This window comes from Cyprinodon tularosa, unplaced genomic scaffold, assembly GCF_016077235.1.
Source record: "Cyprinodon tularosa strain WSP-4 unplaced genomic scaffold, ASM1607723v1 ctg687, whole genome shotgun sequence".
Classification (NCBI taxonomy): domain Eukaryota; kingdom Metazoa; phylum Chordata; class Actinopteri; order Cyprinodontiformes; family Cyprinodontidae; genus Cyprinodon; species Cyprinodon tularosa.
The window spans coordinates 32,946-177,124 of NW_024039437.1; the positions used below are offsets into that span (position 1 = coordinate 32,946).

The 144,179-nt window shown below is 38.4% G+C and overlaps 8 protein-coding genes and 1 long non-coding RNA gene across 10 annotated transcripts; 4 read left to right on the forward strand and 5 right to left on the reverse strand.

Annotated features, from left to right (window-relative positions):
- Positions 1-20,979: 20,979 nt before the first annotated feature.
- On the reverse strand, positions 20,980-24,804 carry gatm (glycine amidinotransferase (L-arginine:glycine amidinotransferase)). Its single transcript, XM_038267846.1, has 9 exons — positions 24,647-24,804; positions 23,741-23,956; positions 23,462-23,657; positions 23,185-23,375; positions 22,973-23,110; positions 22,722-22,886; positions 22,557-22,620; positions 22,344-22,460; positions 20,980-22,259 (listed from the first exon to the last, which is right to left on the reverse strand). Exons 1-9 carry the CDS (start codon positions 24,713-24,715, stop codon positions 22,147-22,149), a joined length of 1,269 nt encoding a protein of 422 aa, XP_038123774.1. The 5' UTR covers positions 24,716-24,804; the 3' UTR covers positions 20,980-22,146.
- Positions 24,805-34,279: 9,475 nt separating this feature from the next.
- LOC119771735 lies at positions 34,280-35,882 on the forward strand. The gene is made up of 2 exons (XM_038267857.1): positions 34,280-34,810; positions 35,487-35,882. The coding sequence occupies exons 1-2, from the start codon at positions 34,280-34,282 to the stop codon at positions 35,880-35,882; spliced, it is 927 nt and encodes a 308-aa protein (XP_038123785.1).
- Positions 35,883-37,294: 1,412 nt separating this feature from the next.
- LOC119771721 (putative nuclease HARBI1) lies at positions 37,295-38,416 on the reverse strand. Its single transcript, XM_038267842.1, has one exon. It carries the CDS (start codon positions 38,414-38,416, stop codon positions 37,295-37,297), a length of 1,122 nt encoding a protein of 373 aa, XP_038123770.1.
- A 4,328-nt stretch (positions 38,417-42,744) lies between these two features.
- LOC119771731 (very long-chain acyl-CoA synthetase-like) lies at positions 42,745-63,440 on the forward strand. Its single transcript, XM_038267853.1, has 10 exons — positions 42,745-43,287; positions 45,767-45,976; positions 46,081-46,239; positions 49,303-49,427; positions 60,308-60,502; positions 61,686-61,776; positions 61,849-62,047; positions 62,445-62,542; positions 62,653-62,783; positions 62,924-63,440. The coding sequence occupies exons 1-10, from the start codon at positions 42,807-42,809 to the stop codon at positions 63,098-63,100; spliced, it is 1,866 nt and encodes a 621-aa protein (XP_038123781.1). The 5' UTR covers positions 42,745-42,806; the 3' UTR covers positions 63,101-63,440.
- Positions 54,621-59,383, reverse strand: LOC119771732. Of its 2 annotated transcripts, none has more exons than XR_005279179.1 (3): positions 59,347-59,383; positions 55,140-55,241; positions 54,621-55,066 (listed from the first exon to the last, which is right to left on the reverse strand). It is a non-coding gene; the product is annotated as an uncharacterized LOC119771732 (long non-coding RNA). The 2 variants fall into 2 exon arrangements; XR_005279178.1 differs by having other exon boundaries at positions 59,154-59,371.
- Positions 63,441-75,191: 11,751 nt separating the features above from the next.
- LOC119771728 (very long-chain acyl-CoA synthetase-like) lies at positions 75,192-92,525 on the forward strand. Its single transcript, XM_038267850.1, has 10 exons — positions 75,192-75,692; positions 79,325-79,534; positions 79,646-79,804; positions 81,090-81,214; positions 84,899-85,093; positions 85,205-85,295; positions 85,371-85,569; positions 88,824-88,921; positions 89,208-89,338; positions 89,428-92,525. The coding sequence occupies exons 1-10, from the start codon at positions 75,227-75,229 to the stop codon at positions 89,599-89,601; spliced, it is 1,848 nt and encodes a 615-aa protein (XP_038123778.1). The 5' UTR covers positions 75,192-75,226; the 3' UTR covers positions 89,602-92,525.
- On the reverse strand, positions 89,819-96,080 carry hdc (histidine decarboxylase). The gene is made up of 12 exons (XM_038267851.1): positions 95,216-96,080; positions 94,915-95,087; positions 94,699-94,812; positions 94,498-94,620; positions 94,278-94,415; positions 94,056-94,199; positions 92,272-92,338; positions 91,983-92,145; positions 91,771-91,861; positions 91,558-91,656; positions 91,352-91,453; positions 89,819-91,138 (listed from the first exon to the last, which is right to left on the reverse strand). The coding sequence occupies exons 1-12, from the start codon at positions 95,241-95,243 to the stop codon at positions 90,362-90,364; spliced, it is 2,019 nt and encodes a 672-aa protein (XP_038123779.1). The 5' UTR covers positions 95,244-96,080; the 3' UTR covers positions 89,819-90,361.
- An 8,370-nt stretch (positions 96,081-104,450) lies between these two features.
- On the forward strand, positions 104,451-123,867 carry usp8 (ubiquitin specific peptidase 8). Its single transcript, XM_038267849.1, has 19 exons — positions 104,451-104,581; positions 105,187-105,359; positions 107,021-107,165; positions 107,263-107,348; positions 107,472-107,610; positions 107,720-107,762; positions 107,873-108,044; positions 111,060-111,222; positions 111,318-111,459; positions 113,759-114,015; positions 114,093-114,584; positions 116,145-116,219; positions 116,337-116,635; positions 118,670-118,891; positions 118,970-119,180; positions 121,231-121,467; positions 122,065-122,207; positions 122,305-122,437; positions 122,512-123,867. The coding sequence occupies exons 2-19, from the start codon at positions 105,256-105,258 to the stop codon at positions 122,668-122,670; spliced, it is 3,222 nt and encodes a 1,073-aa protein (XP_038123777.1). The 5' UTR covers positions 104,451-104,581; positions 105,187-105,255; the 3' UTR covers positions 122,671-123,867.
- A 132-nt stretch (positions 123,868-123,999) lies between these two features.
- Positions 124,000-127,410, reverse strand: LOC119771718 (putative ubiquitin carboxyl-terminal hydrolase 50). The gene is made up of 6 exons (XM_038267839.1): positions 127,203-127,410; positions 126,938-127,133; positions 126,622-126,813; positions 126,405-126,547; positions 125,824-125,953; positions 124,000-124,210 (listed from the first exon to the last, which is right to left on the reverse strand). The coding sequence occupies exons 1-6, from the start codon at positions 127,385-127,387 to the stop codon at positions 124,022-124,024; spliced, it is 1,035 nt and encodes a 344-aa protein (XP_038123767.1). The 5' UTR covers positions 127,388-127,410; the 3' UTR covers positions 124,000-124,021.
- Positions 127,411-144,179: the final 16,769 nt, after the last annotated feature.

Consider the following 144,179-nt stretch of genomic DNA (forward strand, 5'->3'; position numbering starts at 1 on the left):
GCTGTTAATAACAAGTTTTTGGTAGAAATCCCTGTTAAAGTGTAATCTTTTGAAACTGAGAACTTTGACTTTGAATAATGCATTTCTTCCTCTGTACTCTATGGCCTTCAAACTCAAAGTGGGATTAACCATCATCACATGTTTCCTCCCCATGACATGCAAACTGACCTTTATGTGTCGGGCCTTAGGAGCTTCGGGAAGCTGAAAACCTCCGAGAGCTGTGCAGAGGTGCCTGGTATTCCTAGCCTTCATTGTAATTTATTGAAAACATTCATTTTTGGTTCCACTAGTGATGGGGCCTTTTGCTGCTTAAAGCAACACATCACATGAATCTATTAGAATGAGGGTTTTAGAACAAACCTCGCTTTCAAACAGCTTTAAAGCCCCTGAAAGTACCAGTGTCATGTGATTTACTGCTTCTATAAAACCAAAAACACCCCAGCTTGAACAAACAATATAAATGTTAAATAAATGTTAAATAAAGGGTTGAATGGCAGGACATAAATGAATCCACTGACAGGTCAGTTTTTTTTCTCCTGTTAGCTCAAAGTGAAGCTGGCTGTATTATTCATGAGGGGATGACATGTTTACCGTTGCCATCTTTGCTCTTCTGTCATCTACGTGTGTTTTGCTATCAGTTATTATCACTGTACTTTGTGCAGCTGCATTCTTCAGCAGGGTCTCTGCAGGACAGTTGTTTGTTTATGTTTGGTTTACCATCTGATGCATCTTTTATTTGCACAGTTCGCAAAGCATCTCTTGTGTTCAAAGTCTCATGCTTTCTCATTGTCTGTCTGGTCATTTTAAATGTTAAGGAAATTTCTGTTATATTCTTGGGGCACCAAACAGTTGCTAACCTTTGGTGGAAGGTGTAAAGGCTCATATTCTTTTGTCTAATGTAAATTAAAATGATTAAAATGGACTTAAATGACTGCAAAGATACATTTTAGACATATTTTAATTACCTTTTAATAAAACCTTTTAATTTATTTTTTCGAATAACTGCTGAAGGAAATCTGTTGCCCTTTTATACCACAACACTTCAAGGTTAAAAAGCAAGGGAAAACATGGAACATTTCATACAAAGGAAGGGTGTTTTTTCTTGTATGAGAAATTATTTAAAGCGTTAAAAAATAAAGAACAAAAAAGAACCACAAAATGTAATTGCCAAGGGAATGATACGAAAAATATACAAAAAACATATTTCTGGTACTTTTAATGTCATTCAATGTGAAAGATAAATTCAAATTTTCTTTAAAAACTCCTACTTGTCATGATCTAGGCAATGATGGATGGCTTAGTTACTCATTTCATTCAGCTGTCCAGTACTGTTCGGTTTCTCATTTCCTCTCATCTTATCCACCTGCTCCTGCCTCTATTTAAGCTGCTTGCATCCAGTCATCAGGGCCAGATTATTATTGTCCTTTCCAGCCTGTGGTAAGAGTATTTTTAGCGTACCTTATTGTTTCCTATTACCTGATCCTTTTCTATCATGAGCTGCCTGTTCCTGTTCTGATCTGTTTGCCTGAACTGGCTTCGGATTCCTGCATCTGGGACACTTTGGGCAGCGCCTGGTGCATCTTGTTGGCAGCCCAAAGGCTGGATCCTACCTTATTCTCTGGGCATGGAGTGACCCTTTAAAACAGGTTAGTGTCTCATGTTCATAATCTTCCTCGGTTAGATTTACAAGGTGACTAGCCTTTGTTTCCTGCCTCCCTCCTAGCCGCTGCTACTACAGATCTGCAGTCTGTTTATTTTAATAAACGCTATTTGAGTAATTACACTGTCTGTCTTGCCTGAATACTGGGTCCTTCTTTTCTGAGTCGTGACAGTACTGAAGCTTCTAAGCCTGGTATTTATTATTATAGTACCGGTATACTCAAAATCACATCTTGACTTATTTATTATTTTTAGATATATAATTTCAGATCAACAGTTTCAAGTCTGTTTTTAAAACATGTTTGCAATATTATAACAAAAATACAAGTGCTTTGCACCTCTAGTGAATGGTTTTAAAAAGTATTCATCTCAATAAAAAAATTTGCTTTTTCAAATTAACATGAAGAATGCATAAAGGGTGTCATAATAACAAAGCTGATGACAAAAATAACTGGAACAGATCAAGCTGGGTAAACAATTTGTGGTGGATTCTGACTGTTTTTCTTTTCTTAAGTAGTATTTTTTTCAGTCAGATGGATTTTTTCCTACTGAAGAATTCAACTCAGACAGAGAGCGTTATAGCTGCAAATAATTCAGCCTTATATGAGTGTGACTGATGATACTCAAGATCAGTCAGATGACAACTTGTGACAATAATATTTGCCTTGAGTTAATTGATTTCTTGTGGGGTTAAATTAAATGCAGGAAAATTACAATTACAAACTAAATGCAAAAACAGAAAACAAACTGAAATGGCAGCACAAAAAGTTCACACTTAAAATGATTATTTCTGGGGACTGAACTACATATTCAGCATATAATCTTTAACAAGTTTGCTTAAAAACTACTTGAAATTCAAAAAAATCCCAGTGTTGAACCACCCCAACCTGCAATTGGAAAACATTTAATTTCTATTTCAGGTATCATAAACTGTCACATTCTCTTTCAGTGTCTGCAGAGTCTTTCAGAACAGTTTTACCTGAAAATGGTAAGACTTTTAATGTATTTTTTTTATTTTTACAAAGTTTTTACCTTGGCTGCATTTGATTTGTTAAGTTGTCAAAGGCTTGTAGATATTTTTTGGGAGAAATTGTAATCATTTGTAAAATTGCATGATTTTCAAGTAGCATCCCCCCCCCCCCCCCCCCCCCCCCCCCCCCCCGGATTTAGTATGTAAATGTGATTTAACCATCAGGACTAAAAGAATAGAAATAGTACATTTATTAACCAAGTTCTTGGTTTAATTATTCAAAGTTATCTTAAATACCATTGATCAAGTATTGTAATGCTACAGCAGCAATTCCTGCTGTGCAAAAACGAAATCAGTTCCTGAGACTTTTACTGAAGTAGTTCTGCATGTCATTAAGGAGCAGTGTCTTTACTCTCTTCTTTTTAAGAAAGTAATGGATTCCCAATTCTAATATTTTCATATTGCTCACATGAGCAGACCCAGTTTATCGTCAATTTTCCCTCATTTAAAAAATATTTAAATCGCAGACATATTTTAGGTGTTGTTCTTTAACATTTCCACTAGGGGGAACCAAAGTCATTCACTCCTAACTCCATATTTGTGCAATTTTGTGTTCTTGCTTTTTAGAGCATTTATTGAGACTGAGCCCACATTTTTTTGTTGTTGTTGTTTATTTATTGTTTTTTTATGGTTGCGTTTCTTTTTTTTATGTCACTTTTTTGTTCTGTACTAATTCAACTTTCCTATGATGTAGAACAAAATGTCTCTTGTTGCAAATGCTCTAAAATCTGTTAATATCAATCTTGCTGTCTAAAGTTGTAGAGAAAAAAACTTTGCATCTCTTACATTATGCAATAATAGAAAACTTCAGGATCCTGTTTGGTTAGGACAAGACAAAAAAAAAAACAGGTTAGGCAGGTTAGTTGGAGGACAAATGCTATTTTATGTGCATTTACCTTTTTGTTTTTATTATTTCTATGGCTCTGTCTATGTTTGTTTTAAATGTTTGCTGAGATAAACCCCCTGTTAGTTGTTTTACTTTTTTGTTTTTCTTTCATTGTAATTGATTTTTATCTATTCATGTACACCTTTGCTATCCCCTCTGAGAGTATTTTTTTCATGTAAATGTTTGTTGACTTAAAAAAAAAGTTGAGGAAAAACCTGACAGGAAATAAAAACACACTCTGAAAGTTTGAGTTTTTAATTTCCAATATGAATGATTCCTGCGCTCCAGTTTTTAGACTAAATATCATACATTTTTGAAATAGAGAAATCATACAACTGCATTTATTTACCCTAGAAGGTTTCTTTGATGTATCACATCTGTCTCTTAAAAAGTGAATTTTTCATTTGTAAATTTTATCACAGAAAGAAGAACCTGCAACCATTAAGAGGTTTCTGTCCAGTCCTCAAGACAAAGTAGCTCTAATTCTTACACTTTGTTTTTTTTTTTTTTAACTGGTAAATAGCACTATAGAAGTCTAACCACAGATTCATAAGTGATTGAAGTCTGAACTTCAACTAGGTCCCTTTAACTAATATGTCTTTCCTTTAACCACTAGTGTTAGTTAAGCAGTATGCTTCAGATCATCTTCCTGCTGAAAGGTGAACCTCTGTCCTACTCTCAAATCACAGGCATCTGTTGTGGGAAAATTTATATCTTTCTCTATTTATATATATTAATATTCATATTTACTCACTATAAAAGTTTTCACTTAGTCTGTTTCTCTCTCAAGGCCACACCATTCCCTGCAGAATGTTGTTTGTAGACCAGACATAGCTTCTTCCCATAACAATCCAGATTCTTTCTCAAGGTTTATTCATAACATGTTACTGGTAAGCAAAGTGTGTGTAATTTGTTATGACTCTGACTGCTTTCGATTGTTGTAACTAGGGGGGAACGAACCCTGCCCAGATCAGAACAGAGCAGAATGCTGTGCCATGATGACTGTTCTCTCTTAGCAAAGATATTAATAAATGTGCCGACTGAGTGAAATCCATCGATCTCCGTTTATTTAACTAGGATGAATAGTTGAATACTTTTTTCCCACGACAATTTGGCGTTGTCAAGGCAGTTCTCTTTGACTGATTTTTTCTGAGGACAGCGATTGTCAGAAGTGTCAGGTACCACCTGGAGGAAGCAGTCTTCCAGCCTCAATACCCCGGTTAGAAGGTTAAGGGAGTGAGGACTTCTGGCATCGAGGTCCCTGGAGGTCAGCAGGAGGATCAAAACGAACCATTTTATTGAGACGGTGAGATGATCTTTTGTCGGCACAGTTTAAATTACATTTCAAAAACTAAATCACAAAACAACAGGTTGTTTACAGATTTAAAGGTAATTAGAAATCAAATACTGGAAAATTTGTTCAAACAAAGTCCTCTTCTTCTCCATTAAAATTATAATCTAGCAAGAAACTAGATTAATAGGTTAATTATTTTAATGCACTAAAATTTGTGTAATACTAAAGATTATACATATGAAATAACAGATAATTTTCCTTTTTGGGGAGCAGAAAGGCAGTTCAGGTTTTTGTTCCACCTGGGAACCAAAAGACCTCGCATAGGAACGTGAGGCTCTCTCTAAGGGTGAGAGGAAGGTTGTAGGTGCCACCAGAAGGCATTTAATTTTACTGAGACGTCGGTAATCTAGAGCGGGATCCCCCCCAGTTATCCAGGTCGGCACCAGAGGAATGGTGTGCAAATTGGAAACCGGTAAATTACCTGTAGATAATGGGAAAGGTTTTGCAGTTCTACAGTATGGTGGTAGAACAAAAGGCAAGGTTCCAGGGAATTGTCAACTGCCCAAGGAGAAATTTTTGATCAATTGCAAGGAAAGTAGGGTTCTTTTAATGAGAAGTTAGAGGCTAAAAAGAAGGTAAGGTAAGAAATTTACAGATTTTGACAAAAAAAATGGAAAAAGAAAAAAGAGAGGAAAACTGTTTAAAACGATGGATGGTTAACAGGAGAGTTCAAAGAAACTCTCAGCTTCAAAATGAAATGGGTTAAAATAAGAAGTAAAAAAAAAGGCAGTGTTTAAACCTGATACTAAACATATTTACACTGTATTACATATTAAACTTACACTATACTTTACACTATAAGTTATAATAATGAATTTTAATTTCAATGGTGCTTTTAAAGAAACAAAACTCTCTCAATTTTTACAGGAAGTTAATAACTCATAGCTAAAAATAAAAAACTATTATATTATTACAGAAAAAAGTAAGTAGGGCATAAAATAAGGTCAAATTAAAAGTTTAAAACCTGAAAAAACTTAAAATAGAATAAAATGGAGGAATTAACCTAAAATTAAATAAAGAAAACATACAAAATTAAATAGAGAAAAGTAAGGTTGATGATAAAAGCAAAATTTGAGAAAATTAGATGAAAAAAGTTTGTGACGAGAGGGAACGTGACTTAAAGTGACTGAAGGATGAAGTGGGGCGACTGACGAGACAACATTCCTTTCCTGAAAAGGCCTCTTCTTTTATATGGTAAAGATGAACAACTTTATTTTATTATTTTTTTATTATTATTATTCATTTGAAATATTGAAACTCCTTAAACTAATCATTGTTTTTTTTTTACTCCCTGCCCTTCAAACATGGACTCCCTGAATGGAGCCGCTCAGAATTCAGACCTGGAGGAGATGCACCCCTCCCATCAGCCCGCCGGAGAAAGACAGCCTGATTCAAGCATCAATCTCCCCCCAAGGCACACACACTGACACAGCAACCGGATGGAAATGATGGGTTAAAATCTGGGGAAAGCAACACAAAAGGATTTTCATCTGCTCTGAACCCCTGACCCTAATAGCTCACCTGAGCTGCAACCTGCTTCACAATGTGTGTGTGTGCAAAAACCATGAGGACAGAGACACTGGGGAATTTCTTTTGTGGGGAAACAAGGAGGAGGTGCACCAACATAAGGCTTTCCTTCTCTCCGGTGCTAAATTATTTTTTAAATATTGAATAATTTTTTTTGTTTGAGGAGTGGCTGACTTTTTTGACTGAGGTGGTGGAGCTCCAGGACTGAAACCGCCTGTTGGCAGCAATCAGTAAAGGGTAAAGTGATCGATTATATATTTTCTTTTTTACTTTTCTTTTATTTCATATTCCATTTCCATAGACTTCCAACTATTCTAGAAAAGTTTGATAACTTCCTCTTATTAGATTCCTTTCTGCATCTTGCAATGAAGAAAATGCTTGCTGACAGACTGACTTTCTTGACATGAATCGGTGGGAAATGTCTAATGAGGGTGATAATGTACGGCTTGATTGGCTTTTACTAAACCATGATTCTTTTAGTGTAATTTCTGATCAAATTAGAACCAACCTTAAATATCTAAACCAAAAATTATCTTTTTAAAAGAGAAAAACTCAGCAGCAACTGTCTTTTCCTATGTCGGCTTCAGGACTGGAAAACAAAACGTTTATTATCAGGCCTGTGGTTGTTTAAAAACAGGACGGGTCTCGTTTTGTTCATTTCCTGCTGTCACCATGTTCCATAATGTTATGGACGGACCTGGAGATGAAAATTTAGGCAAATCCAGAGAGAGAAAAGGGTCCAAACATGGTCTGACACAGTAGTTGTGAAATGCGCACAGGTTTTAGTCACAAAACAAATTCTCTATTTCCACAGCAGCCACTCGGAGAGATTAGCTTCATCTCTTCATGATTTTGTGGGATGTTGCTTTATCCCTGTGCCATGAATGTCTGAGGTTCTGACTAAGACAGAGAAAAGGTGATGGTTGCTCTGACTTATGAAAATGTAAACAAAACAGCAACTTATAGAATAATATAATCCAATAGGATAAAATCTAAAGTTATGTGTCAGTTTAATCTGAATTAGATTTCTCTAAATGAAAAACTAAGAGAAATTGATTTTCCTTTCCTCCAAAAATATTATTATCTACTTATATCATTTAAAACATATAAACAATGAAATCAGAAATTTTCATCCCTTAAGTGTTTAAAATAAATAAACCTTACAGTTAATCAAATATATGGGATGTAGTTTGGGGAATTGCAACTAAAATATATAAAAGCTATGAGTTTATTAACTAAAATTATAGATTTTCAAAAATAAATAATTAATTCCTGAAAGATTTGAATCAAAGTGGCATATTTTCCTGAGAGAGTGAAAAATTAATAATCATTTTTTGGCACATTTAAAACAAGTATGTTTTAAAATAAATAAAACCTAAAACCTGCTTAATGGATTTAAATCTAGGATGATAAAAAATGAAAAAACATCCTAACTTTCAGAATTCGGACTGAAATAGCACCTGACATAAAGTTATAATGGTTGGCTTACAGCAGAATAGTAACTGATTCGCTGTTTAGAGTTAAAGTACCTGCGTATAAATAGACTGAAAAGCGTCCATTTTACCGTTGACCCAGTTACAGGAGGTTCGGTAAAGATGGGCAGGCTAAGGGCCTGACACACATGAAGGTTTGCATGCAACAATTACGTTTAATCATTTATGTTATGGCCATTTGTTTGTGTTTTGTTTGTCTTATCTTATATGTTGTCTGTAGTGTCTGTGGATCCACTCTACTTATTGTATGTTGTCCATTTGTGAAATGATAGTTTAGCTATTTTTTTGTCTCGGTAAAATAGAAATGAGGGAATAATTAAGGTTAAACTGTAAAATAAGGACAGTTTCTAGTTTCTGTGGCTCATTCTTCCCCCTAACCTGTTTTCAAACACATCATAACACAGCTTTTGATCAGATATGTCCTAGTATTTAGTAGAATCGTTCCCTGAACTTGGACAGGTTTCTAAATCCCTCATAATACTCAATCATCCCCACAGCATAATACTACCAACACTGCGTTTTACTGAGCTGATACTCCAGAGGTGATGGAATGTGTTGGCTTTGCTTCAGAACACCTTCCTCTATAGATGCGGGAGTCACCCACATGCCTTTTAACAAACTCAAAACAGGTCTTCATATTTTTTATTGTCATATTAGGCACTAAATAATGTTTATTTTTTTCTAGTTGATCTTTTATGAAGGCAAACTCTATGGAGTGTACAGCTTAATGTTTACTTTTGTGGACACTGACTCTAGTCCCTGCTGTGGAAGTAGGCATCTCCTTCAGGGCTATCTTTAGTCTTTGTGCTGCCTCTCAGATTGAGATTCCGTACCGGGTCTGTGAGTTTTGGTGAGCGGTCCTGTCTTTGCAGGTGTGCTGTCCTGCAATGTGCTTTCTTTTTGAAGCTTTGACGATAATCTGGGGCGAGGATAGTAGTATACATCTTCACTCGTGAGAATTTAAAAGGTAATGGTTTCCCAAAATTGCAGCAAAGGGGGTACATATGCACATGCAAGCTTTCAGTTTAATTTATTTTTACATTAGCAGTTGGAATCTAACATAATAGCTCAAAAAGTCATGGGGTGGAAGCATTTTTGTAAGATACTGTATGAGCAAAGTTAAACAGCTGAAATATTCCTGAATTTCTTCTTGAACAAACCTGAATCTGAATGTTGACAATTTCTTTACTTATAAACATAAATCTCGAGAAAAATCTCTAAGTGTATTCTGGGAAGAGTCCCTAAATAGCTAATCCAGTATAATAACTGCAAATATAATAAATGTTCTCCTTTACATTTATCACACGGGTGATACAACTGTCAAGTTATTTATGCAGCAAAATTTTATGACAGCTTAGTATTATATGAGGCACTAAATCAAACGGACATCACAGTTATAAAAGATGGCCCTACCAACATTGTTTTTAACTTTATTTTATCTGAAATATTAAAAAATGCATTGGTTCAAGAAATATATCTAGAAACTCATGTTGGTTTTAAGATTTTTTGACCCGCATACAGAATCACATGGAGAAGCAGTACATTGTATCATTTTATTTACAAGAATACAAAAGCAGAGTACTGCAGGAAGTCAGCTCAACTTTCTTGTTGGGCTGAGATGAAAAAACAGACTAATCAGGAAGGAGTTGGTTGAGGATAATTGCTGACTGACCGATTTGCTAACCTGGCAGATGAAACAGAGGTAGCATGGCTCTGTAGGGATTTGATTTAGCAGGCTTTTGCAGACTGTATTCCAGAGGTCCAGGAGAATATGGGGGGGATTTGAAAGTATTGGTATTTTCAAGAGACGTTGTGTTGGAGAGCGGGCACGAAGGTGATGATGACTGAGAACTGCTGCACACAGGTAAACTCTAAAAAATGTCATTCTAAGTCGATTTTTTTCCTAAGGTAAGTTGGTTTTTGTTCTTTAATTGAGTTGGTAAGTAAGACACTAACCCACATTTAAAATAAGAAAAAACAACTGAAGTCTCTTATTTCAAGTGCATCATATGTATTGTTACTTAAAATATGATAATTAGATATTATGCACATGAAATAGGAGACTGCATTTGTTTTGTTTTTATTTAAAATTTGAATTGTCTTATTCCATTGGCAAAGTGTCTCACTTACCTGCTCAATTCAAGAAAAAAAATTACTTATTAGAAGCAAACATAACGCAAAACATACAGTTAGCAAAGTAACTATTTGAACACCCTGTTATTTTGCAAGCCTCCCATCATAGAGGGGTCTGAAATTGTCATCTTAGGTGTATTTCCACTGTGAGAGACATAGTCCATGCCCAGAAATCAGAATGTATGACTTTTTAAAATAATTTATTTGTATGATACAGCTGCAAATAAATATTCAAACACCTAGGAAAATCAATGTTAATAATTGGTACAATAGCCTTTTTTTTTTGCAATTACAGAGATCAAATGTTTCCTGTAGTTTTGTCACCAGGTTGCACACACTGCAGGAGGGATTTTAGCCCACTCCTCTACACAGATCTCTACAACGATCTTCTCTAGATCAGTCAGGTTTCTGGGCTGTCGCTAAGAAACGCAGTGTTTAAGCTCCCTCCAAAGCTCTCTGTTGCGTCTACAAAGCTCTCAGTTGGGTTTAGGTTTGGAGACTTGCTGGGCCACCCAGAACCCTAATATGTTTCTTCCAGAGCCACCCCTTGGTTATCCTGGATGTGTGCTTCAGGTCATTGTCATGTTGGAAGACCCAGCCTCCACCGATCTTCAATGCTCTGACTGAGGGAAGGAGGTTGTTCCCCAAAATCTCACAATACCTGGCCCTGTTCATCATATTCTTAATACAGTGCAGTCGCCCTGTCCAATGTGCAAAAAACCACCCCTGCAGCATGATGCTACCACCCCCATGCTTCATGGTAGGTATGGTGTTTTTCAATTTCTGTGTTTATTAACATCTTGGACAGCAAAAAAAATATTTGAAGTGTATTCGTCCATAATCTTACATTTTACAATTACAGGGAACACAACAGAAACACATCTGAGTTGTATTATGTATGTTTTTAGCAACATGTAATTCCTAAAGTCTTTAATATGGATTCAGTGGCTTGTGGAGACATCTGAGGCTTCACACTCGAAAGCCCAGGTCAAATGAAGCCTGGGCTTGCTGCAAGCTTTTTTTCTGCTCCAATTAAATAGGTTGGCTTCATCAAACATGGAGTGCTGAGGGACTCATTAGGTGGATTTACCAATGTGCTTCTTTAAGGATCAAACATGGTTAACTGGTCCGGTGTTCTAAACATTTAGCAACAACAATATACTGCCATAAAAACATAATGTTGTTGTCATTTTAGACAGCTTCATGTGAACACACCTGGGCACTATTTATGGTCTCTAATCAGCATATTGATATGGCACAACTGTGAGATGGATTATCTCAGCAAAGGATAAGTGATCAATATCACAGATTTATACTGGTCTGCGAACAATATTTGAGGGAAATTGTCATATTGTGTATGTGGAAAAAGTTTGAAAAATTTGAGTTCATCTCATAAAAAATGGGAATAAAACTAAAAGTGCGGGATTTATATTTTTGTTTCTATCTCCTGTGTGAACTGCAGTTATACAATGCAAGTGTTGGGAGCTGGAGAAAATCCCATCTTTCTCCAGCAGAGTCCGCCGTGGATCCTCTGAGGGAGCCTCCTGCACAGCTGCAGCTCATCTAGATCATCAGAGGATCCACTATATAAGCTGTCTTCAGACCTTGCCTCAACGCCGCAGTGTTGTTCCAGTTGGTCAGCGCTAAAGCCTAGATCTTTGTCGTATTTCCATGACTTTGAATCCAGGTTGGATTCTAACCACTGTCTCTGTGTTTCTAGGAAACCCGTGCCTCCTCTGTGAAAGCTCAGGAAGAGCTAACCTGCCGAGCCGACCCTCAAAGCCAAACCCTGAAGATTCTCAGAGAACCTCCAAGCAGCTCTGGATTAGAGCTAGTAAACCTAAGCCAAGGTCTGCTCAAGCTAGACGTGAGACGCTGAAGCAGCAAACGGACTCTGCTGATAAACTCTTCTCCAGAACCAACAGTGACTCTCCCAAAGTAAACCTCAAGAACCCACAAGGTACAATCAGTGAACCTGTGGAAATCAACCCTGTCAGCAGTCACTAACTGTGCTGTCTCCCTCGCAGACTCTGGTGAACCTGAACCCAGACCAGAACCTGAATCAGTACATTCTGTGTGTAGTGCTTTAATAAACTGTTAAACTTTCCATCCTTGTGTCAGTGGTGTTCTGCATAACTGGGTCTCCATTTGAGAACCCATCATGACAGAACACTGCGGCCAAACTCAAGGCCCAGCAGATCACCTCACCCGTCGTTTGGAGGAGCAGGATGCTCAACTACAAGGACAAACCCAAACGCTCCGTGAGTTATACCATTTAGTTGGAACTCATAACCAAATGCTACAGAGTTGTGCTAATTTCATAAACAGCGCTAATGCAGCATCCATACAGCAACCATTTCCGGGTCCAGTCCCGCCCCCGAGGTCACAACCTGTGACGTCATCAGAGTTCCGTCCTAGTCTCCCAGAGAAATTCTCCGGTAACATGAAAGACTGTAAAGGTTTTTTATTCCAATGCCGGTTGATCTTTCAGAACTCTCCTGGTAGTTTTTCCACAGATCACAAGAAGATAACGTTCATTCTCTCTCAGTTAACAGGAAGAGCCTTGGAATGGGCTCAGGCAAGATTTGCCACTGACGACAGTTTAAGATGCCATTTTTCTGACTTCATTGCTGAATTTACCCAGGTCTTCAACCAGGAGACTGACCAAACTATTGATTCCAGAGCTCTTTTCAACCTTAAACAGGGTAATTCTTCGGTGGCTGAATTCTCAATTAACTTCCGGGTTAAGGCGGCAGCTTCCGGATGGAACCAAAGCGCTTTGAAAGGTGCCTTCTTCATGGCTTTAAACGAACAGATCAAAGATGAACTCGCAACCCTCGATGAACCTGCCTCCCTCGAAGATTTAATTCGCCTCTCCATCAGACTAGATAACAGAATTCGAGCCAGAAACAGTTCTAGGAAGCAGAGTAATTTTTCTTCTGCCTCACATAACGTGACTGTTTGTTCTCCCTCTACAGAGCAGATGCCCACTCAGAGGTCTAAGCCCCAGTCTCTACCATTGCCTGTTCAGGCCTCTCATTCAGGCGGGACATACTAGGCTCACTCCTGAGGAGAGACAGAGGCGTTTCTTAAGTAAACTGTGTATCTACTGTGGTGAGAGTGGACACTTCATCGCCTCCTGCCCGGCAAAATCAAAAGCCGGGGCCCGCCAGAGGATCTGAGGAGTCTGGCGGGCCAAATAAACACTAAAAAATCTCCTCGATTGTTGCTGCCAGCCACACTCTTCTGTGATAACCAAAGTCTCTTTTTCTCCGCTTTCATCGACTCAGGTTGTGAGCGTAACCTAATCGACTCTAACCTCGTCCAGCAACTCCAGATTAAAACCGTTCCCCTCTCTCAGCCTCTCAGCGTGTCCGCCATAGACGGAAAAAGACTCCATCGTGTTACCCATCAAACCCAGCCCCTCGAGCTACTTTTGTCAGGTAACCACCGAGAAACAATAACTTTCTTTGTTTTTCCCTCTGCATGTTCCCCACTGGTCCTCGGGTTCGAGTGGTTGGAGAAGCATAACCCTCACATTAACTGGACTAAACGTCTCCTGGAATTATGGTCTACTACGTGCCACGAAACATGCCTTCATTCCGCTGCCCCTATGGTGGGGCCTCCTAGAGGTGGGGGGGAGATGGACTCTCCTGACCTTTCTTCAGTTCCCTCTGAGTACCATGATTTAGCCCCCGTCTTCAGTAAGGTCAGTGCGACGTCCCTACCTCCACACAGACCATACGACTGCGCCATTGAACTTTTACCAGGTGCTCCTCTTCCTAGCAGCAGATTGTATAACATTTCCAAACCCGAAAGAGAAACTATGGAAAAATACATCAACGAATCATTAGCTGCTGGAATAATCCGTCCTTCTTCCTCTCCTTTGAGCGCCGGTTTCTTCTTCGTGGGCAAGAAGGATGGTTCCCTGAGACCTTGCATTGATTATCGAGGTTTGAACCAGATCACAATTAAAAACAAATACCCACTGCCTCTTCTCGCCTCTGCTTTTGAACCAGTACAGGGTGCAACTGTATTTTCCAAACTGGACTTAAGAAACGCCTATCATCTCCTTAGGATACGAGAGGGCGATGAGTGGAAAACTGCCTTTAAGACACCCTTGGGCCAATTCGAATACCTGGTGATGCCCTTCGGTCTAACAAACGCTCCAGCCTGCTTCCAGGCCCTAGTAAATGATGTTCTCAGAGATTTCCTCAACGTGTTTGTTTTTGTGTACATTGATGACATTCTCATTTATTCCAAGGACCTCCATGAACACAAGAGACATGTTCGTCTTGTCTTACAGAGACTACTGGAGAATAAGCTGTTTGTGAAAGCCGAGAAGTGCGAATTTCATCAACCTTCAGTCACCTTTTTGGGGTTTGTGCTCGAGGGCGGCCAGGTAAAACCTTCAGAGGACAAGATCAAAGCCGTCTTAGACTGGCCTGTTCCTGAGAACCGAAAACAGTTACAGAGGTTTTTAGGGTTTACTAATTTCTATCGTCGATTCATAAGGAACTACAGTCAAACCGCCCTTCCATTAACCTCTCTGACTTCCATTAAACGAACTTTTCAGTGGACTCCCGAGGCTCAAGCAGCATTTGAGAAACTAAAATCCTTGTTTTCCAGAGCACCTGTACTTATTCAACCTGATCCGGCAAAACAGTTCATCCTAGAGGTGGATGCTTCAGATTCCGGTGTTGGAGCTGTTCTCTCCCAGAGGCTCGACTCAGATCAAAGAATACATCCATGTGCTTTCTTCTCCCGTAGGCTCTCTTCCGCTGAACAGAACTATGACGTGGGTGACCGAGAGCTCCTGGCTATTATGCTGGCGTTGGAAGAATGGAGGCATTGGCTGGAGGGAGCTGAGCACCCGGTTCTTGTGTGGACAGACCACAAAAACCTGGCTTACATCCAGTCAACTAAACAGGCTAATCCTCGCCAGTCCAGGTGGTCAATCTTCTTCTCACGATTCAATCTAATCATTTCCTACAGACCCGGATCCAAGAACGTGAAGCCCGATTCTCTCTCTCGTCTCTACTCCGTCGATCATCCAGAGACACCTGAACCTGTCCTCCCAGCTTTATGTACCGTAGGAGTGGTCAACTGGGAGATAACGGATCTCATCAACTCTGCCCTAGCCACTGAACCAGATCCAGGTACCGGTCCGTCTAACCGTACATATGTCCCATCTTCTGTCAGGTCCCGTCTTATCCAGTGGATGCATGCCGCCAAATTCTCCGCTCATCCAGGAGTGAGTAGGACAGTTGCTCTCATCTCCAGGCGCTTCTGGTGGCCCACTCTCCACAGAGACGTAAAGGAGTATGTGTTGGCTTGCCCCACATGTGCCCGTAACAAAGCCTCACACCAACCTCCTTCAGGCCTGCTTCAACCACTTCCTGTTCCCTCGCGTCCATGGTCCCATATCGCCATTGATTTCGTCACTGGTCTCCCTGTCTCTCGAGGTATGTCCACCATACTAACCATTGTTGACCGTTTCTCGAAATCCTGCCATCTAGTTCCCCTCAGAAAACTTCCCACGGCCTTCCAGACAGCTCAGCTGCTAATTAAACATGTTTTCCGGCTTCATGGCATTCCCCAGGAAATCCTCTCGGACAGAGGTCCCCAATTCATCTCTCAGGTATGGAAGGCTTTCTGTTCTGCTCTCGGTTGCAAACCATCTCTCACTTCAGGTTACCACCCTCAATCGAATGGCCAGACCGAACGCATGAACCAGCAGCTGGAATCCACTCTCCGCTGTCTTACATCCAATAACCCCGTGGATTGGAGTCAATATCTCCCGTGGATAGAATATGCCCATAACTCACTCCGTTCTGCATCCACTGGACAGTCTCCATTCCAGGTCAGTCTCGGATACCAACACCCTCTTTTCCCCGCAGATGAGAGAGAGATATCGGTGCTGTCCGTTAACCAACACATCCGTCGCTGCCAAAGGATTTGGAGGGAGACCATCGCCACACTCAACCAGTCATCCGAGTCAGTCAAACGTTTCGCCGACGCCAAGAGACGTCCCGCCCCTGAGTATTCTGTGGGCCAGGAGGTGTGGCTCTCCACTCGTCTCCCCGAGATTCATAGGACCCTTCAAAATCTCTCGAGTCATCAACCCTTCAGCTGTCCGTCTCCAACTTCCCCAGTCCCTCCAAATCCACCCTACTTTCCACGTCTCCCAGATCAAGCCTGTTTCCTCGAGTCCTCTGTGCCCACCGTCCGACTCCCCACCACCCGCCCTGGAGGTCGATGACCATCCGGCCTTCACAGTGCGCCGCATTGTAGACTCCCGTCGACGAGGTCGCGGATGGCAGTACCTCGTCGACTGGGAGGGCTACGGACCGGAGGATCGTCAGTGGGTCCATGGCTCGTACATCCTCGACCCTGCGCTCATCGAGGAGTACGAGCGTTCCTGCCCATCTACCTCTTCCGGACCGCCAAGGGGCGGTCGTTGAGGGGGGGTACTGTTGGGAGCTGGAGAAAATCCCATCTTTCTCCAGCAGAGTCCGCCGTGGATCCTCTGAAGGAGCCTCCTGCACAGCTGCAGCTCATCTAGATCATCAGAGGATCCACTATATAAGCTGTCTTCAGACCTTGCCTCAACGCCGCAGTGTTGTTCCAGTTGGTCAGCGCTAAAGCCTAGATCTTTGTCGTATTTCCATGACTTTGAATCCAGGTTGGATTCTAACCACTGTCTCTGTGTTTCTAGGAAACCCGTGCCTCCTCTGTGAAAGCTCAGGAAGAGCTAACCTGCCGAGCCGACCCTCAGAGCCAAACCCTGAAGATTCTCAGAGAACCTCCAAGCAGCTCTGGACTAGAGCTGGGAAACCTAAGCCAAGGTCTGCTCAAGCTAGACGTGAGACGCTGAAGCAGCAAACGGACTCAGCTGATAAACTCTTCTCCAGAACCAACAGTGACTCTCCCAAAGTAAACCTCAAGAACCCACAAGGTACAATCAGTGAACCTGTGGAAATCAACCCTGTCAGCAGTCACTAACTGTGCTGTCTCCCTCGCAGACTCCGGTGAACCTGAACCCAGACCAGAACCTGAATCAGTACATTCTGTGTGTAGTGCTTTAATAAACTGTTAAACTTTCCATCCTTGTGTCAGTGGTGTTCTGCATAACTGGGTCTCCATTTGAGAACCCATCATGACAGAAAGTAGAGGACACAATGACATTACAGGCCAGCATGCTCTGTGTTTACAGAAGTAAACATGGATGGACGTGTCGGAGTGCATCTAGCGATCTTTCTCAACCATAAAAACACAATCTTTTCAAGATGGTTAAACATAAATACTGCTCTCCTCATTATCGTCCCTGCATGGTTGTTGTTTGTCTTTCCCCTTCTTCATAGCAAGACCCAGAATAGTGACCTTTTCTCTGGTATTAATTGAGTTCAGGTTGGATGAGTGCGACCTGGCCGTTCACACACAGGTCGCTTTTGAAAAGATCAGATTCGTATTGGATTCAGGACCACATAGCCAAGTGGTCTGGGTCGCATTGGAAAAAATCGGATCGGTGTTGTTCAGACAGCCAAGAAAAGGTCAGATAAAGGTCGCATATACACAAAAAAAAAAGGATTTGGGTCACTTCAGGCTGCAGTGTGAACGTAGCCTGTCTGTGGAGTCAATCAACAGGATGCACTTAGTAAAGCAGGGCTGTCAGACTAGTACCCTGTTTTATTTTCCATTCAAGACGTAGCACACCAGACTCCATTCATCTCATCAAGTCATCTTAAGACTCACAGCCTGTAGGCCCACCTGCATGTGCGGATGTCCTGGTAGCCTTTCTGCACATGCTGGAGGTCCCAAACAAAAAAGTAAATGTTGAGATAACCAATGCTACTTTAAAATTATAAAATTAAATGAAAACTTGATTCAAATTTATAATGAAATAAAATGAAAGACAAAATACAAACACTGAAATAGAAAAAAAAAAGTCATCAGTTGCAATCTCCCAGCATAGAGAGGTGGTTCTTCACCTTCTTATATACATGTTAGTCATCTTGATTGAGAAACGTTCTCAGGTGTGCAGCAACATGGGTGGACCCTGCAACCAATAAAGATTCTCTCTGTGACTGGAAGCGTTCTCACACCAAAAAAACGGTACTCCCCCTCCCAGAAACTGATGAAGCAATACTGCTTGGGGACATTTGCTGCTCCCCCTGCAGAGGACTGTAAAGAAAGCTGCGTTGTGTGTTTTCTCTCTGCTCTTATCTTGTCCCGGTATGTGCTCAATGATAAAAGAGTTTTTGGCTCCTAAAACAGAGTTGTTCAATATAACAAGTGTTGACATCCACATATTTTACTTTATGCACTCTAAGCAAAGTGATCTGAACTTTGATTTTAGTTCATCTGTGATGGTTCTCAGACCATTTTTTTCACTTCTCTGGTTCTTTGCATTAACGGTTAATTTAATGCTGTTTTTTTCTGATTAACAATGCTACTGTCTGCCCTTCATTTACTGGGTTTATGCTTGTTCTTCATCCCCTTTATTTTTGATTGCACTGAGTTTTGATTGCTCAGTATTTATTGTATTTTAAATATACATGATCCAATTGTTTAATTGCATGATGTAGTGAGAATGTCGTAAATTAGTAAATCCCAGTTCATCAGCCCTTTCTTTCATCAAGCTTCTGTTGAAAGGGTAACTCTTAGATATTCATTCTTCTGTTTGATCTTTTTAACTACCGTTTCACATGGCACGCATGGCTATAAAATATATTGCATATGTTTCCCCAGTAGGAAAGTGAATTCCTTTAAATGATCTCACAACAGGTATAACACGTACTGCTCATGCTCATCCAGGAGGAGTTTATCCTGCAATGTCAATGGGTCGTTGCAATCGATAGAGAACCTTAAACCAATCTGACTGAATGATTTCATTGAATTGTCTCTTGAAAGTGCCTCGAGATGACGTGTTGTGAACTGCCACTATATAAATAACCCAAATTGGAATCAAACTGAATATAGTCACTGATTGATGCTTCTTTCTTTTATGATTGCATCCTAAGATTTAAAACAACTGATCTAAAAATATTCATATTTCTTAACTTAAGCCAAAACTATAATGCCACTACTCATGATAGGGAAAGACTAGCAGGTGTGTCTTCCAGGTGGAGTTCATTAACTCTATGAAGAACTTCAAGAGGAGGATGTTCCCCAGGGAAGATGCCAGATTGTTTTTGTCATGATTCGTGAACAGGCTCTACTTTTAGCATCTTTATGCTCCTCAAGGTCCTCACACTTACCTTCACTGTCTCTCCTTAACCGAACGTTCAATCTTCTTCTGTTGTTCGGTTCTTGAATTGTCTGCTTTCTTGTCCCTTTCTTGCCCCCCCCCCCCCCCCCCCTTGTTTGAAGAAATTTCCCCAGGATTCCCTCTCTAAACATTCTTACTGCTCACCTGGCCACCAACTTGAAACTACATTCCTTGATGTCCCATTGCTCACTTACCCAACTTTCAGTTTTCCAACTTTGACCACTCTTTCATTCCAAAAATCTAAAAATCAGCAACAAACCCACTCTCCTGTCCACCTCAGTCACTGTTGGAAAACTCCTGAAAAGTCCTTTGCCTGTCATTACCAAAATCCTTTTTAAAGGCTACACCTTAAACTTGCTGATCTTGTGCAAAGTTTCAGGGGAGGGGGTAATCAGAACGGATATCGGACAGAGAACCCAGAGGGAAAATAAGTCTTCAATTTATGCTTCAGATATTGCACATGATAAAAGGCTTATATCATTAACTCTTGAAAGTGGTCACCCTTACATGTATTTCATTACATTTAATGACTTTCTCAAGAACTATGTGAGAACTATCTATGGTATGTGGCATAAAACTTAATCATATGTTTTTATTTTTGTATTTCTTTTTTATATTGTCTTACTCTGTTTAAGAGACATACTTTAAATATATGAAAAATATCTTTATATTCATGTTTTTTTCTGTAGGTAAATTGAACATTTATAGAATGGGGGAATTATAGAATGGGGGAATTATAGAAAAAGTCTAATCAACCATAATTTTCGCGACCCCCTAGGGGTCACGGACCCCCTGTTGAAGACCTCCGTCTTAGAGGATGCTAGAAGAGAGGCATTTTCCCTTTAGCAAAGAAATATGTTATATCAACATTGATCATGTTGCCAATTCCCCAACAATAATGGAAAATACGTCTTTTTATGAAATACTTTTCAATATTTGGCAAAATACAATAGTTAGAATTAATTTAACAGTCAACTGTCACCTGCTTTTACTAAACTTTTGCATTTCCTGTTAACTTTATAATCAGATACGGCTGTATTTCTTTCTCTTCTTTCTATTTCTCACATTTAGGCCCCATGTGTAGCCTATTTTCTGTTTCTCGCAATAGTTTAGTCTCACTAATGATTTGTCATATAAGTTTGATATTGAATTTTTTACTGAGGATATGGTGTGTAAAATTACAGTTATATAATGTTCTTAAAAGTACAAAATCCTATCAGTTTCCTTTTTGTTCATTTTAAACAACCACCCTCAGCATAAAATCAAATATTATAAAGTGGTTGTCCATAGATTTGTTAGCAGAGTGAAAATGTGTGCGTGTGACAAACATGGTCAGTAAATGTGACTAAGACTATGCAAAAAATAAGCAGAAGATTAAAAACATTTGACCTGTAAGGCATGTAGTTTCAAAGGCAGTGATAATAAAACTAAGGAAATGTTCATAAAACATTAAGCTGAAAAAAGCTTAAAAACAGAAAGACTTAAAAATAACAAAATCTTCCAGTAATAATATACTAAATGTTCACTATGAGAACATGACGGTAATCATCTTTTATTTCCACTTTTCCAAAAGTGAATTAATTTTTGTAGCAAAAGAAAAAGAAAAAAAATCCACAGCCAAAGCAATGAAAGTCGAGTCTTTTTAATTACATTTAAATGACCTGACATATTACAAAACATCACTCCTATCGCTTTGTTGAACCAAATTTTACCTCAAACTCATCTCCTCGGAAATATAGTAAGCAGTTTAAGACATGCAACTTTAAAAGCAGCACAGGAATCATAAAACATGAAATGAAATAACCACTATAATGTATTTTCACTTTGTTAACATATAAAAAAGGTGGTTGGAAAGACTGACAGCATGGATTGTAACTGGCCCAGATACGCAACAGGAGAAAACAGCAGAGGAAAAAGGTATAAAATCTGATATGAACTTTTTTAGGAAATATATAAAAACAATTATGGCTGGGAAATCCAATAAAAAGAGGTGCAAAAAATATAAGCATTTTCCAGTGTAATCGATGCTGCATATATGTGATAAATTAAAATGGCCTACCTAAATGTTTTGATTTCTTTATATAAAAATAATGGAAAAAGGTAGAACTGTGATTTCTTAGGGTGCTTTTCATTATGCAGTTTGGTTCTTTGTGCCTGCTTAGGATATCATATTAATATGAGTAAATTAGGAGACATATGCTCAGGATACCTACAACTACATGGGATCTTCCATTGTATCAAGAACACAAAGAATTAGAAGTCAGAATAAAGAAAAGCACCCTGAGTGTTAAAGTAGAGGTAGCTTCTAACCTCTTGTACCCAAGTTAAGTGACATCTGCATACCAAATTGTACCTTGTCCTCAAAGCATTAGCATTTAGTTGGATAAGCTTCACCACTGCCAGGCCAGAAATGCAGTTAATATTGAGATTCCATGGTGAAATAAACAGAAGACTCCTGCTTTTCAGATTATATGTGCTTTTTATCGCTTAACAAAGCTGTTTATGAAGACATTCTAATGTCCAGCAGATCAAAACCATTCACAAAATGTTCAATTAAGCCACAAAGACACAATATGGAGAAGAGCTTTTGGTGGCAACAGGAAAAGCCACCCTACTGTCATTTGCTTCACACTGATTTGCACATATTTCCTAAGAAGGGGTTTGAAATTTGCAAGCAGCAGACTTTATTCGATGTAAGCTCCACCCTTTTAGTGGTGTTCAATTATCTAAGAAGCTTCCAGATTGAGGCTTTAGTTTTCAAAGCTCAATAAAAATTGCCTATTTCTGGCAAGGCTAGTGGAAGTAGGACTCCAGGGTACCACGGCGGCGGACATCGGTTGTCCAGCAGTGGAAGCCACCACCAAGTGAGTTGGCATGGCGAATGTTCACCTTTATGGTCTTGATACCTGTTCAAAGCATGAACCGGATATGTTCTTAAAGATTTAAAGCTGTCAAAATAAAAAGGAATAACTTAAAAGTTTTCCACTCACCGAGGTTTTCAAACATTTTATGAATAGTTTCTTCATTGGCGTCAACCATGACCCGCTTCTCATCCAGCATCAGGACATTCATGGACAGCCATTTGGAGGACATCCACAGTGGGTGGTCTGCAAAAGAAATTGTTGCATTTTTTTGTCCTATTGCCTGTGAAAATATTCTATTGCCTTTTTCATTCAAAACAAGTTGTTGGTTGAAGTACAAACCATCAGGAATCAAAGGTGTTGGGGGTTTCACAACAGTCCAGCCAGCTTTCTTGAACATCTCAATCTGGGGTACAGAAAAAAAGCACACAGCAAATGTGAACATAGTTATGACCAGTATATTTTTACATCCACAAGAGGGCAGCAGAGGACGCTGTCTGGAAATACCTGGCGACATGGGCGGTCAGGGTTTGACAACACCAAACCAGGTCCGATGATGTTAAAAGTGGCATCGATGTGCATGGGGTTAGGGTCTTTAAACGAGATGATGTGCACTTTGTAATCTGGGGCCAGATGGCGTCTCATCCACTCGATTCCCATGTAATTTGTAACCTGAGATGGAGCAGTTTGTAGAAAGAGACTTATACCCTGGCAGTGTATTGACATTCCTTCTGCCATTAATCAGGGCTGCTTCATACCTGACTCCTCTGAACGAAAAGATCCCTCCCAGCTCGAATGAAATCAGCAGCGTCGAAGCACGGCTCGTGCTCTGTGGTCACAAACTTCCCCTGGGCAGCCAGCTTGTGTCTGTCCTCCACAGTGCGGATGGGGTAGTCCTAGTTGGCAGGAGGAAAAATATGATTTACACCAGAGGTAGCAGCCTTAACTGCATCTGTTTTAAGAGGCTCACCTGATCATATAGCTCATCAGCCATGGTGGGTTTAGGAGCTGTGGTCCATTTTGCACCTTTTCTAAAGTACTCCTTAATTAAAGGCCTGTAGGCACGGTACTCAAAGAATCGAGCCCTCCAGGCCATGGGAGCTTCTATGATTTCGTTTCCCACAACCATGAGGATGTCTCTCGGCATCGCAGCATACATTCCTGCAACATTTTCAACAATGCAACTTATTTTCTGTTGAAAAACTTCCAGTCAGCGTCCTGCAATATTACCAACCAAAGTTTCTCACCTGTTGATGTGAAATCTGGAGTTTTATATTCGACGGACCAGTCGATGGGTTCTGGCCTCTGCACAACAACTCCTTCGTGACGCAGGATATTGCACATTTCTTCAATCTCAGCAACAGCTTTTTTCAAGTGGTCCGCAGGAAAAGACTGGCCCCCATGCTTCTGATAGAAGGGCCAGTACTTCTCATATGTGTTGGCCTGATCAGATAGATGGGACATTTAACATCAAAGTCACATTTATACAGGTAGCATTTTCCAGGTGAGTGAGACGAGATGCTTACTTTCACTTCCACAGTAAAGGGAGGCACCTGGGCATTTTCAGCTCGCCCAACGATCACCTCCTCAAGAGGGTCCCATTCATTGTAGCTGCAGACGGGGCACTCCTGCTGAATGGGCTCAGTAACAGGTTCCTCTTCAGCTGCATGCTGTTGTGCAGCTGCTGCACTTGAAGTGCTCTGGAAGGTCCTCTGCACCCAGCCAGCAACTGACCGGCCAAGCTGAGTAGGAAGAGAAGGCATCAGTTTAGGGATTAATGTGGAGAAATAGCTTTTGCAAAAGTCCTAAACTACAATAACTATTTCATTTTAAGAGAAATTTGGCCAATTTCTTTTCTTTTTTTTTTTCTTTTTTTGTGTTGTTTTTATTAGTGCAATTTGAAAGAACAACATGGCTTAAATCCAACTATGTCAACGAAAAATGTTAACTACCCCCAGGCTGCCAAAAAAAAAACAGATGTTAAGGATAGTTTTCTCTCAAACATAGAGGTTACAATATTGGCCCCTCTGGCTCCAGACCAGCTCCAGAGTCACTGAGTTTGAGAGCCATCTGCTGCCAAACAGCTGTTCACTGCCACTCAGAGGCTAAATGAAATCCAGGAAAAAAAAACTTCCACTGCTTTTCCCTCATTTTTTGGGGGGTTGATCTAGGTATTTTTGTTTTACTAAATGTTTTATTTTTTGCATTTCGGTGTCTCAATCTTTAAAAAGACCAACCAATACATCAATAAATCAATTCAGCTGATTTTAACCAAATCAGATAAGATGTAATGAAGAAAAAGTCGAAGAAAACGTCTTTATTCACTTAAAAAATGTGTTTTCGTTGAAACAAAAGATCAGTGAAAGAAAATAAATGCATGATTGTTTTTCTAAAAAAAAAAAAAAAAGTAATAATAACAACATAATACCAACCATGGCTCCGATCAGATGGGCAGCTTCAGCCCCCCTGCTACCTCCTCTCAAACATCTGACTCGCAGCATTGTCCGCAGAAATAATGAGCGAAACCAAAGGCAGCGCTGGATCCAACTGTCTCTCTCTGCTTGCTTTTTTGAAGGGAGACGCTTCAGCTCGCAACCAACTTTATAGGAGCAGAGACTACGTGTCTCTGAGGTTATTGGTCGCTTTTCATGTTGAGAGGCAACGTGACTTGAGAAAAAGCATTTCTGAAACACAATCCCTTACGCCAGCGAATTCTTATCAACTGGGCTTCTGGCGTCCAGAGCTTCAAAGAAATCTGAAAATGGACCAGGAACCGGTTCGGTTCGGCAAGACGTTTGTCTGCATATGATGTTTTGCAAATTATAAAGTTAAGTAGCTTACAAAATGTTAATTAGGGTTGCCAACATAGCTTTAAAAAAAAAAGAACTGTCCCATATTAAGTTACCAAACTAGGGGCTTAATTTAATTCAGGTTTGATTAAAATGTTTATAAAATCAATTAAAACCCAATTGAAGGCAAGAACTGGCCAATATTGCAACCCTAATTAAAATATACTTTCCCTTTATTTTTGCATAAAGGTTGCCTAATTCTTACATTAATCAAAGTGGTGAATAATGCAAGAAAAGTTAAGTTAAACATTTTATTTTTAATGAAAAGATTAACTCTACTACACAGCAGCTAGTTTAACTAGGATTGATGTCATCCTTTATGTGGTAGGATTTGCATCCATGTGGCTTTCTGACATTATTTAATCAGTCTATTAGGAGCGGTTTGGAAGCCAGAGGAGGTTTCAGTAGGGAGCTGATACAATCGTTGAGATATGGAGCTTTGCACAGGCTTCCACAGCACATGCTTGGTTGGACTGTGCTCACAGGAGTTTCACAACACCCCTCCCACAGGAGACTTCTGACGTTTTCTTTCCTTTTAAAGAAAAAAAAAAACAATCTTTGGCTGATTTCCAAGGTTCAAAGGGTACATTATGAAGATGCACTCAGCTTTTATTGATACAATATCATCCTTATAGTGAGATTTTATGACTATAACTATTTTTATAAATAAACTTGGCACACAATAGGGAATTTGTATTTGATTTATTATTTCTTTGTTAGTTTGTTTGAAGTGCTTATTTGCAATCAGTTGACGATAAAGGAAAGCCTGAATTGTACCACATTTGTGGGGGAAAGTGCATTTATGTGGATTGTAGCCCTGAAAAATCAGCCCAGTCCTCCATGTCAATGCCAAAGAGCCTATTCTACTGCTTAGCACTGGCTAACAATAAAACTACTTGTTTTTATTTTAGCTTATTGAATGATTGAAGTATTAAGAAGGGACATATTGGTAATTTATTAATTTAATAAATGTTGGCTTAGCAGTGTAACGATAAATGGTACTCAGCCACAATAACCTGCCATTTCCTGCTAGTCGTCATCCTGGTAAAACTGCTGCAGGATGGCAGCAACATTATTTGTCAAAAATCACTCTGCTACAAACATAATATGGCTGATCCTACAAGAGGTCAAATGAATGAGGTAATAACAGGAAGTGGCTGCAGGAAGTGCTGACTCTGACGCAGCGGCAGAGTTAAGGGGGGCAGAGGGGGGCACTGTACTCCTCTGAAATCTGACCCCCCCATGCAACAAAAAAAAATTATAAAATGGGATCAAATAACAGTTAAGTAACTTAGATGCTAATTTAATTATTTTAATAATTACTTTTTTTTTTAGCAGAAGAAAAAATCCTTCTGCTCAATTTCTTAAAGGTAAAGAGGAGCTGTTGGCTTTAAACTTGTAATTAAAAATAAGTTGCAATAAGTAAGAGGAAATTTTGCACCAAAAGCAGTTATATAGTAAAATGATAAATGGCTTGTATGTGTATAGCATTTGAATTTTAAAAATGAAACTTATATAGACGTCTTATCCCCTTGTGCCTGACATGTCCTCAAATATATGTTCACTCTTAGAAAGTCCAGTTGCAAATAACTGAGAAACAAATGAAATATAATAGCCTATGGACCCCCCCTGAGATAGCTTTACATTCCATCGGATTCCCCAACAAAATAAGTCTACCGGTAGTTCTGCTGCTGCTCTGAAGTTGAGTGTCCATCACAAACCAACCCTGTATAGCACAGGTATAAACGGAGAGTACTGGTATGCTTTTGTTTATTTTTTAAAAGAACACAATCCATATTCTCACCTCTGCAAATGTGGAACTATTTAAAATGGAAAATGCACAGATTTTCTAATGGAGTCATATATTGCACAGAAGTTTCATTAAAACAAACAAACAAACAAAAAATGACAAAAAAACATCCAAACATTATCTCCAATTCTTTGCACACGTATTAGAGGTGAGCTTATCATTTTGGTCAGACAAGCTAAAGAACATAAAAGACAGATAAACTTAGCTTATGTAAACACTGCAGTGACTTATGCAGGTGTTATACTGTGCAGGTCGACGGGTGCATTAACATTTGCTGTGCTGTACGTGATGCAAGCATCGTCATCACAGGGGCTATTAATTAACAGAAGTGTGAATGCAGGAACCATGGGACTAGGAGCAGTAAGGCGAATGCCACACCCACAGAAAGAGACTGAATGTTTCCATTTGACTTTCCTTAATGCAACTAATCTGCTTTAAACACACAGGATTTATTGTTATACAACACAATCAAGTTTTTAAATCACCACTAATAGAATACGTACAATGTTATCATTTTTGTCCCAAAAATACATACAGTAAGTACTGTGAACGCCTCACTATAGTCAACATATGTTTAGTTTCTACATACGCTCCGTATAAATGTTATAATTTTACACATATACACAACATACATAGATGTGTCAGTTAGCCTCTTTATTTTTTTGTGTGGTTTATATTTGTTCTGTTGTCATTAATAACTTTGGAGATGCGGCTGCTTTTGAAGATGCAAGTGTTACATTTAGTCTATGCATTGATGACGTGTCACCATTTATGTGTAACTGGAATGTACCTATCATATCTTTGTGAAATAGAAAGGAACAGGAGCTGCTACATATATGACCTTGGTACAGAGTGGCTGATAAGGGATAGGAACTAAAGAAGGATATAGTCTAGTGATTTGGAAGATATAAGAATATGTGAATTGATGACGGAAATATTGAGGTAGAAGAATAGCATTAAAGCACAAGTAGTTTTGGGAAAAGGGAGATGCTCCTATATTTTGCATGTAAGCATAAGCACCATTGGAATTTCTATGTCAACTCCAATATTGTCTGCCTGCAATATTCTTGATCTTCCTCATTATCTGGCTTGCAATGTAATTCCTTCAGATTATTGTAGTACTATTTTGGTAATAACTCAAACATTTTTTTTTTGTAGAGTAAATCTGACCCTGACGCTGCTTGGCAACCAGATCCAACACACTGGTCGAGTAAGAAAAACAGACAGCAGACAAAAAAAAAGAAGAAAAGATGACAAATATTAACCCAAAGCATGCTGTTAGATGTCTACAGAGACTTGAAAGTTCAGGTCAACCACAGATTGATTCTCAGAAAACTAACCAGAAAATCCCGCTTCACAAAGATAGGATGTTATAGATAGGATGAGTCTTGAACTGAATTAACCAATGTCAAGAGGCACAGATGCACCGACTGATGTAATTGGGAGAGAATACCACAATTTTTTATATTGTGCGGCCCGGTACCAAATGACCGACGGACCGGTACCGGTCCGCGGCCCGGTGGTTGGGGACCACTGCTTTACATGTTGGTTGAGGTAGAATGCTCTTAAACTGTGTAGATTCTCAGTTATAGAAATCCTTTAGCCTACTTTTAAACAGGCCAGACTAATAATATTTTGCACTGAGCTTTAACATCTGCAGTTTGCTTTTTCAAAAGTCATTGGCAAGGAGTTAAATGTAATGCACCTGCAAGAGTGCATCAGCCTTGTGGGATTTTCATTCCATGAACTGTTTCCGTTGTGCATGCATATGGGAGGGTCAGACTGTAAAACTGGGTCTGCAACCAATGACAAACAGATCAGACCAAAGCTTAACGATTGCCACTGCAGAACATTAAACCTGTATCTTAAGCAAATTTGTTTTCTTGGAAAAATAAGAGTATGATACTTTCTAGTGCTATTACATTTTGCAAAAAGATCTTCTGACGTTTCTAGCTGCCAGTTGGAGCCAACAATCATTTGTTTCACCGAATGTAAACTCAAAGAGTTTAACAAAAATACATAATTTCTCCATGTGTATTCTGTGTGACACATCATAATGTACTCACCTTCTTATAAGTGAGAGCTTTAGCTATTACCTATACTTTTATAACATTTTTGTAGTTCTTTTCCAGAGGATTGCAGTCCCAGTTTGACCAGAGTCATCCGGGACATGCCTGAAGCTTAATGATGTATAGCTAAGGCTGTCTGGATTCAACACAGTAGTCTGGAGCTCCTTCCTGACCTTGGAGAGTATTTTTACTGTTGACTTTGCAAAAGGTAAGGGGATAGTAGGTAGGAAAGGAAGGTTCGGAGTTACAATTTGAGATATTTGGATTGAGCCAAAATGTAGGGTAGGGCCCCTGCAATAGAATTGAGCTGTGAAAGGAAAAAACATTGCTATCACTGGGGGAGCCATCCATAGGTGATTCTAGACAGCAGAGGCTAGTAGAAGCTAGCATGTCTGGCGAAATGGTCCCAGCTCCTGTTATGGCCCCTATACTGAATGTTTACATTACAAAACTACAAAAATGTAAATATAAGTGAATTTTTCTTGAAAATTTAAAAATTTTACCTTTGAGATTTAGGTAAGTGAGACAATTTCATAACGAAATAAGATGATTCACATGATCTTGTTTCAAGTGGATGGTTTATTTATCTTATTTTATGGCCAAAAATACTAATTCCTTTGGCAGTTAAACTTATTAAATGAAAAACAGCAGCCTCTCCCTGGCCTCCCCTGGTAAATGTCTGGAACTGGAGCCAGCTGTTTTAAATCCATACAAAGCGTTAGGTCTCAGTTGATGTTTATAAGCATGATCCATCACTAATTTACTTCAATAGTCAACACACCTCAGGGATATATTTTCTTATAGGAAACCAACCAGCAAAACAATAATCAAACAAACAAATAAAAAATGTAGGCAGCATTCGATCAAGGACCATGCTTAAAGTCTATTCTGGGATATGTTTGCATATCAAAAACAGGTGCGCATTTATTTAGGTGCATTATCTTTATAAAGGCTGATCCATTCACATATATTTTTCTTAGAGCAATATCAGTATAGCCATAGCTAGGGCTGGATGTGGATTAAAATTTCAAGAAATATTTAATTCTGAATCTGAGACTTTGAGATCCTGTCTGATCTCTGCTTGGGTTTCTGGTATTAAGATTTTTTTTGTTGTTGCCTCAATTACAGAACTGTAGTTAAGCAAGATATTATCTAATAAACTACTATTGCTTAAAGTAATGCTTATAATATACCGTATTAACATCAAACAACACATTGATAAAGTAACAGTAGTTAATGGTGGCTGTAAAGACAGTGGAACTGCATTAGTTAAAAATGGATTTTAGATTATATAATTCAACGTTTCGCAACTGATATGAAAATTGATTGTAAAAAGTTTGCATGAATTTGTCATGCCTCAGAACAGGGTACCCAGTATTCAAGGCAGACAGTACAATTTTTTTAAAAGGGTTTATTAAAAAGGCTGCAGCTAAGGCTTCAAGGGCAGGAACCTCTCCAGAAAGGAAACACAGGTTAGTGGCCATGTAAATCTGGTGGGGGAAGATTATGAACGTGTGAGTTACTAACCTAGAGTTAGTTTAGTTGGTGCCCAGAGAACAAGGTTGATTCAAGCCGGTCGACTGACAACAAGATTTGACCGGCACCGCTAATAGAATCCAAGAGGCTGTAGCCCCGGAGTACGAAGAATAAACAGGAGACCAAATCTGGGCAGACAAAGGAGAGCAGGATAATCCAAGAAGATTCCAGAGGGAAATCCAGGTCAGTGCCAGGTAGAAACTCCAAGTTCAGCAAACAGGCAGAATCCAGAAAGAGCCCAAAAACAGGTCAGGCAAACAGATCACTGTTAAAAACAGATCAGACAGGAACAAGCGGGCTCAGAAGCTGAAAGGCTGACAAGGAAATCAGAAACACTAAGGTAATGCTGAAACGCTCTCATTGCTGGCTGTTGAATAATCCTGCGTGATTACTGTATAAACAGGCAGGTTAAAACCGTTCAGATGGGAACAGGAAATCAGAAACACTGAGAAACACTGGACACACTCTCCCCACTTGCTCGAGGGAATAATCTGGCCCTGATGACTGGTTAGAGAGCTGGTTAAATATAAGCAGGATCCATCCATCCACTTTCTGACACGCTTTATCCCAAGTGGTGTCGCAAGGGGTGCTGGTGCCTATCTACAGCTGTCTACGGGTGAGAGGCGGGGTACACCCTGGACAGGTCGCCAGTCCATCGTAGGCCAACACAGAGAGAATCAGGACAAACAACCATTCACACCTAAGGAGAATTTAGAGAAAACAATTAAGCTAAAAGTCATGTTTTTGGACTGTGGGAGGAAGAGTACCACACATGTTTAGGGAGAACATGCAAACTCCATGCAGAATGAACCTGGGCTTCTTGCTGCCAGGTAGCAGTGCTGCCCACTGTGAGTAGGTGCAAGGTACATCTGTCCTTCTGGATAGCTGCAGGCCATGTCTGACCTTTTGGGCATCTGGAAGCCATGTCTGATCTTCTCAGCAACTGCAAGACATGTCTTACCTTCTGGGCAGCTGCTTCTGACCTTCAGGACTGCTGCAAGCCACGTCTGACCTTCAGGGCTGCTGCAGACCATGTCTAGCGTTCAGGATTGTTGCAGGCCACGTCTGACTATCAGGACTACTCCAAGCTGCGCCTTACCATTACTGCAAGTTCTACCCACCGCAGATCTTTTCTGCAGAGCTAAACTCTGCTTATCCTCTCTCCCAACGTAAGTCTAGCCTGGAGCTGACAGCTATTGCAGTTGAAGTCTGCTTCTGCATGCACTGTTGGTCCAAGTCCTTCTCTTGTCCAGGACCTGCCTGCCTTCCCCTTGTCTATAATATACTCAACCTTGTCGATAAAACCTTTAAAACGTCATACTGCTTTGGCTTGTATTACCAGGTTCTCCATGCTAAAACATAGCAAATGATGTAGCCTAGTTAGATAGACAACTGCTTCAAAATAATAACAAATGTAGTCATTTAGTGAAAAACTAGGTGTGGACAACAGCTGACTGTATGCACAAGACTCCTATGTCAAAAATTATGAATGCAATATTTTCACCTAAATTAATCATACGAATGATTTAAGAAATTTCCTTGTAAGAATGCTTCTTGCATGAGGCCCAATATATTTTCCCGTTGAAAAATGGGAGACTCCTCTATCAGATAGTGTTGATCGAAATTGTTCTTCTCAGACTTGCTTGAGAACCTTTGACATGACTTGAAATCCTTTTTTTTTTTATATAACTTATGAAATACCAAGTCCTTGATAGAGTACACTATGCAGGCAGATGTTTAAGATGGGTTTTGCATCTGATAACTTCCTACAATGCTCAAGTAATACACCATACAACTATGTCCATGCACACCTGTACAGGGGTTCTTGTGTCTGGTATGTGATGATTTGTCAGTGTGTCTGAGATGTTTGCTTACTGGAAAACCAAGATGATGTCACCTTTGACAGAGATTTCCTCAATGTCATCTTCATTGCTTTATGTATCGTAAAGAAAACTATCCTCATGAACTGGAAAAACAAAAAGTCTTAATATACCCAGTGTAGAGACATTCTGTTGGATTATATTAATCTTGAAATAGCCTCTGCCTCAACTTTAGAGCACACACTCTCTCTGAGCACACACTGTCAGTAAGGAGGGGGAGGTGTCTACATTTCAACTCAACTGTTTCTCTTTTGTGTTGGGAAATTTAGCCGAATGCAGAGGTGGGTTTAGATTTCCTTTCAGGTGAGGAGGGGGAAATGGTTGCCTGGGATTAGGCGTTACCTAACATTATAGGGGGCTCATTTGGGCTATGGTACGCTACTGCCACCTCTGGGTGGCTCTTCCGGGTGTACCTTGGGCATGACTTGCTGCCCTACAGGGCCTCAGCACCGTAACCTCTGGGGTAAGGCTTCTCTGGTCTCTCAACTGTCCTTTTTCGGGTAGGTGTGGCTTTTCAAATGTCTACCCACTTTTTGTTCCTGTTGTCTTGGGTTCCTTTAGATGTCTAGGTCTCTGGTTGTCTCCTTGTAGGCCCTGGGCTCTTCAGGGCGAGCCTGGGGCCACTCACACCTGCTACTAAGAATATTTTCCGTCTGAAGAAGCCCTATAAACTCACGAAACACATGCATACTCAAATCTGTTGGGCTATTGTTATAGTGGGTAATTCTCTTTTGAAAAAGAATAAAAAAATGATCAAAAATCTTCATACAATCAGACAACTTGTCCTCCAAAAACCCTAATTATACTTCTTCCTTTCTGGGGTGTACTGGTTTGTGTGTATGTGAGTACAGAATGCGTAATGTTGCCTCATTTGTCTGTGTGTCTTGTGTTCACATGTGCTCATGGAAATCTGTGTATGTACAATATTTGTGTGTTTTTGGTTGGAATAACATGTCTAAATCTTTCTCTTTTAAAATATGACTAACCTTTTTTATCTGAACCATGTGTGCTACTAAGTAGTTGTCATGATGGGTCAAAGATGCAAGCCAATATGCAGAACAAAACGGAGGCTGGGTAAAAGTATAACAGAGTTTATTGAGTTGGCACAAAACACAAGATCATAAACTGGATCTGGAACTGGTTCGGGCTGGTTAACTGAAGTCTTGACTGGGACCAGAGACTGTTGGTTAGCAGAGTTCACGAGGAGCTAAAGCGTCTAGCTTCAGACCTAGCATAGCAGACCATGATCAGAGCCTCCAGCTCTTCACAGAGAACAGCAGGGGATATCCACATAGGATTCTTCAGGTTGATCCCACATAGGAATCTTCAGGTACATTCCACATAGGAAACTTCAGGTAAATTCCACATAGGAATCTTCAGGTTGGCTCACCAGGGCTGATTGGCAGGTTAAGCTCACCCAGAGCTTCAGGCTAGAGACAGGTTTCCTGTGAGGCAGCTCTCCCAGAGCTTCAGGCTAGAGACAGGTTTCCTGTGAGGCAGCTCACCCAGAGCTTCAGACTAGAGACAGGTTTCCTGTGAGGCAGCTCTCCCAGAGCTGCAGGCCAGAGACAGGTTTCCTGTGAGGCAGCTCACCCAGAGCTTCAGACTAGCGACAGGTTTCCTGTGAGGCACAAACAAAGGAGAATTAGAATCTGATCTCTCACTAGAGACAACTAAGGCCCTGTCCACACGAAGTCAAAACGAACACGAAACGCTGATATTTTCCAAAACGTTTGCCGTAAAGACGGAGACGTAAAATAAATGTGAGCGTCCACACGAATGCATGAAAATGCTGCAAAATGTATGCCAGGCCTGTAAGTGGCGCTGTGATGCCAAAGCAAGAATAGGCGACGAAATGTTGGGCATGCGCACTACAACAACCAAACCGGAAAACCCCTAGAAGAAGAACCGAATAGAAAAGATGGCGGCAAGTATGACTGGGCGATCATGTACAAGTCTTGTTTGGACAGATGATGAAGTGGAACTGCTGCTTCGAGTTACACTTGATTATAAAGTCAAAAGACTACAAGAAAGTGTCGATTGGGAGACTTGTCATTCAAAATACAGCGATATAATGTCGGCTTTCCAGGAGCAATATCCACGTGACTCTACAGACCGTGACTTTCCTCATGACTCCACAGCAATTACAAAAGCACAACTGACCGCAAAGATAAAAAATATCAGGGGAAAATACAGAGCAGCGGTGGACAGTGGACGAAAGAGTGGCTTTGGGCGTGTGGTGCTCTTGTTTTTCGAACTCTGTGAGGAGATCTGGGGTGGATCGCCTGCTACGCGCTCGATTGAATCTGGAGTCGAGACGGCGGACCTGGACGAGACTTCCACGCAGATGTCGGAGACTTCGGATCAGCCCGCTGACTCGCCGCAATCTGCAGTCTCAGCCGAAAGTGTGCTGCCTTCTCCAGTAATCAAGCAGCGCAGACAGATGCTGCAGGTAGGTTTCATCAACGCCCTACGTGTACTTATTAGAGTACCGTATTTTCACGACTAAAAGGCGCATATAAACGTCTTTTTTTCCCTTCAAAATGTGCGGCGCGCCCTTAGGTGTGGTGCGCCCTACTAGAAATTTAATACAAAAGTAACCCTGAGAGTCAGATGTTAAGTTTTATTCCCAGATATAACCAAACTTTGACAAACGTATAGCAAAATAAGTAAAAACAAATAACAATAAAAAGTCATAAGTAAGAAGCAGCTACAGTGTAAAACCCCAGATGCCTTATTGTAAAATTCACCCACAGCCCTAAAAAATGGACTATAACACTTATACTGGGAAAGACAAACTGTGAACGCTTTATCAGAAGCAGTGCATAGTTCTTAATGGTTGCTATAGTTCACAAAGCAAAGTAAAATACCAGATAGACCTCTGTAAAAGAAAAAGAAAAGCTGAACGCTTTATCAGAATCAGTGCATAGCTATTATTGATTGCTATAGTTCACAAAGCAAACTAAAAGACTAAATAGACCTCTCTAAAAGACCCCCACATACCAGCTGCATAGTACGGTGCGCCTAATAGATGTAACTGACTTGAAATACCATGTAATGTTCCTTTTTAAATCAACAAACATATGCCAAACTGTTGCCCGCTATATAATGTTCTTATTTCATTTCAGGCCAAGCTGAATAGCCACAGAGGGGACAGGCTGAAGAGGAGGACTCCTACAGAGACCGCAGAGGAAGATATTCAGATTAAAAGAAGAATGCTTGAGCTGATGGAGCAGACATCAAGGCGCAATCAGGAGAACATACAACAAATTAACACAAACATAGCCAACATCACCAACACCATACAAGATGGATTTTCGTTACTGAGGGAGCTGTTACTCCAGCCTCCACCTGCACGTCACTACAATACCAACACTGCTTATGGACACTTCCAAGGACACCAACAGTCACACTTGTACCCAAATCCACCATCCAATTCAACAGTGTCACACACCAAGTCCAGCACTCCACTCAGGAAGATATACACCAACACCCCCACAATCACAGGAACCGTCACAACATAACACACCCTCATTTTCTTACACCCGATCACTTTTTCAAGATGAATAAGTTCATCTGTTGTACAGTTACAATTTTAGCACATCATCACTCAGGTGAATTGTTTGGTTCGTTGAAAAGAACCAAGTTATTTTAGTTGTTTTGATTTTGCACAGCCTGGGTTATGTGACCCAGCTTTAACAACTGTTTCACTTTAATAAAGTTATAATGTAGCACAACATCACTCGGGTGAATTGTTCAGTTCTTGGAAAAGAACCACGTTTTTTTGTACTTTTGATTTTGCACAGCCTGGGTTATGTGACCCAGCTTTAACAACTGTTTCACTTTAATAAAAGCCATACTGGAGTGTGCATTTGTTTCATTTATTGCATTTAAGCATAACATTTAATCTATCTATATTTGTCAATATACAAGTCAAGTGGAACTTTAAGATCACTCACAAATATCTTGACCTTGGAATTGGAATCTACAATTTGTAGTTAACCTTTTATTTTTTTTTTTTACTCTAGCTAAAAATATCTGCACACAGGTAATATGAATGCAGGACTAGTAGTCATACAAATAGTTATATACAACGTAAATATCTTGAACTTGGAAGTGGAATCAACAATTTGTAGTTATCAACCTTTTTTTACTTTTTTTTATACTCTAGCTAAAAATATCTGCACACAGGCAATATGAAGGCAGGACTAGTAGTCATACAAATAGTTATATACAACGTAAATATCTTAAACTTGGAAGTGGAATCAACAAGTTGTAGTTATCAACCTTTTTTATTTATTTTTTTATTTTTTTTACTCTAGCTAAAAATATCTGCACACAGGCAATATGAAGGCAGGACTAGTAGTCATACAAATACTTATATACAAAGTAAATATCTTGAAATTGGAAGTGGAATCTACAATTTGTAGTTATCAACCTTTTTTTATTTTTTTATTTACTCTAGCTAAAAATATCTGCACACAGGCAATATGAAGGCAGGACTAGTAGTCATACAAATACTTATATACAAAGTAAATATCTTGAAATTGGAAGTGGAATCTACAATTTGTAGTTATCAACCTTTTTTTATTTTTTTATTTACTCTAGCTAAAAATATCTGCACACAGGCAATATGAAGGGAGGACTAGTAGTCATAGAAAATACGTATATACAAAGTAAATATCTTGAACCTGGAAGTGGAATCAACAAGTTGTAGTTATCAACCTTTTTTATTTTATTTTTTATTTTTTTGTTACTCCGGCTAAAAATAACTGCACACAGGTAATATGAAGGCAGGACTGGTAGTCATACAAATTGTTATATACAAAGAAAATATAGTAGCTGTTCAAAAGCTTACAAATCTTTTCCCAAATGCAGATGTGTAGTAAATGTCACAATGCAATATAGTGTTTTTGCATTTCCACTATCCTAGTTTTTAAGGATCAAGGTACTTCATGACAACTCTTCTCACTCTCTTTCCTTCCCCCTCATTGCAGTCAGTGACGTAGTTGTTGCTCTGTGTGGGAGGCTGAGAGTCCATCTCTCCTTGCATTGTTCCTAACACGGATACTTCGTCCATGGTCTCCTTGGCGGCCTCACAGAAATTATGAAGGATAAAGCAAGAATATATGATGTAAGGCAGGTCAGTCATATTTATGTCCATCGGCCTTCTGAGTGCAGCGAACCTAGCTTTCAGGCGGCCAAAAGCACACTCAATAACCATACGTGCCCTACATAAACAGAGCCCAAAGTACTGCTCTTGTGGCGATGATCCACCATTGGAAAACTCCTTTATCAGATAAGGCAGAAGCGGATATGCTGGATCTCCTAGGAGGAAGATTGGTATGGGATCTTCATCATGCACAATCTGCCGTTTGAGAGTAGGAATCTTTCCGGTTTTCATGAACTGATTTACCTCCGAGTTAGCAAACACGCGTGCGTCATGCATACTTCCAGGCCACTTTATAACAACGTCCATAAATCGGTACTTATAATCGCACACCGCCTGGACATTTAGGGTGTGTTTACCTTTTCTATTTATATAGTCCGTGGAGTTGACCGATGGCTGTTTTATTTCAATATGTGTGCCATCAACTGCTCCTAGGCATTGGGGCATTCCATGAGCACGCTGAAAACCGTCGACCAGTTCCGTGGCGGCATCCTCTGAAAAGGGTAGTCTGATGTACCGGGGACCAAGGTGAATGGAGATGGCCCTGCAGGTCTGCCTGACTGTGACGGAAACAGCCTGCCGCGATACACCAAAGGCGTTAGCAGTCTTTCGGAGCCTGCCCTCGTCACTTAAATAATAAAGGGTCATTGCTACTTTTTTCAGCGGCTCCATAGGTGCTCTCATGTTCGTTTCTTGGCATTCAATGTATGGGCGTATTTCATCGGTGAGCGTGGCAACAGATTGTCGTGACATGCGAAAGTTTGCCTTCCATTCATCGTCCAGAATAACACCATTAACAAAGTTGTCCCACCAGCTACTGGTTCTGCCAGGCCTCACCCAAAACCTTCGCCTGGTTGCCCTGCGGGTCCATTTCCGTGGTTCAGTCATATTGAGGTGATGAACTATGTCGTCTATATTACTCTGTTCTTCCTGGAGATATCCCAGAAGAAGAAGATTCTGCTGTAAGCCCGACAGCAGGGTGAGTAGCGTGAGCAGCAACCATTCAACACAGTAAGGCGCCATTGTTGTTGTGATACTATCGTCACGCTTGCGTGTTTAGAGGCGACGCTATGACGCATGCGTGTAAAAAAAAAAATGCGGTTAGGGTGTAAAGATGGAAACGCGAAAACGGCGTTTCAGAATCTTCCCACTCTGAAGGGTGAATAAAAAAAAAATCGTTTACAGACCCCCGAAATGCCGGCTTCGTGTGGATGAGAGGCTGGTTTGGTGAAAAATTTGTGCGTTTAGGCCAGGGTTCGTCTTCGTGTGGACGGGGCCTGAGATTCTTTCAGTTACAGAGGCTCAGGTTGCTAACCAAACTAAGATCAACACTGCGGCGTAGAAGCAAGGTCTGGCAGGTGTTTATAAAGGGAAGGTCTCCTGATGAGTAGATGCGTCTCAGGTGTGCTGGAAGACTCCAGCCCTAGGAGACCCACGGCGCACTCTGCTGGAGACAGATGGTATTTTCCAGATCCCAACAGTAACTCCAGTCCTAAACAGAAAAAACAACAAAGAGCAGAAGAGGATCCTCGGCGCCCTCTGGTGGGCAAGCCTGAGGATCCCAACAGTAGTTCACTTTTCAGGTCAACTTCAAATAACTTGCGTAGATACTAGGGTGCCCTCTGTATTTGTCGGAACAGTGAAATACTATTGTATTAAAGTAATTTGTGGCATACAAGTAGGATACATTATCTAGAAGCACCTATATGTAAAAATTTAAATCTGAAAGGTAAAATACTAATAATGCAAACTCAGTTATGATAAATGTTGGAGGTTATAATCCTTTAAACAATTAATGTATGTAGCCACTTGAAAACCTCCCCTTGTCTGCATTGAGTAAATGAGTATAACTAAGTACATACCGACATTGTTTTCCACATGACCAAAATCCGATTAGTATGGGATTGAAAAACTTTCTGTCGTCTGCTATATATATTTTGTGATGTTTCTTTATTTTGGAGAGAAAACTATCCCATCAACCCTTTCTGCATCCTCTGTGTCGTCCAGTGATCCCCGACCTTTTTAACCCAAGATGATCTGTAAACCAAAAATGTACAAATCTTTCAACACAATTATGATGTTCAAGATAACATTATATTTAAAGGATAAATGTTCAAAACACATAAATTGCTAAAACTTGGTTGTCAATGTGTAAGGCTGAATAAAAAAAAAAAAAAAAAAAAAAAAAAAAAACAGTCTGAAGTCTTGGTCAAAGTCCTCGATAAATCCATTTATTAAACTTTTCAAATCAGGTTATTTATACAGCGCCAATTCACAACACATGTCATCTCAAGGCACTTTGCAGTTCACCAGATCATACAGTCAAATTGATTCAAAGCTTTCTATCTAAGGAAAACCAGCTGATTGCATCAATTCAAAGGTAATCCCTCACACTAAGCATGCTTGTAGCGACAGTGGAGAGGAAAAACTCCCTTTTGAGGAGTGTACATGTAATGCTATGCGAGTAGTACAGTTAATTATGATAAACAGGTGTGTTATGATCATTAGGGATTATATTGTGGATAGCACATGTATGTTTTTCTTGAAAAAAGAAAAAAACGTTCTAGGGCACAAAACCCAGAAGTCTTCCAGGCGGCTTTAGAAGTTTTGTAGTCCTGTAATCCCAGGTTCTGGGTCGGTCGTCATTCATTTGTAAACCATGCCCTTTATCAATCTGCTGATAATAGAAAAAGGTACAACACATAAGCAGAAAAATCACACTTAGTGTTATTAGATATATTAGATATATAACAAGCACTACGAAGTTCAGGCAGTCATTCAGTTCACTCATTTGCCACGAATATTAATATGTATAAGCACTTTATTTTTTTGATCCAATACCATCTCAAACAGCCAATTAGAATTTGTATGCATCTTCAACTACTTTAAAAACTTTAGTCCTGTCAAGATTTGTTTGTGGATTGTTGACGCCAAAGCAGAGGCAGAGGTGAATATCTTGTTGATTTAATGATAGTAAACTGAAACACAGAGGCAGGTAATCCAATAATGCAAATATGAAACAAAGTCCAAATAGGCAACCAGGAATCCTAAATCCAAAATGAAAACTAAGTCCAAACAAACAAGAGACCAGGAGTCTAAAAAACTAGTGATGTTTTGAGAGCAGAGGCTTAGAGGCGTGTGTCGAGTAATGGAGGGGGCGTTTCCCGGAAGCGCGTGTCGAGGCGTGATTCATTTAGAGGAGGGGCCAAAATTAATGACGTCCGAGGCCTTGTTACCGTGAAACCACGTGACTGCTTTAGGAAGCGGTTCGGGAAGCACAAGAATTTTGACAGCAATTGAAAACGCCTCAGTATTCAGTCAAGATGTTGGAGATTGGAGGAATGATAGAGTTTGGATGGATTCTAAGAATAGATTGGTTGTTTTTCCAACCAATGTAGTTGTTTAAAACTATTTTGGTGAGAATAAACAATGTAATCATCAAAAATCTGAGCAAGCCACCAGACAAAGTTAGTGTTAACATGTCAGCATTAAGGAGTATTTTCTCCATTCTATTGTTGTCCATATTAGTGGTGTCATCTGTAAGACACAGGCTCATGCCCTTGAGGTAGATGGTTCAAACCCAGCCTTTGACTTTTGAAAGTTGCAATTAAACTTAATTATTTTGTCTAATTAGACTAATTTGCATTGGTTTACCCTAGTAAAAATATACATTGGGTAAAAATGCTGCCAAATTTGGTTGGTTTAGCCAAAAGATTGGTTAAACACCAATTCTGATTAAATAAAACCAAAAATTTTTGAAAAACTATTATGTTTCCTTTCATTTGCTCATCATTGCCCAATTTGCACAAACACTTTTACTGTCTGTTGTTGTTCTAAGAAATTTTACACTTAAAAAAACTTAAAAAATATGTTATTATACACACTAACAATTAACAATTTCAAAGGAACTTAAAAGGGGGAAAAAAGAAAAACGTTGCAAAAAATCAGATTTTATTACCAACTGAAGTTCTGCCTTACACCAGTAGGTGGTGACATGTTCACATGGAGCCTCATGAACTGTGGGGATCGTTGAAGCAAATAGGCCAAACGGTTCAATGCCTCATGAGGCTTCATCTCACCATCACTACAAAAAAACAAAAATCAAAACAGGAAAATAAGTCAAAAACAAACCCGAAACCATTGAGACATCAGGGGGATCATTAAACAAGGATCCAGGAAACAAGAACTGAAGAGAGAGAGCATTTAAAGGAGACTGAGACAAAGAGAATGCTAATGAGCAGATTGGGAACAGGTGAGCACAGGACAGGAGAGGAAAAGAGCTAGGGAAAAAGGAGAACACAAGAGGGCAGCATAGGGGAACAAATAAAAATCATAGAGAGCTGAAAATAACCAGAAAAAACAACAAAATGAGAATTAAACCACTAAGACTATAAAACAAGGAGAAAATTAAAACTGAAAACTCAAAAGAAAAACACAACAGAACCAAGACTGAGACACTAACTAAGAATAACACAAAGAACACAAAACTAAGAATTAAACCATAAAAAAACTATAAAACAAAGACCAAAGCAAAACTGAACATCAAAAGAAAAACATCACAGAAACAGAAACCTAACAAGCCTGAGCAGAAAAAAACGCAGGTGAGAAATAGAAATTAAATAATGGTGAAAAGGTTAAAACTGACAAAAAAGAAAAGATAAACCTCAAAGAACCCTAAATCCTGACGATATGATGGGTTAGGACGCCTTGGAAAGTTAATTAAATTTGCTGGCATGTCTAATGGAAGCATTGAGGGTGTAAAAGCACCAACAACTAAGAAGAGAAAGACGGCTGAAGTCAGGGAAACACAAACCAAAATAATGAGATTGTCAAACAAAAATTCTTTCTATACATGTTCTCAATCCATGAGTTAACTGTTATTCTCTCTCTCAGTGTAAATGACAGGATAGCCTGAACTTTCATTTTCTATCTAGATATGTTAATAGAATGCCTATATTCTCCGCTCACCCCAGACAAGCTGCAGACTTCTGCATCTACCTAAGGAGATTGACCTCTTTTCATCTGAGTGCCCTTAGATGCCTTGTCTTGGGGATTTGGAAGTGTTTAAATAAAACTAAAAAGAGTCCATGCATGAAATGTCTGCAAAGATTTTTTTTCAATCTTTAAAGATACAGTTTTTTTAAGACCCCAGCATATTAGTTGTGCATATTTTAGGAGCTGCTAGGAATTGCTCCGCCCCACTAAGCATTTTTCCCCCCCATGTTTTGTATGTTTTTCAGTCAGGGCTGCACATTAGAACCAGAGGAGAAAGTTCATTATGGAGTTTTATGTGATTTCAACCATTTTAGCCTCCGTCTTCATCATCCCATATGCACTAAAAACATTTTTCCCGTATTTATGGGTGGATGTTCAATACGTTGGGGTTCTAATGCGAATTTTATTCAAGTATGTAGCGAATCGAAGAAGAACACCACCCTTCTTCGCCCTGGAGCGTTTCTTGGAGCGAAGAGCTGCGCTTTCAGAGAAACCGTTCATCGTGTTTGGGGATGAAATCTACACTTATGGAGAGACGGACAAAGAGAGCAATAAGATCGCCAATGCTCTGCTGTCTCAGCCCGGGTACAAACCAGGGTTCACCGCTGCGCTCTTTATGGGAAACGAGCCCAGCTTCTTGTTTACCTGGCTGGCTCTGGCAAAGCTAGGCTCTCCTGTTGCTCTATTAAACTATAACATCCGGAGCAAGTCTCTGCTTCACTGCTTCAACTGCTGCAAGGCCAAGGTGCTGATTGCAGCTGCAGGTAGGAGCATGTTGCAGAAGTTGGTTACAGCTGATAGGAAACAAATCTGGGACCAATCAGGTTTTCTTTAGTCATATTTTCGATTTCTTTATCCAATACTGCTGACAAAATTTTTGATTTCTGTATTAATACCAGTATTTCAAAATTACAAAGAAACATAATTACAAAATAAACTTTTTTTAAATTATTATGCACTAATAATAATAACAATAATAATAATTATTAATTTAATCTCCATCCTAAACTCAAACTTGCATGCAATGCAGTCCATTGAGACACGTTATTAAATTTTTTCTTTCTTTAAAAAAAAAAAAAAAAAAAAGGTCCTGTCTGGCAATGTGGCAATAAGAATAAGTGTCTTGATGCCAAAAGGAGCCCAACAGATTTTACTTTCACAAGTGGAGCAGTACGGTTATTGCCATAGTGTTCTGCTTGTTTCATGCATTTAAATTGATTTATTATAATTATGCAGGGAGTTTTACACATTATATGGACACTGCAATATAAATAGAACCGCAGAGGAAAAACAAAAAAAGGAGAAAAAATGAAAGAAAGAGGAGATAGGAGATAATGATAAAATATTTTCAGTCTGCTTCATCACCTGCAACGAGATGTAAAAAGATCAGCACAACCAACAGATAGGGTACGAGACATACAATAAAGTAACACCTTGAAACTTGTTACCTGAAGATAAGAATGTGGGATACATTTGTTCTGATGACCAAAATAAAGATAATTGAGCTGAATTATCCACAGCAAGCTCTAGAAAGTAACATTATAGAACAACAGTACTTGTTTTTAAAATAAACCTTAACTGTTTGTCTGCATTTGGTGTATTTTTGTGCATATTTCTTATCTAGTCATGTAGCCACTACTCCATCATGTAATCTTGATTTTTTTTTAAATGTAGAATTGGAATATAATCTTGGTTCATTGATATGAGTTTCCATTGGTTACAATATAATACTGTAGACCAAATTTAATGCAGGTCAAATTGTTACTATGGCTTTTTTTGGGAAAAGAACTACAAAAAAACACAAATTAAAACAAGGTTACAGAAATTAACACTCAAGACGAATAAAAGTGTATATGTTGGCAAAGTATAACATTGGTCCAAAGGATAAATCAGTAATTGTCTCTCCTGTCATTGCATCTCATAAGAGTTGATTTCGTTACTCTGCAAAAACGGGTCTAAAAAAGTAAAAAATATTCTTAAAATAAGTGCATTTGCCCTTAATTGAATCTGGTAAATGGGAGGATCTGCCAATGTTGGTTCTTCTGCGGCAGATCTCCTATTGTTACCATGGGAATCTCTGGACTCTGTACCTTACGTATACATCTTTGCAGAAGTATTAAATTAATCATGAAATGCATTAGAGACAGGACACATCATTCTCAGTAAACTTGTAGCCACACTGCACTGCTCTGGCCGAACACAGAGAAGACAGAGTACATTTATATTTATTGTATGTAGAATACAATTGTGGCAAGCATCATATTTAACTGCCAAAGTAATAAGTAATTCTGCTTTTAAAAAAGATAATTTGATATTATACACTTTAAATCAAGGCAAAATATCATTAGTTAAAAAAGAATTTTACTACTTATATTTAAAATGTTGCTTTTGTGTTTGTTTTCAGTGCAGGGGCCATGACAGAGGCCAGGCCAGTTCAATAGTGGCACTGGCCCCTGTTGGCCCCTGTCTAGAACCACCCATGGCAACAGTGAACATCTTGAGGTCCTTATTTCAAACGAATCGGTGCTAACAAAGTTAGAATATGCTGTTATTATTTCTAAATGTAAGCTTTAAAGGTATATTGGAGGATGTTCTTTTTCCGAGTGGATCATCAAAATAAGTGGTCCTTCTAATTGTCAATCATTCTGGTGATATGTTTATGTAAGGCCATTCTACATGCAATTGCAAATCTTTTGGAAAGTAAGCTTACATGAGCGATGCAAACAACAACTTTTAAACAGAGCTCTTGCACGCTCTCACACATATTTAATAGGGGTTATCTCTCGGGAGCAGATTAAGGGTTGTGCTTGTGCATTTTTTTTTTTTTTCATGTGGAGGCAGCGGGTCTTTTTCAAAAACTTGCAAAAATCCTCCTCTATACCTTTAAAACATTAGGTCAGGGAGGACCCCCAGACACCCCTCCCCCTCAGCAACATTCTCCAGCTCATTCTGGGGGATCTGGTCCCCAGACCAAATGGATATGTAGTCCCTCCAGAGAGTTCTGAGTCTTCCTCAGGGTCCTCTCTCAGTAGTATTGTCTAAAACAATTAGTTAAGATGAACTTAAGTCTGTCTTTTGTTGAGTTTGGATGGTACTACGCAATTCATATGTCTAATGACTTTTAAATTAATGTTTAAAATGTTGTATCCATTCGACGGAGGGTTGCACACTGATCACCATCTGCTTAAATAATGCACTTGTATACTTTTCTTTTATCTCTTAATATTAGTGCTTTTCTTGCAGAGCTAAAAGAGGCAGTGGAGGATGTTCTGCCCTCGTTGAGGGAGCAGGGCGTCACTGTCCTCCTCATGGCCAAAACCTGTGATACCCCAGGAATCGAGAACTTTTCTGAGAAAGTTGAGGAGGCCTTGGACACACCACCATCTCTATCCCTGAGATCACACGTCACACTCAAAAGTCCTGCTGTTTACATTTACACCTCTGGCACTACTGGTATTGAAGTGTTTTACTGATATTTTGTGGCATTCCATTCTTACATGGTCTGAAATCAGTCCTTCGGTGTTCAAACATCCCTCGTGTGTTATACTGTCTTTTAGGTCTTCCTAAGGCCGCTCTGGTCGACCAGAATCGCCTCCTATCAGCTCTGGCTGTTATATCTACATACGGCATGACATCCAAGGATGTTGTGTACGTTAATCTACCTCTGTACCACACAGCAGGGTTTGTTGTTGGATTTTTCGGCTGCATTGAAAATGGTAAGAACATTAAACCATGTTCTATTCTCTTGTCTCCTGTCCTGGCATCTTAGAAACAGAAACTGGTAGATCTGCAGTCTCCTTCTAAAGTATTGGAACAGCAAGGAACATCTCCTTGTTCTTTTTGTTCAGTTTTAAATAAATTTGGGTTTGAGATAGAAAGATGGGCATGAGACAATTGTTCCAAATATCAGCTTTTATTCCCTGGTATTCACCAGAGATGGCAAAAGTACTCACTTTCCGTACTTGAGTAAAAGTACAGATACTTGTGTTAAAAAATACTCTGGTAAAAGTGGAAGTACTGATTAAACTTCTTTACTCAAGTAAAAGTAACAAAGTACAGGCTTGTAAATTTACTTAAGTATAAAAGTAAAAGTAGAAACCCCTTTTTTCATGCCGTTGCCTACATTTTAAATGGATGTCTGCCTATAGGACTAGATCTCTGTTGTGTTAATTTTCAATCATCTCGTCGTCCATGCTACTATGCTAACGCCACCGCCACCAAGCTGCAATGATTTGCCGTGAATGAATACCGCCGAATCTGTCGATTCATCTTGTAGTGGTGCGTCAAGTGCAACGTAGATTCCCATCCAATTAGATTGAATTTGGTATTGATGATGTGAAAAATAATAACGGTAACTCCATTGAAATGATTCAAAACTAAAGTAACGAGCCAATTTTTTAAAATGTAAGGAGTTGAAAGTACAGATATTTGTGTAAAAATGTAAGGAGTAGAAGTAAAAAGTCGCTATAAAAATAAGTAGTAAAGTAAAAATATCAGAAAAATCTACTTGAGTACAGTAACGAAATATTTGTACTTCGTTACTTCCCATCTCTGGTATTCACATGTAGATGTTTTAAACAGCTTAGGATATATCACTGTTTAGATGAACGGAAAATGAATGAATAATCTTAATGTGAGTAACATTTGATATTTGGTGACATAAGCTTTGCTTGCACCGACTGCCTTCAGACTGTAGCCTTTACTGGCGCTTTTTTCAGTTCTTGTATGTTTTGAGAGTTTTCTCCCTCCTGTCTATTCCTCCAGAGGTGAAATTAATGTTCTGCTGGGTTAAGGTCAGATGATTGACTTGGCCAGTCTACATTTTCTTTGCTTTCTTAATGAAGTCCTTTCTTTTGACAGTGTACTTTGAGTCATTGTTTTACCTTCGCAGGATTAGTTTCAATGCATTTAGCCTCAAATTAGCACCAATGCGCCAATGAAAAAACTCCTTTCCAAGATCGACTCCTGTTTTTGCTCATGCACGGTCCCTTTCCCGTTTGCTCTTTTTAGCCTCCTCAGAAGGTTTAAACCTTTTCCTTGCCTCAGCCATGACCAGGGGTCGAACAGGCAGAATTTTTTTAGAGAAAAAGCCTTAGCTCCATGACTATATAAGAGCCTGTGGCCTTAAAGCAGTATGTTCTTCCATGTCACACACGACTTGGCTAATGACGGTGCGACTTCTCCCAACTTACATAGGTGGTATTTCAAGAGGTGAGCTCCTCTCATAGCATTGATAGTGTCAAGTGTTGTATATTGGCCAGAGGAATCATTTAAAATAACTTGTATGTGTCAACTCTAGGTTACAAAATTTAGGTCACAAAGTCTTTCTAACAACAATTTTAGTGATTTCTTTGCAGATTGTGAAATCTTTTTTTTTTTTTTTTTTTAAATCAACATAAATCATAGCACGGGATACATTTACACAGTTATTGTACCAACCCAAAAACCTCCCACACTCCCTCCCCTCATTCTCCTTCACATTAATTCACCCACGTTGAATCAATTCATTCATCCACAAATTACATTTTCATAGTACACATTTCAGAACTTCCCATATGTTTTTATGTTTTCTGGCTTCATTATCAGTTCATATAACTTTCTAAAGTTAATAAATGCTAAATAATTGCTTTAAATAAATTAAGACTAAGTGAGAATTTATTTTTGGCTATAAAAATAAACCTTTCAACGAGTACAATGATTAAATTAACTAAATCGTGACTGTCGATAAACTCTCCTAGTAAAACAGAAACCACATCAAGCAGAAAGAAAGAAGAAATTATATATGATTTAAGTTTAAAAATAGAGATTTTGCACATCAACAGATTAGTTTAAACATTTTATCCTATTGCAGCGGGCAGTCAAAATACTCCTCCCATTTTTCAATTGTGTTATATGGGGCAACCTTCAGCGATTTTTTATTAAATAGAAAAATTATATATTTTATCTATTTATTTTAATTCCCTTTTGCCAATTAGAGTTTCTTATTGGAGGTTTTAAAAAAGCATACTGTATAGTTTAGTAGTTCCATTTTTTATTATTTTTTTCCATGTTTTTACAGTTACTCCAGTGAGTTGGTTAAAGGAAAGGTTTGAACAAGCATAATTTTACCGTCCTGATTGATAATGTCATTAACAAAGATAACTCCTCTTTTTTGTTTAAGTTTGTGAAGTCTTTCATGCTTATGCAATTTAGCCAGGTACAGTATACCTTAAAATATCATAGCTGTAGTTGCATATCACAGGATATCTTTACTCATTAGCCTTGACAATCAATGCAATTGATTACAATTTTACTGCATCTCATGTTCCAGTAGTGTCTCTTTATGACTAAGGAAATTGTAAGTCTTCTAAGGTTTTTGGTGAAACTTAACCTGAGGTTGTTATAAAACTGCAAACAGCTTGTTTTGTTTTTCTAACTGCAGAGAACCGATACTTTTCTGCCTCTGATTATCCTGCTCCTGTTCAGTGCCAGTGAAAGAGTCTTTTGTCACAAGGATCCAATAATCTGTACAGATCCTTTCTGGCTGCGTTACCTAAATAGGTGAAAGGTTGCACAGCAACTGTATGTACATATGCAAGCATTGTGTGCTACATTCCTATTTGGTGAAATTTGATGCTGTGCAGAAGAATCCCTGTTCTGTTGTCTGATATGTGCATTTATCTGCCCCACTATTTTTTTTTTATTACAATTGCATTTACTCTTCCTGTTATTATTGTTATTAATCTAGCCGTCATTTATCACATTAAACTTTTTGTTTTCTTTAATGTTTGATCTCACAGGGTCCACCATGGTTCTTAAAAGAAAGTTTTCTGCCTCTCAGTTCTGGGACGACTGCAGGAAATACAACGTGACTGTCGTTCAGTATATTGGAGAAGTGATGCGCTACCTCTGTTGCACGCCGAAGGTAAAAGGAAAATAAAAGCTATTCTATTAAAATATGAAATACATTTAAATGCATTGCAATACATTATAAATATTTAATCCATAGTCCTTTACATACTTTCTTCAAGGACCAAGGCTTTCTTTAAAGTAATGAGCAGAATTTCTCCAGGTGTTCTGTTAAAGGGACACTATGCAACATTTTTCAGTTAATTAATGTGTTCCATAACGTTATGGATGACTAAATGAGTCATTTCAGGTTGAACAAAGGTATTCTCGGCCGCCCTGGTGGTCTGTGGGGGAAATACTGCACTTGCAACTGCAGGAGCACCGACCCGCACCCACAGGCTCAGAAGTCTCACGAGAGTCAGTCTTGCTTTACGGCGAGAACTGCTACACGCCCCCAGTTAAAAGCATTTTTGTTGCTAGCACAGTGGCAATCTTTGTGCAGTTATGCTACGTTCACGCAGCAAAAGCAGCAAAATCGCGTCTGCTGCTTCCTTTTTGCTGCTTGTACCAGTTAGTTCTGACGCGTGGCTGAAGCAGCTTTGCTGCTCTGGCTGCGCGGTGCAAAAGTGTGTCTGAGGCGCGTTGGGCGGAGCTTCACTATCCTTTCTCTGCCTTGCAGCTATATTTGCTGTGATCAGTGGGAATAAAGTAGTTTTAATATGTGTTTAAGTGAGAAAATACACCTGAAAACGTAATCAGTGCAGTCAGTTCATTCAGATTATTATCCTGCCTTCAATATTTTTTCTGTCGGAGCCGCTCAGACCCCCACATACCAGCGGGGCGCCGACAGTATGGATCCCTTCATCAGCAGCGGTTCACCGCGGCAGCTGGTAGGTGTTTTTCATCTAAATAATCCAATCTGCATATTCTGCCGGCAGATTTCTGCATTTTAAGTTAATTTAGGCGTCAATAAACTGTTTAAGAGGAGTGATCATCAGCGCTGTGTCTCTCTCCCTGCGTTAAACGCACCCGACGCGCTGCTTCAGCTGCTCAGACGTGCTGCGCCTGGTGCTCAAAACGCGCCGCGGGACCTTTTGCTGCGCCTTGACCCGCGTCAACCATTGACTTTGCATGTAAACTCGCTGCTTCTGTCGCGCCAGCTACGTCCAGTGTGAACGCAGCGTTAGTCATGCGCTGCTAAGCTCAAAACAACCGCGCCTGGCTTGACGGAGAAACCAGGAGAACAGCTGTGCATATTTACGACAGTGCACTTTTACTTTCGCCCTCTGGAGGGAGCCTCACTGGAAAATCAACACCGGTTGCATAGTGTACCTTTAAAAAGTTTTTTGTTTAGTTTTGTATCTGACAAATTCATGGGATTGTACTTGTTCTCTTAGGCTAAATGATTCTGAGCTATTAACCATTCAGACATTAAAAGGTTCCTAACATATGTTGACATGTAAAAAAACATCTTAGCAAATAACCCATTTTACTGTGGCCATCTATCAAGATGCAGTGATAAGGCTTTTACCGGTTTCTGGTTTTGTTTGAGATAAGGTTTCTCAGTCCTGATTTTCCTTTTGGTTACTATGATCTTTAATGAAATTCACAATAAAATATAAACGCTTATCATTTAAAAAAAACTAGCTGCACATTTGCTTTATAGAGTTAGTTTAATTTAAATATAAATTAATGATTTTCTTGTACACAAGAAAGCAGGGGCGGATCTAGAAAAATATTAATGGGGTGGCAAAGGAGGGGCAGCAGTTTTTCTGGGGTGGCAACAGCAGTAGATGATAATACATACACACATATATATATATATATATATATATATATATATATATATATATATATATATATATATATATATTTGATCAATAGATAGATTTAAATATAGGGCTGTATATAATATACTGCAAAAGACTGCAAACCTGTCCAGGGTGCACCCTGCCTCCCACCTGATAATTGTTGGGATGGGCTCCCATGACCCTAAATGCACTAGAAATAAATTTTAACTGAAACAAAGTACTGGAAATTTCAGTGCTTTTAATATCAACTCAGAACAGTCTTTCCACTAATTTCTTAGTGGTTGAAATAACTGCATACATACTGTATAAAACCAAAAGAAAAATGCAAAACAGTATGTTTCTTATACAGATGTTATGGTCATCATTTCAGTTGCTTATACAGTAGGCATACATACATTTTGTTAAACCAAAAATGAGAACTTTCAATTTCTTATACACACACCTTTTGTAATCATCATTTAAAGGCTCACCAATGAAAATATCTTGTAGCTGTCATACCTACAAAAGCAAATTCTGGATTGTTTTGCTTGTATATTTGGCATTTTTAGCTTGTTGTTTAAGCCTTTTTTTAATCACTGGGTTGTGGTTACTGAGTCAGATGATTCCCTATGACCCCGCTGGGCTGTGTTTTCTGTTGCAGTGAGAAGTAGGATCTCAGCTAAGGTTTTAATGTAGTACTGATTTTCAATCACTTCTTTCTTATTTTTCTCATCCATTAGTCCCAAAATTGAAATATTTTTGTCTGCAGTTTTCTTGTTTTGTTGTTGCATTTACATGACTTTCAGATCTGGCATGAGAACAGAACCCACTGTCCTTCATTGTTGCCTTTTTCCAGTTACAATAGCCTTCGAGGGAGGTGAAAACAGTCCTAGGTGCATCAGGAAGAGAAAAGTGCCTACAGGCAAAACAGTAAACTGCATCATTCAGCAGCGAGTACTCCAGCCAGGGATTGGAATTATACCAGTCAATCCTGAAGCTTCTCTTGGCTCCCCCTTGTAAAGTCTTTGGGAAGTTCTCACGTTTTGGTTGTGCTGGCCCCTTACACCACGACCTGGATATGTCTGTAAAATTATTATTTTAACAATTAATATAGACAGAATATGAAATTATTATTTATTAGCCAACCATCAGGCTGTATGAATTTGCATCCCATAATGTATAAGCCTATTAAGGGAAATGTTAAGGTAAATTTATTTCATTTTGAAATTTAACTTAAGCATTAGATTAAAAACATTGCAGCCTTCACTTACTACTGAAATACTGAATACTCTTTCATTCATTTTTTTCTTGTTTCTCAGTAATTTACATTAAAGCAAACAATGATCACTATCAAAATATATTTTTTCTGAGCAAGAACTATTTAAATACAGCAAAATGTCCATTTTATCATAATTTATTTTTCTTATTAAGATGTAACTTAGTGTGCAGTCTCCATACCATGCGGACCAGCTGGCCTGGAGATGTTTGATGCCTCAGATTTTCTCCTGTCACTGTCTGACAGCTGCCTGTTTTCTCCTCTCTCGCCTCCTCCTTCATCTTGCTGAAAATCTCCCTCTTCCATCTCTTCATTGCTGTGGTCTTCTACCTCTTCCTCCTTTCCCTCGGTTTGGTCATCATCCATGATCTCCCTGTCAGATTTATGCTGTTCTTCTCCTTCCACCTCATCTCCTCCTCCGTCAGCCTTGCTTTTCTCTTTTATTTCTGCCTTTTCTCTCGTCTTACTCTTCGGGAGGAAAAAACTTGATATGCTGCTGCAGTCTTTCATCTTCATCTCTGTAGATTTTAACTAACTTTACAATGTTTTCCTTGACTAAGTTTGAATAATTTCAGCTTCTCTACCTTACACAGACCTGCACACTAACATGTACGAACACGAACGATTAATTTTTCGTTATCTCAGATTCGGCAGTACAACTATTATTAGGACAAATTTTCATTCTTATTCTCTCTTTAATATAATTTAGTAAATTAACTCTTCTTACCTCTTTCCTTCCATGCTGCTGCCCTCTGTCCTTGCAGTGCTCTCCTCCCTTCGCGCCACTTTAATTCAAAACAAAGCCGTCTCTCTTCCGCACTCGCTCTACCCTGTCCTGGCTGCATTCAATGGAGTCGGACATCGGAGCTTCCACATTGTAAGTGTCCAAATTGCTATGATCTGATTCTCGATTTCCAAGTTGTAAGCTGGGGTGGCAACTGGGGTGGCAAGGCTTTGATTTAGGGTGGCAAATGCCACCCCATGCCACCCCGGTAGATCCGCCAATACAAGAAAGCGAAGCCACATATCCTTTAGCCATCCATCCATCCGTTTTCTTCCACTTATCTGGGGCCGGGTTGCGGAGGCAGCAGTCTAGGCAAAGATGCCCAGACTTCCCGGTCCACACACACCTTCTCCAGCTGCTCTGGGGGAACCCTGAGGTGACACCAGGCCAGCTCAGAGACGTAGTACCTCCAGTGTGTCCTGGGCCTTCCACAAGGCCTCCTCCCAATGGGACATGCCTGGAACACCTCCCAAGGGAGGCAACCAGGAGGCATCCAAAACAGATGCCCGAGCCACCGCAGTTGGCTCCTTTTCGACTTTGAGGAGCAACAACTGTACTCCAAGCTCCTCCTGAGTAGAAGGAAACTCATTTCGGCCGCTTGCATTTGGGATCTTGTCCTTTTGGTTATTAGCCAGATCTCATGACCGTAGGTGAGGGTGGAAACGTAGGTACAACAATAAATCGAGAGCTTTGCCCCCCAACTCAGCTCCCTCTTCCCTACTACAGTCCTATACAGCGACCACATCATTGCAGACACTGCACCGATCCGGTCCCCCATTTTAAAGAGAGGAACTACCACGCTGGTCGGCACACCAGGAGTTCTGTCCCAGGCCTTCACGGGATACTGCAGAGTCAGCCAAGACAGTCCTACAACATCCAAAGACTTAAGGTACGAATCTCATCCACCCCTCTGTCTCTGCCTCCTCATCGGAGGGTGTGGCAATGGGATTGAGGAGATCCTTGAAGTACTTCTTCCACCACCCGACAACATCCCTAGTTGAGGACAGCAGCTCCCCACCCGCGCTGTGAACAGAGTTGGTGAAGCACCACTTCCCGTTCTGAGGTGGCGGACAGTTTGCCAGAACACGTTCGAGGCTGACCGATAGTCCTCTTTCATGGCCTCTCAGAACTCCTCCCAGACCAGATTTTTTGCCTCTGCAACCTCACAAGCCGCAACACGCTTGGCCTGCCGGTACCTCTCAGCTGATTCTGGAGTCCCACTAGCTAACAAGGCCAGTTAGGCCTCCTTCTTCAGCTTGACGGCATCCCTTACTTCCGGGCACCACCACCGGGTTCGAGGATTCCTGCCGCGACAGACACCAGAGACCTTACGGCCAAAGCTACGATTGGCTGGCTCCTATTAGCATAACCTTTATCTCAATCCCAAAGCAAAGAACATTTAGGAACATATGTGTTGATAGATTTTGAGACCAAATTTGTTTGTTTAGTTTTTAATGCACTCACTAAGCATAATTTGACAGTTAAGTAACAATATGGGCTAATGATCTCTAGGCTCTTTCTTATTAGCGTTTTCTGTATGTCAATCTTTTACTTACTAGTTACATTGACAGTGCATATCGTCATTTTTTTTATAATAAGTCAGGTTTAGCCAGTAGGCAATGTTTCTATTCAGTTGAGTTTTTCATATTTGCCATTCATATGTCATCTCAAGGTACGTTACTGATCCCACTCTGTAAAATCATTGGTTAACATCTTTAATCGTATCTGAGAACTCTGGAGATTCATTAACGTTGCTGAATTAACTCCTACTGGTTTAGCATGTACAGTAGTAACAGTGGATACACGCTTGCTTCGTGTCCTTGGCCTTGCAACAGCCCTTCATACCCAGTAAGTCACCTGCAGTCCTGGAAAGAGATGAAGCATTTAGTTAAAAGGGTAGAAAAAGATATTAGGGCAGGTATTGTTGCTATACCTTACATTGATGTTGGTCTCAAGACCAGCCTCACTCTTGGCCCCCTTGTCTGAACTTGTTGCAGGAATTTTCTTTATGCAGGACTACTCTTGCAACATTCCTCTTCACTGAAATGATTGATGAAATGCAGCAAAAGTTATTGAAAAAAGGGCTTTATATTGATTTGGTCTTTGTCATGCCTTCTCCAAGACTAGGTCTAGGTTTTTTCTGTCTGGCCCTGATATGATGATCACTTTATATCTCTGAGACTGTATTCCAGTTTGTTTTATTTCCATGTGATGACAGAAAGTCTCTTAAAAGAATGTTTTACATTTGGCTGTTAGATTGTCAACAGTAAGGCCAGCCTTTACTTCTTGATAATCTATGTAAATATAGAACCTGTTGATTAGTACTTCTCAGAAAATTTAGCTTTGTTTTAACTTTAAAGAAGGAAATGTATATAACTATTATTAGATCAACTATGATTGTGCACTGTAACTGCATTGAAGGCTCTTAATTAGAGGATTTCCGTGCAGCATATTTTAAGGATCATAAGTCAAACCTTTAACTTTAATACTTTTTAAATCACTTACTGATACAACTGCAACTCATACAAGTTCACATAGGACATTTAAGCAGGATATCCTAGATACAATCTCAATTGCTGTAAAACCCTTCATGACAGAAAGCTGCAGAGTCAGAATATTATAAACCGCCTGCAGCAAGTTTCTACGGAGGCAGATTTTGTCTGCGAGATCTTTCCAAATCTGTACATTGCCAGCGCACAGCACAGCTGGCTGTCTGAAATAGAAATCCTTAAATCACTATCGCATTGCAGCCTTTGACTACATTATCTCACTTTTTTTTATTAAAGTAGCATCAAAATCAGACTAATTAAAAAGAAGACAGCGTGATGTTTTTAGAGCTACAAATACCTATTTATATTTAATAGTACTGTAAACATAGATGGTACATGTATGCCATTCAGAGTATTTGGTCGCATCACATGGAGTACTGTCTCAGTTTGCACGAGTCACAGGAGGCGAGTTGTCTCTATCTGGTCACTTCTCGGAATAGATGCTGGCCTTTACTTTGGAGGTCGTATCAAGTAACTAAGCAGTCAAATCTTACTGTACCGGTATAGGGTTTAGGTAAATGGTCATGCTAGTTGAGTCACATGGATAAAGGCCGGGGAATGTACAGTTTTGCTTGTGTCAAGGATTTTAATGATAAATTCTGACATCTGGACAGGAAGTGCAAAATATTTACAATTGATCAATAAAAATAACAAAAAAAACTTTACTAGAAATCAATTATGGGTTCATATTGGAGAGCATTAAGATAAACCTGAACTAGATCATTACAAGAATGTAACCAATTCAAAGTCTTTTGCAAAAACTCAAGGTAATGACTTTACTGACAGAATGTCAGTTCAGTTGCTTTTCTTCCCTTGATAGAGAACCTGTTATAACCTGTTTGTGTGTATAGGATTCGACTGAACCTTCTCAGTAATGTATCTCAAGAAGACATGCAATGCAAATACACAGTTGAATCAGTTTAGTCTGAGGTCATTAAGCAATGGTTAATAAAACTAAACAAAAATTGTGAAATTTCACAGAGAAAAATGCCTGTGAGAAATATTTTAGTACCATACGTTCTGGAGCAAAATTTCTTGATATGTGAATAGTAAAACCTATGCAGCACACAGTGTTGAAGGTACTAAGAAATTACAACTAGATTGTTTCTTAACACAGACACAATATGCTGCACTAAAGCACTTTTCTGTTTGTCAATTAAGCTTAGTTTTCACCAAAATTATGTATTTCATTTGCTGCAAGTCTAAACGAACAGACTTTAGTGCCAACATTTAATGAGAAATTGAAGGATTGTTTCAGAACCACAGGCTAGGGCATGTTGCAAAGTTTCCATGGTGATGACACCAACAGTCTAAATCAGGCATCCCCAAACTCGGTCCTCGAGGCCCGCTGTCCTGCAGGTTTTAGAGGTTTCCTTGCTCCAGCACAGCTGATTTTAATTGAAAGCTGATTAACAGGCTTTAGCTCTACTGCAATCATTATAATCAGCTGTGCTAAAGCAGGGAAACCTCTAAAACCTGCAGGACAGCGGCCCCTGAAGGACCGAGTTTGGGGATGCCTGGTCTAAATGAATGTATCACTGAGCACGATGCCCACACAAGGGCTACAGAGCTTCCCAAACAACCACCCCTGGATGACTCCTGAGCTGAAAGTCCTCCTGAACCAGGAAAAAAAGGTCTCTCAACTCAGGAGACAGAAGAGCATTGTAGAGTCCAGCAAGAGCTCCAATGGAGGATAACGACAGCAAAGAAGGACTATAGGAGGAAAATAGAGGAACAACTGGCACAAAACAACATTAGAGATGTGTGGAGAGAACCCAAGAACATCTCCGGCTTTGGGCAGAGGAACACCACCAGCAGGGCCGCAGACAGAGAAACCTAGTTTGCAGACGAATTAAACAGGTTTTCATACGTTTTGACACCCTTCACACCAGACCCTCCCTGTCCTCAACTCTCAACATGTCTCCAACCCCCAGGCCACCAACCCCCTTCACACCAGGCCCTCCTGTCCTCAACTCTCAACATGTCTCCAACCCCCAGGCCACCAACCCCCTTCACACCAGGCCCTCCCTGTCCTCAACTCTCAACATGTCTCCAACCCCCAGGCCAACAACCCTCTTCACTTTGGCCCTCCTGTCCTCAACTCTCAACATGTCTCCAACCCCCAGGCCACCAACCCCCTTCACACCAGGCCCTCCCTGTCCTCAACTCTCAACATGTCTCCAACCCCCAGGCCAGCAACCCTCTTCACACCAGGCCCTCCCTGTCCTCAACTCTCAACATGTCTCCAACCCCCAGGCCAGCAACCCTCTTCACACCAGGCCCTCCCTGTCCTCAACTCTCAACATGTCTCCAACCCCCAGGCCACCAACCCCCTTCACACCAGGCCCTCCCTGTCCTCAACTCTCAACATGTCTCCAACCCCCAGGCCACCAACCCCCTTTTTTTTTTTTTTTTTTTTTTTTAATCTTTTTTTATTAGAAAAAGTTCAATTTAAAAGAATAGGTGCAACTATATACAGTGAACAAAAGGAATAATCAAAACATTGTTATTCATTTACAGAAACACCAAAGAAAAAAAAAACACAAAAAGAAACTTGTTACAAACCCATATCAACAAAAAATACTTTTGCTCTTAATTATCTACAGTGGAAAAAAAAAAATTATGTTTATGCACAAAATTAATCACATTGTCCAGTCCTGAAAATATTTGCATTTGCTAAGCAGTCCAAAAATGTCCTGAGAAAGTTGTTTGTCTATGCTTGTGAGTGTATTCCTGTGATTTTCAAAAAGTCCTATGAACAGTTTCCAGCAATCCAGTGACTTATTTTCAAAGAGTTTGTAGTTCCTGCAAATGTATACTGAGTGTCTTGCGAGAGAAAGGATTATATTGCTTACGGTATGCAGATGAAAAGAGTGTTGTCTTTTTTTATGTGTTCCAAAAAGTCTTATCCAGTCCCACTCTTTGTTTCCTTTGCTGATGCCCGGTTCCAAACTTTCCATTATCTCACCAATCTTGTCCCAAAAGATGCTACGGGCAGGGCAGCGGAGGAACAGGTGTTCAAGCGTCTCGGGGTCTGAGAGACAAACGGTGCAATCTCTGCCGAACTTTTCTTTGTTGATTTGGTGCAGGATGATGCCTGTAAAAATCCTTCTGTGTCTTAATAAATAGTCGGTATTGTTTGCTTGTTGAGAATTAAAATTTGGCAGGTAAGTTTGACCAGATCTGTTGAACTATTTTGTTAGGGAACCAACCCCCTTCACACCAGACCCCCCTGTCCTCAACTCTCAACATGTCTCCAACCCCCAGGCCAGCAACCCTTTCACACTAGGCCCTCCCTGTCCTCAACTCTCAACATGTCTCCAACCCCCAGGCCACCAACCCACTTAATAACGACTCCAGCTGGAAAACTCTCTTTAGGCAAAGTCTTTCTCTTAAAAATCACCATAGGCGGCAGTTTCCAACAGGCCTCCACTTGCGAACCATCGATTCATTAATCTTGAATTCTCTCGCGGCTGCTCGATTTCCATCTTCCTCTGCTTAGCTGGTAGCCTTCAGTTTAAACTGTGTTTCATAGGCGTGTCTCTTTGCCATTTTCAGGGTTGTTAACACAACAATGTTCTGCATAAAGCACATACCTGTTCTTTTATACACAATCCACGCCCACACTTTAACGTTCTCATGGTGGCCTCAACAACGTCCGCAGTAACAACACACATAGGGCGCACCGCACATTTTGAGGGAAAAAAAAGACGTTAATATGCGCCTTATAGTCGTGAAAATATGGTAGCGAAAAAGGCGGCTTCTGTCCTAGGCTGCACTCTGGACTCAGTGGAGGAATTGGCTGATAGGAGGGTGCTGTCCAAGCTTACATCATTCATGGACAACACCTTCCATCCTCTGAACCAGACTGTAGAGGAGCCGAGCAGCTCCTTTAGTGAAAGACTTTTACACCCTGTTTGTAAAAAGGTGCGCTGCGGCAGGTTTTTCATCCCTGCTGCAACCAGACTCTACAATGCGACATTACAAAGACAATAAGTTGTACAATGTATAAGATGTAATTACTATCTGATGCCCTGTACAATAATCTGTTTCTCTATATCTGACACCCAGTGCAATAACTATATATATGAATATAAATATCCATCTATATAAATACCCATGTGCCCCTTGTGCAGTAACCCTGTACAATGATCCTACTATAAAAGAAAAAGCTGACATATATGGATGCACTGTATATATATATTTCATGTACCTTTTTCTTTCTTTAGCACATTCTTCTCGTTTGACTATTTGAGCTGATGTAATGAGTAAATTTATCCACTGTGAGATCATTAAAGTCAATCGATCAATACAATTTTTATATATTAAGTGATTTATTTGTATGAACCTTGTTTCTATAACGCTCTGTAATATTATAAACCAATTACATGTTTATTTTTTGTGGTCAGTCAAAGCTACAGCTAAAAATATTATGTTAGTAGTTCTAGGTGATGTCCAGAGTGTGATCAAATGAAAAACAACTGCATAATGCTAGTTTACCTTTACATTTTGCAAACTCTGTAATTTTATCCTTTTTTATTTTGCACAAAACTGCAGAGAGATAATGACAGAGATCATAAAGTAAGACTGGCCATCGGCAATGGAGTCCGAGCAGAAGTTTGGAAAGAGTTCCTCGGTCGCTTTGGAGACGTCCAGATTTTGGAGTTTTATGCCTCAACTGAGGGTAATGTTGGCTTTCTTAACTATGCAGGGAAAATAGGAGCTGTTGGACGTGTACACTTTTTGCACCAGGTAAGAATGAAAACACCTACTATATACCTAATGTTTAAATCAGCAAAGCTTTGGATAGAAATGATCACCCCATCTTTTTAAGTTAACTCAGTACTTAGTAGATTTTTGTTTTCTTTTTGGATCCCTACTATACACAGTAGAAATGTATTAACAAACATGAAATCACAGCATTAAACTGGTAACTGTTTGATAATTGATAGGTGAAGATTAAAATGAAATTATAATGCTGTGAACCTTCTTTGCTCTGTATAATCTGTACTTGTTCATGTCTTCTACTGTTTTGTAACCAAGTACATCAAGCCTTTCTTCTCTGAAGCCTGAGCTAAGAGGATATTCACACCTTCTATGATTGATCCTCTTCAAATGAAGCAACATTTGTCTGTAATAATGAGGAAGTGCAGATGTGAAGATATTGAAGCAGACCCATTTGTTCTGTACCATAACACTAAACTGAGAAACACTTTTTTGATGTGCTCATGATTTCCCTCCTAAAAGTCTCAACAGTCATGATGTGGTTTGCTTCAATTTTAATTCATTTCACTCTCAGTGCTTCTAGTCATACAAACCAGTCATGCTATAAGAAGCGTACACATTTTTGGACTTAACAAGCCAATGTACTAGGATCTGTAGCCATAGTAACCATTCCAATAAAATCAAATATGCTAAAGAGAAATTCAGCACAAATTGTTGCGTTTCTGGGCCTATGATGTGTCGTGTCCTACTTCTTTCTTTCCAGTGGGAGCAAAGACAGTAACACAAGGGACTTTGATTTATTGTTTTGCAAAAAGTACAATATAAAATAAATATAATAAATCCTAAAGATTTTTCTTTTGAAAATGGTAGTGCCTTATTTTTTGGATTTTATTTTTATTTTTTAAAGGAACTTAAGAATAACTTCCAACTTCTCTATCCAACTTCATGTGAGGATTACATTATATGCTGTATAAAGCAAAACTACAGATAAAATGCATTGCATAAGTTTATTAGAGAACTTTTCTTTTGCCCATAAATATTGATTTTAAACTGAGGTATAGGGATAAAAGCATAATAATATTTTAGTTTTGAATTTAAATTGTTAATGAATTTAAATTGAAAATCCAGTTTTAGCAGGGCAATTGTTTAAAGAAATTAGAGCCTTAATAGTCTTTTTCTAACTGGACTCTAAATTCAATGCTCTTTGCAGATGTTGTTTCCCTTCTTGCTTGTGAAATACGACACCGAGCAAGATGAGCCGATGCGAGATGCTGACGGTCTCTGCATCGAGGCCTCGAAAGGTGAAAGATACTTACAGCTGTTTGTTACAGACAATTCATACTTTCATGCTGATGTTGGCATTTTTGTCAAAGGTGAAACAGGACTCCTGGTGTCGAAGATTACAGACATTGCTCCTTTTGTCGGTTACGCTCTAAACGAAGATCAGACGGAGAGGAAGAAGTTGCGTAATGTCCTCAAAAAGGGGGATCTTTACTTCAACACCGGTGACCTAATGAGGATTGATAAAGACAACTTCATTTACTTCCAGGACCGTGTTGGGGACACCTTCAGGTACTGCCCTACTCCTCATCATCAGTATTTCATTTGTGCAATTTTAAGCCAGAGTAAAAAAGATGGAACATAAAAGGGACCCATTTCCATTTTGCTGGATTAGATTTATTAGCTAAAGGCACATTTTTAAAATTTAAATATATCTCTTTAACACAAATAGCTTATTATTAAAAATAAATTACAGGACCCAATATATTTTTGGAAGAAGCAAGGCAATCTTCTTTGTTAAAATCCAGTTAAAATGTGTGTATTCTGAGGGATGCAGGCTCTTTATTTCATTTTACAACAGATTTCTGCATCAATTTTTATTTTATTTATTTACTTTTACATACAGGTTATTTTAAAATTTGAAAATACATGTATTGATTTGAAATTGTAACATATCTTGAGCCCATAGGTGGAAAGGCGAGAATGTTGCAACAACAGAGGTATCCGACATCCTTTCAATGAGTAACTGTCTGCAGGAGGCCAATGTTTATGGAGTCCAAGTGCCAGGTAATGCTCTTTTAGTACATCTACTTTCTTTATACTCACTTATTTATGGCAGAATGTGAGAAGCTATCAATTAATTTTTTTTAAAACTTGTGTTATTCCACTTTGCTTAGGACATGAGGGGCGTGTAGGAATGGCAGCTGCCACTGTAAAGAAAGATGCACAGTTTGATGGAGGTAAACTATACGAGCATGTGGTCAGCTACCTGCCTTCATATGCGCGACCTCGCTTCATAAGGCTCCAGGTAATTGAGCGGAGAAGCTTTGATGCAATTACTGTAATATGGGGGGGATGTAAATGCAAACAAACAGGCATTGTTCTCCTTTAAATGCATAGCTGGGATCAGTTCCACTGATGTGTGTCTGCTCTTTTCTTTGTTTTCAGAGTGCAGTGGAAGTCACAGGTACTTTTAAGCAGATGAAAGTGAAGCTAGTGGAGCAGGGGTTTGATCCAGAACTCATCCAGGACCCTCTTTACGTCATTGATGACTGCGTTAGAAGTTACGTACCGCTGACATCTGACATCTACAGCTCTATCCTGTCAGGACGCATCAAGCTGTGAAGAGCTTTACTAGCCAGATGATGCGCTGTCAGAGTGTCTGCCTTTTTTTTTTTTATAAATCATTTCCAGCTCAGGGAAACAACAGTATTTTTCCAAGTATTAATTTTTAACACACAGGAATCACCTTAGCATACAGATAAACAAGTTCATGACCCAATGATAACATTGAAATGTAAAAAGTATATTCACTGAGATGATAACTTGCAATAATTTCTGCTCAGACTTGTACCCTTTAATATTTGTATCTAGTTCATTTGCTGTATAGGGATTCATCATGGTGGATCCTGTTAAAGCTAAAATGTCGTATAATGCATGAGTTTTTTTTTTTTTTTTTTGCTTTTCAAGTAATTTGCTGAAATGGTTTTTGGAAATTGCCTATATATTTTTTGTCTTTTAAAAATTAATATTATATATAAATTGAGTTTGTATTAGGAATGTATGTTATATGACAAAACTTGTGAATATAAGTTAAACTTTCAAAAATTAAAAGTGTTTTAATAGCATATTGTGTGGGTTTTAAATGGTTTTCACCCATCAGGAAAAAGGTCAGTGTAAAAAGTACCATAGAGAACACAAGGTGGAGCCAATGCCACGTTTGAGGGTGAAGTAGAGAACCGAGATGTTTAAAGCATATTATCAAAAAGTTTTTGCCTGGCTATTATGATGGATATGTTTCCAATGTAATAGTACATCTATTCAAAATCTTTTAATTCAATTTAAATCTATAAACATATTTCTCTTACCGCTACATAGTCGGAGAGCGTGATGATATATAAATAAAATAAAAAAAGTGAAGTGATTTAAAAATATATATATATGTATTATATAATATATTTATACAATATTATATATAATACATTTATTTTGATTCAACCAGTATTAGTATGATCTTCAGTTTCTTAGCATGTTTGGTCCTAGTTTCTAATTTAACCTGAAAATGAACAAAATAAATCATGAGTTATTCCACATTTACCAGATTTCAATACAAACGTTTGAAATGTGTGTAAAGGGAAAATATAAATGTATTTTTGTTTTTTCTGCAACACAAATTATTATTTTACCAAGATAAAAAGTTTTTATTCGGAAGTGATAGATAAGACTCAACTGTGTATTAAGTGTTTAACTTGACCAAATAAGCACAATTTAAGAAATCTTTTCAAGTGAAAAGATCTCGCTGCAGATAATTTAATTTGTTTTGAGAACCTTTTCCCAAATATTTTATGTTTTTATCTTGATTTTAGACACCATTATTTAATAGATGTTGCAGATTTTATGCTTTATTTACTCGTGATAAGACAAGTAAATCTTTCTAAGAACAGGACCTTAAAGCTAAGCCTGAAAATTTGAACAAGCACACATCTCTTCCATCAGTGCAGAGCGTGCCATTAACGCAAAGGATACTGCAGGATATTGTCAACATTGAGCTTGATTAGAGGGATGATCAGATCGTACACAACCCTGTTGCCAGCAAGGAAAGTTGCTATTGCCCATTCCTAAAAGTCACCAGAAATAGCTTGATGATGATGACATTACCTAAGTTGCATATCAGTCATTCTTTTTTCCAGCTCTTAGAAGAGAGGAATATCAACATTGGCAATGTAGAATGTGTTTAAAAACATCTCAAAATGTTTGAAATTAAATTTTATTGTATAAAATCATTTCAAGCTTTCGTTATTTTATCAAAACCAGAAGTATTTTGTTAAGATACAAATTCTACTTCATTAAAGATAGTTAGCAGTGGCACACAAAACAGATGAGACTGTGCATAATTTAAATGCAGGTTTGTATTACTAGTAATTTTAATGTAATAGTCGAAACAAAAATTAAGATAAAATAGATTTCATGTCTCCCTGATACTGTGTTGGATCTGTGACTGCTGCTGAAAACAATAAGACCAGAGCAATTAGTGATTTCACATTTTGTCATTTAAAGTCTCGTAAAATAGAGAAAAAGTTGCTGGATTTTTCACTAATAATTTGAAAAGCGTTGCCACAGGGGTCTGAGAAGTTGCTTAATAGAGCAACAATATTGTTAAGTTGGCAACAGTAATACACAACCATCCTGGTTCTGATTGGTTGTTCCTTACTAGGAGTGGTGATGGATTTTTTTTTCTTCTAACATAATTTTTCTACTTTCAGGAAGTATCCATAGTTTTTTTTTCTTTTTGTTTTTTTTTTTTTTTTTACAAATATATAACAATATTATTGTTTTTTTCTGAAGTTACCTACTGCACCTTTTTAAGTACAAATTCACAAGCAATTCCTGACTAAAACAGATGGTGGCAGCAACGATGCTCTCAAGTTGTTTGTTCTAACTATTTAGCATTCCAATTGTTTACATTTTAACAAACTGATAACAAAAATATAGTTGTTCATTATTTAGATTAATATCCTAAAATTAAAGATGATAAATACAGAAATCTTTGTTTTCAGAACTGGGTTTTGAGTCTTCAGTTTAGCTTGAACTAAATAAACCAACTTATTGTTAATAAGAGTATATGTGACTTTTCATATTATGTAGAAATGTCATTGATAAAAATATAGTGGACCATTTTTTTTTTAAATGTAGGTAAGAAATTGCAACAGTTAAGACCTCCCTAGAACTCAAATTTGAAAAATACTTCTAAATTTAGCAGCGAAGATGTCTAATACAAGCTTGACAGTCCCTGCCTGACCACCCCTATAAACATTTCACACCCATGGAGGGGCTGCACGGTGGTAGCACTGTGGCCCACCGCTCTACCGTACAGCCCCTCTATAGGTGAAAAATGTTAATAGGAGACTTGCCTTGCAGCAAGAAGGTTCTGGGTTCCATTTCCAACACGGGGTCTTACTGCACGGAGTTTGCATGTTCTTCCTGTGCTTGCGTGTGTTCTCTCCTGGTACTCTGGCTTTCTTCCTCTTAGTTGTGCGTGTGCATGGTTGTTTGTCTTTGTGTGTCTCTATGTTGCCCTGCAACAGACTTGCAACTTGTCCAGGGTGTACCATGCCCCATTAACTGCAGGTCCAACCACGACCCTGACAAGGTACTAAGCAGGAGAATTGGAATGGCACCTATGGAGGAAGAACCCGGCAGACAGTGGAATACTTGAGAGCCAGAGGTGTCATCTCACCTTAGCAAATTGGCACTTACAGTAACACAAACTTAGCAAGCACTTTAATGATAGTTTTTTTAAATGAGGGGTTGACTTTTTCTCCATTGATTTGATCAGAGACAGAGAAGGGGGAGTTCTGTTCTGTAGAGGAGGCCACCAGCCCTGAGCAATACCCACTTGTGCCACTGTCTTTGAGATTCTTCCACAAATGGTGATCCTTCTCTGGACCGTCAATGTTTGCACATCCAAAAGTAATAACTTTTAATGTCTTGGGCCCATTGGCACAAATTCAATGACAAACCTTTATCCTAGACCCGGGGTCACCAACGTGGTGAGCACCAAGGGGCCCTCGGGACCACACAGGGTGCCTTCGGTGTCTCTTGAAAACTCTACAACTCACAGATTGGTGTATGAAATTTTATTTTATTCTGTTGCTCTTCCTCTTTAATCACACTTGCATTCATATAGTTTTCAAAATTACAATATCTAAAAATTCGAATTTAAAATAAAAATAAAAAATATTATGCATGAAGTTTAGATGAACACCAACTCCTCCAGTTCATAGGTCAGTATTGGTAGCCCTTCCTGTGACCCAAAAAAGGTTGGTGACCCCTGTTCTAGACCATAAGGATGAGCCGCACTCTTTTTTTTATCCAATTTAGTGCATTTTCGATTTTGATTTCTAATTTTTTATTTCTTTAAATGTATTTGCTTTTTTTTTTCAAAATAGCTTTTAGGCCATGTGACTGACAGCAAAAAATATATAATTTACACAATATAAAGATGATGCAGAGTTTTTATCCCAATGTATTGTATTTACTATTTTTATAACCCTTTATAATGAATGAAAGCATGATTTAAATTAATTTCCTATAATAAGAAAATCATTTAATTTAATGTTAGTCCCAAAGTGAACTACCGAGGAGCCTGTCAGCAGCTGTTACGTCACCTCCCGAGTTATGCCAATAGCAAAAATATGATGCAGTAACCATCTAAAGAAGGTGCCAAACCGTTTTAGACACAAAAGCAGGATTTCAACTAATATGTAGTAAATTTTCAAATTAATACCCAGAACATTTAGACAGCACTATAACATATCTATTTAAACAATTTACTAACAGAAAAGCGTTGATTTAGGAGGGTGACATCCTGGGATTCATAACCCCCTTGTGATGCGTTTCTGCTCACAGTCTTGCCCCTTCACTTCATATAGGCACTCTGCTGTCTCTCTCTTGGCGTAATGTTTAAAAGTGTTTTTTTTTTTTTTTTAAATCAGGCAAACCGATAAAAGCAGGTTTGAAAGCAAGTTTTTTCCGGCTCTTTGTCAAGGTGAACTCATATCTCTCAACCGGGACCTTGAAAAAGTGATTCATGGTTTTATGACCACTCATTTGGATCATTGTAACACTTTGTATGTTGCTGAAAATAAATCACCACTTACATACAGTCTGGAATCTAGCAGCTCGTCTTTTAACAGGTCCTATAAAACATGAACACCCGTTTACGGCGTGCTTTTAAAGTTTAAAAACTTTGGCACCATCTTGCCTGTCTGATGAGAAAGCGTGATGGATGTTATTTAGATCTACACTCTAGTGGGATCAAGTTGATGAAACCAATCAATTTCTCTTAGATGTTCCAAACTAGAATTCAAAACGGATTTGACCTTTGCAATTTCTGACCCAAATCTTTGGAATTTTTTACCCAATTAGATACAAACTTCTGAGCAGAGTTTGATATTCTTTAATAATTAGTATTTTATTATTTATTTTTGTATTTCATTATAAATGAAGATGCTTTAATATATTTGGGGATTCGTTTTCTCATATTGTTATTTGTTTTATTTGACTGAATTGTAAAGCACTTAGGTCCCCCATTTGACGTTTTTATGTGCAACATAAAAGGGTTGACAATGACATCTAAGTAAGCCCAGTTCATTGCACTCATTTTGCAGCAAACCCTCAATCTGAGACAGCATGTAGCAACAGAAAAGTCAAAGTGAATTGCAGCATTAACTGCCGATTTTTATCTGATCAGCAAGCCTCCCAACAACCTAAGCCAACAGTAACAGTAATAGCTCTGATAACTTCACAGAAGGTTCAATATAACTTAAGCCACACTAAGTCTTATCCAAAACGAAAGCTTTAAATGTACTGTGTAACACATGGCTCCATTAAATCTGTAATATTTGATGGAGATTGACTATTACGTGTTTATGTTTTAGGAAAAAATCTTATATTCTAAAAAATCTATTCTATTTTGATTTTTCACAAAGCAGTTAAAGATAATCTAAAATTCAACAAAACATGTCTTTTTTCATTCTCATCTGAACTGCCACTGCAGAACCTTGGATAAGCAGAAAGACTTCTACTGATTGTTTGTGATTTCTGTTATTAAGTGATCATACTGATGTAACCAAAGATTCATGAGATTTTCCTGTGTAATAATTCATTTCTATATTGTCATTACTGTGGAGATCAATGAAGGTATGTCTTAAAAACATGGTTGACATGAGACTTTAATACATGTCATACATGTCGTTTTAAAAGATGAAACCAATGTTCTTAATGGAAATACTAAAGGTTAGATTAATGGCATCTAGCAGGTGATTGACTCAGCAGATTATGCCTCAGATGCCCTGGTCCAAAAACTCCAACTTCTGTATTGTATAATTATTTCTGCATTTTACTATTAATTCTATTATCAATTAACTATTATAGTCAGTAACTTAACAGTTATCCTCTCTGAAATTTCTTAATTTTTGTGATTTTCTAGATGTTAGACTGGACCAATAATTTCTTTAGTTTAACACATATTTCAGACATGACAACATGTCTTTAGCTGGTACAAATGAGGTCCTGTCATCACATTAGTTGAAACAGGTATTTTTTGCTTTCCCAGGTTACAATAGTCTTTTTATCTTTCGTATATGCAAGATATCTGCACAATTCAATAAGCAATTCCGTTAGGCAAGTGGTTTATCTTTGCTGTTTTAAGGTTATACTAAAATGTCCACATGACTGGCATTCACCTTGGCCACCCTAAACCTTTGAGAAACTACATGTTGGTGAAGAGACCAAAGCACTGAACCTTGTGGTACTCCTAAATAACTTTCTATCTGAAAACGCAAGGTTTGATATAAAGAGTTAGAATATCTTCTTTGAATTTTCAAAAAATTCATGCCTCAACTATTGACCTTTTTCTACACAAATAGCTTTCAAGCAATCAGGATGTATCTAAAAGTTGTATACCTTCAAATATTTTATGTAAAAAGAGTTATCTGAACCAAGTTGTTTTCTCTTCACACAAAACATAGGTCTGCTTAGTGCTTCTTCCTGAGAAAGGGGGGTTTCCTCTCCACTATGTGGACATACAGGCTCAATACGAGGGATTGCTGCAAAGTCACTGACACAATGCAAGCTACTGCTCCCTGCTGCTACATTCTCTTCCAAGATGTGTGAATTCTGCAAAGCCAATGACTTGATGCAATCAGTTTGGTTTCCAATAGTTTTTTTTCCCAACTCATCTATCATCTATGAATTGATTGAATCAACTCTTGTCTGTTAATGCTATAGTATTTTCCTATTTACACCTTATGCACGAATGATGGCATATACTTTGTCTGTGTATTAGCCTTTAAAAATTTAGTTTTTTTTGTCAATATGACATGCATATTCCAGCACATGATTTTTTTCAGATGAAAAATACAACACACATTACAGAAATGACAGTATCATCCACTTAAAGAATTACTACATTGACATTTCACAGTGAATTACTTTCTATTTACTCTACTTTCCATTTTCTAACATTTGAGCTTGAATTTGGACTTGCCTCCGCTTTCGGTATGTCTCTTTTGATTGGATTTTTGGTGTATCACCCCAGGACTGTTTTAAAGGAACCTTGAACCTAAGCCAACAGTGTTGTTGTCTGCATTTGAATCCTCAATCCCTAATCTATGCAACATTATTTGATATAGGAGTAATACAATTTAGACAGAAAACTGAAAAGAAATCAGATGTTAGAAAGTTAATAAAACAGTAATCTACCACTATGCCTGCAGCTGCCCAAATCCACCTGTTCAAACAATTGCAGTATTTTATAGAATCCTGTGGTTCTGATGTGTGCATCTATAGTGGTGCAAAATATCTGTATCAATCACAGAAGAAAGTTAAAACCTTTATTTCAGCATTGTTAGCTGAAAAACCGTTACTCCAAAAGCAACTAGAAATGTTTGCAAAACCATTTGAAAAAAAAAAGACCCTGATTTGTCCTGCTTTTTAATAAAACTAAAACGTACCTCTTCGCCTGCAAAAACAGGCAATGCAAGCTACGATAAAATTTCAAACTTCTGCTTCTGGATGTATACTAATTCCAGGTAATAACCAGATTAGTTACTGGCTTTGTGTAGAGCTGAATACAAAAACATGAAATACCAGTTCTGTCCGGAGGAACAGGCTCATATTGCAGGAAACTGTTGTGGGAAATTAAGAGTATGATTGAAGATATGGCTGACCCAAGACACACATGCATGCTCAACTATTACAGCATCTCAAGGCATCTTAAGATACGTTTTAAGACACAACTAGACATTGGTCCTAAGATGTCTTGGAAATATTTCTATGTCAAGACATCTTAAGGTAAAATATCAGTCCATTATTCCTTGTTGACATACATTTTTCATCAGCTGACTCAATAAAGAATGACAAACGGTATGACACACTGTATCTCACAACATAGGAAAAGCCATACTAAATATTGTATAAAGTATAGTAATTAATAATTATGTGAACATGCTTTATGTTTTAAATATGTATATATTAACTTACCTGTGGATCGGTGTGTTTTTTCTACATGGTGGGGATCATTTTCAGTTAAAATGCTACATTTTGGGGACTGACCATCCTTGTGGCGACCTCTGGCAGGTCTCCTTGGATAACAGTTTTAGGCTTAGGTGTGAATAGGAATGAATGCACAACTCCACTACTTCATGAATTTAAGGCAGCTCTTTTGTTTCCTGTCTTTTATTTCTGGATGATCTGAATAAACCAGAATAATCTGGCCATGGTTATTGAGGTCAGGAATACGTGGAGTACTCAGTTCATCCAGCAGAAAATGACAGGAAAAGAGCTGCCCTGTGTTTTGGTTAGGTATGTAACTGTAATGGTTTGGTGTAGGATAAGGGTTGGATTCGAGCTGTAGAGCTCGCCTACGAATGAATAGATGTGAATAGAATGTCCCCACTGGAATAGTGAAACCTGACCGTGTGTGTGTCTGTTTTGGGGGGGGGGGATAAGATTACTCTTTATGAGAGTGTAGAAATGGCTTACAGTTCAAGTACAATTTGTTCCTGGGATTCTGAATGATTATTTTTTTCCCCCCTCAAACAATTGGCAGTACTGTTCATTGGTCATCTGGCTCACAGAAGCCTTGCGGTGGAGGAACATGAAAGTATCAGATGCTGTGATGGCTGCTGTTGGAAATTTTTTTTTTCCTCCTTCATTTTTCTATGATTTTCTGTGTTGCTGCTAGAAGATGGTACCCTTAAATAAGAGCAACAGGATACAGAATATATCTTGTGAAACTATATAACCTAACTCCTGTTATAACAAAATGAACAGAAGTGTTATAAAAATATTTTATCTCAAAATCAGCTCATTTGTGGACATAGCCCCTTTAAACCTGTAAAGCAAAGCTCTGTATTTACACCTTTAAGCTTTCACTCCCTGGTTATTTCCTGAGAAGAGATAAGACAACTTTTTAATTATCACTTCATAACTTATATGTATTAAATAACCATGAATTATGAAAGCAGATTTTAAAATAAATTGTAATCTTTTTCAGACAGGAGAAGTTGCTTAGGGTTACAGAAGGCAGCTGTTACTAACCAGGCTTGCTTCTTGCTTCAGTTTATTTATAGCGCCAATTCACAACACATGTCATCTCAAGGCACTTTATAAATTCACCAGATTGATTTAAAGTTTCCTATCTAAAGAAAACCAGTTGATTGCATCGACTCATTGACTCGAAGGTAACCTTATACTCGTGTATAAGGTTACTCTTTATGAGAGTGTAGAAATGGCTTACAATTCGGGTGGAAAAACTCTCTATTATAGAATTCCAGTGTGCCACGTCATCACATCATACACGTTTGTAAACGAGGAGGCCTCTCTTGTTGCAGCCATATTAAACTATTACACAGTATCCCAGGTAAAAGACAGAAAACTTTCTGCTAAGAATGATCGACTCTGTCTGTGTCCCCATTCTACTCCTAAATCTCTGTAATGTACATAATTAACATGATAACTGTATATCCTGATAGAAGAGCTATCCTAATTAGATAATCTACTTGGAAAAACATTAGTTTTGACTCGAGACAGGGAGGTATTATTAGGGTTTAACAGACTTACACATCATGAATAAAAATAATCCTTACAAACCCACCCTGTGTTAATGACAGTGAGAGGCAACCAGTGAAAATCACCACCATATGGGCTATCATCTTTGGTAAGGATAATTATAGAAGAACCTGGCCATGTAAACCTCATAGCATAATGCTTACTACTAGGTTAGGTTATATAGTTTTATTAGAGATATTTTTGTATCTCCTAGCTAAATGTGTTCTAACCAGATAATCCGCTGTTGAAAGAAAAACTCACTTTTTTCCAGCAGCAGCCATCCCTGACACCCTCATGTTCTTTCACCACAAATGCTTCTGGGAGCCAGATGACAACCTAGGGATCGGGACAAAATGTTCGCTGCCGCCAAAGAACAGTACGGTCAGTTATTTAAAAAATAAATAAATATCAAGAAATCATTCCCAATGCTAGAAACAAATTGTACTGAAATTGTAACCCATTTCTGTGCTCTCATACAGAGCAACCTCACCGAACACACACACATAAACTTGTCTCACTGTCTTTGCGGGGTCTTTCCATTGAGTTCCATTCATTTCGACAGCCTAACCTTAACAATTATGGCATCTTACCTAACCCCAACTCTAACCTAGACTCAATTTACACCTTTGTCTTGAAAGTGACCCTGAACGAAAAAAAAGCAATTCCAGTCATGGGCTCCAGGCATGAGCAATCGCTCCACACGACGTGCCATTTTTTCAGAAAATGGGAACCATAATGCATTAAAAAAAGAAAACACAACACTTTGTATTTCTATCCATATTAAGTCTTTACACAGACTTATCTTTATTTGAGTTATTGAATTTATGTCTAAGCCTGACATTTACCCAGATGTGTAAAGTAACAAAGTACAAATACTTTGTTACCTTACTTAAGTAGAAATTTTGGCTATCTATGCTTTACTGGAATAATAATTTTCTGGAAAACCTTCTACCTCTACTCCTTACATTTTTTTGCAATTATCCCTACTTTTTAATCCTTATACTTAAATCATCAAAATATTTATATAATTCGTTTTATCCAGACAATTAATTTCTTTTTGGTTGGACCAACTTGTTGTCCGCCACTTATCAAAATAAATAGTTTTTCAAGACGAGGCAAAGTTACATTTGATTCTGTTACTGTTAGTTAATAAACTAAGAAACTTAAATATAATTGTAGAAGAAAATGTCCTTTAATAGGGCAGGGCAGTACTTAATTTTTTTATGCATTTCTTTTACTTTTATTTTTTAAGTAGTTTTAAAAATGGCACTTTTACAGTTTTAATTGAGTATAAAGCTGAAGTTGATACTTTTTAAATTTATACTTCTACCGGAGTAATAAACATTAATACTTTTGATGACTCTGCATTTCCCCAAACCATTTCCAGTATATTCCTAACCTTAACCGAAAGTTAATTCACAGCATACCTATAAACTGACTCCTTAACATTAAAAATGGAGGTCCACCAAATTCGACCTGGGCTTTGGTTCCAACAAGGCATGTTGGTCCTCAGAAGGCTAGTAAATATCCCAAAACTGTCCTGAAAAGGTTCCATAAACAAGTAGACCAGAAACCCATGACATTACCAAGACATCCTAACAGTGTGTATGAAGTGAGATTTAAATGTATTTCTGATTTTAAAGAATAGAACATCCTCTGAAAAATTTTTCCTCTCCTTTTTCTGGCACAGAAAACATAAATAATCCGGTTTATTCTAAATAATCTAGAACAGGAAAACATTAATCTAATTAGCTTTAACTTCTGTAGAAGAAGTTTGTATGTGTGACGGTTTAAAACAGATTGTCACATATCTAAAATAATCTTCCTCTCCATCTTCTGGCTTAGAAAACATAAATAATCCTGGTCATCCCAAATAATCTAGAACAGGAAAACATTAATCTAATTAGCTTTAAATTCTATTGAAGAAGTTTTTATGTGTGACGGTTTAAAACAGATTGTCACATAACAAAAATAATCTTCCTCTCCTTCTACTGGCGCAGAAAATATAAATAATCCTCTTTATCCCAAATAATCTAGAACTGGAAAACTTTCTGTTGAAGAAGTTTTTATGTGAGACGGTTTGAAACAGATTGTCACATATTTAAAATAATCTTCCTCTCCTTCTTCTGGCATAGAAAACATAAATAATCCTGTTTATCCTAAATAATCTAGAAGAGGAAAACAATAATCTGATTAGCTTTAAATTCCATTGAAGAAGTTTTTATGTGTGACGGTTTAAAACAGATTGTCACATTTCTAAAATAATCTGACTATCAATTTTGATCAGTGTTAAGTAGAATCCTTGGGGAAAAGATGATAGGTGCTCTGGAACATTCCGCTATCAGTATGTATGTAATCCCTCATATAGATACTGATAACACCCTTTATTGACACAAACTACAGTTTAAGCCCAATTGACTATGTTGAAACCTTGGAACAAGCAACCCGTAGAACATATATGTACCTTGCCTGTTGAGCACATGGAAAACGTGTATAGGTTGTTCTTTTTTTACAGCCAGAAGAGGGGGAGGTTGGGTAAAGTTCAGGGGGCGTTTAGTTGTGTTTTTTTTTTTTTCTTCTCCCAGTTGGAGGAGCCCTTATAACCCTCGGGATCATGAGACTGTAATACAAATCACCATGATTGGATACATCCTCTTTACCGTTGCGGCATTTTTGCCGCTATTGATTTATTTGCGAAATCCATATTTTCTGGCAGATCTAAATTACGTAATCGTTGCCATTCGCATCGGATGGCGATTAAGTAAAATCAAAAAGAAGTTTTTCAGCATCTTAGATGCTTTCCTGGATAAAGTGAATAAAGACCCAGAAAAGACTTTTGTGATCTTCGAGGAGCGCTCCTATAGCTACGGCTGGGCTGACAGGGAGAGCAACAGAATAGCCAGGGCTCTGTCAGCGCATGCCGGGCTGAAGGAGGGGGACACAGCCGCGCTCTTCCTGGCCAATGAGCCGCACTTTATTTGGGTCTGGCTGGCTCTGGCCAAACTGGGCTGTGTGGCGTCTCTCCTCAACTGCAACATCAGGTCCAAGTCTCTGCTGCACTGCTTCTCCTGCTGCGATGCCAAGGTCCTCATTCTCGGTGCTGGTAAGTTGGATGCATTGAAACTTTCCAAGAGCAGTAAACTTTAAAATATACAATTAGCTTTTTTCTTGTTTGCTCCCTTTTTTTTGTTATTTTTATTATCGCATATCTTAAATGGCATCTTGCTTTAACTCCGACCTTTGTACTTTTCATAAGCTACTGGAACCAGAATTCCCCTGAAGGAGTTTTCCCAAGGGATAAATAAAGTTGAGCCTAGTCTGAGTCGATGTAAGGTGTTTTCTCGTTAAAAATACCCACCTGTTGAATGCTGGTGAAGATTTTAATTCATCCGGGTCATAGTCATTGCAAAAAAGTAAAAAAAAACAATCCACTGGACGTTTTGCTTCCCATCCAGGAAGCTTTTTTCAATTCAAAATGTTATTTTTTTTAAATTGAAAAATGTAAAAATTGAATTGAATCCATTCAAAATGTATATATATATTTTTTTTGCTTTAAGGCTTCCTGGATGGGAAGCGAAACGTCTTCAAACTTGGAAACAAAGTGGTATTACTGTTGTAGTATGTTTATTTATGCTGATGTTATGACAAATACGTAACTATGTCCCCAACTTATTGCCAAAATATAGATATATCAGATTTTCCGCCTACCCCACTTGAAATCCTGAATTGTGGGAACTATTCTTACAATATATTTTCTTTTTTCATCTCTGATAAGATATAGATATTACAGCTTTTAGTATTGATAGATACTGATATCGACCTGCTACAATATCAGCATTAAATCATACAGGTCCTTCTTAAAATATTAGCATATAGTGATAAAGTTAATTATTTTCCATAATGTAATGATAAAACTTGAACATTCATATATTTTAGATTCATTGCACACTAACTGAAATATTTAAGGTCTTTTGTTGTCTTAATGTGGATGCTTTTGGCCTACAGCACTTGAAAACCCCAAATTTCTATCTGAGAAAATTAGCACATCATGAAAAGGGTCTCTAAATGAGCTATGAAGTAATTATTTGAATCAAAAAATTAACTCTAAACACCTGCAAAATATTCCTGAGGCCTTTAAAACTCCCAGCCTGGTTCATCACTCAAAACCCAAATCATGGGTAAGACTGCAGACCTGACTGCTGTCCAGAAAGCAATAATTAACAGCCTCAAGCAAGAGGGTATGACACAGAAAGATATTTCTGAATGAATAGACTGTTCCCAGAGTGCTGTATCAAGGCACCTCAGTGGGAAGTCTGTGGGAAGGAAAAAGTGTGTGCACAACGAGAAGAGGTGACCGGACCCTGAGGAAGATTGTGGAGAAGGGCCGATTCCAGACTTTGGGGGGACCTGCAGAAGCAGTGGACTGAGTCTGGGGTAGAAACATCCAGAGCCACCGTGCACAGGCGTGTGCAGGAAATGGGCTACAGGCGCCGCATTCCCCAGGAATGGGCAAGAGAAGCAGCACTGGACTGTTGCTCAGTGGTCCAGAGTATTTTTTCAGATGAAAGCAAATTTTGCATTTCATTTGGAAATCAAGGTGCCAGAGTCTGGAGGAAGACTGGGGAGAAGGAAATGCCAAAATGCCAGAAGTCCAGTGTCAATTACCCACAGTCAGTGATGATGTGGTGCCATGTCAGCTGCTGGTGTTGGTCCACTGTGTTTTATCAAGGGTGTTTTACCATGGTATCACTGTGCTCAATCGGCCTGTCAACACTCCTGACCTGAACCCCATAGAGAATCTGTGGGATATGGTGAAGAGAAAGTTGAGAGACGCAAGACCCAACACAGGCTCCATGCATTGAAGCAGTAATTTCTGCAAAAGTATTCCCGACCAAGTATCGAGTGCATAACTGTACATAATTATTTGAAGGTTGACTTTTTTGTATTAAAAACACTTTTCTTTTATTGGTCGGATGAAATATACTAATTTTGTGAGACTGGAATTTTGAGTTTTCATGAGCTGTATCCCCAAATCATCCGTATTAAGACAACAAAAGACCTGAAATATTTCAGTTAGTGTGCAATGAATCTAATATATATGAATGGTCAAGTTTTATCATTACATTATGGAAAATAATGAACTTTATCACAATATGCTAATATTTTCAGAAGGACCTGTACATACTTTTATGAATTAATACATTGCGTGGAATGTTACAAAAGGATTGATCAAGTGATAACTAAGAAAGCACTTAACAACTACTTATTCACCAAAGTGTTACATAAACTTTAAACAAAAGTGGATAGAAGCAAAACAAGTGTTTGTATGAGCTTTCTAAGATGCAAAATTTTAGAGGAAACCTAATATATTTCAATATAAATTTTTTTGGCTGATATCGGATCAATTTCTAATATCAGACTGGGACAGCCCTAGCATGTTCTCTTTATACTTTAGTTGTTCCTGTCATTATTAGTAGCACTGTTACTTAAAAGAAAGAACCCCAGCCTTTCTGCTACGAGCTTACCTGCTCAGGTCCATCCAGGTACGTTAGCGTCCTCCCACAGTCCAAAAACATGGCTATTAGGTTAATTAGTGACTCTAAATTGGACTTAGATTTGTGTGCATGTTTTCCCTGTGATGGGCTCCATGGTGATCCAGGGTGTACCCTGCCTTTCCCCTCTAGACATCTGGAAATAGAAATTAGCCTCTTGTGACCTCAACACACAAGCATCAGAAGATGGATGGGCTGTTGTTATAAAAGGTTTGTCATCCACTGCATGAAACTCATTATCAGATTTAATAGTTCGACCAATCATGCAATGGCAGGGACAATAAATGGTCTTATTATTTTATTGTTATATTATAATGTAATTGTTTCTTAAAGTTCATTGCCTTTTCTCTAAACTTGTGTCATTTACCTTGGTGGTTGCTCTCCTGGGTGGTTCCTGGGTTCAAACCTCAGCCTAAGAGCTTTCTGCTTGGTGTTTACATGCACCGGGCATTCTGGGTACTCTAGCTCCCTCCCACGGTCTCAAAACACATGTTCTAGGTTAATTGTGACTCTAAATTAGATTAGATGTAGATGGTTGGATTATTGTTAGAAGAAGTCTAAAATCCACTGGAGGACTTATCTGCTTTTACATAGTGGACAAACATTACTGGACTTAATTTTTTGATCAATCATGCCAAGGCAAAAACAATAAATGGTCTTATTATTTTAGTGTTAATACATCATCATTTTATTGCTTCTTAAATTTCATTCCCTTTTTTAAAAAGCAGGTTTATTTACTTTGGTGGTTCCTCTCATGATTAGTAAGGTGGCCCAGTTTGTAGCACTGTTATTTTGCAGCAAGGAGGACCTGGGTTCAAGTTCCAACTTAGGGTCTCTCTGCATAGCGTCTGAATGCACTTGTCACTCCAGGTACTATGGATTCCTCCCACAGTCCAGAACCGTTCGATAAATGGGTGACTCTGAATTGCATTGTGTGTGTGTACGTGGTTGTGTGCCTTTGTGTCTTCCTGTAGCGGACTGGTGACCTATCCGGGTCAACCCCACCTTTCCCCCCTAGACTGCTGGAGATAGGCATTACCTCTAAGTCATGTTGACAGTAAAGCATTAGAAGATGGATGGGTTATTGTCTTAGACAGTTTGACAGCCATTGCTTCATGCAGCGCCATAATGTGGGGCCCCAATGTGAACCTATAATAATATCTTCTTTTTCTAACTTTCTCAGACTTGAAAGAAGCTGTGGAAGAAATTTTGCCTGGTCTGAAAGAGTTGGGCATCCGTGTGTTTGTCCTCAGCAATCACAGCGATATTGAAGGTATTGAAAGCCTCTCTGATAAGATTGAGAAGGCCTCAGATCAGCCTCTGTCACCCCAGCTGAGGGCCAACACCAACCTCAAAAGTCCTGCAGCGTACATCTACACATCAGGAACCACAGGTAATCAGCCAGTCTCATCTAACCTTGACCTCATAATTCTCTCACTGTGTCTTGCTTGCTGTGGCCTTGAACAACACATAAAACATTTCCAATGACAATGTTATCTTGTAGGACTTCCCAAGGCAGCCGTAGTTAACCACGAGAGGGTATGGGTGGCATCTTCTCTCCTGTCTTTTGCTGGTGTTCACTCCAGTGATGTTCTCTATTTATACCTCCCTCTCTACCACTCCTCTGGTTTTCTGATGGGACTCTGCGGAGCCATCGACAAAGGTATTCTATGACAGACTTCCATGATAGATATTACCTGGACAGAACGGACAATCTGCCAGTTCTGGGAAAAGTCTAGAGGGCCCCCTGCTCCTGGGTTCTCTGCTTACTGTGTTTATTGAATAACAAGTAATTAAACAGCAGACTGTGTGTGTGGGGGGGTGGGGGTGGGCTTGTTGGGTTATCTGGAGTGTCCATGCCTGCCATTTTGAAAACAAGCTGAGTTTAGTGATAAAACATGACTTTTGGAAGAGAGTGGGCTTATTTATTATTTGTTAAGGCAACCAACCTCATAAATCACCAAGCTGTGAGTTGGATATTGTCTGTGATGCTCTGTTGTAGGAATTTGCTTAATCATCTTTGGGTCATGGTAACCAGTGAGGTCCAGAGCTTTAACCCCTTATAGACAGGTGAAGCTTGTTGGCTTCATACCATTTCCAGTCTAAATAAGCATACAGAATTTATGCATGATGAAAATGTTAGTCCACTCATATGCTTCTGGAGTTAAGGAGACCATAAAATGTGCTTTTATATATCATTTAGGTACTTGGAGTGTGAACTAAACATGAACCATAAAAGAACAAGAGCAATGATGCACTGTGAGAGAGTGCAAACATTTGGATGATAAACTCAGTGACTTGCTAGTTAAGATAAAAAAACAGGCTTTTTCATCTAAGTTATGACCAACAAAATTCACATGTGTAACCAAAATTCTAAAAGATTTTGAATTTCAAGCATTTTAGCTTTACAATGAAATTAAGAAATAGAGATTAGTAAAATTAGTTATATGTATAATTTGAGTATCACTGTAAAAAAAAAATCTCTATGCATTTATTTCCATTTTGCAAAATTAAATATAACAAAATGGGGGGGGGGGGGGGGGGGGGGGGGAATTAAGCTACTTAAATTAAGAATTGGGTGAGAGAAAACCTTTTTCAAGTTGTTTGTGTGTGTCTGCCTCTAGGGTCTTGTTCATATTTCAACAGTGGGTTGGATAGGAACTGTCTGAGGGGGTTTGCAAAAGAAGAAATCTGCACGGCCAAAAACTTTAAAATGTATATTGGGGAAAAATGCTGATGTCAATACAACCTTGTTGGTGGCTGTTGGATGTCAGGAGTGTTCAGGAGAAAGTTCAGGGCTGTTATGTTCAGTCCCAGTTTGTTACAGGTTAAACCAATAGAGAAAGATGACCTCAAGTAACAAGCAACCTAGTTGCTTTTTCTATTCAGTTTTCAAATGTGCAAACAGTTACTGAACCTTTAAGTAACTCTGGGTACCCTTTTTCCAGGTATCACCGTGGTTTTGAGACAGAAGTTTTCTGTTTCCAACTTCTGGAAAGACTGCAGAAAGCACAATGTGACCATTTTTCAGTACATTGGAGAGATCATGCGATACCTTTGCAACACACCAAAGGTAAACACCTAAATCTGGATGACAAAAGGGACAGAAAAAATGAAACATTTGAAATGCAAAGTCTTAGAAACCATAAACAGGCTTTTCCAAACATCTTGTAAATGTTTTGTCATTCACTTAATATCTAAAAAGGTTTGTGACCCAGTGTCTAGATAAATTCATCTATAATCATAATCTTATAAAGAATCATAATGTTTTATTAGTATATCAGTAGAATGTAAATAGTAGATTGATATAGTGTAAATAATGAAGTTAATACAGCATCTTTTATATAACACTTATTGATAATGAAAGTCATATTTAGGTACTACTAATGAATTCAGTGTATTTATAATAATAAAAGCAGAGTGACATTTATTTGAATATAGTCCATTCGATTCTAGTTAATGATTATGATGAACTGGGGTCAAATGCGGGTTACTGTACAAACGGGTTTAAAGTTATCTGCATAAGGAAGCTGAGCTGATTGCGCTGAGCAGTGTTTCACTTTACAATAATTCCCTCTACCTGAGGATTGGGTGACGACAGTGTAGGTGCATGACCCAGGAAGAAACCTGCAGTAAAAACAGGCAAAAATAAAAAACTGACCCAAATTTGCCTACCTCAACTTGAGAAGGTCATTGACCCCTTGATATATAGTGGCTTAGATGTGGTTAATTGCCTTTTTGAAAAATAGCTGGTATCATTTCTCTCTTACTAGCCATACACAGGTTTGATCACTACAAGACCCATAAAAGAAAAATATAGAACTACTCTCACAAAATGAAGTAGTATTAAAGAGCCTAAAAACCATCACATCATATCCTTATCTAAAAAAACAAAGGTAAAGAGATGAGAAACACACCTACTAACCATCAGTCAGGATAGTATCAAAGTAACTTCTAAGGATTTTGAAACAGTAATAAGAATGTAGGACTAATGGTCTTCCCATTTAGATAAAGACACTTAATGGAAAACCTGAGAGCACATTGATAACCTTAAATAGTATCTGAAGCTCCTCAGGCCTCACCCACCTGCCACAGTTTAAGTCAGTGTTCATGATTCAGCAGTATGAACAAGTTCCAAGATAAGAAATATGTGTTAAATGAAAGCAGCACAAAGTTTTTTCTCACATTCATCAAAAGAAAAAAAAATGTCTATGATGTTTAAAAGAAATGGGAAGCAGACTAACAGGATAAAATTGATATAAAAGAACCCAAATCAATCAAAATGTCCAGCGTTTATTTTGGGAACTCTACCTCTGAAAGGCAAAAAAATAAATAAAAGTTAAAAACAAAATGTATGTTTTGAAGGAGCTGAGACAAAGCCTGCATTAAAACATAATGGGCTCTATGCACAGCTCCACTACTTCCTGAATTTAAGGTAGCTCCTTTGTTTCCTGTCTTTCATTACTGGAAGAACTGATTAATCCAGGTGTGTCTGGCCAGTTACTTAGGTCATACACACTTGGATTAATCAGTGCATCCAATCATGAAAGACAGGAAGCAAAGAAGCCTCCTGAAGTTCAGGAAGTGGTGGAGTTGTGCATAGAGCCTATTGTGACTCCAGCAGGACCATAAACATGGTTGAAGTACTGAAGAACTCTGCAAAGCAGGGTTGGCAAAAGATTCACCCACAGCAGTGTCTAATACCCCGTTTACACTACCCTTAAAAAACTGAGCCGAGACCGGTCCGAGCTCAGTAACTGAGATAACTTGTCGTGTGTGAACGGAAACAACCTGAACTGAACCGAGATAGACATAACCGGACCGCGCTAACTGCAGACCAGTTCCCGAGGTGGGTTCGGCTCGGTTTTTTCCTGGCTCGGTTCTCTGATAACAAGAGCGCATGAGCAGAACGCGTCATCGCCGACTGGCTGAACATGCCGATTCACACTCCATTCGAGAAAGTCCGCTTTTGGGAAGCCGACTTTCTCAAGTACATCCGCGCAAGGTTGCCGTCTTCGCCTGACCCACCGCAAACACCGAAGTACAGCAATAATAATCAAGCATAACTTTCTGAATGTGACGGGCGCCGCCATTTTGATTTGCTTGATTCCCTCCTCCTTCGTCTTCTTCTTCTTGGGTTTTACGGCGGTTGACAAACAGCGTTTGGTGCATTACCGCCACCAGCTGCTTGAGTCCCTCCTTCAATCCTAGCAGTAATACCGCACATCGTCACTAGGAGGCGAGGAGTCAAGGAGTCGAGATAACCGAGATAAGTGTGACGTGTGAACGGTCGTCAAAACTGAGCTTGGCCTGGTTACCGATCCAAGCTCGGACCGGTCTCGGCCTGGATCGGTTTTTCAAGGGTAGTGTAAATGCTACATAAGACTCATTGCCAGTTCTTGCAAATACTTTAAGGCAGTAATGCTGCAGTGCGTCTCGACAGTTAATAGGTTTAGTACTTAGATATTAGATTTATTGATTACTTTCTCACATCCGCAGCACTTTGAAGGTTCTCTTAAAATGTTCAGATATTATTTTAGATATGATTATCTTCAGTAGTATTGATATTAAATAAATTAGTAGCCCTTTTCTTTAAGACAAGAAAGGGACTGAGTACACATCCCTGCTGCACCCCACTATTAAAGGTTATGGTTCTTAGCATTGTATTTTTTGTATTTTACTGCTAAAGGCTAATTAAGTCTATTGCAAGGGAAGGCATTGAAGCCAAGGAGTGATGTCCAGACATTTGGTCATGCTGTAGTCTTACATAGTGGTTGATTTGGATCCAAGCGGAGACAGTTGAACAAGAGTCTAACAATGGAAGGAAATCACAAAAACAATGGAAAGATATGAAAGGAACTGATGAGCATTAGGAAATGGTTAAAGCACAATAAGATGAGTAAATTGGCTTAGAAGGTAAAGTAAGTAACTGGACAAGGAGTTACAAAATTATAAGCCAACTCATAATCGATGGTGATGTGATCAGCAAAATGTGAACAAGGTGAATGTGATTGAGTTGATGCAGTTCATCTGGGTCACAAGGGCTGGAATAGCTAATGAATTTACTCATTTGAATCTGACAGGATAAAAAAAAAAACACACACACTAAAAAAATTGCACCAAAAAAAAAAAAAAACGTAAGTTATGCTGATTATGACATCTACCCCTTTTGGTCAGAGTGCGTAAGGGCTGATTGGCGAAAGGATGGCGTTATAATATCCATTGAATTAACATAAGTGTTACCTTTTGGAAGAATATTATTAATGTGTCAAAATATGCCAATAGAAACTGATTTCATCTTAAATATTTTTAAACATTTAGATTTACAGCAAGATTAGAAAAAAACAGTTGTAACTTTAATATTTCATTAATGCAAAAATCTCTAAACTGAAGAAGCAAAGGGGCTGTTAAGCTTAGCTATGCTGTAAAAACTTTTCATTTGTGAGTTTTCAACTAATGACTGGTTTCTTAAATTACTTAAAAAAAAATAATAATAATAATCTAAAGAGTATGAACTATATGTAGAAAAATAAAAGTAAAAAAAAAACAAAGACAGATGTTTTTAGAATTCAGATTCTTTTTTATGTTTGTTTGGATTTGGTTCTTGATTTGTTCATAGGACATGCTAAAGCTGAATGGTGATCAGTTTTATTAGCCTCTTAAATGTCTATATATAACAATGCTCTTGCCTTAGAGTAATACATGGCTCATAAATGTTTTTTATGCTTGTGTAATCTCTTCTTCACCTTCTGCTTAGAAAGACAATGACAAGGATCATAAAGTGAGGCTGGCTATTGGAAACGGGATAAGGCCAGACACCTGGGCTGATTTCCAGGAGCGATTCGGGAACATTGGTATCTTAGAATGCTACGGGGCAACGGAATCAAATATTGGTTTCTTTAATTATGTTGGAAAAGCTGGAGCCATCGGCAGAGAACATTTTCTCTACAAAGTAAGAGAATCATAATTAGCATACTAATTTGCGATTTTTGGAGTTTACATTCATAATGCTCTGAAATCACTCATTTCTTTACATTAATCTCAATCTCCAATTTATTTTCAGCTATCATGTCCATATGCCCTTATAAGGTATGACACAGAAAAAGAAGAGCCAGTCAGAAACTCCAAAGGATTCTGTATTGAAGTCCCTAAAGGTTAGTCATTCACATTGAAATTTAAAGTAATATTTCTTCTCTTTCAAAGCTGAAGTTTGTCTCTCTAACTTGAAGGGGAAACTGGTTTGCTGGTGGCGAAGATTAAAGAGAGAACACCCTTTTATGGCTATGCCAAGAACAAACAGCAGACAGAGAAGAAAAAACTGAGAGACGTCTTCGAGCGAGGAGACCTCTACTTTAACAGCGGTGACCTCTTAAGGATAGACCACGAGGGATTTATCTACTTTCAGGACCGCATTGGAGACACTTTTAGGTCAGTGGATGGCAAAAACTGGAGAAATCCAACAAGGTGTCACACATTTATGTAAAAAGTCAGAAGGTAGTCCCCAGAATTCAGGCAAGATGAATAGTGGATTACTTAAAAAGTGTTTATTAAAACAAGACATAGATTCTGCAGTGGCTGCAGCGGCTAGGGCATCAGAAGCAGGGTCTTCTATTAGAAAGAAACATATGTTAGTAATGACAATAATCTGAGGATAATTATGAACGCGCGAGTCACTAACCTGGTTTGACAGTTTAGTCCGTGTCGAGAGAACGAGGATGATTCCAGCTGGTCGAACTGTACAAACGCAGGGATGCTGCCATAGAGTTCCAGACGGAAAAGTGTAGAAGGCTGCAGACAGAAGACCATATCTGAGCTGATGCAGGAAGGTTGGATAATCCAAAGTACAAAGTGAAGAGGCAGATCTGGGTTGAGTCCACAGAAGAATCCAACAGGAGTTTGAGGAAAGCCAGGCAAACTAATCAGACAGGGGAAGGCAGGCTCAAAGATCAAAATACAGAAACGGATCAGACAATCAGAACACTATGGTAAAGCTGGAGAACTCTGAACACCAAACACTCAAGAATAATCTGGCACCAATGGCTGGAAACTGGCTTTTTAAATAGATAGAAGGAACAGATGAATCTGATGAGTGATGGGGAACTGGGCAGAGCTAGACAGGTGAATGAAATTAAGCCAGCCATCAGCGCCAACATCATGACAATTCAAGACCAGTTATTCTCTATATAGTGATGGAATAAACCTGTATAAGTAGATTCTAATGTTTGGCCTAAAATATCATGCATTTTCTTGATTTTCAATTTAGGATTTTGTTAAAGTGACATTCTGGATCCTTTTGATTTGGGTTCTCTAACGTTGCTATTTATATTCCTTATCCATTTTTGCATGAAAGAAAACAAACAAAACCCTTAGTTGTGCTAAATTCTAGTCAATATAAAAGCAAATCCTTCAAAAATATGCAGTCCCTTGCAGATGCTTTTCAGTTAACTTTGTCACTAATCTCCTGTTTGCATTATAGAGCTCTTTAGTGTGTTTGGTCATTTTCATAGAATACATAAAATGGTTTGGGGATCTTTAAAGTTGCATCACTCCACCTTAATATATTTATAAATGTGTCTTTCTTTTGTACTTTGATTCTGCACCGCTTTGCATTATACAGAGGAACTGAAGATTAACAACTAATCGTCAGACACTTCAATGGGTTAAGATATGGCTGTCAGTGGATCCAGAAAATCTGACTTAGACTTAAACAACTTTTGTCATTTTTTATTCACAGAAGTGTATACAAAATGAAATTTTGTTCTGTACAGCTTTCAGAAGGTTTCCATTCCTTAAAGTGCAGCAGTGATCAAATGTAAACAGTGTGGAAGAAAAAAAATATGGTGCAAAAAAACGCATTGATATGGTGTTACAACCCCCACCCTTAAGAACACTAAAGGGTAAATTCTGGCACTGGGTGTAACACAAAAGTCAGTAAACTAAAAGATGATGTCAGCAGGAAAATATGATTTATTTACAATTTGCAGGGGTCACAAAAAAAAAAAAACAGCAAAACAGGGAAGCTTAAAGCCTCAGGGTCTCCAAGGCCAAAACAACAAACAAACCCCCCCCCCCCCCTTACTTATAAAACAAAACACTTTCTAACATAGAAAATGAAAAGGACATACAATACCTGGACTCCCTGGCTAACCACAAAACAAGGAGAAAACAGTTCAACAAAAATGGCAGAGAACCCCTACCAGCTTCCACTGTGAACAGAAAAACAAAACTTTAGTCAATTAATTGTTCAACATGAACACACACAGAGACATTCAGCTCATGAACAAGATCACTTCAGATCAAGGCCCAGTGAATAAGAGAAGGGGCCTGACATCTCAGGATTGAAGCTCTTTATGAGGTGGCTGACGAGCTTCAACGCATTGCACCTGTAACAGCCAGGGAGACCTGAAACACAAACAGAGAGCTCTCTCATGAAGAGAGCTCCTAGAGGTCAGTGACCGTAACATATGGAAGTTCAGAGGATTAGATATGTGCATGCAAATATGCAGAATTTTGGTTTGGTGTTATCAGTGTGATGTGGAGTCAGTGACATGATTTAAAGATTTCACTGCAATTTTGTTGTATAAAGCAGTGGGCAAAAGCTGTTTTGGAAAATGTTAAAAAAAAATTTATCAGTGATCAAATACTTCCACTATATGGCTATTTGATGAGTTTGGTGCATAGTTTCTTGTTTGAATACTGTCTGACATTTTGTGTGAGGAAGAGAAAGTCAATCAGAAAATTTCAACTATAGGCAGAGTTTGTTTGACTGAGGAAAAATTCTGATTCCTTCTTGGGATACATAGAGGAATACTGTAAATTGGAAGTATGATTTAATAAGTTATAGAATATAGTCTGTGGGTATTTTCTTTGCTGGACCAAGTTATTCTGTCTGGCCTTTTAAAAATGATAATTGAACATCATTGATCTCACAATGGAGAAATTCACTTCTGCATTTTATCCCCTTGGGGAGCAGTGGGCTGCCACTGTGCAGCGCCTGGGGAGAAATCAGGGGTTAAGGGTCTTGTTGAGGCACCCGGAGTCCAGTCTGTGGGGATCAAACTGGGTTCTTGCTCCCTTCTCAGAGCACACGCGCTCTGCTCTAACCACTAGGCCACCTATCCCCTTTTTAAGGATGCTTATAGGAAATGACGACAATGAAACTCCTACAAGGTGTTTACAAGATCATCATAAATAATATAATTTTTCTGCCATTTTGTTTTAACTCTCAAGGCATTTATACCACAAAATAATCTAATGCGAAAGTGATGCAAATTGGTATACAGGTTAAATATTATCCGTATCAGAACCAAGCCTAAACCGACAGAGCTATAAGTCAGGGATGGACAGCTTTAAAGCTTGTGTCCTGCAACTTTAAGCTGTGTCCTTGGTCAGGCACATCTGAATCAAATGGCAGAAAAGAGTCCTTAGTATGCTGGTTCTCCAGAGATTTTCTAATTATTTGATTCAGGTGTGTTGGGACAGGGACACCTCTAAAAGTGTTAGGATCCCTAGACTCCAGGACTGGAGTTGTCCATCATTGTTTAAAGTGTATGATTTCCAATTATACTGATAATATGGCATGTTACAAATTTTTTATCTAACCTACCAAGTTCTGCTATTTTAGAAATAAATGTAATCTGTTTTCTTCATCTGCTCTGACTGTTTCTTTTTATCTTGGACAGGTGGAAAGGAGAAAATGTGGCAACCACAGAGGTGGCTGATCATTTACTGGCCATGGATTTCGTTGACGAGGCTAATGTTTACGGTGTGAGGGTACCAGGTAATCGTTTCGGCAGTGAGACGTTTTATGAGCTTTGTAAATAGAAATTAACCATTTTATTTGCAAAGATTGATTTTCCGACCAAAATAGGTCATCTTATGAAATCTGATCTATTTCGAAGAATTTCTACATGTCCATTAGTTATTTATTATTGTGGACATGCAACTCAGAAAAACTATTTGAAAAAATATATTTTTTAAACATTGTTAATATTTAGGAAAAATAATTGAGCAATTATGTATTTATTTAAATGAGTTGTCTTTTTATGTTGACTGTGGCTGATTAGGGCATGAAGGAAGGATTGGAATGGCGGCCCTGAAGCTTAAAGAAAATATGGACTTTGATTGTGAAGCTATGTATCAACATGTCAAAAACTACCTGCCCAGCTATGCAAGACCACGGTTCATACGCATTCAGGTAAGTTAATGTTAAAAGAAAGCAAAATATTAGAAAAATCCAACAACATTTTTTCAGAATAACAAGGAAACTGCTGCTTTCTGGCACAGGATGCTGTGGAAGTGAATGGAACATATAAGCAGCTGAAGGTGAAGCTGACTAATGAAAGTTTCAACCCTGAAATCATCATGGACCCTTTGTTTTTCCTGGAGGATGGAAAAGGCTACGTACCTATGACTCCAGAGATATTCACTGCCATCACAGTGGGAAAAATTAAGCTCTGAAGAAGTTTGATTACGTTACTAATCAATGTATCTAATTTTTTTTACACTTTTAGTAATACAGGATGCAGAGTAATCCAGATGCAATGACTTGTACATTGAGCGTGTTTACAAAATGCACACGATGAAAGGAAATATGTCATAGGGGAATATTTCATAGGTATCTTTTTTATCATTTAAACGTATTAACATTTCTTGGATAAAATGACTTCCTGTGTTATTATTGTTGTAGTTTTATTTATTTCACCAATTTACAACAGTTCCATCTCAAAGCAATTATTAGGACCAAACAGTTAAAGATACATTCAACAGAACCAGACACGATATGAGCATCTTTCTATGGCGACTTGCTGAACCAGGAGGTCATTTTTGAATGAAAATTGTCCATAAAAGAAAATAAAAAATGAAGACATAGGTAATGGAAACAGTAGCTCACTAACTAACTCTTTTCCAATAACACACACAGCTGGACACAAAATCAATGAAAATGCTTTCTGTGGAACAAAAAGTACACAAAGCAGCAAAAGCTTTATCCTAGCTAGTGTAAATTAAAAGAAAAGGCTAAACACTAAACAAATGAGCTAGAGGTACTTTCTATAAAAACCTTTCTCATTTAAAAGCAGTAAAGGCTCCATCCATAAGTACAGAGGAAAGCCATGATGAAACAAAAACAATGAAAAATTAGTAGCTTTTATGGTTGATGATTATTGAAAGAAAAAAAAAGCTATTTTGTTAACATATGCAACTTTAAGTCAACTTTAAATTATTGTTCATGGATTTGAGAGTTTTTAAGACACCTGGGACTTTCCAGTGGAGAGGTGGAAGATGCTGTGTTTGTAGCAGAGGACGAGTGTGTGCAGTTAATTCTCCTGCAGGTGGAGGATAAAAGCTTCTGACCACCGTGTGAGACCTTCAGAGGGCAGGTCAGCTGGTGCCGGCTGCACTGGGCCCATTGGTTGCAGAAACTGGGAACACTGTAAAACTTTGTAAGCTTTTTCAGGACCTGCTTCCCCGGAAGATTTGAAGGCACCTCTTTAATCATAGAATCTGTCGGTGATGGCGGAGGGAGGCCGTCTGATCCGTCTTTAAGACAAGGCAACGATTCACAATCAAAGCTAAACAGCGCCCAGTAAGGCAGTGGTTCACTGTTGCAGCTAAGAGAGCGCATCGGTCGCCTAGGTCGATTCCAGGCTTTGTCAATCCACAGGTCTACGTTAGCTTTTTCCAGCTGGGTGACCATGTCTTCTTTTTCATCAGCCATGACATCCAAATGAGGCTCTATGCTATCTTCCTTTGCTGTTGCCTTTTCCTCATCTGATCCGAGCTGTTCAGCGTTATTAAAACTTTCCTTCTCAGCTAGAAGAGCACTAGCAGTTTTAGAAATAAAGGCCCAGTCCTTTACAATGTCATCCTCTGTGGTGAACTGGGAAGTCACTGTGAATCGAATGATGCGTTTTGTGTGGATTTCTGCAGGGATGAGGTACATGGTGCCGGAACGGGTCAGTCTCCTCAGCAGCTCCTGAGTCAAAATGTTTCCTGCCTGGAATAGTTCCAATTATCAGAAGTAGCAGAAGGGCTAAATCTTTTTTAATTGACTTTAAACTAGTTTCAGCCCTTTTCTTGTTAACCGATATATGTGAGATTGTGACATTTATTTTGTAAATCTCAGCAAAAATTAACATCGGATATGACTCTATACAAAGCATAAAACATAGCTTAAGATATATTTATGGTCAAAAGTTGTGTTGCCTACTTTCAGACAGAAAACCACCAGGCCAAGATGTGTCTCAGCAGGAACCTCAAAGTTTGGGTTGCTCCTTATTTTAGACTCCAAGAGCTTCGCCATCTTAATTCCCTAAAACAGAAAAAAAAAGATACTCTTAAAACTTTGTTAGGTTGCTACTTTAAAATATTTAATTTGATATAGAAATTGACAGTCGAAGAGGTAAATTCACTTGCATGTCTGATATGAGCTTGGAGCTTTTTCAGCCCGAAGGAACGCATGACGAACCAAAGCTTCAGAGATCGAAAACGTCGGCTGAGAGGAATTTGCCAGTGCTGGGCATCGGGGGATAAAGAGATGTTACTGGGTGAAGAAGTTTTTGAACTTTTGATTATGTAAATAAGCTTTTTTTTATTTTATTTTTTTTATTGAATGGATGATTCATGTACCATAAAGTCTGTGGCTGCCCGTGAGTTTTCATGTCTGAGGTAAACAGGATCAACACTGAAGGTCTGCTGGAGCTTATATTTATCCTTTACCCTAAAAATCAGTTATCTTTAATTAATCTTTATCAGAGAACCTTTATACAAACATTTAAATATTTTTTTAGAACGGATTTATGTTTTTTGATTCTGTGAGGTGAAATAATGCCATGACCCACCAGAAAGCTGTGCAGTCAAAATGAACCATCATCCACTTTGAGGGGTTAAAAACAAAAGACTGTGCAAACTCAATGCCGTTTAGAGACCAGCGTAATTCTGGACAAAAGTAGGCGGAGCCAGCATACGCAGCATCAACATGAAGCCAGAGTCCCTCTTCTTTACCTGTAATATGAAGGATTTTATTCCTGCTAGTGCACACAATTTACAAACAACATTTTGAGAAATTCTGTTTTATAAATAACTTATCTGGAGGAACAAATGTATAGAAGTAAAAGTTTGGAGACTTACAGATTGGTCCCAGTTCAGAGAGCTTGTCAAATGCACACACTCCTGTTGTTCCTAGAGTCGAACACAGCTGAACAGGAGAGAACCAAACCACAGCTGTCATGTGGTCGTTCAGTGCAAGGAATTTACCTCATTGGTACCATTACATTGCTGCTTTCTGAATCTCTTAAATCCTGGTTCTTTATCCTTATTTCTGTAAAACTATTTGTGTCTGTATGTCAGTTTTTTGTATAATAAACATTTCAGATCAAAATAAATAAGTAAAACTAATTATTCCTTGCTGATGATTTCTCCCTGGAAGGATTGTTGCTGCTTGTTCTCTTGCTTTAAAAGATTAGCCTTCCCAAATTCCTGACAAGAACTGTGAAAGCAAAACTTCTTGATTCACCTAAAAGACTTAACAGAAACTTAATGAATTATCAGTAAAATATAAACAATGTTCAGGTTTCATGGGTGTCCTCTTAACAGTGGTTAGGAAACTAAAAATAGGTTTATTCTACTTGCAGGATAGAAAAAAGACCACTTTTTAAAGTGCATATATATATATATATATATATATATATATATATATATATACAGAGATGTACTCAAGTAGATTTTTCTGATATTTTTACTTTACTTTACTACTTATTTTTATGGAGACTTTTTCCTTCTACTCCTTACATTTTTACACAAATATCTGTACTTTCTACTCCTTACATTTTAAAAATTGGCTCGTTACTTTAGTTTTGAATCATTTCAATGGAGTTACCGTTATTATTTTTCACGTCATCAATACCAAATTCAATTTAATTGGATGGGAATCTACGTTGCATTTGACGCACCACTACAAGATGAATCAACAGATTCGGCGGTATTCATTCGCGGCAAATCATTGCAGCTTGGTGGCGGTGGCGTTAGCATAGTAGCATGGACGACGAGATGATTGAAAATGAACACAACGGAGATCTAGTCCTATAGGCAGACATCCATTTAAAATGTAGGCAACGGCATGAAAAAAGTGGTTTCTACTTTTACTTTTATACTTTAAGTAAATTTACAAGCCTGTACTTTGTTACTTTTACTTGAGTAAAGAAGTTTAATCAGTACTTCCACTTTTACCAGAGTATTTTTTAACACAAGTATCTGTACTTTTACTCAAGTACGGAAAGTTAGTACTTTTGCCATCTCTGTATATATATATATATATATATATATATATATATATATATATATATATATATATATATATATATATATATATATATATATATATATATGTGTGTGTGTGTGTGTCTACTGGATTAATGTGAAGCCTCAATCAATGGACCCCATATTTGGTCTTGTAGATGTTTAACTTTAGAAGGCTCTCTAGTTTTTAATTATCTCATTTTCTATCAGAAAAGTAAACTTTTAAAGTGGAGCTTTTTAGATTTCCTGGCTGCTTTAACGCACTAACAGTCTGCAATATGTTGCTTTTCTCAAACAGATGTGGTTATATGTCATGTAACAATAAAATACATTGTGGCAATAATAAGTTTTTGTTATTTGCTGGTTGTTGGTTTCACATTTTAAAGCAATCACATAAATTTAATGTACAAAAATTCATATGAAGATCCTAAGAATATTAAAAAAATATTATTTATTTATATATATTTATTTTACTAAAAGCTAAATGGCTATAAAACTATAACTATAACCCTTGAATTGAATAACTTATGATAAGAATAGCTTAAGGCACACAATAAGTGCAAAAACATAATACATCATTGATTTTCCTCTACACAAAACATTTCAAACATGGCTACCATGAATGGAACAAGGCCCCTCCTCCGGTCCTCTTGAATGGCTTGCTTCAGAGTGTCTCCCCTCAGAGACAGCTTCTCATCAGCTGGAAGAAACCTAATCTTCACCAGAGCGATCAGACCTGCCTTCTCCACAGACGAATGGGCCTGTAAGAGCAAATCAAACCCTGGCTTGTCTCAATTGTTTGACGGGACAGTTTTTAATGGAGAGCCAGGGACACTGACCTGATCTGAAGCGTATGCCACCAGTGTGGAGTTGAGAACCGAGTCGTCCACTTCCTGGTCCAGCTCAGCCTTCAGCTGCAGTATTTTGTCTTTCCTGGCAGCCAGGAGAGCAACTAGAGTCCCCTCACTTACTGTGCTCTAAGTGTTGTTAGATTAAAGGGAAAGGTAATCAGCTTCAGGCTAAAGCAGAGGGTTAAAAACAGAAAATGGTGTTGCAAACCTGCAGCAGGCCTCCACCTCTGCTGTCAGGGTGATAATGAAGAAAAAACAAGGGAAGCCCCAGCGCTTTACACAACCAGTCCATCACATTCATTTCTAGCTCTGTGCAGGCTGGGCTGGAGGCCTGTGTTTCCAGAAAAAAACAGAAATGTGAGTTATAAAATTAACACTTTTAGTCTTCTACAGTGTTTTGCAGACTTACCCATGTGAATCCCACACAGTTGATGGCATCAGCCAACATGTCCCCTAACATGGAGGGCCACGAAGTCAGACTGGGGTAGTAGGCGTGCATATGAGGGCTTTGCCAATGAACCACCTGGATAAGAGCAGATGGAAATAGTCGAATGGCTGAACTTTATTAAATATACTTTTTTTTTGTTTGCAGATAGAATATAGGGGTGGGGTGGCAATATTTTACCCCAGGCATGATGACTTTTTCAATGTCATTGAAGATGCTCTCCCAGTCCTCCGGTTCAGTCGGCGCAGCTTCAGGAAGCAGCTCTCTCATGTAGCCTGGCTTCACATCAGGGATGACCCTCCTCTCCCTGATGGAGCTCAGGTACTTGGTGATATAGTCCACCAGCTCCTTACCTGCGCATTGAATAGATCATGGTCATATTGATGCCTATTTGTTTAAATCTGTTTGTTTTTTCATTTTGTGCAAAGTCTAGTTTAGTCAAGTCAAGCTGTCTCTAAAGAGTAAAAGAATCTGCAATTACCTCTGCGGTTGTATTCCTCAGCCTGCATGTTCGGAGAAGAGTCCCCCCTTTTAACAGAGCTACGATTGGGTGCAAGGATGTGTTGTGTATTCAGGATCAAGCATCACAAAACTATATAGACCTCGCTGTGAGGAACACGCCCTGAATTGGTGACGCAGCTTTACCATCAAACAAATGCTCTTCATGAGTGATTTCAGCCATCCTTTCATCTCACTTGCACCTAAGTGTGTACCTTTCTGTTGCTATGAGTTATGAAAATTTTGTTTGCATTTTCAAAGTGAAATCATATGCTAAGTTTTTATTGTAACAAATAAGTACGTCTGCTACAACATAAAGTTAAAATTAAGCTATGCATGATATAAAAAGCTAAAAGTGTTATTCTAACCACCAGCTTCTTTTGTTTTTACTTTTTATCGCCCCAAACACTTTTCAACAACAAAGGTAACAATCTTGAACACAAATCTACTTTTAAAATGATAATTTATTTTATTAAGAGGTAAAAAATAAAAAAATAAAAAAAATTATGAAACCACTATACCAAATTAATTTAGCTTTTTAAAGTGCATTCTTTGGAGAGGTGAGTAAGATCTCATCACAAATACCCATTTCTAGTCTTACTCTGTTATTTTGAATAAATGAAATAGAACCTACCTGACTGCAGGAAGTTGACAATTATCAAAAAAAGCACAAATTAAAACCAAACTTTCAGGTAAAAACACAGTCATTAATATTCATCAGTCTGGAAAAACAAACTTCTTTGGCTTTGAGACAACTGAAACACATTGAGCAACATTTTTCCAAGATGGAGAAATCCTAGACAAAGGGTAGACAGTCCTGCCCTCAAAGACTGAGGTCTTGCAGGTTTTAGAGGTTTCCCTCCTTGTTTAACCAACAGGACAGCAGCCCTTTAGAAGTGACTTTGGGCAGGCCTGTTCTAGACCCTCCTCAGGGGTCTCAAACCGGTTCCAGAAAGGGCCGTGTGGCAGCAGGTTTTCTTTCCAACCAAACAATAGCACACCAGACTCCATTCATGTCATTAAGTCATCATGTTCAGATTGGACTCACTTGATGAGATGAATGGAGTCTGGTGTGCTATTGTTTGGTTGGAAAGAAAACCTGGAGCTACACCTTTCTTGAGACCCCTCCAATTACTCATCCAGGAGGTTTCAAAAGACCCAGAACAAAATCTTAAGGTCAGAGTTCATGGTTCAACAAAGGAAAAACAGGATGAAAATGGCGTCATGAGAAAAATTTACAGTTGAAATCCACTCCAAATAAATAAATAAAACATCACCTATACTATATAGAACAATTTATTTAGCGAAAACATGGCTGTGGTGTGTAAGTTCGGAAGCTGAAGCAGAGGCATTTCTTGCAAGAAATAAGGTTCAAATTTATTTAACGCCCTCAGACGGAGAGCTCTGCATCCTCAGCATATACATTTATACCTTACAATTTCCCAACACACACATTCCCCCCAGGGTAACAAACCCTACCCCTAAATAAAAAACTTTCTCACTCTTGAACATTAAAGCAAAACGACTTGAGTTGATCAGGGTCATTCCCTGCTGGGTTAACATATCTTTCACCGGCCAGATGGATCTCCTCAAATCAACCGTCCTCCCCTTCATGCCATGAAGGAGGCTGTGTAACTCCTTCTTGTCTCTCATGACCTCCGTTTGGAGCCTGTGAGGCTAAGAACAGTCATACCTCAACATTTTTTTTTACTCCACAGCACGCAAAATGATCTGGGGCAGCTTTGGTGCTTCCCATCTGTAAATGGCTGGCTAACCAATTCATAACTGGACCGGTAATTCAAACTATGAATGGTTCAAAATACATGTTATATGCTGGCTTAGTGAAAGTATCGACTTGAATCCAACTGAGATCCTGTGGCATGAACTCAAATAAAGTATGTACCCTTGATAACCCTTCAACCCCAGGTTGAACTGAAACAATCCCCAAGGCTGCCGCTGGTGGTGGTGGATGGGGCGAGGGGGGTGTCCTCTTTACCCAAGGCCAGGTCAGGTTGCTTAGCACTCTATTACGGTAAGTACACTCTACTTGCACTCAATAATAGGGAAATATATGAGTTCTTCATTCAAACATAGTAGAAAGTGACATTCCAAAGGATGTTCGCTTTTATTATTAATGAATTTATACAAATTAGCTTTGGTAGTCCTAAATGACCCAAAACGGTAACTGTCAAATTTAATGCCAGAAGATGAGAAAATAACTCAGGATGTCTTTTTTTAAATCGAGTAACTAAAGAAGGTTTTAACCTAGTATCCACATAAAATTCATTTAAAAAATATTACTGTTTTTTGCTGGGAAGGAGTAGTTAATGTAAATGTTTCTAGGCTACTCTAATTTTGTTGCTAGTTTATTAATACGTTTTGGAGAAATATTAAGATTTGTAATTCTCTGGTTGTTTCCTATTTTCATTATCATACCTCAGAGTATTGGGGAAAGCCCTCACTGCACCACAGTGTGTATATAAAGTGTTGTGTAACATAGTTGTACTCATTGATTGAGACCTTTGTACAATGAGATGGATTTTTTTCTTTTGCAATCTCCCCTGTAATCAGTGACGTCAGCTAAAGTCCAAAAACCAGTAAAGCATCAGGAAAATCCTTCTAGGAAACTAATCTTTTTCGGGCTCATATGTTGAACAGAAACTCATGGCAGGTCTGAAATCAGATGCTTAAATAAGTTTTTCTTTAGTTACAGATTTTTTTTTCATACATGTTCTTCCTATAAATTTACTTTTTAGCTAACCTTTACAGGATTAACTTAGAATTATATGTGGAAATGCAAAAAAAAAAAAAAACGGTTTTATTGCTTTTGAGTGCTATGCTGAATATTATTACATACATACAAGTAAAGTCAGCAGAGACTATTTGATCTCAGCAACACAGCCTGAAAATTACAGAAAAGGAATGTAAGATCTACAAGAAAAATAGAGAAAAAAATTTTGCTTTATGGCACTAAATTTTTTGAAGACAAAAATGTATTGCTTTATATTGAATTATTTGTGACAATAAGTTCATCTGCTGTACTCAAAAATATCTAGTAAATAATTTCCTCCAAAGCTTAAATAAATGCATTATACATTCTTCAAAAAGCAGGTTTTTAAACTTCATTTCATTTACACTGCAGAAACAATCGAGAAATAAGTAAAATGTCTTAAGTGTAATTGCTTGTAATTTGAGCAAGTAAATAAGATTATTTGACAATGGAATTAGTATTTTTACTCTTAAAAAAAGATAATTAGATAATATTCACTTGAAATAAGACAATGCAATTGTTTTATCTTATTTTAAATGTAAATTGTCTTGTTATATTGGCAAAGTGCCTCACTTTGCTCCTCAATTCAAGAAAAATTTCACTTATCTTAAGAAGAAATTACGTATTTACATTTAAGTTTTTTGCAATGTAACTCCCAAAAATATGCCAAGCTGCAACAAACTCTGAGCCACAACAGAAGGATCATAATGGCTAATATTCATGTTTTCTCATCCTGCCTTAATGTTTTTTTTTTTCAGATTGTTGTTTGAGCAAGCTAGTATCTGTAAGCACTGACTAATGCACTAACCACACAACAGTGACATTATGCAAGAGATGAAAAATAAGTAAACACACAGAAGGAGGTACAAAGATGACCAGGCAAAAGTCATTACAGGTCATCACCATGACAAAAGCTGCAGTAACACCTGGACTGCTCACACACTGGGCCACTTTCAGGGCTTTGTGCTCGACATGTGATACCTCTGATATCACAATCTTCTAAGTACAATCAGGGACCTAATGCAATTTGAAGCAAACAATCCTTTGGACAAATAAAACATTTAAGAGGGACATCTGTATGAGCGATAGTCTTCATTCTTTATCACTGAAACTGCTGATCTGATAAACACAATTATTTTCAGAACTCTTATGTTAATACGTCACCTAACTGTATTTCAGCGTCTCAAGATTTAAATATAGATTTACCTTACAATTTTAATTTCTCCTCGCTTTTTTGGGTTAGAACCAATAAATATAAGTACCAGATATTTTCCTTCCAACATAGATCAATTGGAAAAGAAAAGCATATCCGCAAACATAAGGGAAACATAAATGGGAGGTTAAATGTTCATTTGACAGAAGATGAAGGAATTTTGATTCTGTCTTTGAAACCATTCAAAGAACTTCTCTGATTCTGAATCATCACAATGAAAGAGATTTTTTGGTTACATTGAAGTCATGACATGCTACCTTATGACATCCTACTCATAAATATTCAAACAGCTGTTATGGGAAGTCAAGCACACTGGGACTATTGTGTTTTTACCCTTTTGTACCCTCATGTCTGAGAGTCAGAGTCTGATGAAAGCAGGCTGGATTATAATTGTGCAATCTAGGATGGACTTCTGCTTGGCATCAAAGGCAAAGTGTTTTTATATTGGGCTTTTTGTTGCTTTATTCAAATAGGGGAATATAATCAATGCAACATCAGCCGTATAACAAATAAAATGTCCAGAAAAAGTAAAATCATAATAATGATAATAACTAACAAAGAGAACTAGTTTTAGTTTTTAGTGTCAGCCTTGGTGGTCATTGACCAAGAGTATAAAAAAGAACAAAATCTCTTTAAAAACAATCCTGTGGTATGTTTTTTCTCAAACTGTGATATAAGGTTTTTTTTTTTACTCCAACATGTGCTGGTCTTTAGTACTGTAGGTAATCTGCTTTGTTTGTTTTGAAGTTCATGCTACTTTGTACCATTAAGTTTATAGATTTGTGATATAAAAACTGTATTTTCTGATTAAACAAAGTCATAAAGTTCGTTTTTTTTTTTTTTTTAAGTATCAGCATTTGTTGAATAATGTAAATAAAGCTTTGGTTAAAACGGGCTCACCTGAATGAAACAGTAAAATTATCATTTGTAAGGTTATTAATAAATCAGCTGGGTTTGCCATACATATTACGCTTACTTTGTGCGCTAACACTAAGTGTTAGCGCACAAAGTTATTCTAATTTTATTCTTACTTTGCAAAGTTACATTTGCTGAGATAGAGCCATATGGTAACGAATTATATGTCCTCATTTACATTAACTTGACCAACTTTTTGTTGAAAGTGTAATTTTAGGAATAACGTTGTACTATTTGGTGAATAACATGATAATGATGTATTGCTACTCTTCCATATTTCTTTGTCTACTGCCCCCACCATGAATAACTGTACTAAAGAAGAAATGTGTTTTACAAAAAAATGCACCATATCAGATGGTATTATAACATCAGCTACTCATTACTTTAATCTGAGGACACCTCCAGCTTAGGTAGACATTGAACAGCAACCTGCACCAGATTTCCCCTTAAGCACCTTTTTATATTCTTTGGATATAAGGAAACTAAAAAAAACAAAAACAAAAAAAACATAAAGAATCTTTTCTTAAAAAATACAATTATAACTTGGTATTCAGCACATAAACACCGTCCAGAGATATCACAATTTACCCCTATATGATAGAATTTAAACAATCGCAGAGGATAACTACATTGATAGACTATGGACTTCTTCAAGCCAGAAGATCTGTTGCACTATGCTGGAGGAGCATGGAGAAAATGGGAGAAAAGAAGTTGCAAGTTCACTTAGACTGGAAAAACTGACATATATTGCAAAGGGCAAACAACAGGAGAGGAATCTATGTGAGCCATATATGAGGATTGTAGGGCCTGAAAGTGGAGCTTATTGATTTTTGAATGGATGTCTGGACTACAATTTTATTCATATATTTCCCCCTTTTTTTTCTTTTTTATGTCTCTGCCTTAATCTAAAGGGCTTTGTATATTTTTGGAACTAGACAAATGCTGGATTAAATGGTGAATGCATGAGTGAATGTGTGTATAAGTACATGTTAAAAGGTTAAGTTTGTTGTCTGTAAGTTTAGGTGTATTAAAAAAGAGAAAATTCAATAAAATATATTGGAGGGGAAAAAAATGCACCATATGCTTAAAGCTTATGTTAAGGGGAACAGTCTTATTTCTATGTAAACTTCATTGTTTTATTTATTTTCTATCTATTACGCCTGTTGCCCCTCCTTGAACCTCCACGGAATTGTTTCAGTACTTGGATGATCCCAGACGCTATGTTGTTTGGGGCCTATGTGCCCATGGTGGGGTCTCCCAAGTCAAACTAATTCTGGGTGATGGGTCAAAAATTAGGGGTTCCTCTATGATAACAACAAAATGGAGGTGAGAGGCGTTGCCCAGTAAAGCCTGCGGTGCAGAGCCAGGAATTCATTCTGGAGTCAGGGCTTGGGTTGGGGTTCATTGGCAAGCTGCTGGTGGGGGGGGTTCCTCCTCATGGGACCAGGCTAGACCTAGTCTGAAGAAGTGGAGCCAGGATATCCACCTGTAGGCCTATCATCTGCAGAGGAAACAATGAGGGACCGATGCAAAAAAGGATAGGGCAGCAAACAGAGGTGGAGGCCTTGGCCCCCTGATCTGCTGGTGCTTAAACGGCTCTGAGGATGTGGAACCTCACCTCACTGGGGGGGGGGAGGAGCCCGAGCTTATACATGAGATGAAGCAGTATTGGCTAATAGTCAGTCTCACATAACATAGGCTCTGGTACCCAGCTTCTTTAGAGAGGCTGTACTCTGTACAGTGGCCAGTGGGTAGAGGTAGTAGGCTCTACCTGTGGGAGGGGCTGCATGTCTTCTCCCAGCTCAGCCGTCCCATGTCAGAGTTTAACCTACTGGATGAGAGGGTTGTGTTCCTGTGCGTTCGGGTAAAGGGGGGATCTCAAACAGTTTTCTCAGCAGTACGGAGTACAGAGCCTTCTTAGGTGCTGTATAGCAGCTATCTTGGGGACTCTGTCATTCTGCAGGGGAATTTCAAAATCCTGATGCCCTTGGGACACCCATGGAAGGAGGTCAATGTTCTACTTTGTTCTTAGAACTTCTTACCTTTCATCACATGTCTTGGACAACCCTGGTGAAAAGATGGATAGAGCTATGCACAGATACCACCTGGTGGTGATCTGGAAAAGCAGAGGAAGCAGAGGAAGCAAGCCAGACTCAGCAGGCAAGCAAGTAGTGAGAGTCTGCTGGGAATTTTTGCTGAAACCCTCAGTTAAGGACATAAAATAGAATAGAATAGAATAGAATAGAATAGAATAGAATAGAATAGAATGAGTTTCTTTCAGATTCCAGGGGAGGCTGTGGATATGCCGTCTGAGGGGACCATATTCTGTGCCTTTATTGTGGATGCCATTAGCTGCAGCTGTTATGTCTGTGGTTCCTTGGTGGACATCCACAGTAAGGGATGTTGTTAAGCTAAAAAAAATTCTCATCACACATGGCTGGTTTCACAACCTAAAAGTTAACTTTTGAAAAAGATTCAGGAAAACAAATAAATTATGGAAAAAGATTTCCCTTTCCTGAATTTGTTATTTTCTAAATACATTATGGAATGTATTGTAGGTTTATTTTATATTATTAGATTAGATAGATTAGATGAGCTTTATTGATCTCACAGCGGAGAAATTCACTGGTCACACATTGGCATAGTAATTAAAGAAGGTGCAAACAAGGAGGAAAAAGGCAATAAGAATAAACAATATATATTCAGTATATCAAGGTATATACAGTATATCAAGATAAATAGGATTAAGGTGCAAGTGTACATGTATCACACACAATGAAAAACAAAATAAAAATAAGAAATAAAAAAATAAAAAATACAAGGGAGTAGAACAGAGATTTGAGGTGTCATATGTACACTCAGGATGGCTTATATACAGGTGGATTGACTTTACATTAAAGTGTAGTAGGTAAGGAGCAACGGAGAGGTAGTGATATGACTATTATATTCAAATATATTGCGCAGTCAGCATATTGCGCAGAATATTGCACAGTCAATAAATAAAAAAAACTATAATATAGCTGCACAGTGGTTTTTACAGGAGTTATTGTGGTTATAGTGCATTATTATAGAGTCTGGTGGCAGCGGGAATGAATGACCTGCTGTAGTGCTCCTTCTTACAGACAATATTATTTATTATCTGCCTGTTTGTATTAAAAAAATGTAATCAGATGTTCTCATCAGTTACATTATGTAGCCAATCAATCAAATACACTTTAATCCTTTTTTACGACTATTTTTTTCTTGAAGTTAAATGAAAGACTGTTTAGTGAGGTGTTACTCTAACTTAAGTATATAACGTGGAGGTGCGTTACTCACTTTTGTGCTTAGAAACATGATGTGTTCTTAGATGATAATAAACTCTTTTCAATATTTATGTTCAGGCATGAAGCTGGAAAACGAGGATGAGCAAATAGTGGTGTTGAGAAAAAAGTGTGAGAAATAGTTTTAAATTATAAAGTAGAAGTTTGCATGAACAAAGAAAATTAATGATTTTAAAGAATAGCACAAAATTTCAGAGTCTGGTCCTACTACTGCATTGATGGCATTAAATCATTTTTTTACTTTTTCATTTTTTTTTTTACCATTTTTGTTTTTTTTATGTTTATGCTTTGGGTTTTCTTTATGTAATTTTTATTGCTACTTTAGGAAAGAACCATAATTATGTTATTTTGAAGTAAAAAAAACGGCTGTTGTTAAAATTATTTAACTTAATGTTTATAAACATAAAATTGCTATTATTATTGCTTTTCATTAAATCAGTGATTAACTGGAAATAAAAGCTTTTATCTTTTTTTCTCCACATAATAATGTTCAAATATGCCACTGTTACCCAAAGATTTAGGCTGTTTTGACAAATAAATAAACGAATAAGTGTAACTGACTATATTTAGATAAAATATTTACATAAAAGAAAAAAAAAAAAAAAACGTTAATCGATAAAGTGAGACTTATCTGGATTCACTAAATGGATTCACTTATGAATGATTAAAATAAGTGACGCATTGCTATATATTATTTATAACGCATGGTTATATTCAAACAAATACATTTGAGCAGGGTTTGTCTGTAAAGTTTAAGCTAATCTTTCTTTTTTAGATTGGTATTTTCTACCCGGCCTACGTCTTTATTTTTTTAAATGTTAATTTTTTATATCTTTTATGTTTGCTGGTGGTTTTGATCGCAGGAGGAAATGTAACTTTTATTAAGTTATTGCGAGCAAGATACATCAACTAATCAAACTGAAATAAAATACCTTTAAACGTATTTGTTGACGTTCCCGTCCACTTGGTGGCAGTATAGAGCTGCTAGTTTTGGAAATCTCGCTACAAGAGGGATAGAAGAAGAAGTGATTTGGGAGTAAAAGCAATAGAAGAAGAAGATAAGGGAAGCGGAACAAGAAATCAGCTGTCAAAAACGTAGTGTAAATGTAAACATCGGCTTAAAATAAGGTATTGTTTTGTTGAAGTCAAGTATATTTATTCCAACTGTTACTGCATATTTGCATGTATTATACCGGGAAAACATTTAGAGGCTGCGTTAAGCACAGGTCTTTTTTTGAATGTCAAGGCAGTAACAGTTTATCGAAGTGCGTTATTCCGCAACATGCTAACATGGCTAGGAAGCTAACTAGGAAGACAACAAAGCCAAGTTTACATTCTAATGCCTGATTAGTTTATACAGTGGGGAAGAATCATGTGCCTTTCGCTCTGTAAGACCTATTTAGTTGTTCGTAAGCTTTAATTTGAGCATGTTTTTAGAAGTCATTTTGGCTAACGTTAGCGAAATCAACTTAATGTTCTTTTTAGAACTGTTGATAGCTAACCGAAACCCTAGGCTAACTTAAGCTGCCCAGATAGTACGTAGTAACACAATGTGGTGTTTAAAAACGCACCTTTTTTTTCTCAATTTAAAAACGGCGTAAAAAAAACAAGTTAAACAGATTCTTTGTGGAATATACTTTTGTTTCGTTAAAATACATTCTGTTTTGTCTTCCCTCTCCTTTGATCTACTCCTGTTTTTTCTTCTTCTTCTTTCTCCTATGTGTCATTTTTAGAGATGTCACTACTTTGTATAAATCCCTGACTGGTCATCAGCTAGTACACTGAACTAATCATCTGCCAAGATGCCTGCAGTATCCACAGGGGCCAAAGAGTTGTATTTATCCACATCCCTGGGGGACCTCAACAAAAAAGCTGAAATTAAGCCTGATAAGACGAGCACCAGAAGGTAATTATGTCTACCTTTGCAACCCATTATAATAAAGAACATTTGTTATTTTTTTAAATATAATTAGCTGATCTAAAAATTTCTTTAGCTGTCACTAATGTTGCAAACAAACAAACAACAACATTCGTGTGATATTATTTGATATAACAACAACCAGGTGCCTTTTTCTGGCATCTGCTTTCAGATAGGTCTTATTCAATTCAGTTTATGTATATCTCTAGGTTTTAATGTATCTATGTAATGGGTTAGCTTCATCTGGATTTATAGACAGATATAGCTGGGTATCATCAGCATGACAGTGGAAATTAATCCCATGCTGTCTAATAACTCTACCCATTGGAAGCATATATATATATATATATATATATATATATATATATATATATATATAAAATATAATAAAGAGAAGTAGTCCTAGCATTGATCCCTTTGGTTATCCACATGTAACCTTTGAGTGTGAGAAAAATATGTCATTGATGTGAACAAGCTGAAATTGGTCCGATAGATGAAACCAGTCTAGTGCTGTACCTTTTAATTCCAACAAAATATTCAAGACATTCTAAAAGAATATTATGGTCAACTGTATCAAATGCAGCACTGAGATCCAACAGGACGAGCACAGATACAAGTCCATTATCTGAGGCCATGAGAATATCATTAGTGATTTTCACCAGAGCTGTTTCAGTGCTATGATGAGCTCTAAAGCCAGACTGAAACTCTTTAAAAAGCTAATTATTGTGTCAGTGGTTGCACATTTGTTTGGCAACTACTTTCTCAAGAATTTTAGTTAAGAAAGGAAGATTGGATATAGGTCTATAATTGACCAAGTCATCTGGGTCAAGAGACGGTTTCTTAAGTTAAAGTTTATTTAAAGCAACCTTAAAAGCCTTTGGTACATATCCCTGTAACAGAGATAGATTAATCACATCTAAAATGGAGGAGAAGATCAAAGGAAATACCTCCTTAAGTAACCTGGTTGGAACTGGATCTAACATACAAGCTGAAGGCTTAGATGGAGACAATAGTAAAACATAGTGGACAAACACAAGCTGATTATATTTCTCCAAGCTCATCACTGGTTATAAACACTTTATTCCGGGTGAAATTAGTTTCTATTTCTCTTCACTCTTCTTTACACTTGGACCTTAAATTGCAAATGAAAAGGAGCTCTCCCTCTACACATTTTCATTCCATTCACCTTTTCATTTAAATGCTCTCGTACGTAATTTTATGAGCATCCAGCTTCTTTGACAAGAGCCTTTTGTGGCTACTCCTCTTTTGGACGGTGTTTGTGATCGTTTCCTGGGCATCTATCCAGTCAAAAGGGTTCCCATAATGATTTTCAGCCACAGCAGAACATTTCTGTAAATATACATTTTTTTTTCTGTATTAAAAAACCAAAAGATTTCATTTTGTAGATAAGAAATGTGTCATATCTGTTATTATTTTATATATCACACACATTTCCTTGGGGTTTAGTATTGTACTTTTGAATTTGACTTGAACTATTATTACTTTAAAAATAAAATATTTAGCGGGTGATCTGTTAAACCCAATAAACCATTACTAGCCTAATTTGATGTTTACCTCGCAAGAGAGGGCTAAAAAAAGGAGGAGTGCGGACATCAGTCAACTGGTTTTCTTCCTTTCTTGTGCTGCAGCTATGTACAGAGTGCCTGCAAACTCTTTAAGGCGGCAGAGGAATGTCGTCTTGACAGGGATGAGGAGAAGGCTTATGTGCTCTACATGAAGTATTTAACGGTTTATGACATCATAAAGAAAAGGCCAGACTTCAGGCAGCAGTCGGTATGATGATACCATTTATGTAAAGTGAGTCATTTCATAAAAGTGATGTTTTGTAAAGTGATGTTTTGTTTTTATTTTTCAAATGTGAATTGTTTAGGATTATTTCATGACGATGCTCGGAGCAAATAGCTTTAAGAAAGCCATTGAAGAAGCTGAGAGGCTGTCTGAAAGCCTTAAACTCAGGTTAGATGCTTTACTCTTCTTGGTGGATGCGTAATAAAGTCATAAATATAATTTAAAATGGATATTTATGAATTTTAATGTTTTATTTTTGATCAAGTCTCCTGACTTTAATATTTTAAATAGGTACGAGGAAGTTGAGGTGCGGAAGAGACTTGAGGAAAAGGAGAGGTTAGAGGAGAAGAAGAAAAAGGAGGAAGTCAAAGAGAAAGACAGTCGAAACTCTCCAAAGGCCTCAACAATTAGCAAAAAGGACAGCAAAAAGGTAGACTTATCATTTAAACAACATTTTACACATTTTAAAAAATCACACATCTGAAATGAAATGTGTTTTTAAAACCTTCTAATTTGTTTGGGATGACTTCATTTGTCAGGTGAAAGGAGAGCAGAATGAACTAAAGAGTGTCATCTCTAAAGGTAAATGGTTCAGAGAAGAAACATGACCAATGCTGCAGATGGTTCTCTAATGGAAGCTTTCCTTTTATAAAGTTTTTTACACCTAAAGCGATTGTTTATCTCCTTCTCAGCTGCCCAACCAACAGGTGGCATCACAGCTGAGAAACTTTTTAGCATGATGAAGGACCAGACCATCTCAATTATTGTGATGGATGCACGCAGCCACAGAGACTACGAGGAGTCTCATATTCAGGTCCCAGCTGTAACCTGTATCAGTGTGCCAGAGGAGGCCATCAGCCCCGGGTGAGAAACCAACTGTTTATTTTATTTATAAAGCTACAAAAAAGTTATTTATTTGGGAACCGATAATGAATTTATAAAAAAATATCAAACTTATTAAACTAAATCTAATTATACAGATTGATCCTGTTATAACTCACAGCTGTCAAATTCAGATTATAATACCAACTAGTTGAATAACTAACTGTAAAGATGTTTTTCCTATCGAGATTAGCATTTGTTATATTGGTTTAACCTTTTGAATATTGAATATGTAGATTTTGTAATGGGGAGCTATACATTTATTTATGGGGTTTTTTCTTCAGAGAACCTGTTTATATATTTTAGATATTTATTAATTTTCTTGTCGGTATTAAAAGTCATCTATAAATATATTAATATTTTTTGTAATTAAATATCATTATGGAGATCTAAAGCAAAAACATGAAATTACTCAAATAATATTTAAGTATGGTGTTCATAAATGAAAATGTTAAACAGTGTGATTACTGTGGTGACAGAACCACCATGGTCTAAGCCAGGGGTACGCCAACTGGCGGACTCCGGTCCAGACCCCGTGAAGCCTTTACCTAAACTGCTGGATGTTTTAATGCGGTAAAATGAATCTATCGTAGTTCCGCTCAAACAAGACTTTTAATCAGGCACAGCTTTGACAGCCCAGCTGTGGCTCTTCAGGCGCTCTCCACAACCTATTCCAATCATGTTAGACCCGTGATTTGTTCGCACTCTAAGAGGAGACAGAAGCTAGCCGTTAAATCTCAAAACATTTTGAGGTTGCTTGTTTAAAAATTCATGGAGGTGGAACATAAAAACGGGGTGTTTGAAGACGAGTGGGCGGACAAATATGCATTTGTTTCCCCTAGAAAAAGCTACAGGACCGATCTGTTTAACCTGCTGTGAGTCCGTGGCAATTGTCAAAAAATTAAAACATTAAACGACACCATGTTTCCAAGCAGGAAAGGTTTGAGTAATCATTTCCTCTGAACAATTTGAGGTAAAAACCATGAAAATAAGCAAACTCAGACTTATGTTAAATGAATCCTGTTTTCTGAACCGTAAACTTGTAAATTTTTTCTACTACTTTGTGCTGCAACTGGATTCATTTTAAGTAAAAGAAAAATCTAAAGAACCAAGGTTGTATTTTACAAGTTGCTTTCAAATAAGACTTTCATTATTTATGTCTTTACTGTTCTATTTTGCAAATGATAAAATGTTTTTTCTTAATAAGAATGCTCAATATTTAAGAAAATTGTTCTTTAAATATCAGGAAATGAAGTATTTTTTTTTTTTTTTTTTTAGATATATGTAAAACATTATTTAGAAATATTGTGTAACTAAGAAAAGCACCAAAAACCGTAATAAAATGTTGAAGTTGTCTCAGTAGTTTTACTTACACTCACCGGCCACTTTATTAGGTACCCCATGCTAGTAACGGGTTGGACCCCCTTTTGCCTTCAGAACTGCCTGAATTCTTCGTGGCATAGATTCAACAAGGTGCTGGAAGCATTCCTCAGGGAGTTTGGTCCATATTGACATGATGGCATCACACAGTTCCCGCAGATTTGTCGGCTGCACATCCATGATGGGAATCTCCCGTTCCACCACATCCCAAAGATGCTCTATTAGATTGAGATCTGGTGACTGTGGAGGCCATTTGAGTACAGTGAACTCATTGTCATTTTCAAGAAACCAGTCTGAGATGATTCCAGCTTTATGACATGGCACATTATCCTGCTGAAAGTAGCCATCAGAAGTTGGGTACATTGTGGTCATAAAGGGATGGACATGGTCAGCAACAATACTCAGGTAGGCTGTGGCGTTGCAACGATGCTCAATTGGTACCAAAGGGCCCAAAGAGTGCCAAGAAAATATTCCCCACACCATGACACCACCACCACCAGCCTGAACCGTTGATACAAGGCAGGATGGATCCATGCTTTCATGTTGTAGACGCCAAATTCTGACCCTACCATCCGAATGTCGCAGCAGAAATCGAGACTCATCAGACCAGGCAACGTTTTTCCAATCTTCTACTGTCCAATTTCGATGAGCTTGTGCAAATTGTAGCCTCAGTTTCCTGTTCTTAGCTGAAAGGAGTGGCACCCGGTGTGGTCTTCTGCTGCTGTAGCCCATCTGCCTCAAAGTTCGACGAACTGTGCGTTCAGAGATGCTCTTCTGCCCACCTTGGTTGTAACGGGTGGTTATTTGAGTCACTGTTGCCCTTCTATCAGCTCGAACCAGTCTGGCCATTCTCCTCTGACCTCTGGCATCAACAAGGCATTTCCGCCCACAGAACTGCCGCTCACTGGATGTTTTTTCTTTTTCGGACCATTCTCTGTAAACCCTAGAGATGGTTGTGCGTGAAAATCCCAGTAGATCAGCAGTTTCTGAAATACTCAGACCAGCCCTTCTGGCACCAACAATCATGCCACGTTAAAAGTCACTCAAATCACCTTTCTTCCTCATACTGATGCTCGGTTTGAACTGCAGGAGATTGTCTTGACCATGTCTACATGCCTAAATGCACTGAGTTGCCGCCATGTGATTGGCTGCTTAGAAATTAAGTGTTAATGAGCAGTTGGACAGGTGTACCTAATAAAGCGGCCGGTGAGTATATATTCCAATACTTTTGTGCAACATCCATTGCTTAAGGACCCTGTAGAGGGAGGAGGTTGAGGTATCGGACCCTCCTGAAATCTAGTTGAATACCCCTGGTCTAAACCATCAGCCCAGCATGGAAATCCCTGTAATGCCCATCTGCCATTGATTCAACAGTCATAAACTTTAACATTTGCATTGTCTGCCTCTCTTGAGTATTTGAAACAAATCACTCAAAACTGTTGATCTCCAGCCGCTGTCCAGAGGGAACCAATCCATTCCAAGGGTTTTGCAAACTGATATAATAGGACCATGTATAGTTTGATTTCTGTTCTATCTTTCTTTTCTTTTTTGTATTTACTTTTTTTTTTTTCGGTCTGACGTCTTAACCTGTTTTTTCCCCCCAAAAAAACGTTTCAGAATCACTGTGAATCAGATTGAGGCAAAGTTGCCCGACGCATCCAAAGATTACTGGAAGAGGCGAGGTTTGGTGGATTATGTGGTCCTGCTGGACTGGTTTAATTCTGCCTCTGACCTTAAGTTAGGCACCACCTTGCAGAGTCTAAAAGATGCAATTTATAAGGTAAGTATGTCTTTGCTGCATCGTGTGTCTGTCATTTATGCATGAATCAGAAAAAGTTTCAGATTAATACCGGTGTTTTTATAAACACTTTACAGTGGGACAGCCTAACCATTATGAGTAGTGAGCCACTGATACTGGAGGGGGGCTATGAGAACTGGCTGCTGTTTTACCCAATGTACACGACCAACGCTAAAGTCCGACCCCCGAGGCAAACTATTACCAACAGCCTTCCTCAGTGTGAGTATCACCAGCCCATGTGTGAATCTGCTTTTAGGAATAATAAGTTACATAAGCTTTACTCTAACATTTCCACCTGTTGGTTTCGTGTATTGTCCATAACTTACTGTTTTGAAAACAGGCCTTTAAAGAAATTAGCAGAATTGAGTGTTAATTCTAAAGAATCTTTAAATATTAAATCTATATATGAGAGGGTTGTGTATGTGTTTTTGTTTTTTTTATCAGTTTAGCTGCTTCTTCTGATGTCAGCAGCCTCTAGCATTTTGTAAAATCTCACATGAAAAATCTTGTAGTAATTCTTGATTCTGGCCTTAATCTTTAGAAACAGATTAGTTTTGTCATAAAAAATATTTTTTAAATTGAGAATTTTGCCCAAAGTGAATACATTTTAATGTGGGATTCATGCTTTCATTACTTCTCAACTTGATAACTGCTGTTCTTTGTATGTTGGTGTTGGCCAGGCCAGCCTGTCATGGCTGCAGCTGGTTCAGATCACAGCAGCTTGTCTTTTATCACAAACAAAAAAGCCTGGACATATCTCACCAGTGCTTGTTTGTCTTTGTTGGTTCCTTGTTTTCTTTAATTTGATTTGAAGGTTTTATTGTTGACCTATAAGGCTCTAAATGGGAAGGCACCAGCATATTTGTCTTATCTCTTGCAGTCTTATTTGCCCCCTCGTGGCTCTAATGTCCAGTTGTGTGTAGACAGGCTTCAACTTTGAGTTATGGATTATGTTTTAAGAGCCAACATAAAAAACACAATCTCTGGGATTTCTTACAGCATGATTTTCTTCCCTCCCATTATGTATAGTATTTGTGTGTTTGTTTGTTTTTTTAATGTTTGAATTAGCATTTTTTTCATGTGTGTACAGCACTTTGACTAATGCCAGTTGTTGTTAAATGTGCTGTCTTAGTAATCTTGAATTGCTACTGATCAGAGATCAGATCAATAGGATTATGAAGCAAAGAAAACACCGGAACTTCTTTGGACCACCAGTAATAAATAAAGGTGGTGATATTCAGGCATCACTTTGTAGAGATCATGACTCAAGACCATGGTCTTGAGCCGGAAAAGGGTAGAGTGCCTCCCCTGGCTAGGGGAGGATGTACTTCTCCTACTGGAGGAGTTTAAGCATCTTGGAGTCTTGTTCATGAATGAGGGGAAGATGGAGCGGGAGACCGATAGCCGGATTGTTGTGGCATCTGCTGTGAAGTGTGCGCTGTCTGTTGTGGTGAAGAAAGCTGAGCCAAAAAGCAAAGCTCTTGATTTACCGGCCGATCTATGTTCCTACCCTCATCTATGGTCATGAGCGAAAGAACGAGATCCCAGATACAAGCGGCTGAAATGAGTTTTCTGAGTCTGACCTCTCCCTTAGAGATAGGGTGAGGAGCTCAGTCATCCGGGGGGGACTTGGAGTATAGCCGCTGCTCCTCTACATCGAGAGGAGCCAGTTGAGGTGGCTCGGGCATCTGGTTAGGATGCCTCCTGGATGTCTCCCTGGTGAGGTGTTCCAGGCACGTCCCACTGGGAGGAGGTCCAGGATACGCTGGAGGGACTATGTTTCTCGGCTGTCCTGGAAGTGCCTTGGGATTCCCCCGGAGGAGCTGGCCCAAGTGCCTGGGGAGAGGGACGTCTGGGCCTCCCTACTGAAGCTGCTACCCCCACGACCCAACACCAGATAAACAGAAGAAGTGGATGGATTTCATTTTGGCCATTTGTTTTCTTAAATCTCCGTAGAAGATGTAGCTTTGGCTCTTGAATAAGAAAACTACATTAGGCTTCACTTTATAATTGTCAGTTTTTTTTTTTTTTTTTTAGAAGTAGGTATTAGTACACTCCATGGCTGTTCTTGCAAAACATTTCAATAGACCGTCTTAACTGAATGCAGATATCCAGTTCATTTATGGCATTGCAAAATTATTCATACTTCTGGGCCTCCCTACTGAAGCCACTACCCCCGCGACCCGACCCCGGATAAGCGGAAGAAGATGGATGGATGGACTTTAGCAGAGATACTGAGATTAAGTGGGTTTTTTTTGTTTTTTTTTGCGGTTAAATTATCTCCCCTCACTGTCATTTCCAATAAAATATAAAACAAAGCAGATGATCAAACATTTACTGGATAAGACGTATTGACTAGATCCCTAATTATGGAAAATCAATCTGGTTCTTTGATTAAGAACCAGGTTGGTTTTCTCTGTAACAATATTGGTGGACTAAAGAAAATCTATAAAAGCTAAAACAGTGTGGTGTTTTTTTTTTATTGTTTAAATATGTTTAAATTTCACGTTTCAAACAGTGAACTTCAGTTACCCATCTTTGGAGGAACCGAAGCCCCCGACTCCACCTGAGCCGGAGATTTCATCTGAGCCTCAAGAATCACCAGCTCCTGCTCTGGTGAACGGAGTCTCACCTGCTGAGCCGCCGAAATCCAAAACCTCCATGATTGCTGACAGGTTCCCAGACGCTGTAGACATCCCTGCCACAGGCTTGACAAATTCTGGGTCAGACCCTGCAGCCAGTCAATCGCCTGCTACAGCCAGAATGTTCCCCCAGGTAATTTAACGATCTGGCTTTTATTTTCAGAAATATATGTTTGTTCAATTACTCCTCATTAGTTGTTTTCTTTTCAGTTTGACCGAGCCAAGAAACCCGCTGATCAAACCAAGACCAGTCAGAACCGGTCTGCGAAAGATTCCACTCAGAACGGCCCAATTATCCCTGATCGCTCTGCTAAACCTCCACTCATCCCCAGCAATTCTCTGTCCAAAGACGAACAACAGCAGATACACTCCGAGGTGGTGGCAGTGATGGAGAAGGCGAGGAAGGAACAGGAAAAACGGAACCAGGAGCGTCGTTTGGAAGAGGAGAGGCAGGAGAAGGAACTGAAGGAGAAGGAGCTGAAGGAAAGGGAGGAGAGCGAAAGGAGGAAGAAGGAAGATGAGGGAAAACGACATCAGGAGAAGAAGAAACTGGAAAGGCAGAAGGCAGAGGAAGAGGAAGACAAGGAGAGCAAAGTGAGCAATGACGGTGAGAGGAGGGGGAAAGAACAAAACCCCGACACGCCTTCGAAGAGCATGTCTCTGGATTCTCCAGCTCCCAACCACATCGTCAATGAAATCAAGGTGAGACACTTTATACTCTAAAGTTGAGGTTTGCTGATTCATATGCAAAGGGAAGGCTGAATAAAAGGAATGTTTAAATTCCTTTTTGTCCTGGGTAAAGCTGCCCAAATCCACCTGACTCTGGGTTATAGAAACGTATCATTTTAAGTGATTATAATGATTCTTTTGTCTCTCTAGAAGCATTTTGACCCACTCCTATTTGCAGGATGGTTTCAACTCAGCCTCATTGGAGGGTTTTCAAGTAAAAATCACAAGTTTACATGCCGTGGTACAGAATGTCTACTAGGGCTGAAACAATTGGATTAACTGTGATTGATCGATTATTGAAATAATTGTCAACTAGTTTGGTGTCTCTGGAGTATAGAGACTGTAAAATATGCCTTTAGCTGACATAGTGACCCACCTAGAGCAGTAATTACACTATATGAAAAGTGTTAAAAAAATATGTTAAATGTTTTCGTCTTACAAACTGCTCTATCCAGAACTCCTCAAGTGGAAAAGTTTGAGTTTCACCTGGTTTAATTCTGTAAAAAAATATATTCTTTAGGGAACCTTTTGCTATCTGCTTAGGAATCATTTAATAGATCTATTATTCTCATAGATTTCAGTCAAGATATTGACTAGGCCATTTTAAAACCTTTATAACGTTTCATTTGAGGTGTTCCAAGATAGAATTGTTAAATCGTTGTTCTTCTGAATAATCCAAATTGGGTTGGCGTTGAGGTCATGAACCTAACGGTGTTCTTTAGGAGTTTCTAGTAGAGAGTAAACTTTGTGTTTTATTGAATTACCATCTAGTTAACACAGGCTCATGCATCACACTACTATTGAGACCATATTAGCCCATTCCTTTTTAGTTTAATCATAATACTTACCCTCACTGATGAAGTTAGATTTTGTGACTTCCAGGATAAGTCATGGGGACATTTTCAAGTAATTTTGATCGGCTGGCATCCCTTCAAGAGGATCATCCATTGTTCCAAATGTTCTTAAATTCTGAATAATGGCACTCGGGTTCATTGCAATTCTCATTTGAAACTAATTGGCAATTAATTGTATTTACAATATATTGCAATGTTTGACGCACTGAATGTTTGCCACATTATATTCAACAAGAGTGAGAAGCTATATTTCTAACTCCAGCCCTTTAGGTGGCATCATACACTTCAAGTAGGTTTGCTGCCACAAAGAAGGGAGGAGAGACTTGCAGCTAGCATGCAGATCCATGCGTGATAGTAGAAGTAAGAGTTTTTCCTCACAAAGGTTACTGTAAAGACCTGCAACAAGCTTTTGGCTCTCAAAGTTTTGAAGAAAATGACTCTGGTGTGAAACATCTACATACAAAACCACAATTACAATTGTTGAAAATGATCAAAATGTTTATTTTTGACAAAATGGATGAATGTTTTTATTGAATTAAGTAATGTTTTTGTTTTTTGTGATCAACAAAACCAAATCTATACATCATTAGATCTAGAATTAAAATGACTTTCTTTTTTAAATAACAAAGAAACCGATTTAAAACTCAACATGTATGTGAATGTTGTGTTTGCTTCACAGAGGGAGCCTCTGACCAGGGCAAGGAGTGAGGAAATGGGTAGGAGTGTGCCAGGCCTCCCTGATGGCTGGATGAAGGTATCTTATAGTCATAGTTCAAATATGACGTCAATTAAAATTTCTATTTAAATAATAAGACATTTATGTTTGAACTGAGGAACTTTTTGAAAAATGTTTATTCCCATTTCTGTTTAGTTCCTGGACACAGTGACGGGTACCTACAGATACTACCACTCCCCTACAAACCGCGTCCACCTTTACCCCCCTGAGGTCACCGTCCCTCAGACCCCACCCTCCACCCCGCCAACCCCCAAACCAAGGTCACAGAGGCCCGCTGAGCCGGACACAAGCAACGAGCGAGAGCGGGAACAGTCTAAGCTGAAACGCTCCTACTCTTCTCCGGACATTAGCCAGGAATTGCGAGAGGAGACACAGAAAAAGGCCACCGCCCCCTCCACCGCTGCTGTCATACCCACCATCAACAGAGAGACCAAGTAAGTTTAGACATTTCTGCTCATCTTTCCAACCATTACTACAAGGCCCTAGTGCCCATTTGATTTGGGATGGATAGAGGTTCCATTAGAATTGCCTCTTAGTTTGTTGATCTTTGTGTAACAGATTATTTTAGTTCAGATTTACACGTCAGAATCAGTTTTCATATTAGTCTCTTTCTGGCTCTACTTCTCTAGTTGAAAACTTTTTAACTGCATTCTCTCATGACTAGTATAAACGCTGGGAGCGGTCACACTTAACTTTTTTTTCCTTTGCCTTCTTGAGATAATGACCTAACTAACTTGTTATCATGGTTAAACCATTAATTGTTTTCTCGAGATAACAAGATAATTACCTCATTATCACGAGAGAACAGTTGATTTCTTGAGATAATAAGATGATTAACCTGCATGAATAATGAATGAGGCTGGCCAACAGCCCTGGATTCCCAGTACATCCATGCCTGCGGTTCCTCTTTCTTTTCACTCGTTTTCAGGTCGTGGTGGATGATTGGATTGCATGGAATACAGTAGAAACAAATCTCACTGTTCTTTAATAAAAATCTTTAATCTGGACTCATTTTGGGGGTTAATGCATCTTATAGCAATTTCAGGCGTAACACCGGGGCTGTACAGAAAAAATCGGCGTTAAGGTGCCAGAGACATAGGTTTAAATACTTATGAATCAGAAGCGAAAGCAAATTATCAAACCAACGTCATCTCATTACCTAAAAGTTAAACACAGGATTATTTACAGAATTACACTTTGGCTGCCATGACTTCTGACGCATAGCCTCTGCAACCGTCAAATCTGTCTCTGTGCGCGACCATGCCCCCCGCGTTGAGGTTTTGCAACCGTTGATGCACACCTCAAATAAATCCTGACTACGCGTCGGACAGTTCCAAATCCTCGCAGACCTCAAGCAGAAGTGCTGCAGCTGTGATTGGTCCTTGGTATGCCTTTCCGGCTGTCTGTGTCGTCATCCTTCTCGATTCGGTTCCGGGGCGCGCCATTTTTAAAAAACAGAGGAGTAATAACAACAATGGATAACCACGATGAAAGGTTGATCGAGGAGGTTAGGAAGTACAACCACTTGTTTGATGCCCCAGACATGTTGTTTTAGAAATTAAACAACCCCGCCGGCGCTGCCAAAGAAGTTCTTGCGAGTTCTCGAATACGCTCCCCCTTGCGCTTTTGCTGGAAACTGCTGTGCGTCCCTAGAAATTCCAGACCGACGGTGCAGAAGCATACCAGTAAAACTGGTTTGCGACCAGACCTAAGAGACCCAAGCGAGCAGAAGTATAATCCGCCCTTTATACTTATAAATCCTCTCCTGCTGTCATGGTATTGAAGGATGTAATCAGTTTTAACACACACCAATCATCTCGTTATGACACGAAAACTGCTTTTGTTGTCTTTATTATAATCTCGTTATCACGAGAAACTGGTATTTGTTATCCTTAAATAATGACAAAGTTAACTAATTTTCTTGAGAAAACCACAGTGAAAAAGTATCGAAGGGACACGATCGCTCTCGGCTTCTGTATGACTAGATATTGAATCTGTCTTGATCTGTTTGTGCTAAAATGTGCTTTTTGTGAAGCAGACTTAAAATTTTTTGACATGAGGTTTGTTGTTTTCAGTTATTTTGTTGATTAAGATTAATCATTTTACAGTGTTTGGATAAAATTTGACCAGTTTTCAACTTGCAAAATGTAAAAATTATAATTTTCTTTTATGTTTATGTTCCTGTTATTTTAGGAATTTTTTTAAAGTAGCTTCTTTTTTTTAAGGTAAATTTTTGGTTTCTAAGATCAGATAGAATTCCCTGGTGGTTTCATGCATCGCTTTAAAGCTGTGAGTTATCTTTGCATCGGCTATGACTGTTTGCCACACAATATGGAATGACAAGTGCAAATTGACTCAAACCTGATAAGGGGGAATCTCACATAGAAATTATAATCTAGGCTTTCTCTTGTTTTTACAGTGTAACATAGGCTCTGCTCTGGTAAAATAACCTTTCTCTGTGCTTCCAGACCTCCCAGTGTAAAGGTTTATTCTAAAGTGGAGAGTGTGCGTCCATCTGCTGCAAAGATTCGCAACCTGAATCCTTCATTTGGAGGTTTAGGTGCGTCGCTTACTGGTCTGCGTAACCTGGGGAACACCTGCTATATGAACTCCATCCTGCAGTGTCTCTGCAACACTCCTGGCATGGCTGAGTACTTTAATAACAACGGCTACCTTAGCGACATCAACAGGTGAGGTCTTGAACAGGTGGAACCACACTATCCAGTGTGAAGTGCTTTGAGTTTATCCCTGTTTCCTCTCTCTGCCAGGTCTAACATCCTTGGCCATAAAGGGGAGGTTGCAGAGGAGTTTGGAGTAATCATGAAAGCCCTGTGGGCCGGTCTGTACAAGTGCATCAGTCCGCGGGATTTCAAGAACACCATAGGAAAGATCAATGATCAGTTTGCAGGCTATGACCAGCAGGACTCCCAGGAGCTGCTTCTGTTCCTCATGGATGGGCTCCATGAAGACCTCAACAAGGTAGAGCACAAACTTATACTTGATACTGGAAAAGGCCTCTGGTTTGGTTTATGAAAAGAAAAGAAAACTGAAAACGTAAACAGAAAGATGAGTCAACAACAGCTTAAACAATAAAAAATATATTTTGTTAGTCTTCCTGGAACCGGCTTAAAATGTGTTTTTTGTTCTTTCTGTATATTTTTTTTTTGTGTTTTTCACTGGGTCTCATTTTGATGATAATTTAGAGAGTAAGTAAATAGTTGTGTGTTTTTGGTCCTGCAGGAGTGTGAATGTGCCATGTCTGCATCTGTCCGGTTTGACGCTCCTTCAGAACCTCTGTGCATGCTAAATGCTAATTGCTTCATGTTTGTTCAAACAGAAAAAAAAATATTGAAGTAGTACAAAGGAATTCGGTATCTTTGTCCCTAAACCTGTTTATTTTTTTCACTTCATTAATCATGCATGGCTTGATATTTGCATAGACTTATTCCTAGTTGAATTTTGAAGTTTGATTGAGAAGATGAAAGTAGGGAGCAGCTAGTTAATTTCTCATAACCCAATCTCCATTATATCCCATTCCTTTAGCATGATTTTCTGACCCCTCTGCCATCTTCATGATTCACTCCAGAGCCCATTTAGCCTTTTTCCAGATTTTCACCTTTTTTTGATGATTATATAAACAATCTGCCACCCGAACCGCCTTGCAAAAGTACTAATAATTGTTGACCTCTTTATGTTTTGTAGAATATCATTCATCAACTATCATGTATATTATGGGAGTTTTATGTGATAAAATGGTGAAAAACTATAAAGTGGAAGAAGAACATTGAATCTGATCACTTCCCTCATGTTTCTACCTGGCAGATGGGGATTCTTTCTTGCAATCAATAATGCAACAACCAAATTTCTTCGTTTTACCTTGTGTTAGTTTGGGCCTTTTGGCTGCACGTCTGAATGGATCCATTATATCTTTGTAGGCTTATAGCTCATCTATGTTCTTCCAAGGCTTTCACAAAGCAATTTGATTATTTATTACTTAAATTTCCAAAAAAGTTTAAAAACAATCCACTGGACTTTGTTTCCAAGTTTGAAGACGTTTTGCTTCCCATCCAGGAAGCTTTATCAATTCAAATGTCAGAAATAGTATTGAGATGCTTTATACAGTAGCCCAACAAAGCCTTGTTTTTGCTTAGACAACATGCAAATTGAAACGGGCGACGCCCTTTTGAATGAGCGTCGTTTATTATTTAACGTTCATATAGATTAACTTTCATTTTCTTATTCAATCATTTTTGAGCCCATTTGATTGCATTGAATTTTATTTAAACATCACAGTAAAACAAAGAATACAAATGAATACAAGACTTTTCTCATTTTTATTTATTAAAAAGATAAGAACAATATCTTCACTTTAGGATTCACTTCTAAACTACCTTGTTTCATATAAAATGTCAAAAAAATGATAAAAATGTATGTTTGTGTCACAAAATGTAAAGAGTTCAAAAGGTGTGAAAACTTCTGCAAGGCACCGTATATTTCCCTGCCTCTCTGAGTTGGGTCGATCTTGATAATCTGCGTGCTGATGGAGCTCATGGACACTGCCCGACCAAAACATGAACCCTGCTGTCAACATGAACCCGTTTCACTTTGCTTACGCTTATTTCCATGCAGATGTGGCATTCATGATGTTAGCTCTCCAGCAAATCCCAAAGGACAATAATCTAGTAAAGGTGTGGACATAGTTGTGTTTCATTTATATGTGAATTTGATTATTTATGCTTCCTTCATTCCTATCAACTCACGAAATTCACCCATTATCATCATGTTTCAACCACTGTTAATCTGAGAGATGATAATTTTGAGAAATAAGCAGGAGCACTTTTACCTGATTGATTAATTAGATGGGCTAATTGTATTTTTGGCCAGGCAGTGTTTAATAATATACTATAGAAGCAGCAAGTCCATCAGGTCTTTTCCATCAGCTTTAATTGAACCAGGAGGGTGTTTTCCTTACAAATTTTTCAGTTGTTTATAACTATATAGCTTTCTTTTCTCGCATATCTGTTTTCAGGCCGACAACAGGAAGCGTTACAAGGAGGAAGAAAACGACCATCTGGACGACCAGACCGCAGCAAACCTGGCCTGGAGCAAACACAAGTTGCTGAATGAATCCATCATCGTAGCTCTGTTCCAGGGCCAGTTCAAGTCCACGGTGCAGTGTCTGACCTGCCACCGCAAGTCACGCACATTTGAGACCTTCATGTACCTGTCGCTGCCTCTGGCCTCCACCAGCAAGTGCTCCCTGCAGGTAGGTCACGCCTTAAATGTCCTACTTTTTTTATTGGAGTTTGCATCTTTAATTGACAATATACAATAGGAGTTAAGTCTACTGAATGGTGAAGACTTCTTTTGTCTGTAGGATCTCAGATCAATACAAAGCGTACATTTTCCTCTTATTAATATTCGTTTGTTAGCTTAGATGAATCATTTAACTTGTGAAAAAATAGTCTGAAAATGAGGCGATTGGAAGTATTTATGACTTCACAAATTACAATGCTGCCACCTAGTGTTCTTTCCTGTGCAGTGCGGTTTTCCACAGCACAAAAAACGTTTTGGAAATATGGATTAAATTATGAGTGGGTTTAGAATATTAAGGATTGTTTTATAAGCATTTATGTTATTAATTCCAGAAAATGCTTTTTTGCAACACATTATTTGTCAGACCCTGTGTTAGTCTGTGGATACAAAATGGTTTGTTCAGAGTTATGAGATGAAAGTGGAATGAGGCAAAAAAGGAATCTGTGGGTAGAAAAAATGCCGGTTGTAAATTGTAAACGGGAAAAATAAACCTAAGATGTCTTGCATTTTGAGATTGATTTTTCTTTTTTTATGGATTTGTTGACAGGACTGTCTGAGATTATTCTCTAAAGAAGAAAAACTCACAGACAACAACAAGGTTTTCTGCAGACACTGCAAAGCTCACAGAGATTCCACCAAGAAGCTGGAGATCTGGAAGGTTCCTCCTATTGTCCTGGTGCACTTAAAACGGTCCGTAGATGCTACCGGAGCTAAACTTTTTGAAGGCTTTTAAGAATTTTACCCTAAATCTATTTGTCACTGTTTATGATGGGTTTTATTTCTACAGGTTCTCTTATGAAGGTAGATGGAAGCAAAAGCTACAAACATCTGTAGATTTTCCTCTAGATGGCCTGGACCTGGCTCAGTATGTTATTGGACCTAAGCAGACCCTAAAGAGATACAACCTTTATGGAGTTTCTGTAAGTAGGAATGACACCTAACTGCTTTAGGGTTTCCATGAGCATTAAATTAACCTTTCTTTCCTCTACTGCAGAATCACTACGGTGGCTTAGACGGTGGCCACTACACTGCCTATTGCAAGAACTCCCTCAAACAGCGCTGGTACAAATTTGATGACCACGAAGTGACTGAAATCTCCTCGTCTTCAGTCAAGTCTTCCGCAGCCTACATCCTGTTTTATTCCACTCTGTGACGGCGCTGGGAGACAAATGGAGGAAAATGAACACCACGCAGCTTCGAAAACAAGCCTAGAGGTTGTTTTCTTTACAAAATCTCAGCTCTGCGAAGATGCCGGCGCACATTAGTTGAGGGTGATCGGTCATGTATGTTGACGGTGAGGGGACGACCCAGGGACTTTGGGAACCTGGTGTGGGAGTGATTGGTGAAAGTGGAGGCACACTGTGCAATGCTTCAGCTACTAGAGGACCTTTTAGCTAAAATGATGCTGCCTGTAAACATTACTGATCATCCAGAGACTAAATCAATGCTAATCTGACTTCTTTACCATAGTTCCGTTTCACGGCTGATTCCTTCCTTTCTGTTGTACTCTGTGCCGATGGCAGCAACAGCGTATGCAGGGCTAGGAGTTCGATGGCATGTACATTCTTAGCTACGCTTCTGTGAATTATTTCAGGTTTTGTCTATCGACCAAATTGTTTTTTTTTTCTTCTTCTAAAAGGTAGCAACTAGTTAAAAAGGACCATATAAATGAGAACAGACCATGTGCTTTATGGCTCTGACTGTATAACCTGTGAAGGGAGACAGTGGGATTTTCTTTTCCTGTTTGTTTTGGGGTTGTTGTTTTTTTTTTTTTCGAGGGAAATTTGCCTGTTGCTTGTTCATATTAGCCACATTTTTGCACATTCAAAATGCGATCGCTTTAAGTTGTTTATGTAGAACACACTCTTTAACAACTGACCCGTGTTTCCATCCCAGAATTCTTTCCATGGATGCTGATCCTGGGATCTTATGTCTACTCCGATTTATCATAATCACCTTCAGATTTATCATAATCAAACACTATTAAGAGGGAGACATGCTGGGATAGATGGTATTTTTTATTTAATTTCTAAGATTTTGTTTGTTGTTTACTGAGCCTGATGACATGAAGACTGGATCTCATCGTCAGCTTCGGCTGCTTGTCTGGCCGACCAAAGGATTTATGGGAGAAATGACAAATGAGACTGATTTTGCTTCTTAATGGAGCAAAGATTTGGATTTGAAGGATTTATCTACTGCTAAGTAAACTTTTATGGCCTAGCATGAACTTATCATTTTTGTCTTTTATTCATTCTTTTCTTATCAATGCTCTAAATACCGATCATTTAACATAACTATATTAACCTCAGAATAACTTGTATGACTATTTATTAAACCTGCTTCAAATGAACTCTGCCTCTTTGTCGGTTTGAACCTAGTTAGAATGTGGACCATTCATTTCAGTTGACCCTTTTTTTTTATTTCTATTTTTTTTCATCCTGTGGGGATGAAGGACAACAAGCAAATATTTACAAGCTTTTTATGCTTCCTTCAGGATGGAGAGCTCAGAGTCCCTGGATCTTTGGTTTATAGAATGGCTTATGCATGTAGAACAGAACATAAGCATTTGGAGACTGTACGAGTTTCTCTTGCACCTCCCTGACGAGAGCGTCGTCAAAGCAGTGCCACATCCCCAGCAGCGAGTTGTAGCAGACAGCTGTGTAGTGACCCATGTCCAGGTGACCTGTGTGGTTCTGGAGGGAAAAGAAAAATAGGATTTTTTTCTTTATGTGACAGCTGAATGTTTAGGGCACTTACAGTCGATGATATATATTAATGGCATTAAATAATGTAGCAGGTATTGGGCCAAATTTTGTCTCCTGACTTCTTCCTCCTTTAACACTAAAATCTAATTTTCAATAGTTATTCTTTAGGGCTGATTCATGTTTAAATGTGATCGTTTATCTTTAATCTAGACTCCACGTCTGTTGAAACATTGGTTTTGGTTTACAAGGCAAACAATTTGTTGATAGTTTGGGATTTATTTTTATTAAATTTGAATTCTAGAACCAAATGGGATGGGAGAAAGTGAACCTTTAAGGTTGAATCCACTTTAGTTTCTGTTGTTATTTCAGTTTTATTGTATTCTGCTTATTACATTTTCACTAAGTATATTGTTGTTTTTCTTTTTATATGCTTTGTATCATCAAAGTTTTATATTTCACAATTCCTCAAAGGCCTATTTAGATATGGTAAAATAGTTTTCATCTAAACCTTTCTGCATATAACCTACTTTTTAGACTTATGAAGAAAAGTAAATTGTCTTTTCTCTCTGTTACGTAATATAAATATATATATATATTTATATTACTAATATATATTATATTACAGTGGCATTGGATGTAGGAGTTTGCCCTGAAATCGAAGGATTGATGGTTCAAGCCCCGGCTCCTACTTTCAGTGTCGTCGTGTCCTTGGGCAAGACACTTCACCTGCATTGTCTACTGATGGTGGTCAGAGGGCCCGGTGGCGCCAGTGTACGGCAGCCCCGCTTCTGTCAGTGAGCCCAGGGCAGCTGTGGCTACAATGTAGCTTGCCACCATCAGTGTGTGCGTGTGGTGAATGGGTGAATGAATGTAATTTAAAGCGCTTTGGTCAAGTCTCCTGACTTGAAAAAAGGCACTATATAAGTACATGCCATTTACCATAACTAGTTTAAATATTGTCTACATAAACTGCAGTAAAAAAATACAGGAATTTTTTTCTGTTTTTGTAACGGGGAAAAAAACACCCAATGAGGTCAATGTCTTTTTTCCTAAAAGACAATGTTAGAGAAATCTAGAAATTTATCTTTGCAAACCGAAATTTTGAGAAAATATTTCTAATATAAAAACGTTTAAATCGACTTTCTTTTTGTTAATATTTCTCGACAATCACCAAATTTAATTAACTTTTTGTTCCTGTGTCTGTAGAGCAGCATGTGTCTCTTTGGACCCTCTACAATGGCTCTTAATAGTGGCAAAAAAAGTAATATAACAGAACTTATGTAATGTACTATTAGAACAAATACCAGTATTGGAAACTTTTTTTAGTTTTTGAAAAAAATATTGGACATCACCAGAAATAATTTTCTTGGAAACTAGGTGTTTTATTATTATTTTTGTTAACATCAAATATTTTCCCTACAGAAAAAAAAAATCCATACCTCAGTTTTTTTAAAAGCAATCGTGATATTTTGTGGCTCTAAGTGAGTTCTTCTTAGCTGAACTCAGGGCAAAATGACTCTTTGGATATGAAAGGTTGCAGACATGCGTTAGGGCCTGCAGAGGCATGGCGCTAAGAAAGGATGAGGGCACTGATAACTCACCACAACAGCATACAGATGGTACGGAGACGTCTCCTGTGCTGAGCTGGATAGAAACGCTGAAATATCCAGCTCCATGGAGAAGGAAACATTGGCTGACAGTTTGACCTGACTCTTCCCCTTACAGCCAAACCTTAAAAGAAGATTATAATTATACTGGATCAAAAGAAGGTATTTATATTCCTCTAGCCACTTTTATCTTTTTATTTAAGGTGTTATAAAACTATCTTCAGGCAGCTTGGATTAGTTTGCATGTCAGGCTAACATGATCTCATATTTTTATTGCTTTATGCATCTATACAGTGAAGGCAGGTACCAAATCTATGTTTGTAATATCTTGAATAATATTTTTTGCAGTTTTCCTGTGAAACCTTTAAAGGGATAAATATTATTCCTTTGTTTTGGCCAAAGCAAACATGTTAAATGACAGATAAAGGGATTTTTACCTTTTGATGCTATAGTTTGTGGATCAGTAGTTGAGATATTGGATTATATATACGGTATGACATGAATCAATAATGTGAATTATAGCTGTAATCAGATCTATTATGGAAAAATTTACATAGATTGTGTTTTATACTTACCGTTTCAGGTGCAATATGAGAATCTCTGGGGGCTTGTCTAAACAGGTTTGGACTGCTGCTTCTCTTCTCAGCCCACAGGCTGAGCAGAGCGTCTGCTCGGCCACAGTCAGGATGGTCTCCTCAAAGAACAGAGATAAACAATCCTGCACAGACATCAAAAATGGGTGAAGTTTAGGTCTCGCAGAACAACAGCGGGGACAAATCTGTTCAAACGTACCTCAATGGAGCACTTCTTGGATTTTTTGGGAATTGGAAGTGACAGTATAGTGAAGGTTTGGGCATTGTTTGCCTGGTGGCCACACTGCATGAAGTAGGTCAGGTAGCTTAGCTGGCCTTCAAACAGATCTGAGATGATAGTGGACTCTGTGGTGCTCTGTTTTTCTCCTGGCTGTCGTCTCGAGAAATGAATCTGACATGTGCCGACCAAATAAACACAAATGTGAACTTGGGAACTTATGAAAATATTTTTTTAAAGGAAATTTGAATCTGTATTTTTAACAGACAGTCTTAGTAGAAGAGTGATTTTGCGGCACCTTTTTCAGATCTTCATGGAGGCCATTTAAAAGGTGAAGCAGCAGTTCCTGAGCATCCTGCTGGGTGTAGTTATCAAACTGGGGGAAGATGGAGCCCAGCATGGACCTGGTTTCAACAGGGGCACAGCTGGAGCTGCTCCCCAGCCACATCTTCTCCAGCAGCTGGACAAAAACCTGTGCAAGCCTGCATTTACACCTGAACAAAGAGGTTCAATCAGTGGATCTGGAGCTATAGGAGAGAGAAGAGAGGCAGGGTGCTACATACCTTCCCAGGTCTTTGCGTGTATCTTGATTAAGAAGGTGCTCTACAAGGGGCATAGTTGAACAAAGACACTGCAGAACAGCATTTAAGTAGCATGAATTGCCAGAGTTGTCTAACCCACACACTCCTGGTCTGCTCTGCTGGCTCTGCAGCTGCCTTCCCAAGCTGCACTTCATATCCTCGGTCATCTGAACGCTGCCGTTAATGTTTGACCACCTGGAATAAAGACAGAAAACACATCGGTGTTCTACTTTGTGTGTCCCAAGTGGAAACAGGCTTAATTTACTGGGCTGGACTAGTTTGACCTCTGCCAAATTAAATGGTAGCCCTGGCAACAGAAATATCAGCATTCTGTATACACTTATTTGAAAGGAAACAAGCGGTATCTTAAAGCTAATTTGTCTTTATCATAGCAAAACTCTGATTTGAATGTGGTTAACTTGGAAACATAACCAATAGTTCTATTTATAGAGTTAAAGGAGCCACAATTTGAGCATTTGAGGGAGAAAAATGTTTTTATTTTATCCTCAAAGTGAGTCTAACCTGGTCTAGATAAAGAGAAAGATTAGTTATAGCAGATAAAACACAAAACATTTAAGAGCTTTTAGGAGTTTAATATCACATCAGTATGTCTGGGTTTTATAAATGGAAAACGGAAAACATCAAGTGTTTTTGTTTTTTTTATTGGCTCATAATAGAATTTTTACCTCATATTTTTTTATTTAAGAGCTAAAGATATACAGGTAACAGCAATGATATTAAATATTACAGCATTCTGTACTAATCACCCTAAATCTTCCCCCAGTTTAAAGTTAAGTTGTTCAACATATTGAATAACAGTAACACAGAAGTAACCTTCTTTTCTGATTTCATTTGAGGAAATTCAGGTTTTTACCTCATTGTAGTTATGAATTAGAGCTATGATCTAGATGTCATCCCTGAGGTGTATAATAAGCCAATATATATCTAGAAATATGTAATTTAAATTAACCAATTAATAATTACACTTACCATAAAACCACAAGATGCAACATTTATTCTTTTAGCTTTAACATGATTAAAATTTTAAATATGCAATTATAAAAGAAACATTTAAATGAATAAATGTCCCTTAGAAAAATAAATTGAAATAAAAAATCTAATATATAAATGTAATTTAAAAAAGGATTTATATATTTTGAGCATGATTCAAATATTGAATATGCCATGAAGTTTATAAAATGCACAGTTAAAAAAAAGTAATTGTCCCATTAAATAAAAAAATGAATATAAAATTAAATAAAAATGTATGAAGTAATCAAATGTTATTATACATTTATATAATACTATAAAGATAGATTTATGCTATTTATCTTGTACATTATAAACTATTTTATAAATAAACTCAAATTATACATTAGATCATTAAATCTTATTTTTAAAAGACTTCTTGTTTTATTTTAATAGATTGAGAGGGATAAAGTTATTTCTATTTCTTAAGGTTCGCCAATCTTTTGCACTATTCTTTCTGGGGTCACAGGCTTAAATGTTTAGGAACCCTTGATCAAGGTTATGACCCTCCATCGGCATGTCTTTAGATATTTCGCAGCAGTTAAATTTTGAAGAAAAAAAAATGTATCTAGCAAGTGTAACAATTGTTATCATGACAGATTTAAAAGCTGACTGTGCCCCAAAAAACATTTTGTACCAAATCTCAGCAGTGGTGTTCTGTTCAATATCCAGACTCCCAGAGGTTTATGGATGAAACATGAACATAAAAGCATTTTCCATCTAACACCATTTAAAACTGGATATTCTCATAAGTATTGTGTATCTAATCACTGCTATGGCCACAGGTTTATAAATTCCCTCAGCTAGGTTTATGGACCAATAGTCCTGACAGAATTGCTTGTTGTACATTTTCTCAGTGTATAATAAGATACCACTTGTGCACTAAGTTCAATCTTGAAATTTCCTAAATGTTTCTCAGTCTCAGTTGTGAGTAATATAACAGAGCAGAAGTGATTGGGAACAATAACTTAGTGTATGGCCTTATAAAAATCTTTGATTAGGATTGATGGATTGAAGGGTAACAGCGTCGGTAACTACTGACCTTTACAATTCTTGTGGCCTTTCTTTCAGCCCAAAAACACAGAACAGGGCTTTATGTAATGGGTGCACATGGCCTTATGGCTGTGTCCAAGCTTACATCACAACATTCAGATGGTGTTAAATAGCCCTGAGCTTAGACTCTAGAGCGGAGGAGACATGTACTCTGGACTGATCAATCATGCATGGTAATCTAACAGATTGGCCGTCATGACAGTTAGCATGAGATAAGTTGGTTTGGTGCTGCGCCACTGTTCCCACATGTCTGTGCAATAGTGCACAAAGCAAGGCCCATAAAGATATGGATGAGCAGGTTTATTGTCTAAGAACTTGATAGCAGAGAGTCTTAGTTTAATCAGATACACCTTTGAGTTTAAATGAATGAGAGGCTTTGAACATGTTTGTCCAACATCAATGTCTGACCTTATAAATGCACTCTTAGAAGGAAAGAATTAATGAAAAAACAAACCTTTTTTCCCCCCCCAAAGCTACAACCTGAAATTTAAGGGAAAATGGAAATCAAATTTTCTAAGGATGATTTTTAGGGTACATTTCTACCCATGTACTCAGAGAAGCATACAGATTGGTGTAAGAAAATAGACTGAAAATAACTGCTCAATATCCGGAAGCAATTAGCCCTCTTTGCAAGATTTTATTATTTTAACCTTCTTAAATGTAGACGATAGAGGTCATTTGAAATTACTCTTGACTAATTATGATAATGAACAGGATTCAGCTGCAGTAGCTATTCACAACTAACCTTTGCTTAGAAAGGTTGGTTGTTTCCTGGTAGGAACAGCTGTTCAGTTGAGGCAGAGCGGGGACAGCCATGTTGTTATCGGCTGCTAGCTGCGAGGCCAAAGCCCTGGTGAACTCAGTCAGAGGAACGCTCCTGCCTGAGCCCCGGCTCTGCAGAGAGTGGAGCACGAATGTGTTGATGCAAACCATGTGAAGGGCGGCCCAAACGCCCGGCATGAATGTATCTGCCACAGATTCTTTCAGGTCTGACAAAGAGAACAAAGCAGGTCCTTTCCAGCCCTTGATGTGGCCTACGAGTTCAGACATTGAATCCTCAGATGGAGATGAGGACGGCGAGGGGACGATGGTTAGTATTTTTCCTGAAGGAGCAAAGTTGATATGAACATCCAATCCAGAGAGAATGGTTTTGAGTCTTTCCTCCATCCCTGCAGAGTTGTCCAGGTGAATAATGTTCCTTTGGCTGCAGAAAGGCTCGACCAGTCGTCTGACCACCTGCTCAACTACAGGCCTGCTGCTCTGCTTCTGGAGATGCTCTGGAGAGTACAGGTACATGTTACAGATGAACCCAGTGCTTGAATCATAGAGGAGGGCCAGATGGAAGGAGCAAAGACTGTGCTGGTAGGAAAGTCTGTATTTCTTCACAGTCAGGCTGCGACCAGGAGTGTGGAGAGTCTGGTAGCGCCTACATAAACGTTTGCAGAAAGCAGACAAAGCTTCCAGCTTGTGTTCATCACTGAGTTTGGTTAGAGCCAGTAGACGGGTTTGGATGCTGTTCCTTTTCAGGACGCCTTGCTGTCTGTCCAGTTTCAAGGTTTGCTCAGACCCAGAGGTGCAGCTGTCCTCAAGAGACAAACCACTCCGGAGAACGATAGAAAACAATGTTAATGCCTCACTGTGCTCCTCATCAGAGAGACAAATGCACCTTTCCTTACTCAGGCTGTGTGGGAATCGATGAGCTCCAGCTTTCTCTCCAGCAGATCTCCTAATCAGCAGCTGGATGGCTTCTATATCCAAAGCTTCCAGAAAAAGTTCTCTGGCTGTGTAGTAAAGCTGATAGTTGGGTCTTATCCCAGTCTTTTCCAATGACTCCACTTTTTTGGATCTGAATATATTTGGCAGGCAAACTCTGCCCTTCTGTGAATCTCCATGCAGGTCTCCATCCACTAGATGGCACTCCTTGGATGTCCAGTCACACTCCTTCACTGACAAAATGCTTGCCCTCATTTCTAGCCTTTTAGAAAAGAAAAAAAAATCTTTCATTTATATAGAACCACCATAGTATTTTGAGATTAAAAAGCTGATCTGGTTTCTAAAATCTTCTCCCATCCTGTGTTTGAATTGAAAGCATCAACCAACGAAAGCATCAAACCAACCAGGAGATTCCTGTCTCTGGGATGTCTGTTTTCCTGTAAGTCTGACTGACTTTGTGTACGTTCAATGTACATGACAGCTAAATGTTCTCAGTTGAAACCCACTGAGGAGAATCCGCTGTGAAGGCGAATCATTTGGGATCCACAGTAGCCAGACAACCCAGACAACACACAAACAGGTTGCAGTGCAGTTACTAGGGTTGTTTTTTTCCTCACTGATGTCCCTTAATGATGCAGATTAAGACAACACGTATGTTTACAAGCAAAGCCAATCGGTTTGCACTGGGAAACAGCCCTGCCTTCCTAAGTTGGCCTGTGTAAATTCTGATCTATAGTTAAACACAGGAAAATACTTTTAATCACTTTCAAAATTTGTATCCTTCCCTGCAAAATTCCATTTTCTTTATTTTCTAACACTATTCACTTTCCCCACTTTTAATATCATTTTTATGCAATAAATAGAAGCTGCAATAACAGGTGGAAATGTTTTTATAGATATTACCTAAGGCTTTGCTAAAGCACTTTCTATCATGATGTGTTGTCAGAATGGTGGTCTCATGTTGGGGTTTATTAGAGCTAAATATATTAGAAGTAACCTTAGAGGAGTAGAGAAAAAATATTTGGCAAAGTCAATAAATGGTTCATCAACAATGATGGGGCAGTGTGATATAAATACAAATAAACATGTGTCAGGAAATAGAAGGATTTGACATAGGATGGAACAAACTAACTGCCTTAAAATTGCCAGGGAGCCGATTGGTGGAATAGGTGGAACAGTGGAAAAACTCTGGGGAGGACAGCCAGACTGAACAACAGGGGAAGCAAACAAGTATGAGTGGGGAAAAAAAGATATGGGGGGAAATGACAGAAACTAACCAGCTTAAAGCTGCATGGGAGGTGATCAGTGGCATGGAAACCAGATGAGTCTAATTAGCAGAGTGCACAGATTCTTCATAAGCACAAAAATAAATCATCAGAGATCTGAACAGAAAGCAAAAATATCTATTCAACCCTAAACTATGGATTAGGACTGAACTAAGGCTCTAACCCAACACATGAAGAGAAGAAGTATGAATCAAGAATACCAAGGCAAAGAGTGAATTATGTGTGACCTTTGTGCGATTTTGAGGACATCTCTGGCAGCCCCTAAGCTTATATGCCAGATTTCTTACATGTTTCCTTTTCAAGCACTTTCATTGCCCCTTTTTGGTTGGCTTCCCTGTAGACTTTGATTCACTGTAATGTTGAGAAATAAAATGAGTCTTTATCTGCAGCTTTCCAGTGGACCTTTCTATTCCATCTTGCCGAAAAATAATTTAGTTCCATCTAAAGAAAAGTAACTGTTGGGAATACATTTGCACAGCATTTCACTATGTGGATTTTCTCTGTATTTGTTCATTTGAATCATTGAGCCAAAGCAATTTTACAGGACAGTTCAAGAAAGAGAAACTTTTAATATTTTCCATAAGATGAAAAAAAAAATGATATGCATATATAGTCGGTAGAATCAGGCTGAAAGTTGCTGACAGCAGTGGCTCTGATGGCCACAAAGAAAAGGGAGACGGTCTGAAGGTTGGGAGCAGAAAGAGCCTCCTGTTGACTATGGAGTAAGAAGGAGATGAGCTGGTGACTGGGAGTCATAGTGACTGTAGTGGGAGGCCATCACTGCTGACCCATCAACAGGAGGGGAGGTTTCTATACTAAATGTCATGTGGGACCCTTCTGATGAAACAACCTTATGGGTAAAGGCTGCAGCCATTGTTAAGCTAGGACTATAGAAGAAGCGGCCCAGGATGTTTGCAGTTATATACACTAATGTATCATTGGCCCTTTCAGCTTCTTCGAAAGGCTTTGTTTGTTTTCCAGTTACATTTTGCATACAAAAAAATGCTGTGTTGGGGAAAAAAAAAACTTCAGAAAATGCTTTTTTATTTTGTTTCATCACAAAAATTGGGCATTTTGATAGGCTTATATGAAGCATTATATACAGTATACATCCGATGTTGATTATAAAATCTGTTTCCGTTATAGTGAGGTAGCTATACAGTAAGCAGTCCAAGATTTGGAATAAATTATTTATGTTTTTTGCATTTTAGATAACTCATGAGCAGGAGCTGTGAGTTCACTTCTGCTCAGGGAGCAGCAAACACTCATGTAAACAGACACGTCTTCAGGTCTCATTTCTGCATTTTGTCCACTTTTCCAGGCATTGCTATCAGTTAAAACATTCTCAAGCTTGAAAATTAACAGAAATTCTTAAAGAGCTAAACTCTCAAAGTGTCTTGAGATGAAAATTAACTTTGCACTGGATCTCTTGAAGTAAAAAACTGTGCAAGAAATGTGGCTCTGCATGGTTAAATCTTTCAAATATACTTACTAGGGGGAGCTGCAGGTTAGACTTGCAGTTCAATTTCAATTCACTTTTTTATATAGCGCCAATTCAAGACACATGTCATCTCAAGAAAATTCCACCAGATCATACAGTCAAACTGATTCAAAGTTTTCTATCTAAATAAAACCAGCTAATTGCATCGACTCATTGACATAAAGGCAATCCCTCACACCAAGCATGCTTGTATTGACAGTGGAAAAGAAAAACTCGGAAGAAACCTCCAGCTGAACCAGGGTCAGTGTGAGCGGCCATCTGCTGAGGCCGGCTGGGGTTCAAGGAAGCAGACATTCAGAAAGAAGCAGAGATACAAAAGGCAACTGTCAAACAGCTCCAAAGGTAGCCCCGTCCAGGAAGAACACAGCCATGCAGACGAACTCCGAGCCAGCTCCCATGTCAGGGTATGAAAGAGAGCACATAAAGTTAGTAACAGTCAGAGAAACAGGACTACACTGAAAAACAAGCCAAGCTCCAGCAGCTATAAACAAAAGATGTTGATGGCAGCAGGGCAGCTGATATTTCTCCACTGGATGGAGTCACAGCCAAACAGGAACAGACCAGATGAAGCTACTATGATGAGAAAAAGCAGAGATTGAACTAACAAATTCTGCAGAAAGGGAGAATAGAGATAGAATGAAGCACAATGATGAAAACGGGACCCTATGTCCTCCAGCAGTCTAAACCTATAGCAGTATAACTATAGTGATAGCTCTGGATAGCCTGAGCCACTCTAACTATAACCTTTATCAAAAAGGAAAGTTTTAAGCCTACCCTTAAAGTTTACAATCAAAACATCAAGCCTGGATGCCTCCATAATTCCGATTAAAATGACAAACTGGTAAGTAAGATCAGTCAAGTTAAGTAAGCTGAATACATTTTGTCAAACATTTGCTGTTTCAATTAATACATTTACTTTTTTCCCTTCTGTGAATATGACCTAAATGTTCCTATGAGAATTGAAATTATACTTTACCCCCAAAGGGAAAAAAGTGGAAAAAAAAGCAAAACAAAAAACTTTTTTTAATTATTCTTAAGTACAAAATCCACTTCAATGTTTTTTCGTTTATTTAAAGAAAATTCTACAGTTTATTTTGTACGTTTGATTAAAGTTCTATTCTTGCAACCAAGTTAAACAATAAACCTCTGAAAAACTATTTTCTGCAGAGTGTTGTGGATTTCTGTCATCTTTAAGCAGAAATAAACACGAATGAGCAAACAATCTCTCGGAAGAAGTCTGTTTCTATGGTTGCTTCCTCCTAGCAAATCTGGAGCATGTTGAAGCACCAAATTGTCATGATAAATCCCAGCCTTCTGCCTGCTCTGTTGCATAAAATCAAATCTGCTCTCAAGCCGAAAATATGTTGATCCGTTTAAATCAGAGATCGTCTTTTCCCACGTGAAGCAGACCCAGTCAGGTCAGACTCATTTCTAATCTCGGCGTCTTTTCATGTACTGATGAAAGAAATAATCAAGTGTCCACTGAAGCAGGATGAGCTCATGCCTGAAGGTTCAGGTCACCCACACAACTCACCAGAAAGCAAACCGGTGTTAATTTTATCCAATGTAAGAGTCAATGTAGCAAGTGTGGGTGATATTTAGCAGAGCAGTACCACACAGACTCCCAAATTAACTCCAATGAACCATGTGTTGGAGAGGTGTTATGTACTTACATCTGATGAGCTTTCCTCTCACCATATTTAAGTGTTCTGAAAATCATCTGTAACACAACAAACTCCTGATTTGTCATCTATATATTCACAAACAATTTATTCAGTGTCCCTTAGACTGATTTTTTAAATCTTCATGCCTCAGCAAAGTCTCTGGAACATTCCTCAGAGATCTTTATTGGCATGACTTGATCTGCTCATATGCTGCAGTTTTTTTTTCAGATGTACAACAATGATGTAAATCATTTCACCACATCCAGATGATGCTCTGTCTGACTGTGCTCTGGTGACTGGTAGACATTGCAGTACAGTGGACCCATTGGCATGTTCAATAAACTATTATGAAAAGCTGTGTATTGTGGTGCTGCAAAGTTTTCTCAGAAGTGGTTGGTTGCATACTTATTTGCTCATTGTGTGTTTTTGTGCATCTCTGCTTTTAATCCATAGTTATTCATTTGATCTTTAAATGTTTGTTTTTTCTCATGTTTAAACCTCCTGCACTTATTGCCTTTTTTGCATTGGCACTGAAAGCAGGATTTCCCCACTGTGAGACAATAAAGGTTGTTTTTATTCTAATTTAATCCTCATATACTGCAGACAGTTTACTTTAAGCTTCTATGTGTTGTGCATTCAGAGATGGTATTCTGCAGACATTGGCTGAAAAGAAGGCTTGTTTTAGCTTCTGTTGCATTTGCATTCTCCCACAGTAGTATGCCAATTTATCTCTGAGCTCTAAAAAAAAAACAGCAATGCAAATTTTGAATGAACATGCACAACTATGATGTCTCTGTAAACCTTGTCAGAACCTTCAACTACCACAGCATGTTAACAGCCACTTTAGTTCCCTGTATTCCTCACTCTGATGCTAAGCTTAAAAGATTGTTTACTTTAGTAAATGTTCTTTCAAACCTTTAGATGTCTAAATGCATCCAGTCGCTGCCTTTAGCTGATTGGCTCATGCTGTGAAGCAACTAAACAGGTAAAGTGGCTGGTAAATATAGATGAGACCTGTGATTTTTATATACTGTAATCATAAGAAAACAGAATATTTTTAACGTCTTTTTTCTAGCTTTTTTTTTTTTATCATTTTCAAACTCACAATTACTGAAAAACTTCAGGATGGATTACTGTTAAATAGATCCAAAGAAGATGATAGCAGCCAGCTAAAGCATAACTGGAACAACAGGAACAACAAAAAATCTGGGGTAGAGGTAATTATACTGTCTGACTTTTAAACTCTGGGAATCTGAACCGTGGGACCGTGGGAACAAGGTAGGAAGCACCAGGCGAATGCAGAAGACTGCATGCTGATGGGAAACAACCTGAGCAGGAAAACTAATCACAAGAAGAGAGATATTAAATGAGCACAACAGGACCCTACCTATAGCAGGAACTAGAACAGGAATCTAAACCTGTTCCTATGGATCATAACTGAGGGAAAAGCTAAGAAACTAAACATAGAGGTATAAACTGGTACGAAATATCATTGGTGATATTAATCTACAATCAAAACTGATCCAAAACCACAAAGATCCATTTGTATCGTTACCCAAATAAAGAAATAACTGCGTCATGAAAGACACAATTTACTGGCCCTGTAATAATCCTATAGAGTGACTGACCCCAAAATATTTTTAATTACAATAAGTGATCTAACATTAAAGAGTAATAAAATACTTCATTAAGTTCTCATCTAATTCAATTACGGCAGACCAATTGTTTTGATGTTCAGATAAATGGCCCCAACATCCCACTGCTTTCTCCAGTGACTTCAATCTACAATCAGAGCAATAATAAAACCAACTTTTAACCCTTGATAGGGCAAGTTAACGTTTTTGATCACTTGCATACCCCTTACAAATAGAGTTCTCCCCCAGTCCCATGGTGAGGTCTAGAAGCACAAGATCTATATCCAGCCATTCAGCAAAGATCCTGCTACATGGCTGTACATCCTATTTTGGCATCTGACCAATTAGACGAGCCCTTGAATGATATATTATCTACTGTAAATTAAGTTGAAAAAAGAAAAGTTAACAATTTAAGAAAAAGAGGTAAAAAGATAATTGAAGAGTTAAAAAGTTAATAAGCCTAGTTAACAATTATATTTAGGTTTATAAACTAAAAAATGTGTTGGTATCAGCATTAATGCCTCTAAGGTTATATTGTACAAAAGAAAATGTGTTTCTTTCACTCTTTCATGAATTTCTTATAGAAGCACTTTTGTTATTTTTCCTAATATATTCGGGCAAGTTGGCGTTTCTTCTTATTACATGGACATCAATTTTTGCCGTCAAAATATCCATATATTTTTAATGTTACAAAGGTATTAAGGTCTTGGATTCCAGTAACAATATTGGCCCTATAAAGGGTTAAAACTATGACCAACAAGGACAGGAAGAGGAGACAGGTGTTTCTGCCTAGCAGGCACAAAATGATGGTGAATGTGCAACCAATAATGGCATGTACTACCAGTTCTCCAAAAAACACCAAACATGTTTACTAGGGATGTGGTGATGACTAAATTTGACTGTGGAGGACAACATCCTTCACTTGTTTTCTCTCTTAATGACATATTTACATGAGCAAACTCACCATGGAAGCTGTTTAATAAAAGCTCCTCATGTGCAGTCATACTCTGCAATAGTGTCCTATACAACCTCTCATTAACTTCATTTTTAACACACGACAGAGACACACACCAATACGCTGTGAAGTATCTGCTAAGAACACTGAGTCATAAGTTGGGTCTGTGATGATGTTGTACGTGTACCTGAACTCTGGTGCGTTCATTAAGGCACGTGCTCATCTGTGTTCTTCTAAAAAGAACACATTGTCTTAATCTTCTTCTTTCTGAACTCCAGTCCAGCATATTTACTCATTTATGAGCAACGAGAACGAGGATGGAAGAAGGCAAAGTGCATCAATGAGTGAAGAAGTGTGTCTAATCATTGCTATGATGTCTTCTGGAAACTTTTCTTTTTAAACAAAGACATATTTGTGTATTTAGAGTGTTAACCTGCAGTGGAAATTAAATTTTCTGCAGAAGATGCATTTTATTTTGAAGAAATATGGGATTTTTATTGTGATTCAGAGGCAAGCAGGTTTCTGTCGTGAGCTGTTGATGAGTTTCCAGATGGTGGAAACGGAGGAGTTACAAGTCCATGTTTTTAATTTTCTGTCTTTCTCACCATCTGAGTTTGCCTCACGTGTTTCAGCCAGGCCTTTGTTACTCACCAGACAGCTGTGTTTACCTGGGAAATAACAACACAAGGTCACAGACAACATTACTCAGAGTCCCACACCATTTCCAATAGATGGTAAGGTTAAAATATAAAGCAGAACAGATAAATATGTTTCTTCATAACTAAGAAATGAACACAGAATCAGTCATTTATGTTTATTTACATAGCACATTTTAGTAGCAAGACAATTCAAAGTGCTGGGCTTGAGAAGAAAACAGAAAGTACTTTACAGTTTGCTAATGGCAGATACATAAATCAAGAGAACTGGAAAGGCTTCATATTTACCATAGTTATGGTATTAAGACAACTGATTAGAAAAGTTTGTGTTTTTACACATATTATTTTCTTTTGGCACCAACACAACATTTTATCAAGTCATTTAGCTTTTTTTCAATCTCCATTTCTAAATGTTCAGTAACCTTTGCAGTTGAAACCCACACTGCAAGAGGATGTTCTTCAGGTGTACATGGGCAGAGAAAAATGTAGATGTAAGTCAGTGTAAAGCAGATTCTAAAAAATGTATTTTGCACATTTAATCTCTAGGGATGGATTTTAAATGGGATGGAAATGATTCGCCGCTGGAAACTAATTCATTATTATCTAATGAAAAATAGAGGCTCTTTAAGGGGTTTTGAAACACATCAAACATTGTGACATTTAATAAATGAATATTGATTTGCAGTCATTGGAATCTTGTTTTGTCTCGGTCCCACACTGACTGACCTGAAAATGAATCATTGATTATTTTTTAAAGGGAAGATGTCTTTGAAGGCTGGTAAAATATTGCATGTTTACTTCCTCTCATTAGAATTAATGATAATAATTTTAAAGTCATATTAACCCCCTTGATGCCTTTGTATTACATACTCAGCCAAGATAACATGTATACACATTTAGTGTGGACCTAGGGACCTTAGGAAAGCTCCTGTTTCCATTTTAATTGGTTCCTAATGGTGTATGTTATCATTGACCATTATAAATGTACCAAATATGTAATATAGCCACTTTTCTATTTCTTTTTAAAATAAAAAAAAAAGGATTAAAAGTTTTAATTGGCAACAACTTAAGGGCCAAACACAGGCCCCAATATACAGGTGCTGGTCATAAAATTAGAATATCATGAAAAAGTAGATTGATTTCAGTAATTCCATTTAAAAAGTGAAACTTGTATATTATATTCATACATTACATACAAACTCATATATTTCAGATGTTTATTTTGTTTCATTTTGATGATTACAAATGACAACAAATGAAAATCTCAAATTCATCATATCAGAAAATTAGAATATTGTGAAAAGGTTCAAAATTGATGGCCCCTGGTGCCACACTCTAATCAGCTAATTAACTCAAACCACCTGCAAAAGCCTTTAAATGGTCTTTCAGTCTAGTTCTATAGGCTACACAATCATGGGGAAGACTGCTGACTTGACAGTTGTCCAAAAGACGACCATCGACACCTTGCACAAGGAGGGCAAGACACAAAAGGTCATCGCTAAAGAGGCTGGCTGTTCACAGAGCTCAGTGTCCAAGCACATTAATAGAGAGGCGAAGGGAAGGAAAAAATGTGGTCGAAAAAAGTGTACAAGCAAGAGAGATAACCGCACCCTGGAGAGGATTGTGAAACAAAACCCATTCAAAAATGTGGGGGAGATTCACAAAGAGTGGACTGCAGCTGGAGTGAGTGCTTCAAGAACCACCACACACAGACGTATGAAAGACATGGGTTTCTGCTGTCGCATTCCTTGTGTCAAGCCACTCTTGAACCACAGACAGCGTCAGAAGCGTCTTGCCTGGGCTAAAGAGAAACAGGACTGGACTGCTGGTGAGTGGTCCAAAGTCATGTTCTCTGATGAAAGTAAATTTTGCATTTCCTTTGGAAATCAAGGTCCCAGAGTCTGGAGGAAAAGAAGAGAGGCACTTCATCCACGTTGCTTGAAGTCCAGTGTAAAGTTTCCACAGTCAGTGATGGTTTGGGGTGCCATGTCATCTGCTGGTGTTGGTCCATTGTGTTTTCTGAGGTCCAGGGTCAACGCAGCCACATACCAGGAAGTTTTAGAGCACTTCATGCTTCCTGCAGCTGACCAACTTTTTGGAGATGCAGATTTCATTTTCCAACAGGACTTGGCACCTGCACACAGTGCCAAAGCTACCAGTACCTGGTTGAAGGACCATGGTATCCCTGTTCTTAATTGGCCAGCAAACTCTCCTGACCTTAACCCCATAGAAAATCTATGGGGTATTGTGAAGAAGAAGATGCAATACACCAGACCCAACAATTCAGAAGAGCTAAAAGCCACTATTAGAGCAACCTGGGCTATCATAACACCTGAGCAGTGCCACAGACTGATCGACTCCATGCCACGCCGCATTGCTGCAGTAATACAGGCCAAAGGAGGCCCAACTAAATACTGAGTGCTGTACATGCTCATACTTTTCATTTTCATACTTTTCAGTTGGCCAACATTTCTATAAATCCTTTGTTTTTATTGGTCTTCAGTAATATTCTAATTTTCTGATATGATGAATTTGGGATTTTCATTTGTTGTCATTTGTAATCATCAAAATTAAACAAAATAAACATCTGAAATATATGAGTTTGTATGTAATGTATGAATATAATATACAAGTTTCACTTTTTAAATGGAATTACTGAAATCAATCTACTTTTTCATGATATTCTAATTTTATGACCAGCACCTGTATATCAGAGATGGCAAAAGTACTCACTTTCCGTACTTGAGTAAAAGTACAGATACTTGTGTTAAAAAATACTCTGGTAAAAGTGGAAGTACTGATTAAACTTCTTTACTTAAGTAAAAGTAACAAAGTACAGGCTTGTAAATTTACTTAAAGTATAAAAGTAAAAGTAGAAACCACTTTTTTCATGCCGTTGCCTACATTTTAAATGGATGTCTGCCAATAGGACTAGATCTCTGTTGTGTTCATTTTCAATCATCTCGTCGTCCATACTACTATGCTAACGCCACCGCCACCAAGCTGCAATGATTTGCCGCGAATGAATACCGCCGAATCTGTTGATTCACCTTGTAGTGGTGCGTCAAATGCAACGTAGATTCCCATCCAATTAGATTGAATTTGGTATTGATGACGTGAAAAATAATAACGGTAACTCCATTGAAATGATTCAAAACTAAAGTAACGAGCCAATTTTTTAAAATGTAAGGAGTAGAAAGTACAGATATTTATGTAAAGATGTAAGGAGTAGAAGTAAAAAGTCGCCATAAAAATAAGTAGTAAAGTAAAGTAAAAATATCAGAAAAATCTACTTGAGTACAATAACGAAGTATTTGTACTTCGTTACTTCCCATCTCTGATATATATGTATACATGTCTATGTATATGTATAGATGTTTATATATATATTTGGCCATTAAGGGGTTAAAAATCTGACCCAGAAAAAGATTCCTTATGAAAGTATGTTTGTATCTCATTGTGAGATGTTTTCTCTGAGAGGCTTAACTCCAAAAATACAAAAATTGCAGAACAATTGTGCTTTCCCTCCTGGCCCTGATATTATTAAATGCATCTGAGATGGAGGAGGAGACTTTGATTTCATGCAGCTTCAAAATGGCAGCCGACCCTCTGTGAAGCACTTCTTAGGGCTCCTAGTTTTCATAACCATCACCATTTTATGAATTATAACTGATTTATAAAAAAAACACAAACATGTTTTTTTTTTTATGAATTAGTTATAATTTATACAGCTTCGTGAAATCTGGAACAATTAGCCTCTATTATAATGAAATCACAAAACTGAATCAAAATCAGATATAACTGTTTCTATAAAACAAAGCATTGCTTCAGAACTTTAATAACTGTTTACTTTTAGAGTTTCCCGTAAGACGAAGATAGGAGGGGGGAGCTCATGAATTATACTTTAAATTAATTCGTTCTACCAAAAACAAATCATACATATGAAGTATGTTTTTTTTCCTTAAGTAGAAAAGCAAATACTTTGATATGCAACCCTTAATCAGGTATAATTAAGACCTAATATCTGTGGATTTAAATTACACTGGATTTTTTTCCTTTTTTTGTTGTATGTTTTCAGGTGGAAATTGGTTCTAAAACCCTCTGGGCTTAGCAGGTTGTCGGCACCCCCTAAACTGGCTGTTAAAGACTATAGCACAACCCCCCACATACACACATCCTCTCAGGGCAAACGTAGCAAGGCAGTTCTTGCTCCATCTCTCCGTCAGTTTGGGGCGTTAAGCCTCGCCTGATTAGCAGTAATTATGCCTTCTTTGCGAGCAGTTTGGGCTGCTGCAGTTCAACTTTTTTTTCCTGGCTTCTATTTGCTGTACACACAAATAAAAAAGAAATGTTCTGTTTTGGAAAGTCTACATCTTAACTGCACACCCCATGAGAAATAAATGTGCTTGATCAGGAACAGCTGCTGCCACTTCAGGTGGAGGGTACACGGCGTTATTATGAAGCCAGTGAATATGAAAAAGCTCTTATGATGTTTTTGTTCTTTTATGAACATGGGCACAAATTACTGTCTGCACCGTTGTTTGTCACGTCAGCTCCAGAGTACTTGAGCCTAATCAAGAGATGACTAATTTTGGGTTTTGATTGCTTCTCTTCTTGATGCACATGCTGCTGGAGTTCAGAATATCAGCCTGTAACCGAAGCTCTTTAAGACATCTTCAGCATTAATGGTCCCCAGTTTGGAAAGTCAAGTTAAAACACAGGCTGCTTAGAGGTGTAAAAAGTGATACACTGATCTGATATCAGTGGTCAGGACGCTGTGTAACTCTGGCAGGGCCGAAGCTTTTAAAGTGCAGGACCCTGAGGGCTAAGCTCTATTTATGACGGCACTTTGTGTTCTAACTTTAGTACCTGGAGGTCTGGGCTGAATATGGACACATATTCTGACAGAGGAGCTATCTTAGTTTTTGCAAATTACTGAGTTGTCTTACTTTTTAACTATCTACACAGCGTGACCTCTTGCATGACCTCGCTTTAACAAGCTATTCTACAGTGTATACTTAGACAACTCTCAATACCTTTTTGGGGCGGGGATTCTTTAAAAGGGAGAATATTATTCATGACCTTCAGTCACGGGAGTGACGTGTTAATATCGCGAAAGCTGATGGATGACGAGGTAAACTTATGGGTGAAGTGGTGTTGGACTGAATTTCTTAATTTTACTTTAAGTTGATGACCTGCTGTGGATTTGGAATGTAACATTCATTTTACACTTTCAGCGACTCATTTAAACTGCAAGCTTGCCAGGATTAAATGATTACCTGACAAAAAAATATCAGATAAAAATATTCGTTGCAAAAGCTTGCATTTGTTTACCGTTAGCATGCATCCTTCTGCAGATCTAGTGATGTTTAAAAGATCCTCTTATCTGAGATCAATCTGTATGTATTCGAATGGTGACGTTTTTCTGTCCACCAATCAATAGACGGTTATGAAACTATGAAACTGGC

Bases quoted from the DNA above. Each gene is read 5' to 3' on its own strand.
- LOC119771731 (XM_038267853.1), top strand. From the start codon at position 42,807: ATGGAGTTTTATGTGATTTCAACCATTTTAGCCTCCGTCTTCATCATC. The intron at 61,777-61,848 runs GTGAAAGATACT...TTTTTGTCAAAG, and splicing joins CTGCATCGAGGCCTCGAAAG to GTGAAACAGGACTCCTGGTG. The intron at 62,784-62,923 runs GTAATTGAGCGG...CTTTGTTTTCAG, and splicing joins CTCGCTTCATAAGGCTCCAG to AGTGCAGTGGAAGTCACAGG.
- LOC119771735 (XM_038267857.1), top strand. From the start codon at position 34,280: ATGGCGGCAAGTATGACTGGGCGATCATGTACAAGTCTTGTTTGGACA. The intron at 34,811-35,486 runs GTAGGTTTCATC...ATTTCATTTCAG, and splicing joins AGCGCAGACAGATGCTGCAG to GCCAAGCTGAATAGCCACAG.
- usp8 (XM_038267849.1), top strand. From the start codon at position 105,256: ATGCCTGCAGTATCCACAGGGGCCAAAGAGTTGTATTTATCCACATCC. The intron at 107,166-107,262 runs GTATGATGATAC...TGAATTGTTTAG, and splicing joins CAGACTTCAGGCAGCAGTCG to GATTATTTCATGACGATGCT. The intron at 118,892-118,969 runs GTGAGGTCTTGA...TCTCTCTGCCAG, and splicing joins TACCTTAGCGACATCAACAG to GTCTAACATCCTTGGCCATA.
- LOC119771718 (XM_038267839.1), bottom strand. From the start codon at position 127,387: ATGACCGAGGATATGAAGTGCAGCTTGGGAAGGCAGCTGCAGAGCCAG. The intron at 126,548-126,621 runs GTACGTTTGAAC...ATGTCTGTGCAG, and splicing joins CCAAGAAGTGCTCCATTGAG to GATTGTTTATCTCTGTTCTT. The intron at 125,954-126,404 runs GTAAGTATAAAA...TCTTCTTTTAAG, and splicing joins CTCATATTGCACCTGAAACG to GTTTGGCTGTAAGGGGAAGA.
- LOC119771728 (XM_038267850.1), top strand. From the start codon at position 75,227: ATGATTGGATACATCCTCTTTACCGTTGCGGCATTTTTGCCGCTATTG. The intron at 75,693-79,324 runs GTAAGTTGGATG...TAACTTTCTCAG, and splicing joins GGTCCTCATTCTCGGTGCTG to ACTTGAAAGAAGCTGTGGAA. The intron at 85,570-88,823 runs GTCAGTGGATGG...TATCTTGGACAG, and splicing joins CGCATTGGAGACACTTTTAG to GTGGAAAGGAGAAAATGTGG.
- hdc (XM_038267851.1), bottom strand. From the start codon at position 95,243: ATGCAGGCTGAGGAATACAACCGCAGAG. The intron at 95,088-95,215 runs GTAATTGCAGAT...TTCAATGCGCAG, and splicing joins TGAGGAATACAACCGCAGAG to GTAAGGAGCTGGTGGACTAT. The intron at 91,657-91,770 runs GTACATGAATCA...CCCGATGCCCAG, and splicing joins GGGCAGCCACAGACTTTATG to CACTGGCAAATTCCTCTCAG.
- gatm (XM_038267846.1), bottom strand. From the start codon at position 24,715: ATGCTGCGAGTCAGATGTTTGAGAGGAGGTAGCAGGGGGGCTGAAGCT. The intron at 22,621-22,721 runs GTATTTCCAGAC...TCTGTACCCCAG, and splicing joins CTGACCGCCCATGTCGCCAG to ATTGAGATGTTCAAGAAAGC. The intron at 22,461-22,556 runs GTTTGTACTTCA...TTTCTTTTGCAG, and splicing joins AACACCTTTGATTCCTGATG to ACCACCCACTGTGGATGTCC.
- LOC119771721 (XM_038267842.1), bottom strand. From the start codon at position 38,416: ATGACTGAACCACGGAAATGGACCCGCAGGGCAACCAGGCGAAGGTTT.